Source organism: Maylandia zebra, linkage group LG15 (assembly GCF_041146795.1).
Source record: "Maylandia zebra isolate NMK-2024a linkage group LG15, Mzebra_GT3a, whole genome shotgun sequence".
Taxonomy (NCBI): Eukaryota; Metazoa; Chordata; class Actinopteri; order Cichliformes; family Cichlidae; genus Maylandia; species Maylandia zebra.
Genome location: NC_135181.1, coordinates 29103708 through 29247886, shown reverse-complemented (window position 1 = coordinate 29247886; position 144179 = coordinate 29103708). Strand labels below are relative to the sequence as shown.

Below are 144179 nucleotides of genomic sequence, written 5' to 3'. Positions count from 1 at the left end.
CCTGTTTCCTCCCCTGTTAGGGCAGTCTTGTCTTCCTGTGCATCTGTCTGTTCCCCCTAGTTATGTCCCTGTGTACTTCCTGTTTTACTTTGATAGTCTCCAGTCGTTGTGTGTCATGTTGTTTTTTGCTCTCCCCCATCTCATCTGTGCAATTAGTGTCAGCTGTGTTTACCAGGTGTTTCCTCTTTGCCCTGTTGTCCTCTTGTATCTAGTGTCTGCGTCTTCTCCAGCAATAAAGCTGTGTTTTTTGAGTTTATCTTTGCCTCCTCGAGCCTGCATTTGGGGTCCTTTCTGGCAGTCGCACACAGCACACTTGATAACAACATGCTGTAGGGTCAGTGTAGCATCCAATCTGCAAAGAAAAGAGAAAAAAGAAAGAAAGAAAGAAAGAAATCGAATAATCAAAAAAGGAAAAAGGGAATATCAATAATGCTATCAGTCAGATTCAACTATAACTTTTTTTTCGGCTGCACATCCATGATGATCCAAGAAACCAGTTTGAAACCAGATGGCTTTAGCTTTGAGTTTTATCCTCCTGGGATAAGTAATTGGAAGATTGGTACATTGTGTAACAACCCTTATTATGGCATAGCACCGCTAGGGGGTGTCATTCTATTATTGTAGTAGTTAGAGTATGAGTATGCACTCCTAGTATGAGTGCAGCAATAGCCATTACAGCCAAGCATGCTGCTCTCCGTGCATGTGTTTAAAGAGACCGTACCAATATAACGGCCTGGCAACGGCGACTACCAAACTCCAGCACACGTGAATAGGGTAGAGCCATGAAGACCTGGCTTGTATGGTCTTGTTCTGTTAACACCAAATAAATGCCTGTTATTCTATCTAACTCAGCGATCCCCAACCCTAGGCCACGGACCGGTACCGGTCCATGAGAGTTGATGCTCGGGTGTGAAATTGATGGTTTTCAGGGTTTTTATCATTTTTTTATCGTTATTTTTTTGTCATTTTTATCGTTAACTCGGTTTCACTGGGTCTTTTCCCGTGTGTTATGAATAAATCTTTTTTTTTTATACTGGTACTGATTTTATTTTGTTGTGTTCATCCGCAACACCTTGAAAGGAATGAGGGAATGAAAATATTTTTAGACATAAACCGGTCTGTGGCGCAAAAAAGGTTGGGGACTGCTGATCTAACTGACTGGCCTCCAATCTTTCCGTCTAACCTCCGGACCGCTCGACCTGCTAGCCTCTCCTTCCTCGCCAGACCGCTGTTACAGCTGCAGTCATAAAGGCATGGACAGCAGCAGTTCTCAGTTAGATAATGGCATTTAAACTAAAGGGCCCAAAGTGTGCCCATAAAATATCCTGACACTATTACAGGAGATGATCTGAACCTTAACACCATCCTATCCAAATATGAAACTTTTGTTCTTTTTAAAGTCTGAGGTGGAAAATAACAAATAAATTATTTACTGTACTTAAGAGGAATTACCCATGTTTACTTTTACTCTCTATATTTTGAAAAACACTTTTTACTTCTGACATTTTTAAAACAGCCTGGTTACTTTGGGTTTAGGACATTTAAGGAGTCTTATTATTTCAAGTCACTGCGCTCCTTTAAATATCAAACCCATCTGAGACTAAACAGTAAAGGCAATCTTATTGGTGTATTAATCACCAGGAGTTATTGATACAAATCGATAAAAAACAGATAATTAATGAACAATTTCCAGCGCCATAGTCCAGGGTGAGCAAAAATATCTACTCTTGTTTCGCAGCTTGAATGAAAAGGCTGCTAAGAATTCTGCGAATATGGGTTAATCCAGTCCATGAAATGCTAAATAATGAAAAAAGTAATTTTACATGCACTAGAACTGCAGTAAATTATTGATTTTACCAGGCCTTAGCAGGAATTTCTTTGACGCTGGAACAATATGTCTGGTCTGCAGTGTGCACATATGAACTTAAAAGCAAACCTGCTCACAAAGGACCTCCTGACTTCCGAATACATCGAATTATTATCAATGTAAACCTTTTATTTATTTGTTTGTCGGTAAAGTTTTACATTTTTAGACAAGGATCATACAGAACAATCCACTGAAACACTCCTTCTTTCTTTAAGAAAGAAGGAATATATGAAAACACTGAATCACTGATTTGCTTTGGGTCTGAAAGGTTCCCTCCAAAATGATCAGCACTTTTTCTTAACTAAAGTGACAGATGGAAGGGCTGACTTAATTAGCATGTTCAGCTGTCACATAGTGGATGATACTTAAGCTCTCTGCACAGGTTGCGGTAAAGAAACGCTGACTGGAGTAACATTTTGTCTCCAGGGTCATGCATTTTTTAAAGTCTTTCTCTCTCTTTCAGGCCTTCCAGAAAGCGCATAGGGAAAGAGAGGGGCAAGGGAGAAAAAGCAAGCAAGTGAGCTCGCAGATAGAGGCAGCCATCTTGGACTGGGTTAAAAGCGTAATCCTGGTCACGCTGTATCAGCAGCAGAGGAGAGATAAGAGAGTGAGGGAATGCCTGGGAAACCCCTCTGCATAAAGAGAGGGAAGAAGAGAGAGTGTGTATGGATATTGCAGATACTGTTGCAGGCAAATGACAAGCCTCAGTAAGAGGCAAATGGAAGTGTGGGGCCACTGCAGGCTAATGTGAAGAATCGTGAAATCTGCATCATATTTTGTACAAAATAAATGTATGAATAGATTAGTAGACCGTAAAGGACCAGAGTCAAGATAATGCTCGATGCACGATCTCAAAAGGGGTTTTTGTGCCGAGCAACAATTTTACTCTGGACTGTTACATTTGGATTTTATGTAAATACCAGCAGAATAATATTTTTAACTTTCACAGCCATTTGGATTAAGGAATTCTCTGAGCACCGAGCAGGGAAGGTAAAATGTTTGTTTTTTATCCTCTGAGGATACAAAACTTATCACAGTCTAACTCACCTGTTAGGGTAGGGTTGAGGGTTAAGGGTAACCACCCATGATTACTTCAACCTCAGAGCAAACATCTGAGGTCTAAGTCAGTAATAACAATAACAACAATAATTATTATAATTTGATTCAAAATCCAGCTCCTCACATACAATCAGGTCCCATCTTATTTTAATGACCTTATAGTACCATATCACACTGTTAGAGCACTTTGCTCTCACACTGGAGGCTTACTTGTTGTTCCTAGAGTATTTAAAAGTAGAATGGGAGGCAGAGCCTTCAGTTGTCAGGCCCCTCTTTTTTAGAGATTAGGCTTCAAACTTTTCTTTTTTGCTAAAGCTTATAGTTAGGGCTAGATCAGGTGACCCTGAATCCTCCCTTAATTATGCTGCTGTAGGTGTAGGCTGCTGGGGGATTCCCATGATGCATTGAGTATTTCTTTTTCAGTCAGTTCTTCTCACTCAACATGTGTTAATAGACCTCTGCACTGAATCATACTTGTTATTAATCTCTGGCTCTCTTCCACAGCATGTCTTTTTTCCTGTCTTCCTTCTCTCACCTCAACTGGTCGTGGCAGATGGCTGCCCCTCCCTCAGCCTGGTTATGCCTGTTTGTATCCAAACATCATGTTACATTTGACCTCTGACCTCACTTTTACGTTTCACATGTGCCTTTCTTTCAAGTTGACCCCAAAATATGTTATTTTACTGCAGTACAAACTTCCTGAAGTACATTTAAAAAGAACAAAGAAAACAAAATGAATATATATAAAATACAATACTATACCTTTAAAAGTAAATACATTTATTTAATTTGCTATTAAACAGAATGAACAGGCTGTTGTGTTTATTTCTCAGACAGAGAGTTACTTTATTGATTCTATAGTACGATCTCAGACCTCAATACCTGTGTGCCACATTTACTTACTTCCTATAACATGCCAAAACAAATTCAACAACTGCAAAGAGGATACTAAAATTCCTGTATTGATGAACAGACCGAGGCCAAGAGTTTCCTGCTCTGGCTGATCAGGAACAAAAAGAGTGTGGTTTCTACTGACAGTTGTGGACACGATGCTGGTAATGGGAGGTTTCACAGAGAAAACTACTCATGGCCATCGTGCCTGCAATGACTACCATAATTGTCGGGCTATAAGCCGCTACTTTTTGCACAAGCTTTGAACCCTGCGGCTTTTGGTCAGGTGCGGCTAATGTATGTACAAAACAGGATTTTCCCCTGATTTTAGCTTGTGCGGCTAATATTCAGGTGCGCTTTGTAGTCCGGGAAATACGGTAATTAGCTTAATTTTTCCTCTGCAGTGTGTTTGATACTGGTGGACCATTTTATCATTACTATAACAGAGATGCACTGTAACCTTTTTAGCCGCTCATTTTAGTTGTCATATGGTCTAATTATCATTAGTGTTCTTTAAGCTGTGAGCTGTTTCCTAAGACAATAGGCACACACATTAAAAGCACATAGTAATGTGACTGCTTAAAGTGAACGACAAAGTATTGCTAGTGCTTTTGAAATGTTCAGCCGCAGCCACAGGAGACTGTGATCACTATTATTTTGATTTGGCTTCTATTTCTGGGATTGGAGGCACGCCTCTTGTATTCCATTTTTACACACATTCTGTCTTCTTTTATCTTTCTGCTGCTATTTTTACCTCCCCACATTTGAAGTGAGTACAGGCTGATGCAAACAGGAGGTTGAGAGCAATAGTGGCATGTAGCACTGTGTTCTTATTGTGGGCTGGATCATCTGCCTTAGCATTCATTATTTCCGCCTTTTGGAATTAGCCTTTGTAAAAGTGACAGCCCCAACCAAGAGGGCTGATAAATATATATTGCAGCAGTGCATGTGGTTAAAATCCAAAACTGGGAGCAGAAAAGATTCTTTCTGCACAGGGTTATGCATAGTGCTGTGTCACACTTAAACGTTTCAGATTATCAAACAAATTAGACAAATAAAAATGGAATAAATACAAGATTCATATTTTAAAAGATAATTTATTTATTAAGAGAAAAAAACCGACCCACCCAAGAGCTGAAATCAAGTATTTGCTATAACATCTTTGTGGAGGAGTTTTGGCCGACTCTTCAATGCAGAATTGTTTTAATTCAGCCACATTGGAGGATTTTCAAGCTTGAATGACCTGTTTAAGGTCCCTCAGCATCTCAATTGGATTTATAAACCCCCATTTTGCTTTGTTTTTTGTTTGGTTTTCTAATCATATTTTGAGGGTTTATAACTTTTATGGAATTTAGTTTTTTTCTGGAATTTTGGCTGAAATTTTCTCTCCGTTAAAATTGAATTACCATAAAAATTCAAGACTTTATTTCTTTGTAAGGAAAGTTACAAATTCAGTAGTGAATTCCGCAAATAATTATTTTTCTCATTATATGCAGAGTTACCAAAAAAATAAATCAAAGAAAGGAAAAAAATTCCCCTCAGAAAAGCCATTACTGCAGTTTTATTTTGTTTGGCAGAAAACTGTAATGGCTTTTCCGAGGGGATTTTTTTCCCTTTATGTGATGTTTATATATACATATGTGTGTTTTGGTTGAGGTGAAGTACACATAGTTTTAAGAAGTATTCTGGTAAAAGCTGAAGTAGGCTACTGATTCAACTTAGTAGAGCCTCTGAAACTGCATGGTAATTTAACTGTGGGTCATATTAATGTTGATAAAATAATATTGATAAAAGCAAATACAAACTTTATCTTAACTTGATTTCTGATTCTAATAATAATAATAATTTCTACTGTGATCTCCGTTCATCTGCTGAGCTGGGATGCTGCTCTTTTGTGAGAAGATGCTACATAAGCTACGACGACTGATTTCCAAACCCTACAATAGTATAAAGCTAGAAAAGGTGGAACCAAATGAAAAACTGTCAGCGAGCATTCCTCACCACTAAAACTAATCTCTCTTCGTCCTCTCCTATCTGTCTTAGATCTTTCTGCATCTCACATTGGAAAAAATAGCAACTGCACCAGAAACATTTTGTGTTTGCTGGGATTTGCTGAGCTGTTAAAAAAACACAAGTAATCTGTCTCAAAAGCATTATTCCAGATCATTCCAGATCGTGCTATACATGATCCATAAAATATCTGTTTTTTCCACTTTCATCTCTTCCTTTGAATTTGAAATTAAGGTAAAAATGAAACATAACAGACGACTCTTGTTTTCACCCGTAGTCTCTTCATTCCTATTGCAAAGTTCAAGCTCCAAATCAGCTATATCCTATAGCTATAAATACAAAAGTAAAGCGCAGATATCTGACATTTTTATTTTAGTTTTATTGTGGAAGTATGGTATTTATACTAAATATTTATACTTTATATTTTATATTTCATCACTTCTCAGCAGTAATATTTTTTCATTTTTAATATTGTACAGTTATACTCAACTGTACAATATTAAAAATGAAAAAGTATATTAACATGGGGCTCTATGGGAATTTGGAGCCAGACTTTATTGGTCCCCTGAGAAACTGTTTTTAAAGTTTCCAGATCAAACAGAGATGCTGGGAATAAATAGTGGTTTTGCAGACAGTATACACCCTTGGCAATAGTCCTGCAGGTCTGTGAGTGGAGGTGCAGGTCGTAGCTTGGCTGGTGTCTGCAGCCTACAGTAGCTGTGTTTATCTGAGCATACAACAAGCCGTGCAGTTGGCAAAGTGGGAGGTAGAGCTTGTGAAACCTGCATGTTGAATAATTGATTGGGTACAGAAAGCATGGATGTGGAAGGAAACGTAGGGAAAGGACGAAGGGGAGATGTTTCTGGGGGAAGGAGGGACACTACTGGAAAAGGCCAATAAATACATTTACTTATTTTCCTGCCTACAATGAAGCCCCACTTCACTAGCCTGTTTTATCTGTTCTTTACATTTCGGACCTTTCTTTCCTCTAAGGAGCCCACACATTTAGAAATTAACTGAATGGTTCTCCTAATCTTTTTTTTTTTGATAACACTGTCAGTGGACATTAAATGTATGGACTTCAGTTAGAAAGACTGGCCCTACATCTGCCAGAGCCTTTCTGAGGCTGTGGAAATGTGACACAGTTTACAGAGGTGTTGTTACATTCACATAAATTATGAAAGATGTTTTATAAAATTGGCTTTTGGATGATATGAAGTGCAGGTGGATATGTTCGGAGAGTGTGAAGCCATTAATGGCGCTGCTAGAATGGCTTTCTCTCATTTGCTGCCTCAGGTAGAGTGAGGTTTGTGGATAATTATGAGATATTTGTGCAGGCAAATGTTTTACAAGGCTCACTCAGGGACTTCTGTAAATTGGTTTCAACGTGTTTTTGTGAAACAATGGTACATGTGCACATGAGTCTAAAATTCTAAAGCAAGGGGACCTTGATTGCAATACTTAAAGGACTGGGATACACATACAGGGAGTGCAGAATTATTAGGCAAGTTGTATTTTTGAGGAATAATTTTATTATTGAACAACAACCATGTTCTCAATGAACCCAAAAGACTCATTAATATCAAAGCTGAATGTTTTTGGAAGTAGTTTTTAGTTTGTTTTTACTTTTAGCTATTTTAGGGGGATATCTGTGTGTGCACGTGACTATTACTGTGCATAATTATTAGGCAACTTAACAAAAAACAAATATATACCCATTTCAATTATTTATTTTTACCAGTGAAACCAATATAACATCTCCACATTCACAAATATACATTTCTGACATTCAAAAACAAATCAGCGACCATTATAGCCACCTTTCTTTGCAAGGACACTCAAAAGCCTGCCATCCATGGATTCTGTCAGTGTTTTGATCTGTTCACCATCAACATTGCGTGCAGCAGCAACCACAGCCTCCCAGACACTGTTCAGAGAGGTGTACTGTTTTCCCTCCTTGTAAATCTCACATTTGATGATGGACCACAGGTTCTCAATGGGGTTCAGATCAGGTGAACAAGGTGGCCATGTCATTAGTTTTTCTTCTTTTATACCCTTTCTTGCCAGCCACGCTGTGGAGTACTTGGACGCGTGTGATGGAGCATTGTCCTGTATGAAAATCGTGTTTTTCTTGAAGGATGCTGTTAGGTTTTGTATTGTTGATTGTCATTTATGCTTAGAAATATCTACTTATATATGCTTAGAGTTTTATAATTAGTTGTAGATTGGTAGAGTTTTGATCCTTAATAGTCTGCAAACCTTGTGTGCATTAGAGAGCACTCTGGGAGCACGAGAGAGGTCATACCTTGTCTTATTGTTTTACAGTAGGATTAACGTAGCTACGTCTGTTCTAGTCTAAGTGCTTTTTGTTTAGATGAACTGCTGGACTTCCTCACCATGTTATCTAGGGTGAACCATCTAGGGTGAGGGGGAGACTACCCTCTTCCTGACCAAGGATGTTTGCTTTTGTGCTTTCATGTTATATGACCCTTTGATCAGCAGTATCCCACACACACACACACACACACACACACACAGAGTATTCTTTGTTCACATGTATACCTATGTAATATGCTATATGTTAATGACCCTATGCATATTCATGTAACCACAATAAAAGGAGTGCTATGGGGAACCTGGCTGAGAGTCTGATGGAGGTCAAGTGGTGGAACGACACTTGGCTCCAGGCAGGTCTCCCTCATGCATGAGTAACAAGAAGAACTTTGCCTACTTCGTGTCTTGCTTGCTGTGTAATTATATTGCCTTCAACGTTCCAGCGAATAGGTTCAAGCTACAAACCTATCAGATGCAGACTTCTTCCTGTACCACTGCTTGAAGAAGGTGTCTTCCAGAAACTGGCAGTAAGACTGGGAGTTCAGCTTGACTCCATCCTCAACCCGAAGCACACCTTGTGCTTTTGGGCACTCCAGTGATGTTGCAGCTCTGAAATATGGCCAAACTGGTGGCAAGTGGCATCTTGGCAGCTGCACGCTTGACTTTTCTCAGTTCATGGGCAGTTATTTTGCGCCTTGGTTTTTCCACACGCTTCTTGCGACCCTGTTGACTATTTTGAATGAAACGTTTGATTGTTCGATGATCACGCTTCAGAAGCTTTGCAATTTTGAGACTACTGCATCCCTCTGCAAGGTATCTCACTATTTTTGACTTTTCTGAGCCTGTCAAGTCCTTCTTTTGACCCATTTTGCCAAAGGAAAGGACGTTGCCTTTTTTTTTTTTTTTTTTTTTTTTTGGTGTCCCGTTTGGATCTTTAGCCATCAGAATTGTTGTCTTAAGGCCAAGAAAGATGCCAAGCGGATTTATTTTACCAAGTGGATCATCATGGCCTTGCCATATTGGTCCATTTGATTGACCTTTATTATAATTATGAATTTATTTTATTTTCAGTTGCTACAAACGGGACAGACATGACTGGGGGATAGGACAGGGAGAAAGAATGAAAGAAAGAGAGGGAGAGAAAGAGAACCAAAGGGGAGAAGAGACGGTGAGAAGGGGGGGAAGAAAGAAAAAAAAACACCTGGGTCACCTGTATGGAGAAAAAAAAACAGAAGAGTAAGCAAACAACAAAGAGCAACATAATAAAAAAAACGGCACCATCACAATAAACTAGCTAGCAGTAGATATCAATAGATACTAAATAATAAACGATATTGTGCAGCACGCAAGATAGACAGCGCACAATGTGCTTTGAGGCAGCAGCCAAGAAAGCTGTAGTCCGCGTCTGTGAATACCCGTGTGTACACCTGTGTGCATACCTGTGTGGATCAGCATGCTTGCATTCCAAAGGTTTCTCCATGTAACGATCTGCTAGGGAGTGTGGGGAGCCACAGCCCCGTCCTCCAGGGTATGAAGCAGGTATGGAGGAGATCAAACCTCCAGACATCCAGAGGCCCCCAGAACACAAGAGACCAAGGAAGACCAACAGAGGGGCAGCCGCGCCACTGTCCCAGTAAGAGCTGAGGAGAGTCCCAGATGAGGGCTCACTCAGCAGCCGCGGAGCAGAAGCCAGGGGGAGTTGCAGTGACGCGCCCGTGAGCTCCGCCGGCAGCCAGCTGTGCCTGAGTGACCGAGCCCCAGGCCGAGAGGCCGGGGGCACCCCACCTCCAAAGTGGCCCGAGCGAGCCCCAGGCTCCAGGCCCTGATAAGCGGCGGCCAAGGAGTGAGCCGGTGTGTACCTGGACGCCCATCCCCAGACACAAAGAACCACCAACGCACCGACACCTGAGGGAGTCCGCCACTGGCAGGGGAAGTGGTGGTGGGTGGAGATAGGCCTCCAAACCTTGGAGGGCCTGAGATGTCCCCAGAGAGGTGGCGTCTGATACCCAACCTGACATATAGACACAGACATACAGGCACACACAGACACAAACATCCATTCCAACCCTCATGCTCTCATATGCACTTACTCCACACTCAACCAACGTGGAGACAGACATAAAGAGACGCTGTACACACGATCACACTCCCCAAGCGTACTCTACGAACCGGGTCTAGGTACCCTTGCCCCTGGAGGGGGAAACTGCACCCAGACCCAGGTGGTGTTACCCTTTTCCCTGCGGTGGGGAGAGGCAGACCGCCCCGACTCCGCAGCAGCAGGGAGGCCCGACACTCCAGACCGCAGTCAGACAGCCAACTCCTCCTAGCCCCCCCGCTCCAGCAGGCCGCAGAGAACGGGGGTGAGAGAAGACTCCAAACCTCCCTCCACCCGCTCATTGTAGTGTTGATGCATGTGTGTTCTAAGGTGCAATTAAAACCCAGGAGGGCATGGAGCTACCTGCCAGAGAGCAGCAGGTAAGCGCATAGTCCCTCCTGCTAGCCCTCAATGTCTACGTGTATTCAAAATTGAGAGGTGGGCAACGACGCCAGGGGTGAGGTGTACACCCTGATGGTAATTTGGACTCCGTGTAGCGTGCCCACCCCCAAGATCCTATATGTATGTGTAATGAGAGTGTGAGTAATGTGAATGTCTAAGTTGTGGGATAAAATTGAGGCAGAGGCAGCCAGAAGGGGACAGAGGGGGGGGGGGGGGGGGGGGGGGTAGCCTCCTCTGCACCCTGGTGACATACCCCTACTCCAAGGCCCTGCATGTGTGGGCGGTTGTGGTGGAGCGGGAAGAGGGAGGCAGCTGGAGATGGGGAGGGAAGGAAGGGAGGGGCAGGTGACCCCTCCCTGGGGCCAGCTCCCCCGCTGACCCCAGTAGGCACTCCCATACTCCGCGACCCGCCAGGGAAAGGGGGCCCAGGCCCAACTGCAAACTGCTGCAGACAGGCCATGCTGTTGTAACAGATGCAGCATGCAGTATGTCTTCAGAGGTAGAGTTGGGGTCATCATCGGTGATGACTCAGACCTCCTCTAGGTTATTGTTCAATTCATCCATCCATCCATCCATCCATCCATCCATCCATCCATCTTCATCTTCCCCGCTGCTGCCCCCGCCGGGTCGCGGGGGCAGCAGCCTAAGCAAAGAGGCCCAGACCTCCCTCTCCCCAGCCACCTCCTCCAGCTTATCCGGGGGAATACCAAGGCGTTCCCAGGCCAGCCGAGAGATATAATCTCTCCAGCGTGTCCTGGGTCTGCCCCGGGGCCTCCTCCCGGTGGGACATGCCCAGAACACCTCACCCAGGAGGCGCCCAGGGGGCTCCTTTCGATGTGGAGCAGCAGCGGCTCTACTCTGAGCCCCTTCCGGATGGCCGAACTTCTCACCCTATCTCTAAGGGAGAGGCCAGCCACCCTTCGGAGGAAGCTCATTTCTGCCGCTTGTATCCGCGATCTCGTTCTTTCGGTCACTACCCACAGTTCGTGGCCATAGGTGAGGGTAGGGACGTAGATCGACCGGTAAATTGAGAGCTTCGCTTTTACACTCAGCTCCCTCTTCACCACGACGGACCAGTGCAGCGTCCGCATTACTGCAGCTGCAGCCCCAATCCGTCTCCCTTCTCCCATCACTCGCGAACAAGACCCCGAGATACTTGAACTCCTCCACTTGGGGCAGGAACTCATCCCCGACCCGGAGTGGGCACTCCACCCTTTTCCGGCTGAGAACCATGGCCTCAGATTTGGAGGTACTGATCCTCATTCCCGCTGCTTCACACTCGGCTGCGAACCGTTCCAGTGCGAGCTGGAGGCCCTCACCCGATGAAGCCAACAGAACCACATCATCCGCAAAAATCATATATTTTTCTTAATGTATATTTTTAGATATTTTATTTATTGTTGACTCTATTTAATTTGTAAAATATGTGTACACACACACACACGTAGAAAAATATTTAGTATACACATCCAGAAATGCATATACTATTATATATTGTACATATATTTATTAGTTTCAGATGTAGCCATTCTTGTATTTTGCTTGTTTACATTATTGTATTTTGCACGACTCTGTTGCTTGTGAAGCTCGCACACAAGAATTTCACTCACATGTGCTGTACCAATGTACCTGCACATGTGATGTGACAATAAAAGTGATTTGATTTGATTTGAAAATCAGAGACGAGATTCTGAGGCCACCAAAGCGAAAGCCCTCCGCCACTTGGCTGCGCCTAGAAATCCTGTCCATAAAAATTATGAACAGAACCGGAGACAAAGGGCAGCCCTGGCGGAGCCCATCACCCACCGGGAACGAGTCCGACTTATTGCCGGCAATGCGAACCAAGCTCTTGCAACGGTTGTATAGGGATCGAATGGCCCGTAGCAATGGGGAAATGACCCGGAAATTGGCGGGTCATTCCCCTCATCCCCAGACTCTGCTTCCTCCTCGGAAGACGTGTCAGTGGGATTAAGGAGGTCCTCGAAGTATTCCTTCCACCGCCTGACAATTTTCTCAGTCGATGTCAGCAGCGCTCCGCCAGCACTACAGTGCAGGTAGAGCACCGCTTTCCCCTCCTGAGACCCCTGACGGTTTGCCAGAATCTCTTCGAGGCAGTCCGAGAGTCTTTTTCCATGGCCTCTCCGAACTCCTCCCACACCCGAGTTTTTGCTTCAGCCACTGCCCGAGCTGCATTCCGCTTGGCCTGTCGATACCTGTCGGCTGCCTCCGGAGTCCCACAGGCTAACCAAGCCCGATAGGACTCCTTCTTCAGCCTGGTGGCTCCCTTCACCTCTGGTGTCCACCATTTGGTTCGGGGATTACCACCACGGCAGGCACCAACCACCTTGCAGCCGCAGCTCAATGCAGCGGCTTCGGTAATGGAGACGCTGAGCATGGTCCATTCGGATTCAATGTCCCCAGTCTCCCTCGGAATGCTGTTGAAGCTCTGCCGGAGGTGTGCGTTGAAGATCTTGCGGACTGGGGCCTCTGCTAGACGTTCCCAGCACACCCTCACTACGCCTTTAGGTGCACCAGGTCTGTCCAGCGTCCTCCCCCGCCACCTGATCCAGCTCACCACCAGGTGGTGATCAGTTGACAGCTCAGCCCCTCTCTTTATCCGAGTGTCCAGAACATATGGTCGCAGGTCTGGTGATACGATTACAAAATCGATCATCGACCTACGGCCTAGAGCGTCCTGGTGCCACGTCCACTTATGGACACTCTTATGTTCGAACAAGGTGTTCGTTTGTTCAATTCAATTCAGTTTTATTTATATAGCACCAATTCACAACAACGGTTGCCTCAAGGTGCTTTATATTGTAAGCTAAAGATCCTACAATAATAGAAACCAATCACACAATCTCCTGTGAGCAAGCACCTGGCAACATCCATCCAGCCATCCATTTTCTTCCATGTATCCAATTTAGGAGCACAAGAAGCCTATCCCAGCTGCTATTGGCAGTCATAAGTACATCCTGGATGGGTCACCAGTCTATCACGGAGAAATAGGCAACCATTCACACTCACATTTGCATCCATGGGTAACCCATATGGAAAAGAAATAGTAAAAACTCATGAAAGTGGCCACTTTCATGAGTGGCCACTTTCATGAGTAAATCATATAAGGCTTACATGATTTACTCATGAAAGTGGCCACTTTCTCATTACTTTCATATATTGTTTTAGTAAGTATCCAAAACATACAAATTTCATTTAGCGTAATTGTCGGGCTATAAGCTTCTACTTTTGAACCCTGCGGCTTTTAGTCAGGTGCGGCTTTTCTATGGATTGTCCATGATTTTTGTCATATCGTAAGACTATTTGTTTTGTTTGTTCCGCTGTTGTACGGCACTACGTTGCCTGGCGGAAGGGCATATGATCAGACACACAGTATCGGGGTTCAAGAGTGGTGTGTTGGTCACATGTCCATTCACCAGGGAACATAGTGCCGTACAAGTAGCGCGGAAAACAAACTTCAAAATAGCGCTACGCGTTCAGCGGGAAGGCGTGGATGACGAGCGCCGATAAACTTGTGAAAAGCAAGTTATGCTCAACTGCACCGGTGGAATCTGACAGCATGGAAAAGTGTGAAAACATCCACGATCACCAACGGATTTCGAAGGGCTGGACTGCTGCATGATGGAGAGGAGGACACCGCCACGGCCCTTCAGAGGGTGTTCGACTCTGACACTGACAACGAGGATTTGTTTGGTTTTGAAAGTGACAACTAAGGAAAGAAGCTGAGAGTGGATGATGAAGCCACCCTGAGCCTATTCGTTTCCGACACTGGAGAAGAGGACTTCGGTGGTTTTAGTTTGCAGGAAGAAGAGAAAGATGGTGGTGAATGACTGACTTTTCTTCTTGTTAAAGCCGTGTCACTGCACCTGAGCCTAAAAGGTAGTCCGAATCTATTTTTCTGGTGTGCTGTAGGTTATTGTTATGTACTACATTTGTTACTCATTTATGAAGCACAGTACATGTTTCGTACTTGTAATTACCGCTACTTGTACATATACCTAAAAAGTTATGCAAATATGTACCCATAACTTGTTTTTCAAAATATTAATAAAAGGGGTGTATCTCCAAACAGCCATCTCTTTCCTGACAATTCCCTTTGTGTCAGAGACATGCAGAGCGTGGAAGGACCCGTCTGAATCGGTGAATATATAATTACAAACTTTAATAACACAATTTGTTAAATATATTACGTAGATGTCTTAACAGTAGTAATAACAGTAATATTCCAACTTTTGCAGATGGATAAGAGAGCGCAGACTGTCATTAGCATCACAGTTGATTCCTTTGTCACACATTAGGTGACCATTCAAAAGGCTCTCCAACCATCCACAGCAGGTCAATGATTGCCAAACCCAGGCCCAAGTATCCTCTCTGTGATTTTGACACATGTAAACAGTATTCCAGGAATCACTGACAGAATGTATTTAAGGAACACAGTTATTTTTTACACTTTGTATTTTCCCCAACTTTATAACAAAGTTCAAATGAGGGATTTTTGAGTTTCTCATTTTGGTGCTTGTTGTTCAGCTGCCGCGCTTCATTTGCATATTGTCACCTCTTAATGATGTGAAATAAGAACCAAGATGGCGGCGCGCACAGACGCAGCGGCCCGGAGCTCCTACACTTTTGCACTTTTGGTGGTACTGTGTATTATTTCACACAGTCTGGGGTTACTTCAATACAACAGAGATGATCTACTACAACTAAGCCGTGGAGATCTTCAACTAACATCCGAGTATCTCATCCCCCCGGAGATCGTTAAGCAACCCCCGGGGCTACCCGCAACAGCAAGCCGCAGGAGGAGACGTTGCGAGCGGAGGCAGAAGAGAGGCAAGCGGGGAGGCCTGTGGGCACGGCTAAAGACTAGTCCGTTTAAACCACCACTCCCGATCATATTCCTCTCCAACGCCCGTTCAATCCGTTACAAACTGGATGAAATACGACTGCAGATCGCCACTCGACGGACTTTTAATAACTGTTCGTGCATGATTTTTACTGAAACCTGGCTGGACAGCGCCATTCCCGATGCGGCTATCGATCTAGCAGGCCGCACCGCCTATCGAGCCGACAGGTCTGCGGACTCGGGTAAGAAGACTGGCGGGGGGCTGTGCATCTATATTAACAACCTTTGGTGCACGAACGTCACGGTAACGGAAAAACTGTGCAGTACAGAGGTAGAACTGTTGGTGTTAAAGTGCCGTCCATTCTATCTCCCTCGGGAATTTTCTGCCGTTTACATCTGCGCTGTTTACATTCCACCAGATGCTAATGCTAAGCTAGCGTTAGCACAATTGAGCAGCAGCATCAATAACAGCCTGGTAGCACACCCGGACAGTGTCTTTATTGCGGCTGGGGATTTTAACCACGCGGACCTGAAATCTGTACTTCACAATTTCCACCGTAATGTGAAGTGTGCTACCAGAGGAGATAGAACGTTGGACCAGGTGTACACCAACATGGCGAATGCGTACAGAGCCCAGGCTTATCCCCACCTGGGTCTGTCAGACCATCTCTCCCTTCTGCTACACCCAATATACACACAAAAGATCAAGAGCACTGGGATTACAACCAAAACCGTGAGAACATGGCCGCAGGATGCTATTCCGATGCTTCAGGACTGTTTCCACTGCACAGACTGGGATGTATTCAAGGTGCAGGACACTGACAATCGTGTCGCATTGGACAGTTACACCTCCACTGTCTTGGACTACATCTGTTTCTGTGTGGACAATGTAACAACTTGGAAACGATTCCGTGTGTTCCCTAATAATCCACCCTGGATGACACACGGAGTTCAACAACTTATTCGAACAAGGAACAACGCTTTCAAATCCGGGGACCAGGAGGCATACAGTGCTGCCAGGGCCAACCTGAGAAGAGGCATCAAGACTGCCAAGCAGCAGCACAGGAGGCGTATCGAGGCCAGGTTTGAGAACAACACAAACCCAAGGCAGGTCTGGGAGGGCATCAGGGCTATCACGGACTACAAAAGAAGAACACCATCACCCTCAGCCGACAGTTCTACTCTGGCTGAGGATCTAAATCTCTTTTATGCCCGTTTTGACAGGGAGAACACCGACCCTGTCCTGTCCCCTCTCCCCTCAACCGACCCTGCTCCGGTCCTGAGCACTCATGAGCTGAGGCGTGTGTTCCGGAGCATTAACACCAGGAAGGCGGCCGGGCCGGATGGAGTGCTGGGCCGGGTGCTAAAAGACTGTGCTGCGGACCTGGCGGACGTCTTCACCTCTATATATAACACCTCGTTGTCCTGTTCACTGGTACCATCCTGTTTCAAAGCAGCAACCATCGTTCCCATCCCAAAACAGTCAAATGTCACATGTCTGAACGATTTCAGACCTGTGGCACTCACCCCCATTCCCGCCAAATGCCTGGAGAGACTGGTCATTAAACACATCAGAGCTGCTTTTCCACCATCCCTGGACTCGCACCAGTTTGCATACAGGGAGAACCGGTCAACCGAGGATGCGATCGCCACAGTGCTGCACACATTACTGAAGCACTTGGAACACAGGAACACCTATGCACGGCTCCTCTTTGTAGACTACAGCTCGGCTTTTAATACCATCCGGCCATACAAACTCCGTCCCAAACTCCACCAACTGGGACTTAACTCCTCTCTGTGCAACTGGATTGTGGACTTCCTCACTAACCGTAGACAGAGTGTCAGAGTGGGTAAGAACACCTCTTCCACCCTTGTGGTCAACACCGGTGCCCCTCAGGGGTGTGTTCTGAGCCCTCTGCTATACACTCTCTTCACCCATGACTGTATTTCCTCCTGCGCGTCCAATCTCATTGTTAAGTTTGCAGATGACACTACAGTGCTCGGACTTATATCCAACAACGATGAGACAAACTACAGGACAGAGGTGCAACAACTAGAGTCATGGTGCCACGACAATAACTTGGTCTTAAACACCAAAAAGACCAAGGAGATCATTGTAGATTTCTGGAAGAGGGGTCATAACAACCATCTGCCTCTCTTCATTGGCAGTGAGGCGGTGGAGAGGGTGAGCAGTTTTAAATTCTTGGGGGTAACTGTGACCGAGGACCTGTCCTGGGGCAACCATATCACCTCAGTTGTACGGAAGGCCCAACAGCGCCTCTACTACCTGAGGAGACTGCGGAGCGCACACATTCCCAGATCTCTGATGTTGAACTTCTACAACTGTGCCATCAGCAGCGTTCTGACGTATGGATTTCTAGTGTGGTTCCCCAGCTGCACCAAGGCCGATCAGCAAGCACTCCAGTGGGTGGTGAAAGAAGCTGGCAGAATTATTGGAACAAGTCTGCCAGAGATCAGTAATATCTTCCCCACTCGCTGTCTGAGGAGGGTGCACAGTATCCTGCGGGACCAACATCACCCTGCGCGCCACCTTTTCCATCTGCTGCCCTCAGGGAGAAGGTACAGGTCTATACAGGCCAGAACATCCAGACTGGCCAACAGCCTGTATCCACAGGCTGTGAGGCTCCTGAACTCTCTGCCCCCCTCTCACGGACAATAACCATATCCAATTTCTTAATAGCAATGAACTGGTCTGCATTGGTGCATCATATCTTTATTCTCTTCCCCCTCCTGCCCCCCCCCCCTCTTTCTTAAATAGATAACTATCATATCTGATATCATATCTCACAGTACAATAATATTGAATGGGTTGCCTTGTTGTATTTTGTCATGTTTCTCAGGTCTTTGTCTGAATTTCTACGAACATTATTGCTAAGGATTGTCTTATTGCATTGGAGTCACACTGGGTTAAATATGTACACTTGGGTTTTAAGGGGTATTTATTATTTTCTTCTTTTTTTTGGGTTGTATGGAAGCCCCAAACGCAATTTCATTGTTCTTGACAATGACAATAAATAAATAAATACCTAAATACCTAAATACCTTCTACAGACAAGCAGCAACCGTCCATCTCTGCCTGTCTGTGAAACCTTCTTAGTGAATGCCATTAATGGTTTTTGTTCTTTAAAAAAATATTCACAAAGGATTTTTTTTAGATTTTTACATTACTGTTAGTATGCAGTCCAGAGTATGTTAATAAAACTGTTGTTAATACATCTGCAAACTTGTTAACATCATGTTGAATTTATAACAGAGAGTAACTTAAAATATGCTTAAGTAATTTCCACTTGATTTAATGACCGGGGCGATCGTGGCTCAAGAGTTGGGAGTTCGCCTTGTGATCGGAAGGTTGCCGGTTCGAGCCCCGGCTTGGACAGTCTCGGTCATTGTGTCCTTGGGCAAGACACTTCACCCGTTGCCTACTGGTGGTGGTCAGAGGGCCCAGTGGCGCCAGTGTCCGGCAGCCTCGCCTCTGTCAGTGCGCCCCAGGGTGGCTGTGGCTACAATGTAGCTTGCCATCACCAGTGTGTGAATGTGTGTGTGAATGGGTCGATGACTGGATATGTAAAGCGCTTTGGGGTCCTTAGGGACTAGTTTCTAGTGTCTAGTTTATGTCAAGAAACAGTTTTAAACACAAAGCTGCGTTCATGAAAACTCCGACATCAGATATCAGTCTTTTTTAAAAATTCTGGGATAACTGTGAGAGCTTTATGCTTGAAAAAGTTGAAGGTTTTAACAGAAACAACAAAAGCTGAATATCAAGTTGTTTCCTGTCTTATTGTGAAAGTCTTTGTCTTATGTTAGTGTGTGCAGCTTAGCTCCCCCGTCTCGTTAGCCCTGATCTCCCCCAGCTGTGTCTCCCTTCTGTTACCCATTCCCTGATTACCACCCTGTGTTGTCCTCAACCCAGTGTTGTGTTGTACCCTCAGATCCTGACTGTGTGTTCCAGTTAGTGTTTTCATGTTTGATTTCTGTTTTGTTGGTGCCAGCAATAAAGCTGTGGTTTTCAGTTATATTTCCGTCTGAGAGTCCTGCACTTGGATCCACATCTCCACCTGCCCGCACACAGAGCCCTGACACATAGGAGTTTAAAGAAATAAATGAAAATATGAAGTTGCAACCTACTACACTTCTGCTATATTTTTTTTGTATTTAACAAAATAAAAATGCAGACATAAGTGTACACATTAGGTTTTTTTTTTCAAGTTTATTTATTTATATAGCACTTTTAAAAACAACAGCTGTTGACCAAGGTACTGTACAATAAAATAGTAAAATCAGAAGACATACCAGATAAAATAAAATATAGATTAAGAGAAAATAGAATCATGGAAAGAACAATAGTAAAAGACTCATATTAATTTAAAGGCCAGAGAATAAAAGTTGGCCTTTAGACAGGTTTTAAAAGTATCCAGTGTTGGGGAGGTCCTGATATGCAGGGGCAGCGTGTTCCATAATTTAGGTGCAGTCACAACAAATGCCCGGTCTCCTCTGTGTTGTAATGTGGACCTTGGGAAAACCAAAAACATTTGGTCCGCAGACCTCAAGGATCTTGGGGGAGAATACCAGGGCCCTATTTCAGGAAGCCGGTTTAGTGCAAACTCTGAGTAAGTATACCCTGAGTCAACGAAAACTCTGGGTTTTCAGTTTCACAAAGCGAGTTTAGATTAATTCTGAGTGAGTTACTATGACGACACACTCCGTGAAGCTAACCTGCCCCCTAGCAGGTTTACTTCAACTAACCCTAACTTTCTCCGCCTCTTTGTCGGAAACCTGACTGTAGGAAGTGTCAGACATGGCGTGCCCCTTCCTTGAAGAGCCAGTAGATGTTGAAGCCCAAATTCTCCGCAGAGCTCTCCGCCGGGAGAGAGTGATTAGAGCGCGTTTGGACATTTTATCATTTCCTGATGATTTTCTGTGTGAACGTTATCGTTTTTCAGCACAATCTATAATTTATTTGAATAACATCCTCAGGCCTAATATTGCTCATGTGACACATCGCGGACATTCTCTCAGTTCTGTACATATTATTTGTATTGCACTTCGGTTTTTTTGCAAACGGGAGCTTTCTGTATAATATTGGTGACGCTGAGCACGTTTCCAAGGCTACCGTCTGTCGGGCAGTCAGGAATGTTACAGAAACGTCTCCTGTACTTGTTTGTGGTGTTCCCTGGTCATAGACCCACAAGATTTATCAAAGAGGGATTCCACAAAATTGCAGGTATCAGGATGAACAAAACTTAATTCATGATGTGGTGATACTTGAACTACTACTTAAATTTTACATTTATTCTCACGGTTCCCAGGCGTGATTGGCTGTATAGATGGCACTCACATTCCAATCATTGCTCCTTCAGTAAATGAAGGAGACTATGTGAACAGGAAGTCTTTCCACAGCATTAATGTACAGGTACATATTTCCCTGTAGCATTTCAAACTAACAAATTATTTCATTATAGTAATGGATGCTAATTTGTGTTCTCTGCACTGTGAAGATCAACATTATCACAAATGTGGAAGCCAACTGCTCAGCCTCTGTGAGTGGTGGTGGTGGAGGACCTCCACCTGTTTTTCGGGCCTCTGCTTTTTTTCTAGTGGCTATAACGGGTCGCATTTGAGCATACAGAGTAAGCAAATATGTACTTGTAATGTGCTCAGATAATTTCAATAAGTGCTTACAGAGGGGAAATTAATGTAGCCTCTAACTGCAATTGATTTACATCGGACAAACAGACCAAGCACTATGGCTCATAATACAATTACACCTTACCTGTTTGGACTATATTTTTATATTTCATTTTTACTTGCTGCCAGGAACGTTTGGGGCCTGTTGGGTTGCACCTGCGCTCACATCACATCACAAAATAAAATGTATGAAATAAAAAATAAAATAAAAAATAATAAAATAACGTGTTAAATGGGTGGAAATCCCTAGATCAATGTTTAAATTAACACTCACACATTGACTCTGTCGGCTATGTTTTGCCATGCATGCTCCCTTTCTTTTGCAGCTGAGACTGTGTTACTTTTTTTCCGCAAAATTTGCATGTTATCGCCCAGCCCCGTGACATCACGCTCCAAAGCCCTATACTGCCATCAGAATTTCGGCCTCAAGCGCTGTAAAATACTTTGACCGCGCCTTCTTTCCCTCCGTCTCCATGGTGACTCACTTAATCTGTGCTCCACTAATCAGGGCTTTATGTATCCTTGTGCGTGCGCTTAACTTGGGGTTAAAGTAACTCCACGTTGATTGAACTAATTGTTATCAGCCTTTCTGAAACCGAATATTCCGAGTTGGACAGTTCGGGGTTACTTAACCCCGTGTATCATTTTTCACTCTGAGTTTTCTAAACCGGCTTCCTGAAATAGGGCCCAGGTTAGGAGATCAGGGCCCTATTTCAGGAAGCCGGTTTAGTGCAAACTCTGAGTAAGTATACCCTGAGTTAACGGGAACTCTGGGTTTTCGGTTTCACAAAGCGAGTTTAGATTAATTCTGAGTGAGTTACTATGACGACACACTCCGTGAAGCTAACCTGCCCCCTAGCAGGTTTACTTCAACTAACCCTGACCTTCTCCGCCTCTTTGTCGGAAACCTGACTGTAGGAAGTGTCAGACATGGCGTGTCCCTTGCTTGAAGAGCCAGTAGATGTTGAAGCCCAAATTCTCCGCAGAGCTCTCCGCCGGGAGAGAGTGATTAGAGCGCGTTTGGACATTTTATCATTTCCTGATGATTTTCTGTGTGAATGTCATCGTTTTTCAGCACAATCTATAATTTATTTGAATAACATCCTCAGGCCTAATATTGCTCATGTGACACATCGCGGACATTCTCTCAGTTCTGTACATATTATTTGTATTGCACTTCGTTTTTTTGCAAACGGGAGCTTTCTGTATAATATTGGTGACGCTGAGCACGTTTCCAAGGCTACCGTCTGTCGGGCAGTCAGGAATGTTACAGTTACACTGAAACGTCTCCTGCACTCGTCTGTGGTGTTCCCTGGTCATAGACCCACAAGATTTATCAAAGAGGGATTCCACAAAATTGCAGGTATCAGGATGAACAAAACTTAATTCATGATGTGGTGATACTTGAACTACTACTTAAATTTTACATTTATTCTCACGGTTCCCAGGCGTGATTGGCTGTATAGATGGCACTCACATTCCAATCATTGCTCCTTCAGTAAATGAAGGAGACTATGTGAACAGGAAGTCTTTCCACAGCATTAATGTACAGGTACATATTTCCCTGTAGCATTTCAAACTAACAAATTATTTCATTATAGTAATGGATGCTAATTTGTGTTCTCTGCACTGTGAAGATCAACATTATCACAAATGTGGAAGCCAACTGCTCAGCCTCTGTGAGTGGTGGTGGTGGAGGACCTCCACCTGTTTTTCGGGCCTCTGCTTTTTTTCTAGTGGCTATAACGGGTCGCATTTGAGCATACAGAGTAAGCAAATATGTACTTGTAATGTGCTCAGATAATTTCAATAAGTGCTTACAGAGGGGAAATTAATGTAGCCTCTAACTGCAATTGATTTACATCGGACAAACAGACCAAGCACTATGGCTCATAATACAATTACACCTTACCTGTTTGGACTATATTTTTATATTTCATTTTTACTTGCTGCCAGGAACGTTTGGGGCCTGTTGGGTTGCACCTGCGCTCACATCACATCACAAAATAAAATGTATGAAATAAAAAATAAAATAAAAAATAATAAAATAACGTGTTAAATGGGTGGAAATCCCTAGATCAATGTTTAAATTAACACTCACACATTGACTCTGTCGGCTATGTTTTGCCATGCATGCTCCCTTTCTTTTGCAGCTGAGACTGTGTTACTTTTTTTCCGCAAAATTTGCATGTTATCGCCCAGCCCCATGACATCACGCTCCAAAGCCCTATACTGCCATCAGAATTTCGGCCTCAAGCGCTGTAAAATACTTTGACCGCGCCTTCTTTCCCTCCGTCTCCATGGTGACTCACTTAATCTGTGCTCCACTAATCAGGGCTTTATGTATCCTTGTGCGTGCGCTTAACTTGGGGTTAAAGCAACTCCACGTTGATTGAACTAATTGTTATCAGCCTTTCTGAAACCGAATATTCCGAGTTGGACAGTTCGGGGTTACTTAACCCCGTGTATCATTTTTCACTCTGAGTTTTCTAAACCGGCTTCCTGAAATAGGGCCCAGGTTAGGAGATCAGGGCCCTATTTCAGGAAGCCGGTTTAGTGCAAACTCTGAGTAAGTATACCCTGAGTTAACGGGAACTCTGGGTTTTCGGTTTCACAAAGCGAGTTTAGATTAATTCTGAGTGAGTTACTATGACGACACACTCCGTGAAGCTAACCTGCCCCCTAGCAGGTTTACTTCAACTAACCCTGACCTTCTCCGCCTCTTTGTCGGAAACCTGACTGTAGGAAGTGTCAGACATGGCGTGTCCCTTGCTTGAAGAGCCAGTAGATGTTGAAGCCCAAATTCTCCGCAGAGCTCTCCGCCGGGAGAGAGTGATTAGAGCGCGTTTGGACATTTTATCATTTCCTGATGATTTTCTGTGTGAATGTCATCGTTTTTCAGCACAATCTATAATTTATTTGAATAACATCCTCAGGCCTAATATTGCTCATGTGACACATCGCGGACATTCTCTCAGTTCTGTACATATTATTTGTATTGCACTTCGTTTTTTTGCAAACGGGAGCTTTCTGTATAATATTGGTGACGCTGAGCACGTTTCCAAGGCTACCGTCTGTCGGGCAGTCAGGAATGTTACAGTTACACTGAAACGTCTCCTGCACTCGTCTGTGGTGTTCCCTGGTCATAGACCCACAAGATTTATCAAAGAGGGATTCCACAAAATTGCAGGTATCAGGATGAACAAAACTTAATTCATGATGATACTTGAACTACTACTTGAACTACTACTTAAATTTTACATTTATTTTCACGGTTCCCAGGCGTGATTGGCTGTATAGATGGCACTCACATTCCAATCATTTCTCCTTCAGTAAAGGAAGGAGACTATGTGAACAGGAAGTCTTTCCACAGCATTAATGTACAGGTACATAGTTCCCTGTAGCATTTCAAACTAACAAATAATTCCATTATAGTAATGGATGCTAATTTGTGTTCTCTGCACTGTGAAGATCATATGTGATGCTGCCAACATTATCACAAATGTGGAAGCCAAGTGGCCAGGCTCTGTGAGTGGTGGTGGTGGAGGACCTCCACCTGTTTTTCGGGCCTCCGCTTTTTTTCTGTTGGCTATAACGGGTCACATTCGAGCATACAGAGTAAGCAAATATGTACTTGTAATGTGCTCAGATAATTTCAATAAGTGCTTACAGAGGGGAAATTAATGTAGCCTCTAACAGACCAAGCACTATGGCCCATGATACAATTACACCTTACCTGTTTGGACTATATTTTTATATTTCATTTTTACTTGCTGCCAGGAACGTTTGGGGCCTGTTGGGTTGCACCTGCGCTCACGTCACATCACAAAATAAAATGTATAAAATATAAAATAAAATAAAATATAATAAAATAACGTGTTAAATGGGTGGAAATCCCTAGATCAATGTTTAAATTAACACTCACGCATTGACTCTGTCGGCTATGTTTTGCCATGCATGCTCCCTTTCTTTTGCAGCTGAGGCTGTGTTACTTTTTGTCCGCAAAATTTGCATGTTATCGCCATATACTGCCATCAGAATTTCGGCCTCAAGTGCTGTAAAATACATTGACCGCGCCTTCTTTCCCTCCGTCTCCATGGTGACTCGCTTAATCTGTGCTCCACTAATCAGGGCTTTATGTATCCTCGTGCGCGCGTTTAACTTGAACTAATTGTTATCAGCCTTTCTGAAACCGAATATTCCGAGTTGGACAGTTCGGGGTTACTCAACCCTGAGTATCGTTTTTCACTCTGAGTTTTCTAAACCGTCTTCCTGAAATAGGGCCCAGCAAGATATATAGGAGCTAGTCCATGTAACACCCGGACAACAAGTCCAGGTGTTTAACACTAAAGTTCCATTTAACACTAAAAACAAGTATTAAAATCTTAAAATCAATTCGAAAGCTGACTGGCAGCCAATGTAATTATGCAAGTATGGAAGACATGATATCCCACTTGCACGTGCCAGTTAGGAGCTGTGCTGCAGCAATTTGGACTAGCTGCAGTCGGCCAATTAATGTAGAAGTAATACCACAATAAAGGCTATTACAGAACTTGAGGTTAAAAGTTAAAAGGTCATTAAAACCTTTAAAAAAAAAAAAAAAAAAAAAAGCAGTTTCAGTGCTGTGGTGCATTTTTAAACCAGACTGGAATACTTCGCCAATGTCATGTTGATTTAAAAAGGTCTGGAGCTGTAGAAGGACAATTTTCTCCAGAACTTTTGACAAAAAGGCAATTTAGAGATTGTCTGTAATTTGATACGACTGTTGCGTCCAGATTCTGCTTTTTTGGGATGAGTTCCACCACAGCATGTTTAAAATCAGAGGGGACGGACCCAGACTGAAGACTGCTATTAACAATGGAAAGCAAACATATACCAACAGAATCAAAAACTTCTTTCAGTAAGCTAGGTGGAATGATATCCATAGTACAATTTGAAGGCTTCAAGTTACTGACTACTTCATCAAGTAATGAAAGAGACACTGGCTCGAAGTAATCAAAAATGGCTGAAGTTGGAGTATAAACACATGGGTCATAAATGGGAGGGATAATGGGAGACCTAATGTCTACAATTTTGAAGAATTTCATTAGATTCTCGCATGTTATGTTCGCTGCTATATGAGAATCACTAGTGGGAAGATTAAGAAATGAATTTATAATACCAAATAAAATATGAGGTTTATGATAGTTGTTAGACACAACCTTAGAAAAACACTTTGTTTTTGCTGCTCTTACTGCTTTCTGGCAACTTGACAAGGATTCTCGAAGTGCCTCAAACAAAACTTTTTCCACTTTCATTCCGCTTTTCTACATGCCTGTCTGTATTTTCTGGTATCATTATTCAACCACATTGGGTTTTTGGTTTTAGGTACCATAGTATTTCCTAACAAGCTGAGTTAAATTGGGAAAGTAGGCTATCAGTGGTTAAGTAAGTGGGCCACTTAGCAGGTAATGCATGATTTAGATTTTTATAGAAGCAGGCGAAGTGATCTGCTGTATTTGAATTGATCGTACGAGATCGGAGTTTGGGCATTGCTGATCTACTTGACTGACCTGAAGAGGAAACTCAAATAGTCAGTGTTGGGAAGGTTACTTTTAAAATGTATTCCACTACAGATTACAGAATACATGCCCCAAAATGTATTTTGTAACGTATTCCGTTACATTACTCAATGAGAGTAACGTATTCTGAATACTTTGGATTACTTAATATATTATCATGCTTTTTACAACTACATGAATGTACTATTGCTGTGTGATTTATTACTTTTACTGAACATTATTCACCATACCAATAGCAACTAGATTTTTAAATCTTAATATAAAATGAGTAACAGTAGGGTGGACAATAGGTAAGGCTGCACTTTTTGCAGCGATCTTATATAGAAAACTATCCGCGGCTTCGAACCGTAAAGGCATAAAACCGTAAAGAGACCTCTGGCTAATACGTCGGGTTCTGTGTCGGCTTCCATCTCCGTTTCTGGTCAGTGACATCTCTTACTTTTCGACTCTTTTTCTCCCTCCCTGGTGCTCACAGACACATAACGGGTATGGCAGTCCATTCTCCCTGCAGCACGGACTACACTGCCCATGAGGCTACATTCTTTAGGGCTATGCCTGTAACACTCTGCCTATTGCCTTCATATTAAATCATTTTTGTGAATAATTTTTAAAAATATTTCTTCACGTCATTATGCGGGCTGCAAGTAGAAGTGACATGGACCGCGAGATTGAGACACAGACATGAGAGCCTCTTAATATGTGTTTTGTTTGGGTTTCCACCTACGTGGAGACCAAAAATATAGAGTTCATAGCCTCATGAAACAGGGAAATACCGCCGCGTAATCCATTCATTTCAACAAAGTAACTGTATTCTGAATACCACCTTTTAAAACGGTAACTGTAATGGAATACAGTTACTCATATTTTGTATTTTATATACGTAACGACGGTACATGTATTCCCTTACTCCCCAACGCTGCAAATAGTACAGGCATATGGTCCGAAAAATTTATGTTACAAATTTCAAAAGTCAGAGAGTGACAGGCCGCAAGAAGGTACAAGTTTCAGGGTATGACCGCGTTTATGCAATGGGCCTGAACAAAATTAAAAGAGTCTAAGATTTAAAAAATCATCAGTCAGCAGAGCAGCGAAGCAAACATGAATATTAAAATCCCTTGTGATTAAAACACTGTCATACTTTGGTAAAATTCCTGCCAAGAATTCAAAAAATCTTGTATAAAGTTCTTATTATATTTAGGAGGTTGATACACCAGTGCACATAGCACCAGTGTTGGCAGGTGCAATTCAAATAGCTGCAGTTCAAGCGTCAGCTGTTAAGTGTCGACAGTTAAAGCAGTTTTTATAAACAGTGGCTAATCCTCTGCCTCGACCGGTCATTCGGGGTGAGTTGAGGTAGTTGCAGTCTGGGGTGACAAGTTCAGAAAATGGACTCAACTCACACAAGTTCAGCCAAGTTTCAGTCACCAAGAGAAAATCCAAGTTACGAGAGATGAAAAAATGAAGGTTTTATTGGCTAGCGACCTAGGGTTAACCAGGGCCAGTTTAGCTAGCACATGATTCCCTGCCAGCTGAGATGATCGACATAGGTTTTGATAATCCACTCCACCCCTGCAAAACGTGGGGACCGATGCCGTAGGCACTGGATATTAAGATGTGGAATCACTGGTATGATCCAACGGGGAGTTGATTCCAGGGAACGCCAGGAAATAAACCGCTTGTTGTCCAGGGCAAGGTTCTTGAGCTGGGAATGTAGCCGTTCATGTCGCCACACAATTTTTGAGCTTGACCAGTATTCCAGACCATTTCCTTCGGTGGGGTGGTGAAGCACTTTAGGAGGCCGGCTGCGAAGCCAGCGGAGGCGACGAAGCACTTCAGGAGGCCGGCCACAGAGCCAGCGGTGGTGACGAAGCACTTCAGGAGGCAAGCCGTGGAGCCAGCGGTGGCGATTGGGCAAGTCCTGGAAGGTGGCCGCCAACGCCAAACCAGAGGTGGACGAGGTTCAGCAGGCTCAAAAGACCCAGGATCGTGACAGGCGCCATCTTTCTTGAGTCAAAGCACAATGCTGAGTTTTTTTTTTTAATAAATAACTCTCTCACTGAACTAACACAGCCAATCCCTCAACATACTTGTACTCTCTGCTCATGTTGCCTTCATATTAAAATTTTTTTTGCTTTTTAAAGAACTTATTTTAACATTGCACTAAACAAAAGACAAAAAAGGGCCAAATTGCATTATATTTCTTCACGTCAAGTAGGGGTAACGTGGGCCACAAATGGCCCCGGGCCACAAGTTTGAGACCCCTGTTTTAAAGTAAAGAGCCAACAATAATACTGAAAAAATCATGTGTAGCTAACTATCCAAGTCCAATTTATTTGAAGAAACCGCCATCTCTTGGTGACACTCAATTGAGTAAAAGTGTTGTGTTTATAGTGGAAAGTAGCTACGCCCCAAAGAAAGGAGGGTGGTCTCCCAGCCGGCTGACCTCAGTTTTGAGTGGCTGTATCTGTAAGTGGACAAGGATGGATGGATGGATGTTGTCAAATTTTTTTGCAATCAAGGGACAAGTTATATTTGACATTATAAAAATACTGAAAACATGTTTCATTATTTCCAAGAAAGCACTTCCTGCTTTTCTCCAAAGGATTAGGGGCTAGTGTAGGGGTTTTCGGTGCTGATAACTTGAACCTGACAGAATTAAAAATCCATTATCATTATTATTATTATTATTATTTCAACTAACATCTAAAAACCACAATTTTTCTCATTGCATGTGGTGAAGTTATTCGTTGTGTAAGGACAAGTTTAGTCTTTACTCTTGATATATTTTAAACTGGCATGTTACAAAATTCATATGTGAGTAACATTAAATACCTGTAACCACTAACAGCAGTCAGGAAAACAGTACCCATGTTTAATTTCCCGGAGAGGCTGTGCTTGTGTCTGATAAAAAAAAAAAAGAAAAGAAAAAAAAACAGAGATGTCACATAAACTACACTCATCGATTACATATAAACATAAAAAAAACCCATCCACATCACCCTCTATATAACCAAGCTGACACTAAGCAGAGAGCTTTTGGAACTAATGGAGTTCAGTGAGAGGTTTTTCCAAGATGTTTCCCCTGGGAGGAAGACAGCCGACAACAGTCCATCATTAATCACAGAGCAGGCCTGGGAATTTAGAGTAAAAGACAGTGTTACTTAATAATCTAGTGCATTAACAGAATCGTTTACTTAAATCAATGGTTGCATTTCTGAAAGCCATATGGACTGTAACACACACACATATACATATACACACATATATACACACATATATATATATATATATCTGTCATATATATATCTGTCATATATATATATATACATACATATATATATCTGTCATATATATATACATATATATATATATATACATATATATACATATATATATATATATATATACATATATATACATATATATATATATATATATACATATATATATATATATATATATATATACATATATATATATACATATATATATATATATATATATATATATATATATATATATATATATATATATATATATATATATACACACACACACATATAAATATAAACAGTAAAGGTTTGGAATGTTTTCTTCTTTTAGTAAATAAAACACGAATGCTGTTTTCCAGTCAGACTTACATTAAGAAGGTTGCACTGCTTAACAATGTATTTGTTGCAGATGTTCAAACAAATATGGACTTTTCAGGTTTCTCTGGAAAGGTTTAGTGAGCCTCAAACCGACCCGCTGCCAAACAACCAGGAGTTTAGAAATGCAACCAAGCCCTTCAGTGAGCACAAAGACTGTTATGGGTGGGTTTGAAGGACAGCTGAGAGTAATGTGAAGACAAATCCTTCAATCTGTCTTAATGTTTTTTTTAATAAGCCTGTATTATGGATGTTTGTTGACCATTGAATCTGCATGGATAGATGGTGATACTTTGTGATCCTTAAATTAATATTTTGGCTTTAATCAGTAACGAAAAGCATCTATAGGTGGTACCTTTGCCTTTTCATTCTTTTTATCCAGGTTCGCTATCATGCCCTTAGGAAGTGTGTGTTAATTATTACATCTACCTGGTTTTTATGGCTCAGCAGTAAAATCATCCCAGTGCTCAGAGAAACTGCAAAAAAGGCTAGTACTACATCTCAGAGTCTACAAGCCTCAGTTAGCAGATTAAATGTTAAAGTTCATCAGAGTACAATCAGAAAAGTCTGAAAAGAATTGCCTTAAGGAAGCCGCTTCTTTCTAAAAGTTCCTTTGGACAAATGAGACCAAAGTAAGATGTCTGGCTATAATAGACAGTCCCACGTTTGTTAATAAACAAACAAATACAGCATATGAGAACAAATACCTCATAACAACTGCCAAGCACGGTGGTGGAGGAGTGATGACGTGGGCTTTTTTTTTTTTTTTACAGCCACAGGACCTGAACACCTTGGAGTCATGGAGTCAATCACAAAATCCTCTGTAGACCAATAAATCAAAGGTGAGACCATCTGTTCAACAGCTACAGCTTAGACAAGTCTGGCTCATGCAACAGGACAATGATTCTGAATGAGTGAAAAAGAAAAAAGTCAACATCAAGACCTTAAAAGAGCTGTACAGAGCCCAGAGCAGTACAAACACAGTGGCAAGCCTGGTTCACTTACTTGTTTTTAATATTTTCTTTTTGAAGGTTTGATATTTTAGAGGAGAATTCTATGGAGACAAGCTCATTTTTAGACCCAGCCTTAAATGGCCATTCGAGAAAATGCAGTTTGTAGTACAAACACTTTATATTTCAGCTCTGGAATTTGGCGCCTGTATTGGCCAGTTCTATTTTTAAACCTGCATATTTGTTGTCAGTTGGCTGCCTGTTTAGTGACAAGTGACAGGGAGTGGTTGCTATGGTTACCTGCAGTTTAAAATAGTTTCACCATTGATTCTTAGTGGCTATGTGTAACATGTCCACATATATTATTTCTTAACTAATATCATATGAATAACACATGAAGGCCAAATCTCTAAAAATACACACAAACACACTCACATATAATTCACATTCAATGAAATGCACATATTAATTTAACACATATTTACTGACATGTGCACACTCAAATATGCCGTACATACACAATTACACCACTGACATGTCACATTTTTCATAGGTGGGGAGCAGTGTGTGAGAGGCTTGCTGAGAAATGGCACACATCCCAGCCTGATCACACACTGGTGGGGCTATGTGCACCTATTTTCTGCTCCACTGTGATTTGTAAATTATTAATACAGTACTGTGGGAGGCTGTGCAATTTATTTTGACTGCTGCTGAAATTACATGTTTGACAGTGACAAATCTGAATGTGTTGTAGAGGGATGGATGTGGGTCGCCGGCTTGGTGTTAGTTTAACTGGGGGGTGTTTTGTGTGTGATTACATATAAACACTTTACTCGTGCCATTTTTTTTCTCCTTACCTGTCCATATCTTATTTACCAAGTAATTTAAACGTGTTCACATGTGCATTAACATACATGAGCACATTTATCTCCTGGTTAAGAAGTCAAACAAGGAAAATCGCTCTCAATCTGTGCTTGTCTGAGGCTCACATGCACACTCCACCACCAATTCCACATCCCAACTTTTACACACATGTGCTTAAAGAGAAAGACTTTAATTGTAGCATTTCTTCTCTAATATTTCCCTAGAGCCAGTGTAATTTTTCAGACTCAGGGGAAAGCATACATTGTATTTCAACGTTAATAACTTGCAGCTGATGGATTTTCAATAAATAATTGCCCTTGTTACCTTGATTACTTCTGCATGAATTGCATCCACAGTATGATGTGCAGCCAAAGCAAACACAACAAAATACCTCAAGCAGAGAAAGCTTGATTCTAATGGAGTCAAAGTGCTATTCAATAATCAATTAATCATTAATAAAAACAGAGAGTAGAAGTGGGACTAATGTATCACCTTGCTAATGAAAATCACTTTATTTAGTTCAAATTTGTAGCCGCTTCATTCAGTTTTTCCTTAGACTTAGCATCCAGCAGGTCACTAATGAATTATTAAGAGCTTTGCTGCATTTTAGCCACATGTTAACAAGCATATTTTCAGATATTAGAAGATTTTACCTTTTTAATCGTCTTGTCTTGTATTGTATTCAATTTGTCCATTTCTTCTCATATAAGGTTTTCATTTGGGTATTTCAAAAGCTACGCTTTTACTGTATTTTATTTTAAGTGAGTCATCTAATAAATAAGGCTTGAATTTCGTATTGTTACTCACATATGAATTCGTATTTCCCCATAGTTTTCGTCAACGACCATTTTTGTTTGTTTTTTGGACAAAAACAACCACTGTGGGTTGCCAGCTCTTCTAAAAAAGCTTGCTAGCATTTGCGCCATCTTCTCCTCTGCATAGGGTCAATTCTGTATTTAAATTCTGTTATGGTGGCAGTCAAAATGCTAATGTTGCAGAGTCCAGAAATCAATGGGTGAAGTTAAAGTGGATTTTTCCATCTTTTATATAAAATGTTTTCTTAAAAGCTCGGGCAACACTCTGCAAACTTAAATAACTACATGCAATGTGTGAGATCACACTCCCCTACGTGACACCTTTGTTAGATAAGCTTTCAAAAAGTAACAACACCTTCATCCCCAACACCTTACTTTAAAAATGTAATACTTCCATGTATTCAGCTGGGTCTGACGGTTCCTAAGTCAGAAATAAATTCAACAGGAGAACAAGAGACTAATCTTGTTAACAAGGTAATAGAAACCTGCTTCAGGGGAAATCTGGATTGTAGCCGAATATGAATAAATTGTGTGAATGAAGGTGATGGGGAAGGGAAAATTAGAATCATAATGAGCAGTTCTTTGCTGAGAGAACAAAATATATTTATAGAGAAGACACGCTTTATTAATAATTCTAAAGATGAATTAATGGCTGGTCAATATGTCATTTTGCAGAGCTTTTGAATTAAACTTGCTTATTGTACCATGCAGTAATTTGAGCCTGTGCTTGTGTTTTATTGTGACAACCAGATCACTCCCAAGCAGTGTGCGGAATGCCGCAAATACAAATTGATAGTTGTATGAAGCCACGAGTTAAGTGATCCTCCACTGGGACACACCTGAGTGTAAGGCAATTTCATGGTTATTGGTTTTTCCTCTGGCTGTGTCTTCCACCTTGATTTGGTCCTTGAACTCTCCCATAGACCAACCTGTGGTAAGCTGGATGTTTCTTGATGCACAGAGCAGCTTTCCCAGAGGCTCCCATACAACACTGCTTCCCAGATGGTGTAGTTCATTAAAAAAATAAATAAATAAATCAGGGACCAACTTGGGTGAATTTAAAAAGGAGTAACAGAATATATTAAATCCACCACTCCATGTAAAGGAATAAGCTGTATCGCCAAGCTTCCTCCCACACTATTCAGAGATCAAAGAGAAGCAGGGAGAGCTGAGATTCCCTTTGTGGATATGAGTAGTAAAAAAAAAGAGAAGAAAGAAATATGTTCTAATTTAACAGGCTGCAGGGATGAGATAGGCATTGCCATCCTTTGGCAGCTCATCAAAACAAAATCACAATCTGCTGCATTGCCACTTCCTAAGGTCATACCAGTGTACTGTAGATAGCACACAGGCATCAAAATCTATGGAATGACATTTATGTCATAAGTATGCACAAGCAAAAACATAATCTGAGCAACTTAGTTTATTTCACAGGCTTAATTAAATTCCTTGCACGTAAATTTAACAACCCGTGCGCGTAGAAGTCACACTCGAGTGTCAGCTCTCGCAGGTAGCTCTCTGCGAACATTAATGCACAGTTGTTATGAGTTTTTTGTTTGTTTGTTTTCTAAATCCTAGAAGTTACGTAATACCGTATAACAGGTTAAAGGGACAGCAGTGCAGAGGGTTCACAACTTGCCTTAGAACAGACCTTCCCAAAGTGTGGGGCCGGCCCCCTAGGGGGGGCGCAGAACCATTGAAGGGGGGGCGCGGTGTGAAAAAACAAACAAACACAAACACAAACGCAAAGCAGGAGATGAAGCATTGCTGAATATGTTTACAAAACAACTTCATTTTAAGCCAAAGACTAGAAATGGCTTAAAATTTCTAGTCTTTGGTTTCACCTGCGCAAGTGCCAAGGTAGGTCTCCCCTGCAGAATTGGTTTTCCCTTCCTCGGGAGCAGCGCTGGGCTCTCCAAATCACGGACAAACAGTGTTCCACATTCTTGATTTTCAGTTCACAAACACTTGTTGTAATGACTAACTACTCCTGACATTTTGGAGATGTTAGCTCTTTATACAGTAAAGTTACAGTGGGATACAAATAACATCAGGCTGATCCTGCCATGATTTGTTCCCTCTGTCTAAATCACGGACAAACAGTATCCCACAGTTGTTTATGTTTTTAAACCCATTTTGCACAGAGAGGCATTTTTTGAAAAATGTATTGATAGCAATGTTGAACATTATTACGCAGGGAAAAAACAACTGCATGTAAAATAATTACACCGTGAAGCCTCTGCCTTTCTAAATAGAGGGACAGTAACTGCGTGTTTATATGTAAGCGTGTAAAACCTGAAGATAGAGGAGTCATTCCATGAAAATGGCACAATTTGAGTCCCTCTCACCTCTTATGGTGTATTTCATCTATTGGGTCACCAAACTTTCTATTTAAACAGCTTTACATATATATTGAAATGTACCCTTTAATACAGTTTTTTCATTTGACACCATCTATTTTGTCATGTCCCTCATGGCCTTGATGAAAGTTTACTTTGAAAATACCAAATAAAATTATTTAAAAAGTCAATAAATTTTGGTATCAACCTAAACATCTATTTGTGCTCTTTTGCTGTTAATATTTATTTTTTCCAAATTTAATTGTTAATTATTCATTAAAATCACAATTATTCCTGTACCTGACTAACCTTTCAACCCCGTTACATGAATGATCCCACCCCCATAAATACAATGGTGTGATCCAGAATTTCATATACATCAGGAAGTGACATCACTGAAGTCTTTTGGACAACAGGACCACAGAGACAGGCAAGTTGCTCCCATCTTTTCCTTTATTTTAGTCATTTATCTTGTGATATTGTGGTCGTCAACCTCAATGACTCAACACCGTAACATGAAAAAAATATATAAAACTATAACTTATGAAAAAGTTCTTTCTTAGTTCATGAATATATAGTGATTTTGAATTTCATGCATGCCATGTGTTCTCTGTCTGGTATTCACTATATTGAGCAGCGGCCAGTTTGTGCAAAAATCTCAACCCAGTCACACTCAACCCTGTTATGTTTTTGATTGTAACGGTGTTGTGAGATCGTGATGGGGTTGAGATTTTAATACTTTGGTTGTTAAGTTATCCAATTATTTAAATTAATTATTATTATATTCAATCACCCTTCTTATACTGCATGCATGCTGAATGTGATTTATGTTCCATGTTAAAGATGGCACCAACAACAGCAGCAGAAAGGCAAAGGAAGTATCGGGAACGCCTTAAAGCTGATCCTGAAAGAAGGGAGAGATACCTGCAGAGTTAGCGTGAGAGATGGAGGCAACTGTCAAGGTGACAGTCAAGAAATCTTTGGAGGGCACACAAGAGGACTTCATTGAGCTCTTCCTCAGCTTTGTAAAGAAATTTAAAATGCATCACTTTAATATCAAGCAGCAGTATGCCTTCTGCCGTGAGCTGAAGAACAACATGTCAGGGGAGGAGACTTTGATACATGTTGAATTCTCAGAAAACTACAGCTGTAAATACAGTTTTCAAGTTCAGGTGGTCCACTTTGGGGCTTCATATCAGCACTGATACATGTGAGACTTCATCAGAATTGTGAGCATCACAGCAGATGCCTTTGTGTGAAAGTAACTGAGAATAAAACACAGAAAAACATGAAGGAGATTTTCCTGGTCTGGCTTTTTATAGCAGATAACCTTAAAAATATTCTACAATGTTCTGCATATAAAGTTTAAATTTCTTCAGTATTGAACAACAGAAAAAATAGGCTTTCTTGTCCGAGGTCATTTAAGTGAAAAAAGAAAAGAAAAAGACAGCAGCCAACAGCGCTGTAAACAACGGTAGACTGGTGGGTAATAAGCAAATGAATAATACAGAAAACAGAGATTGGAGACGGGAAACTGTTCTTGAAGTACAGAGAGAGATAGAGAGAGCTAGCTGTGCATGAAGTGTGATTTTAATAGTCGTGGAAGCAAAACAGCAAAATTCATGACGACATTGATCAAATGTGAAGCGCAGTTTGCTGCTTCTTTTGGTGCTGGCTTGGTGAATTTTGGTTGGAGAGACAAAACCTGCAGCTCAGAATCAGCGCAAAAAGACGTAATCACAGCGCGGACCGGACGCATCAGAATCGCTAAGCTCCGACAGCGTGTCCTTCTACGGGCCGTCGGGTGAGAAAGCCGAGAAAGACAAAGTTGATTCTGATGCGTCGGGTCCGTTCTGCGTTTACGTCTTTGTGTGGAATCCGTGTACCTGCTCTCATCTGCTGTTTGGTTGTTGTTGAAATGGTTTTGTGAGCTTTAATCTGAGAATCTGGCATTTCTGGCAAAACACAGTTATATTTAAAAGTCGATTCAGGATTTAATGAATTGATATCGCTTTATTCAAGCTACTCACCTCCCACTTCCACCTGCACTTTCAACTGGACCACGGCCAATCAGAGAGGTCCCGCCCCTTACTATCTCTGATTGGTTTAGTCCACAATAGGGGCATAATGTGTGTCTGTTGTTGACCACAGGGAAGGTTGCAGATTTTTATTTTTATTTTTTTTTGCTACCCGAACATTTGGTCGCACAGGTGCAACCAAATATTTTTTTTAGTCGCACCACTAAAAAGTTTGGTCGCATTTGCGACCAAATTGGTCGCACTCTAGAGCCCTGATACACACACACACACACGCATTATGTTACATTTGAGCAATTCACTTTACAATGTTTGTTAGTTGTTAATGTGCTGTTGTGGTTGTTTTTACTTTAGATTAATAAAACTTAATTCTACTGCAATTTGTATCTGGTGTCCTTCCTATGGTTACAAAGTGAGATATAATGCTAATGGTAAGCCCTATACATTGAATTTAAGAGTAAACAACTGTTTATATGTAAAGCTGTATTTGTCTCTTCAACCCTGTTATGCTAGTCTCAACCCCGTCACACCTACATTTTCATAATTTATTTTGTTAAAATGTTGAAAAAATAATTTAATGTTTGGGGATTTCTGTCTAAAATATTGAGCGCTATCATCTGATCATTGATTTTGATTACAATTCTTAGTTAAACTAAATTTTTGATGAAAAATGACAAGATTGCGTTCACTCATTAGTTACATTTCAGGATTTAAGAGAGTAAAAATGTGTGATTTTATGTCATTTTTCTATTTAAAATTATTGAATTGGTATGGGTGACATCTAATTAATGTAAACATATTGATTTCTTTAGAAATACATTTTAAGATAATATTCAGAGAGCCTCCAAAATGTCCATAACGGGGTTATGGACATTTTTACATTTTTACAGTCACTACATCTTGAAAATATGATCAATAATAAAAGAAAACTAATGCCTGAGATGGGAAAATGCATTTTTCTGATAGTTAAATATATCCTTAATGATGTGGGATATACATATAAATAATACATTTTGGTAAAAAATGTGAAAACATCCAAGTCCAATTTTAACCATTCTCTTGGAATGACTCAGAGACAAAATACTGTTAATCTGACTATCTGCCATTCTGCAATTCATCTCATGTAAACAATAACGTGGCGCACAGCGTGACGTGAAAAAAGGCACATACCTTTGACGTTGCGTGACGAACTCTGTATTCCTCATCCACAAAACAGCTGCGTTTTCAAAAATACCCGTGTAGGTGTGGAAGTAGCATAAAAGAGTTAGTAGTTTATTTTCTTACTATCTGTAATTTATTGCAGATTACTTGTATTTGCTTAATTGTTTACTGAATGTTTGAGGTGTGAAATAAACCGCAATGGAGCAAAATATGGGTGTGTGTGGCTGGAGGATGTGTTTGTGTGCGCGCGGGGGGGGGGGGGGGGGGGGGGGGGGGGCATCATTTTTCATGTAAAACAAAGGGGGGCCCAGCAAAAACATTTTGGGAACCACTGCCTTAGAATCATCTTGTTTAAAGGATTTCTTGAGCAGTGAAGTAATCCTGTGACAGTAGTCAGTATTTCCACTGCCGTACAGCAAACCATAACTGTTGATAATTCAAACGGCAAACTTTATTTTTCAAAATATAAACAAATACAGTTTAAAAACAGCATTTCTGTCGCTGCCACAATGTAATGCAGTTTAACTGTCCGTCAAAGTGACCAATCACATCCTCACGTGTGCGCTGGCTTCTTTGTGCACGTGGCTGCCGAGTTCTACAGGAGCGGTTTGCTGAAGTTATGTGCAAGGAATTTAATTGCGCCTGTGAAATGAAATTATTTGGTCAGATATTTTTGCTCGTGCATATGTTATGACATAAATATCATTCCATACAAGTCCTTTCATATATATTTTCTTATTATTTCTCCTATGTATGTGAAAACTGGGAATCAAACTAATAACTAATATGTGTTGATAATTTGATTAATAACGTATTTGTACAATTCTGCAAAAAATATTATAATTTTAAATCATGCCATTGTCAACTGTAATATGAAGATAATAATAGTATCATATGCATTCATATGAAATAACAGTGCAATAGTTCCCACAGCCACTACTGTAGATGGAGAGTAAACACTTGAGGTTAGCCTTTTAGGGTTAACTGCTAGCGTAGCAGCACTTTTGATAGCAGTTGTTCCCAACTGCTATCAAAATATTTGATTTATGTGTGCTATAGATCCCGAGCAAACCCAATCTAAACGACTTATTAACGTATTCAAAATTAAAATACTTCAGTTTTTTGTGCATAATGACATCAGTAATGAATATCACAGAGCCAAATTTGTTCTGAGCCTTTCATTATTCTTCCAAGCTTTTTTTTTAAAACAAACTCTCAGTGACGGCATTAAAACATCCCAATTCAAGAAAAAGCAAAGACAAGAATGATGGATCCCTCTGAGATATTTTCTCTCATGACTTATTTCATCACACAGTCTCTATCGTTCCTCATTCCGCAGCTCCCCTGCTATGTCCCTGTCTTGGGCGTACAGCTGACTGTATACTTTATCGCTTGGTGTTTTATGAAGAAAGAAGAGGATAATGCAGTGACAAAAAAAAGTCTGCCTGCCATCTATTTCTGTCCACCAAGTCCATCATCCATTCCAAAATTAGAATGTTTGAAATAGGAAGCAAAGGGCCTATTTAAAATTTAGCTAATTATAGGACAATCCATGAGTAAAAAACAAAACAAATTGTTTGCACAGTTTGCTTTTATTGATCATTTTCTTATGACTAAAGCTTGGATATTTAAATGCAAAATTGTTGAATAATGGTAATAGAGTACTGACTGCAGAATTTTAACTCAATACTAGCATTCAGTTTGTTTACATGTTTGCATGTCATTTTCGCATAAAGCTTATGCACATATAGGTCTGAACAAGTATAAAAGTATATTAGCATCTACAAAATTTAGTCAAGCTAAGTAGTTTGTTCTGATTACAGCTCTAGAGGAAGACTGCTATAAGGCAACTTCAAAGCAAACCTGTATTTATGGGGCAATGTGAGACATTTTTAAAAATCGTAATGCATCCCTATGTAAAAGAAAGCAATGAATCTCACTGGCCACTTCATTAGATACACCTTGTTAGTACTGGGTTCAATTCTGCTGTCAGATTTGCTTTAATTCTGTGTGGCATAGATTCAAGAAGCTAATTATACGGAAGCATTTTGGTTTGTATTGACAAGAAAACTTAATTCAGTTGCTGCATATTTGTCAGAAGCACATGTGTGATGTGAAAAATGGGTTTGCGGATCATTCCAAACATGGACACCAACGTTACTAATGGTGTTGGATTAATACTGGTGTGATAGACTTGATAACTCTTAAACTGATAATGCAGGAAAATGTCTCTGGGTATTCCTTAGTTCATTCCTGAGGTTTAGCTGTCCTGTGGTTTGGTAGATATCAGGATGTTTGCATCAGGAAGACCCTGTAGCTGTAAAAGGTGTAACACATGAATGAAGCAACCTAGCATCAAGAACAAAGAAAGGCAGAAATAAACTACATTATCTGAACGTTTAAAACAACCATAGCAGCAGTAAATATAACTTACGCCCTCCGAGTGTGTATCCTTTTGCTTTGAAGTGCAACCCTGGCATTCTCCCTGACTTCACACTACACAAACTATATCATTATGTTATCTGCAAACTCAAATGCAATATGTTTGCATTTGGAAATAAATGTTTCCCTCTTTATGGGTGGTCTGTGTCATTTTTCTGTTATGACTGTAGCTGAGTCTTGAGGCACTTTCATTTTTATTAAATGCTTATAAAGGCTTTATAAGGCAAAGTCCCCACTTTAGATGGCTTGCTTAACTAACAACTAGTAACCATAGCTGGACTGGCCATCGGACATACTGGGCATTTGCCCGGTGGGCCGATGGTAATTTTTTGTTTTAAATGGGCTGACGTTTTGTTGTTGTCTTTTTTTCCGTAACCGTGTAAACAGTGAAAGGTGGCGGATTGGACAGATGCTGGCAGATGTGTAAAAGTAACTCAATTGTTTGGTAGTAGCTATGGTGGAGCTTTCAAAGATTCAGTAAAATTGGCAAGTGGTGGAGGGCAGCAGGTGGATGGGGGAAAGGGGAGGTGGAGAGACCCAAGGCGGCCGCCGGTCCAACTGTCAGGTGAAATGAGCTTCAGCTAAGAAGTTATGACCTGCAGTCTATCTGGGTCAGATATAAACCAAGTTTAGGTGGAGTTTATTTTCGTTGTGTCTGTGAAGGTTCTCAGTCATCCAGATCATCGTAGTCAAAGGAGCTTGCAAAGAAAAGCGTCTGGACTTCTTTAAGTTACTTGAAGACGTTTCACCTCTCATCCGAGAAGCTTCTTCAGTTCTAAGGTCAAATGGTGGAGAGTCCCAGATATAAACCTAGTGGGAGTATCCCCCCACAGAGGGACAAAAGGACCCCCTGATGATCCTCTAATCGCCTGAGCCAAGGTGTGAAACTGGGTGTGGCTCAGGGGGTTTAGAGGATCATCAGGGGGTCCTTTTGTCCCTCTGTGGGGGGATACTCCCACTAGGTTTATATCTGGGACTCTCCACCATTTGACCTTAGAACTGAAGAAGCTTCTCGGATGAGAGGTGAAACGTCTTCAAGTAACTTAAAGAAGTCCAGACGCTTTTCTTTGCAAGCTCCTTTGACTTCGTTGTGCTAACTTTTTACAGTCAGTTACAATAACTCGTGCTGCGTACTAGCTAGCATGACGGAGTTTCTATACAGTTGGGTGGGTGCTATGATGTTACTGGTGAACTTTATGTTATTCATATGGTTAGTTAGTAGAGTTGCCTACCGTCCCGTAAAAAACGGAATCCTCTGGTATTCAGAGTTAATATTACGCATTTCGTATTGAGCTGAAAATAAACGCGATTTGTCCCGTTGTCTGTCATTTATTATTTTTAATATTCAGTAATGGTCATGTCTCACGTCTAGTCTTCTCTGTCTTAATTTCAGGTTTCCACCATATGTTGTAGATAGTTCAGGAAGTTAACTCAACCAAGCAGTCTTTGGGTTTCGGCTAAGTACTGTTTAGAATACCAGAATAGGGAGGATGGTGTAGGTTTAAGTTTATTAGATTGATACATATGTACCAACAAGACAGTGTACATCACTGTCACAACGACGTTTGTTTTCATTCAAAGGCTTTATGGTTTTTCCTATAATACCTGGTGGGCCGGTTTCTAGTCAAAATGCCCGGGCCGATTTTTTTGTCCCAGTCCAGCCCTGCTAGTAACTGCCTTATTAATCATGAATTTCACTATTAAAATGAATATTAATAAAATCTCTATTAAGACACTCAAAATTTGCTCATATCTTAATCATTATACAGTATATGTAAATGTGCATCTAAATACTCATTTAGACTTTATAAATAATACAATGGTACAGTTATATAACAGTTTATTAAAAAAGAAGAGATATTTATATCTATATTTATGAATTACATACTAAGGAGGAGTAATGCTCCTTACTAGTACCTGACTGATGCTTATTAGTGTGACATTATTCTAAAGTGTTACCGATTTTAAAACTACTGCTTTGTTCGTAGAAAACTCATGATGCATGGACATCCAGGGCAAATGTGTCTGTGTTTCATAAAGGTTACATCATATCTTCAACAATGAATAAGAAAAAACATGACAGGCCTCTTAACAATACATGTAAACACACTCACTGACTGTGCAGCTCAGCAGCATGTCGGCTTCCACCAGCAAAAATAGTACTGCTGCAGGAGGAGAGACTGATGTAAAAGTGGATACATCTGTGAACAGAGAGCACCTGACTGTTTTTAAATGGGTTTTGTCACAACACACAACAGAACCCCAAAACATGTGACCTGTTTGCTGTCAGACTTAATGATGTAAATGGCAACATTTTAATCAAGAAACACTTTAGCTTTATGTGTGAGTTTTTTGCTCAAAATTAGTTTTTAAAAATGTAAACAATATTGAATAAACTCTAATTTTTCCCAGTTTTAGATAAAAATAATAACTATACAGGGACTTCTTCTTGTGGCGTTATCTTTATTACTTAGGTTTAGTTAATAGTAATTATCACAATAGATGTTTTGCCTCTTCATTTTTGTGTGATGGCAAACCTGAAAGTGAGACAGACAAAGCAATGAAGAGGACTGATGATGACAGCGGGCAGTAGAATCACGATGCATGAAGGTATATTGGATAAAATGGCAATTTACTCATTAACTGAGAAACAACACCTACTGAAAATGCTGACATAAAACTGGTATGGGGAATTATAAGACTAGGGGCTTACAGCGGAATAACAGCATGCTAATAAAAAGTTAGAATAGTTCAGGAGGTCACAAATGGATAAGCTACTTTTTTCGCATCATTTTGAGATTCGTATTTCATTTTAGAGGTATTGCACAGATGAAAGAAGGCATATGTTTAAAAAGGACTCCATGGTTCCCCACAACTCTTTAGAAACCCTCTTAATGGTCTTGGTGCCTCAAAACTATAAACACTGACTTGTTGTTAGCTTTAGGGTCCATCTACAATAAGACAACAACAAAAAGTTGCAAACAAGAAAAGACTAGATAATAAAAACAAATAAACTGAATAAAAAAATTTAATCTAGCTAAGATATTAGTAAGCATTTAGCAGTCATTAGTTTTTGGTGCAAATAATTCTTAGCACAAAAATAATAGTGTTTCACACTAATAGTACCTAGTTGAATTATTAAGTTGATATTATGATTGTAAAACTTAACTGTAAAATGCTAACTGCTAACATTTCTCTGTGATTTAGTCCAGAGTTGGTGTGAAAATTTATATGCTTCTTTTTAGTGAAAGACTCCTCAGCAGGCCGATGACTGGTTAACAATATTTCAGAAATTGTCTGGTTTAGAGACAAAATGTGTTATTCCATATGACAAACTATCGTTGTCATTGTTACCATCCATCCATCCATCCATTCGCTTATCCTTTTCAGGGTCACGGGGGGCGCTGGAGCCTATCCCAGCTGTCATAGGGCGAGAGGCGGGGTACACCCTGGACAGGTCGCCAGTCTGTCGCAGGGCCAACACACAGAGACAGACAACCATTCGCATTCACATTCACACCGAGTGGCAATTTGGATTATCCAATCAACCTATCCCCACAAGCTGCATGTCTTTGGACGGTGGGAGGAAGCCAGAGTACCCGGAGGGAAACCACGCAAACACGGGAAGAACATGCAAACTCCACACAGAAAGACCCCGGCCTGATGGTGGAATTGAACTCAGGACCTTCTTGCTGTGCGGCAACAGTGCTAACCACCGTGCCACCGTGCTGCCCCCGCTGTTACCATTTCCAAGATATTTAATTTTTGGTATTTAGACTCATTTTGATATAAATTTTAAGCTTTTATCTTCTCATCTGTTTACGATAACTTTGTTTGATTACAGTGGTGAAAGTTCTTTGTGGAACCAGCTTCCAGTTTGGATTCGGGAGACAGACACTATCTCTACTTTCAAGACTAGGCTTAAAACTTTCCTTTTTGCTAAAGCATATAGTTAGGGCTGCACCAGGTGACCCTGAATCTTCCCTTAGTTATGCTGCAATAGACGTAGGCTGCCGGGGATTCCCATGATGCATTGAGTTTTTCCTTTCCAGTCACCTTTCTCACTCACTATGTGTTACAGACCTCTCTGCATTGAATCATATCTGTTATTAACCTCTGTCTCTCTTCCACAGCATGTCTTTTATCCTGTCTTCCTTCTCTCACCCCAACCGGTCGCAGCAGATGGCCGCCCATCCCTGAGCCTGGTTCTGCTGGAGGTTTCTTCCTGTTAAAAGGGAGTTTATCCTTCCCACTGTTACCAAAGTGCTTGCTCATAGGGGGTCGTATGATTGTTGGGTTTTTCTCTGTATCTATGAAGCGCCTTGAGGCGACTTTTGTTGTGATTTGGCGCTATATAAATAAAATTGAATTGAATTGAATACTTTTACAGTACTTTCAATAAGGGAAGGGAAGTAAGTATCAAGTAAGTATCAGTAAGTAAGGGAAGAAAATGAAAAACAAATAATTGAGGGACATTTTAATCTGCTTAAAGAAATAACATCTAACTTTGTAGCATTTTAAGTTCCCCACTTCTAGGAAGGTCAAATTCTCGTTAAATAAATTGAAATTTTTTCTCATAATTGATACAAGTCCTGTTTATACAAATCCAGTTACATCAAAACTATACGAATAGTTTAGTGAGATTTGCTATCTGAAAATTAGCGCCTAACACCATTTGGGCCAAAACATATTTTTTACATTCTCCTCAGAAGCATTTTGGCTGTAGGCAAGAGACCTGAAACTATGAAATACAAATAGGCCCAAAAGTTTCACACAGCTCCCTGGAACGACAGAATTAGGTGATAACTGTCTGTGTTTTTTTGCAAGCTTTCTTTGCAAGCTCCTTTGATGACCTGGATGACTGAGAACCTTCACAGAAATATCTGTGTTTTTTTGCTTCTATTTACAGTGTCTTGCAAAAGTATTCGCCCACCTTGAACTTTTCCACATTTTGTCACATTATAGCCACAAACATGAATCACTTTTATTGGATTTCCACGTGAAAGACCAATGCAAAGTGGTGTACACGTGAGAAGTGGAATGAAAATTATACATGATTCCAAACATTCTTTACAAATAAATAACTGAAAAGTGGGGTGTGCGTAATTATTCAGCCCCCTGAGTCAATACATTATAGAACCACCTTTTGCTGCAATTACAGCTGGCAGTCTTTTAGGGTATGTCTCTTCAAACGAAAACGCATTAGTGTGGACGTAGTCCATGTTTTTGTGTCATGCAACACAGAAACAGAGGTGTTGCCATGAAAGCCAAGTCATAATCATGATCTCTCAGTGGTCCCATTTCATTTAAGTTTTTATACCTTAAATACATTTACATACTATACTAAAACTGTCTTTATTATTGACTTGTATTGTATGTTATTACCCATGATATTTGCTCGTTTCTGTGCTATAGGCTGAATGATTTCAATTTATCTAATAATCATGCAATGCTTTTTCTAAAATGACATCCATAATAATAAACATCTTCTCTGCTTTTTGAGGAAGATCCAGTCCTCTAACTTACACTAGGGCTATTCGTAGAGTATTAGCATCTTCAGGTCTATAGCATTTCAGATATCTATATATCTATATATCTATCTATCTATTTATTGTGTGTGTGTGTGTGTGTACACACACACACACACACACACACACACACACACACACACACACACACACACACACACACACACAATATATACATATATACTATATATAGTATAGTAGAAAGTACTGAAAGATATATGCAGGTTTTAAAGCAGCACATGCTCCCATCCCAACACTGAATGCTTGACGCTAAACCTATTCTATCTATTATGTCTATTCAACAGCTTGGCTTTGTAGTACAAGAGTCTGGCTGCTGAATTAGCCTGCCTGCAGTCCAAACCTTTCACCAACTTAAATATGTCTTCCAAAAGTCCAGTAACTGGTCTCCAGTGTTCCCAGACATTTAGCAGCTGTTCTTAAGAGAAATGGGGATTTCCTGTTTGAAAAAAACAAGAGAGTGTGATATGGTACTCTATGCTGTATGGGACTTAAATGAGAGTCTTGGCAGTTGACCCCTAGCTTGCAGTCTTTGCTTGGAGTAATAAAAATGAGCTATCTCAGCTAACTAAAGTAAGAACCCAATTGCACTAATCTCACATGAACACGGGAGCGTTTGAAAAAACTGAATTCTCAATAATCACTTAATAACGAATCATTGATTACAAACATTTCACTGATCAGTTTTCTTTGCAAGTTACTCTCTAGACAGTATTAAAGGTCATGAAAATATATCTCGGGTCCTTCCACTAACTTCAGCACTCTGGAGGACAGTAAACTGCTGGTTGCTGCTTCACCCAGGATGTGCGTACTTCATAGGTGCATGATTGCTGCATACAGGTTGGGAGGTGACATTGGGAGGTGTTGGGGAGCTTTGGATGGCCTGGGCCTCCTGGACCTTTCTCTTTCTGGGGGCTGATTATCAAGTAGCTGGCAAAACACACGCACACGTGGGCACACCTAATCACAGCACTGAAATAATGTACAGATGTAGCAGCTGATGACCCGTTGTACTGATTCGGATGCAGGAAATGAATCTTGGACCTTTTATTTTTTTTTCTATTTTTTTGCTTTCTTCTCCTTTCTTCTTACTTGTAATTTCAAGCCTTGTTATAAAAATGAATATGATTAAAAGAAATTGATTACCAAAATGACCTATAGAGAGTTAATAGAGCTCCTTTTAGCAAAGCAAATACATTTGGTACAACCGGGTGTAATCAGAGCATGATTCTGTTTGCTGGAGCTGCTGACATGGCCCTGTCCCAACTTTTTTGACACATGTTGCTCCCATCAAATTTAAAATGACTTTCTTTTTTTCAAAAAGGTACATTTCTCACTGTAGAAATTTTGACGTTTTCACAAGTATTCACTTGTGACTAAGTTATGGGTTTTTCGGAATTGGGGTTGTACTAAGAGTATTGAAGACTATTAAATTTGCAGACTGAGATACACTGATAATCTCTCTAGAAAATGTTAGCCTACTTATTGATAAATTAACTGTTGCCTTTTGTGTCTGTTTTTTTACACATACAAGATTTATGTTGCCAGATGGCCATAAAGCGGCATTGAAAAAAAGCAAATTATACTATTTATGTAAATCATTTGTTTCTACATGGTAAACAAATGCTGCTGTAGTAAATGAAAGAAATCTGTCAGCATGACTCTTGAGCTTAAAATCAGAGGTGGGACCAAGTCATTGTTTTGCAAGTCTCAAGTAAGTCTCAAGTCTTTATCCTCAAGTCTCAAGTCAAGTCTCAAGTAATGTCAGGCAAGTCAGAGTCGAGTCTCAAGTCACTGATGTAAAAGTCCGAGTCAAGTCACAAGTCTGAAACTTTGAATTTCAAGTCCTTTCGAGTCTTTAAAAAAAAAAAAAACGAAAAAATAATGTTGCAGTTATATGCTAAATGTAAATATTAGACCATGTAATTTTAAAATCTGTGTTTTTCTCAACACATGACAAAATAGTGAACTTAGAAAATATACACAAATTGTGAAATTGCACCTCTTTAAAATGCAGCTCAATTAAACCTAGCTCCAAGAATAATTTTCACCAACAGTTCTGAGATAAGCTGCATGTTATTCTTGGATGCGGTTGTAGGACCAGCTTTAAAATCGCATGACAAAAATATCATACACATTAAAAAAAACTGTATCACCAACATAGCCTGGACAACATTTGCTAGTTAGATGAAGTCAGCTATCTCATCTTAGCATATTTATATGCATATTTATAATCATACGGTTCTTGGAGTGAGTGCATACACTCATGAAGTTTAGTAACTTCAGGTCACTGCAACAAGCCCAGGTACAGTTTACCGATGGATGGGTACAGGACCTTGAAATGCACCGTGTAGAACGAAAGACCATCGTACGTATCATAAGTTTACCAGTCTCACAAATTGTCGTCATAAATACACATTCCTTAACCGTTTATTAATAGGACCTTTGAGCTCAACGGTAATTAATTAGCAGTGGAAATAATTTCTGGTAGCATTACAGAAATGTAGCAGTGACAACAATATTGTATGCTGTAATCGTACTGGGCAATTAGTGATACAAAAAACCTGTTTTATCCTGTGAATAAAAGTATATGTTTTTGTCAATGTACCATAATAACAGAAGCGAAACGCAATATTGTGTCAGGACAATTCACTATTTATGCACAATAAATAAAGGAGCATAGCGCCACAATTTCTGTTCAGCGCCAGACTTGCTTGTAACCTATATCACTAATTATGTTATGAAAATGACGTATTAACTACTAAAAAACACTGACCTTCGTGTAAATGCTTGGAGCAGACTAACCTGTGAGCTGGAGAGTTCTGGGACGTTATATTTGGTCTTTGAATGGCTGCAATCCAGACCATCCGTCGCGTCTTTGTTACTTCGGAAACATGGCTCGAACAATTTCTCTTCAACGACGTAATCCGATAACAACCGATCTCTTTACCCGTCGGCTTCCCGTGGCTGTCATGCGACCGGCTATTGCAGTTAATAATACAACGGCTTCTTGACATTTTTGTGTTTCTTTTTATCGCTGTATAACTGATTTTAATTGAAAGCCTGCGTGCGTTAGTACCGCTTGCCACGAGTTCCCAGAATCCTTTGCGGTTCTACCTGTGAATGACGTCACATTTTCAATCTCTATATAATATGCATGTTAAATTTTATATTTGGGGTAAAATATCAAGTCTTTTCAAGTAAACCGGTTCAAGTCCAATTCAAGTACCAAGTCATTGGTGTAAAAGTCCAAGTCAAGTCACAAGTCTTAGAACATTTTTTAAGGTCAGGTCTAAAGTCATAAAATTAATGACTCGAGTCTGACTCGAGTCCAAGTCATGTGACTCGAGTCCACACCTCTGCTTAAAATGTAAGAATGTGTGTAAAATTACAGACATCTGTAAATGAATTACTGTGGTTCATTGTGAATAGCCCTGAGGAAGGGTTTAATGCAGGGGTGTCAAACTCCAGGCCTCGAGGGCCGGTGTCCTGCAGGTTTTAGATCTCACCCTGGGTCTACACACCTGAATCAAATGATTAGTTCATTACCAGGCCTCTGGAGAACTTCAAGACATGTTGAGGAGGTCATTTAGCCATTGAAATCAGCTGTGTTGGATCAAGGACACATCAAAAACCAGGCACTCGAGGCCTGGAGTTCGACACCTGTGGTTTAATGGGTAGAAAGCTATCAAACTTTTGAAAATACAGTTAAAGTACAAAATTTCCCAAGACATCCACTGGGCCAGATTGGAGTCTTTTCTGGCCCCCAGGTCTTATATTTGACATCTCTAATGGAGAGGAGCGGTGCTTCAAAGGATAGTTGCAGATATTTGTCAGAATCTTCAGATTATATAGTACAAATAAAATGTTAACGTTTCTCCAACGTTGTCTTCCCAGCAGTTTCACCGGATGGCCAGGAAGCGTTCGCAATGTCTTTTCGGGCACTTCTCCGGTGCTGATAATTGGCGTCTGTCTTGTGTTAGTGACGTAAAAGACGGATTTAATGCGACATGACCGTTCAAACAGCAGTCGCTTTCTAAAACATCAGATATGTATCGGATTCAGTACCACATACGAAAGTGACCCAGATCGGATGTGAAAATATCGGATTTGTGCCATTCACACTGTCATACCATGATCGTATATGGGTCGCATAGGGTCAAAAAAAATCGGATTTGATGCGCTTTCGCCTGCAGTGTGAACATAGTCTTAGATGCGCACGTGCACAATTGCGCACTGCTGGCAAATCTGCGTTGCGCACAAAAAAAAAACTAACCTGAATTGAAATTAATACTTAGACAATTCTGTGTTGCAGTGTTAGTCAATAAGTGACTGGCTGCTCCTTATGGGATTAGAACGATGCCACCATATCCCATAGCCCAGCCAATAATGTGATTCGTATATACGAAGCCAATCAACGTCGCTGACAGGCTATGACAGCGTCCTTATGTGCCAACACCGGTGTTTTAGCTAGCAAAGCGGCGTGGCTGATGTGGAGTGAAGCCACGTTAATGACAACGTGTACAACCATTGGAGATGTGAGCAGGACAGACAGAACAATTGACGGGAAAAGTGTGGACTTTATAGCAGTTTTTAAATTGTGTTGATAGGCCACGTAAAACCGGAGTTGTGATAAAAAGAAATGCGAATACTATCGTTGTTTATATTTACTGCGGGAAGAAACGGTAAAAACGGCGTTTTATAAGAAAAAAAAAGCTCTCTCCGCCTGTGAGCAGAAAACAACCCCGCCCCCTCTTCTCCGCTGCCCCTTTCCTATTCGTCCAAAAAAGTACCATGTCGACCAATCAAAAAATGATATGGCAACTTGGCATCTAGTTGTTAAGAAACGGGGGGAAGTTTTAGGAGTGACGGCGGTGTTTTGAGATGTGAGAGATTTGAGACATTTAGCGCAAATCTTGTGTAGTTAGTGTGTAATGTAGTCAATAGTTTTGTTGTGTGTGTCAGAACAATGAGGCGACTGCTGAATGTTACAGGTGTTACAGGAGTGATACATCTCCTGTTGTCAGGCCTGCAGGTATCAGGCTGTTCTCCTTTATCTCATAGTGAACAGAAATAATTTTTTGGAGTGGCACAAATAATTTGTGTGGCATCAAATTTGATGCAGAACAGCTGATTGTTCTGTAAATAGTTTTAAATGTCTATTTAAAAATGCATTGGCTGCATTTAAAAAAAATAGCTGCAACAAACGTTGTTTGCTAAACTCAGTAACTTTTTTGAAGAAGTAACTATATAATTAATTGCCCAACATTGGTCATTATATACTGTATTTTGCAGACAGAGAGTTACAGGACTCTCTCCCAGACCACAGACTCATACTCATAATACAAGTCAGAGCTTTATAAAAAGAAAAAAGTAAGAAAGTTGTGTTTTCGAAATTTTAGTTCAAGTTATTTTTACTTCCAATTTTTACATTTTCATTGTAAGTGGGCTAAAAGTAGTTAATTAAAGGTAGCCTAACATAAATGTAACTGCTGTAATTTGATTTGATTTTAATAAACCATGTAACTTGGATGGATTCGATGCTGGCATCACCACAGTGCACACGTCTGATGTCACTCACAGTGGTCCAAGGGATCGCTGAGGGAGTTTGTGTGTTCGCTCAGACACATGAGAAATTAGAGGGAACATTGTTCATTATTCTCCCCCAGTAATTAAGGTTAGGATATGTATTTATGTATATGTATTTTTTTTTTATTCCAATCCATTCTTCTTTTGCAGCATTTAAATAACCTTTATCAGATTTGATGATTTTGTTACAGACATTTCAAAAAAGTGTTTTGTTTTTCTTTCACAAATGTGGGGATTAAATTGTATTAAAATGTATAAAACAATGATGTCATGTTTTGAGATGAGGACCCAGGCACAGAGAGACTTGATGAATTTAAGAATCTTATGATTTAATAAAGAAATTTGCAGACTTGCACAGAGATGGTAAAATTATGATGACTGATAACAGAGACGAAGACAACAGACAATGAGGACAGGGAGGAACAGGGGTTTAAATGCACCAAGGAGACAGTTATAGAGAACTCAGGACAATTGGAGACATTTAAGGATGCAGGGACTGACAGAGACAGGGAAGACGTCTCATCGTGACGTTTAAAGTTTATCTTGCCTGGCTGGGCAGCTCTCTGGGTGCTCAGCACCCCCAAAGTAGAGATGGACCGATCCGATATTACGTATCGGTATCGGTCCGATACTGACCTAAATTACTGGATCGGATATCGGAGAAAAATAAAAAATGTAATCCGATCCATTAAATATCACGAAAGCACCTCACAAAACTTGCAACACGCCGTAACTCACCTCAGAACGTTAGCACGTCGGAGCAGTATGCATCATGTGATAGAGCAGCTGTGGCATGCGGGACCTGTCGTGGTCTGGATAGCATTTGGAGCTTCGCTAGCAACCCAGCATTTCATCTCCGACAAAGTTATCCCCGAGAGAAGTAAAGCAAGTGTGTAAGTCCATCTCTGAATGTTTGTAAAGCATTCCTGCGTTAAGCTTAACAAGCGATATGTGGAGCAACTGCCTCTTCTTGCTGCTACTTCAATCATGAAACTGTTTAGTGATCAGCTGATCGGCTTTTCTGTAGCGAGTCCGTCTCTCTTGTTTGTTTTTGGCCCACTTTGCACCAGAAAGAGGAAACCAGCGGCTGAACAACAACAGCACGTTTAAGCTTGATAAGCTGTTGTTAGAATTTATTTAATATTACTTTCTACACCAGGATCTTTTTCTACGTAGCTGACGCTGGTAACTGTGCAGGGGCGGATCTAGCAAAGTTTAGCCAGGGGGGCCGATAGGGCATTAACAGGGAAAAGGGGGCACAAAGACATACTTTTCTTTCTTGTTCTCATTTAAAATGTCTAGCTTTTAATAAATAATTATCTGACACCCAAAGTTTTAATTTGATGTAAAAGGAATAGAAGTCAATTACTGTATATAGTGACTATTAAGTCTAATATATATACCCTAGTAAGCTATAGTACTTTTTCCTTTGGGAAGGTACCATCTGTGCAGTCTGCAATTTTGTTGAAGAAAGATGTTGAATCTATTTAATATTTCTTGAAAAATAATTGATTTCTGTGGATTTTTTTTTTCACACTGCATCAAATTAAGGTTGATTACATCGATTAAGCATCAAGAGGTGGAGCGTGAGGGGTGGTTCCCTATTTTCTATTTATTTATTTTTGTTGTTGCTGGGAGTTGGAACCCTATTAGTTAGGTTGCTTAATATTTACGCTAAGTACTCTTTAAAATACCAGAATAGGGAGGATGGTGTAGGTTTAAGTTTATTCGATTGATCAGTATTGCTGAACTATGAAATATTTTTTTTTGCATACAGGTATAACAGAATAGCTTTAGTGTAGTTGTTGTTTTAAACTTGAGTATGAACTTATACAAAATGCAGCAAGATATTTAAAAAACAGTTTTGTTGATTAAAACACACTATATCGGATTCATATCGGTATCAGCAGATATCCAAATTTATGATATCGGTATTGGACATAAAAAAGTGGTATCGTGCCATCTCTACCCCAAAGCTCTAATCCTAGAATCGCCCCTGAGTCAAACTGTTAAATGTTGTCATTGTGTTACTTAAATTTGTAAGTCTTGGTTCAAACTATAGGATCAAAGACATTCTTTTGCTTCTGTTGACCTCCCCAGCCTGCTGGTGGGGGAGGCTGTAGTGTTTTATTATAGGCACATACTATGTGAGGGTTCTGTTTTCTTGTTTAGTAAGCTTTCTGCTTTTATGACCCTTTTGTGGGCACGAGATCACACAAACGCACTCCCAAACACAAACACTCAGTGCACGCACGCACGCGCACACACACACACACACACACACACACACACACACACACACACACACACACACACACACACACTCTCTCTCTCTCTCACAGGCATACACACACTCATACACACACATGCTTACATGTGCACACACATAAAACACATGGTACCTTATCTTTTATAACCATAGGGGTTTTTTACAATGGGTGGTGCTTGTGTGTACTGTAACTGCTTTCAATAAAAGGCTGCAAGCGGAGACCGGAGTCGAAGTGGTCTGACCGAGGGCAGAAGGGCTGGTCTGAGATCCTTCCCTTGCGCAAGTAAAATCGCTGTTCGTCTTGCTTCCTTGTCATTAACAGAAATAAGTTTCTAAACCAGCGGGGCCTGTGGAAGCGCAGACCCAACAATGGTTAGCACTTCTTTTCGTTTTGCTTGAAGCGATCATCCCTCAGGACTCAAATGCTTCATAATGAGGTCAGAAAAACGGAGAAGAGAGATCTCGTTAACACAATGATATAAGACCCCAATCAAAGCGTAAACTGCAACATGGAACAGAATGATCACTGGGAGCTGAAGTTAAGCCAGGGCTCACTCATGTGTGTGATAGAAGTTGTTGGTTTGTTTGTTTGTTTGCTTGTTTTGTTTGGAGCATTATTGTTTGTGCTGTCACTTTCTTCTCTTTGATGCCTGGGAACACATGAGACCAGCTAAATTATCAATACATTTGAAGCTTAAAATCTTGATTCATGTCAAAATAATATAAAGTCATTCCACTGCATCTTTTCATCTATCCATGAAATTATCTATCTATGAATTCAGTAATTACATTACAGTTACAATTATGTTGTTACTTGCGTAACAAAGGGTCTCACATTGATGCCTCACACCACCACAGACCATAATTTATATCATACATGCGACAGAGTTTTACACTCCATCTGTATTACTTTTAATTACTTTTAATATGTTATTAATATAAAATATCTTATTAATTATAATTACAATGACTTGGTTAGGTTTCAGTATTAAAAAATGACTGTTATTTATTTTATTTTTTTTGCCTGTCCCGTTTGGCTCTTTTGCCATCAGAATTGTTGTCTAAAGGCAAAGAAAGATGCCCAACGGATTTACTTTACCAAATTGACCATCCCAGCCTTGCCATAATGGTCCATTTGATTCACCTTTTATTGTTTATTTTATTTTCATTTACTGAATACGGGACAGACTTGACTGGGGGAAAGAAGGGGAGAAAGAAAGAGGGAAAGAGAAACAGCTGAGAAGAGGGACGGGGGAGAAGGGCAAAAAACAAAAACCAACAGAATGAGCAGAAAAAAAAAGAAATAAAAAATGCATATATCAATCACCTGGATCACCTGCTGAGAAAGAAAAAAGAAAACAAGCAGAAGAGAACAAGAGTAATAGAATAAACAACATCACAATGATATATGGGAATATGACAGTAAATACTAAATATTAAACATTATTGTGCAGCACATAAGATCAACAGAACACAGTGTGCTTTGAGGTAGAAGCCAAAAAGGGTGTAGTTTGTGGGTGTGATCGCCCGTGTGTACACCTGTGAGCATGGACGCGCTTGTTTTGTTTTTTTAAAGGTTCCTCCATGTAATGATCTGCTAGAGGGTGTGGGGGGGCCACAGCCCCGTCCTCCAGGGCATGAAGCAGGTATGGAGGAGATCAAAACTCCAGACATCCAGAGGCCCCCAGAACACAACAGACCAAGGAAGACCAACAGAGGGGCAGCCGCGCCACTGTCCCAGGAAGAGCTGAGGAGAGTCCCAGATGAGGGCTCACTCAGCAGCCGCGGAGCAGAAGCCAGGGGCAGTTGCAGTGACGCGCCCGTGCGCTCCGCCGGCAGCCAGCCGTGCCTGAGTGACCAAGCCCCAGGCCAAGAGGCCGGGGGCACCCCACCTCCGAAGTGGCCCGAGCGAGCCCCAGGCTCCAGGCCCCGATAAGCGGCCGCCAAGGAGTGAGCCGGTGTGTACCCGGACGCCCATCCCTGGACACAAAGAACCACCAACGCACCGATGTCTGAGGGAGTCCACCACTGGCAGGGAAGTGGTGGTAGGGGGAGATAGGCCTCCAAACCTTGGAGGGCCTAAGATGTCCCCAGAGAGGTGGCGCCTGACACCCAACCTGACATATAGACACAGAAATACAGGCACACACATATACCATCCATCCATTCCCACCCTCATGCTCTCATATGCACTTACTCCACACTCAACCAACGTGGAGACAGACATAAAGAGACGCTGTACACACAATCACACTCCCCAAGCGTACTCTACAAACCGGGTCTAGGTACCCTAATGACTGTTATTTCTAGAAAAACATCAGGTTTTAAACAGTTTTAAAATACAACTGGTTCAAGTTTACTTTCAGGATGACATATCCCAAGTGAAGAGTCACTACACTACCAGTCAAAAGTTTGGACACACCTTCTCATTTAATGTTTTTTCTTTATTTTTATGACTGTTTACATTGTAGATTCTCACTGAAGGCATCAAAACTATATGGTAAATGGACTGATTCTTATATAGCACTTTTCTACTCTCACGGAGTACTCAAAGCGCTCTATACAACATGCCTCATTCACCCAATCACACCCATTCTCATAAGCACTTTATCTACACTTAGTGCTTTCTAATGACATTCATACACATTCATACTCTGATGGATGCATCGGAGAGCAAGTTGGGGTTAGTATCTTGCCCAAGGATCCTTGACACGCAGATTGGAGGAGCCGGGGATCAAACCTGAAATGGTTTTCCAACAGTCTTGAAGGAGTTCCCAGAGATGAGCAAATGTTGGCCATTTTGTCTTCACTCTGCTCTCCATCTCATCCTAAACCATCTCGAAAGGGTTTTTAGTCAGGTGACTGTGGAGGCCAATCCATCTGGCACAGCACTCTATCACCCTCCTTCTTGGTCAGGATGCTGGGTAGCCATGCTAGTTCAGTGTGCCTTCAATTTTGAAAGAATCCCCAACAGTGTCACCAGCAAAGCACCCCCACACCATCAACACCTCCTCCATGCTTTACAGTGGGAATCATGCATGTAGATTTGTGTGTGTAACCCACATCAGATTTGTGGGTTGTGCTGCTGCATAAGGTTGGAGGTGTAATATTCCCTCCCCGCCGCTAGGAGGCGAGTATGCCTTGAGATGACTTTCTGTTAGTCAACATTTCCTGTTGTGGAAGCCATTACTCACGAGGCAACCGCCAAATTAGCTGAAAGATCCTGGTAAGAAAAGCTGAAATAAAAGTTAAATTCGCAATTTATCTTCACATACTAGCTGTTAACAGATGGCTATTTATTAGGATCTAAGATCTGTGAAATACGGCCGTGGGAAGCTGCGTCAGCCGGACGAGCTATTTCACCACGAGCTCCGGTAAGGGATGCTACATGAATGTTAGCACCATAAAGACATGTAGTTGACTGCTGTTAATATATTTTCTGCTTTAAAAAACAAAACCAGTCGGAGTTGTGATATTTATGTTTAAAGTACTGTAACATCACTGATGTGCAGATGTTTAATTTTAAGTGCTAAAGTATACATTAAAATGTGCCCAGCTAACCGCTAGTATTAAGCTACTGCTTAGCGATTTCTCTGTGTTCTAACATTACTGTGATTCATCTGAGTTTGTTAGCTTTCCAAAACGTTGGAGAAGCAGTAATATTGTCATGTAGTGCTTAAATGCACCCTTTCAGTTTTGTTGACTTAGAAGTTAATTCATTTAATAAAGATGCAAAAAGTTCATAAAATGTGATTATAAAATGTGAGGGATCTCATTACCCTGTTGATGTATTAATGTTTAAAGAAGTTGATGTATTTTTCTGAGAAATAATTCAGGTTGAAATATCTGAAAAAAGAAGAACAGTTAAAAGCAAGCTGTTAAAAGGATAAATATGGGAGAGTGAATCTTATAAGTTTATTTATTCCCAAAAGGGTAAATATAAGGTATATTTTCTGTTGCACTAAGACCTTGTGTGATGTAACTCAAGTTATTTCATGATGGTTGAGACATTGTATAACTAAAATAATTTGTTATACTTGAGCAATACTTGACTGACCAACTGCCCCCAACATGTCCGGCTGGATAACCACTGTTCATCTACAATCACGATGAACACCGGTGTACCACAAGGCTGTGTGATGAGCCCTTTCCTCTACTCCCTTTTCACCCACGACTGCAGACCTGATGATGGTTCCAACACCATCATTAAGTTTGCAGATGACACCACGGTGATTGGCCTCATCAGTGACAATGATGAGGCCGCCTACAGGGAGGAGGTGGATCGTCTGGCTGATTGGTGCGACAGAAACAACCTACTGCTTAACACCGAGAAGACCAATGTGGCGAGCCAATCCCAAGAGAGTGACTGTAGACGGACTAGAGTACGGTGTGGCCAGCCGTGGGATCCATCTTCAGCGAACCTCAGGACTATTACTACATTCTTTGACACAGATAAGACTAACACTTTAAAAATCTACCCGGGTAGTGTTAGAACCAATGGACAGAAACACACACACACACACACACACACACACACACACACACACACAAGGAACTCTAATTTCTCTTTCCAAAGAGAAGTGGACTGAGCAACAGGAGCGGAAGCTCTTTAATTGAAACTCTTTGGAGAATTTCCTTTAAGAGGATGTTGTTTTGATTTTATTTTTGAGCCCTTTAATGTGCGTTTGTGCACTGTAGGAAGCCGGCTTTAGACAGGCAGGGTTTGTAAACTTTACAACTTTCAATACAGTTTCTATTCAAATCACATAAAATCAAATCAATATCATCGTGTGGTTCCTTCTCTGCTGATCCTTTCAAGGCTTTATAGTCTTACCTAGAACTTTCTGATACTGGTCCAAAGTTGTCGAGACAATAATTTAATTCATATCTCATGTTATTTAATTGTAATACCTGTTACATGTGGGTGAAACGAAAGATCTCAAATTTGGACTCATCAGACCACAGCACAGATTTCCACTGTTCTAATTTCTATTCCTTGTGTTTTTTGGCCCAAATAAATCTCTTCTGCTTGTCGCAGTCCTGTGTTGTTAACTTGTGATTTCCGAGGCTGGTGACTCGGAAGAGGGCAGTCATCATGTGAGCCAGTTTCATTGTCGCGCTTGATGGTTTTGTGACCGCACTTGGGGACACATTCAAAGTTTTAGCAACTTTAGGCTTTTTAAGGAACTTCTAGAACAACCTAAATTACAATAGTCAAGCCTAGAAGTAATAAATGCCTGAACTAGTTTTTCAGTGTCACTCTGAGACAGGATGTTTCCAATTTTAGAGACATTGCCTAAATGCAAGAATGCAGTCTGACATATTTTCTTAATGTGTGCACTAAAGGATATATCCTGGTCAAAAACGACCAACATCACAGTGTTACTGCAGGCTAAGCTAATGCCATCAAAAGTAAGCTGCAGTCAGACTGCCAGTAAGCTTCTCTGTTTTACTGCTTTCTTCATACAGATGCTACCTTCTACAGCCAAGCCTGTGGAATCACATCTCAACTACTGGTGCTGTACTGTCGTCAACAAGAAGCAGAAAATGCAACCAATATCAATTACTTAATTTATTGCAAGACTAAAATTTGGCAAAATAAAATTTGACATCTTTTGAGAAGTGCAGTGAAACAAAAGCTAGCTGCTGCTGACTTCATCAGACTGTAACCATAAAGAGATCATTTAGCAAATTAACCAACTGCTTTAGCGTTGCCACCTTTTAACAAATGGATAAAAGCTGAAGTTTTACTGGGCACCTTCCTTGTGTGTGAAAATGCGAAATGATTAAATTGGGAAGTTGAACACTGCTGAAACACATGGTATGTGTATACTCAGCAAAGCTTCCCATCATAAATCAAAGTTAAAGGCATGCATATAATGCATCTGGGTAAGGATAAAAATATGAAAATATGGAACATTGTTGAGCAATATGGAGAATTAGTTTGTTCAATCTGCTTCAAATAAACTATAAAAATATGTCTAATTTATGCCTCTATAATCACAGTAAGAGAGAATTAGTTTTTCCTTTCATTTACCTCCTGAGGCACATCTTCACATCTACAGACTGGATTTCAGTGAAACTGATCTGTTCTTAGTCTATAAAGATGAGCAGTTATGGCAAAAAATAATATATGCAAGGGTAAATAAATAAAAACTCTTCTGTTAAAAACATCAGAAAGACAAAGAATTATATATGATACTGGATCAGAATTACAATAGTAGGTACACTGGAGATTTTTTTTTCCTGGCCACAAGGAGGATACTGTCCTATTTCTTCTCCAGTATAACTCACCCATTAAGAAGACATTAAGAAGTCTCAGAAATGGTTTCATACACTCTTAAGTTTAGTTTAACTGGGTTTAGGTAGGTTATAGTTAGGAAAAAAATAAATAATCGAGATAAATAAAATAATTGAGATGCTTCCACATAGACCTTCAGGTAACTGAATGGTTGGTGACTGTACAAATCACACAGCTGTAGCCTTCACAGCCACTACAAGTCAGCTCAGCTGAGCACCACCATCCAAACATCAAATCAAGGAACACATTTGTGGAAGAATGTTGTTCAAGCAGAAGAAATGAACTGCAAGGGAGCTCTGAGCTTTTTCTGGAGGCTCTATTTACCATTAGGTTTACACCACCTGCTTGCTTGTGTCCATGTGCTACAGTAGGGTCTATGCTAGGGGTCTATGCTTTTTAAAAAGCAGTTAGATAATGAAGCTAGTCCATCTGGTTGGGGGAAAGGAGACAAGCAGATGAGAAGAGAGAAAGAGACAGACAGCAGCTGAAGCCAGCTGAAGCACCTCAATTTGACAATTTTTTCTTTTTTGTCCAAACTGCTTCTCACCCTCTCCCATCTCTCCCAAAATAAAATATTCATGGAAGCCCTGGATTTTATCTCCTTATCATCTCGCCAGCTTCCTGCTTCAGCTGGTACTGCTGCAATCGCCACTTCAAAACAACACTGGAGACAGGCAGTATAACTGCTACCTGTAGGTTCACATTCATTCATTCATTCTAGGGTAGGCCTCCTTCCCCTTTTACTTTCTTTCACCCCCAACTTAAGAAAAGCCAAATAATGAAATAATAAACATGTTGGGGTGTGTGGAGGGTTTCTTGCTGGGAGCCAATATCACAGAAATTGGAAGGCGGGACGGATGAGATAAGGGTGGAGAATAAGGATACTGCACATGGTGCTGTGGGAAGAGCACCGTTATGTGACTGTTATATCTCCTAAAATCACAGCAGCTCGTGTTTTTTTTCCTCCCAGCAGAGAAAATATGGAAAAATATTCAATCACTAGAGGGAGAGAACACTCCTGCTCCATTTTCAGAGCTCTTTTAAAGAAATACAGAGATTTTTCTATCAGTCATGTGTCATGATCCTGGGTCTGTTGACCCAGCGTTTTGAGTTTTAGTTTATGTAAGCCCATCAGGTTTCCTAAGTTCATTTGTTATCATGCCTAGGTGTTTCTAGTTCTTATTATTTTCCCCTTGTGTTTCCAACTATGTTAAATCTCCCCTGCTCTTCATGCGTTTCATGTCTGTGTCTTACGTTGTCAAGTTCGGGTTGTCATGTCTATGTCTCTTTATGTTTCCTGTTTTATTGTGAAGAGGTCTGGTGTTTCTGTGTTCATCGTGTTCAGTTTTACTCTCCCACGGTGACGTCATTATGTTCATGTGTGCCAGCTGTTTCCCCATGTGTTCCCACTTCCTTCATCATCCTGTGTGTATTTAGTCCGTGTGCTTTCAGTCATTTGTTGTCAGGTCGTCTGCTCATCCATGTCTCATCTCCAGGTACCCATGTCAGTTCACTATGGTTAAGGTTTTTCATGTTTTGTTATTAGTTCACCCAGTTTAGGTTATTGTTTAGTTTTCACCGATGCCCTATTATTTTGTACCCTCGTTGCTAGTCTCAATAAACGGCTTGTTTTGTTAATCCACACCACGTTTTGGTCTGCGTTTGAGTCCTCCTCTGCAACACATACGGTCTGCCCCAGCCAGACCGTGACATCATGCTGGGGAAGCTGAAGTTGCTTCTTCTGAGCATCAGCAGCTTTTGAGCTCAGAGAGGAAGAGCAATCACACCACCTAGTGGATCCTCTGCACACTACCTGGTCAGTATGTCAACTGTTCACTAAGGCTCAGATGTGAAGGAACAAATCAGGGCTGCCACAACATCCAGTCCAGCCCACTGGATGGCTTCACCAAATATGAAAATTGCATTTCATGTATAGTACTGCTGGCAAACCAGCAGTACTATACATGAAGATTTTCTGGATCTTAGGTTGTCAGGTTTGAAATTAGTTTTATTTCCAAAAACAAGACAGGTGAAGACAGATCCACTCTGATCGATTCATTTTAATGACAGTAGATTAACCAGTTGTAAGTAAGTAAAGTTTATTTAATAAGCACTTTTCATTGGCAGGCAGTCACAAAGCACTGTACACAAAAGGAAGAGATTATCTTCAAATATCGAGCTCTTAGTCAACAGTTTTGTAAATTAAAGAGGTGGCCCTTTAATTTGACTCGATTAAAGGGCCACCTCTAGCCTTTTAAAGGGCTGTATAATAACCATCATTAATAAACAGTAATTAGACAGTTAATTAAAGTTAATTATTAAGGAATCATTGTCCTGTTGACAAATATGAAATGATAATTTTTAGTAAGCAGTAAAGGTTATTTGAAAGTGCAATTAATTTTATGACATTTTGTAAATGCTTAGTTTAACAAACCTGGGGTTCATGGACCAAATTAGTCCCTTTGCAGTTTTTCTCACTTTAGTTTTTTCATTCAGGTTTTGAGAAGGGAGTGAAAAGTTTTGAGGAATGTGGATAAGCAGCTAACTTTTTAAACTACATTGGAAGAAAAGCTATGGAGTCTTCAGTAAGACATCACAAATGCATCAAATCTGTTTATCATATATCCAGAATGGCCACACAACAATTCTCTCCTTATTGAAATGCATTCAGACAGCATTTTATTCTGTGCAATTTGATCCTTTTAGAATCACCAGTTAACCTAATATGCATGTCTTTGAAGTGTGGGAGGATCCAGAGAACATGGCACATTGAGAGTAAACGCCACACGGCATTACCGTTCTTGGAAGCTCAGTGGACAATGACTTTCTCTGACAAGCACTGATAGCAGAGCTCATTTGTCCAAAAAGAGCTGTAAAAAAACAACAACCTCACATGTTATGTTATTTAAATGTTTGTTGTCTCAACAAGGTCATGTTGTTCTCCTGGGTGGCCACAAGAGGGCAGTGTATACAAAGCCCTGGTAACTCAAATAATATTGAACTGTGTGGTCATTTTCTAAACAGGCTTCTTGTAGAAATGGAATGTAAATGTTTTCTGTATATGTATACCCACCTACCTACTTTAGATGTAGCTGTTTTTTGGGAATTGCCTTTCTTTGTCCAGTAAGTTGACTGTTGTAAGACCTTTGAATTTTAAACATTTGTGCTCATAATCATTACTCTGCGCCTCTTACAATGCAACTAGCACTCTGACATGACTTGTTTTATATATTATTTGTATTTCTGCCTCAGAGTTGTGCTGAAAACTAGTTCATGCATTTATTACTTCTAGGCTGTACTGTAATTCATTATTACCAGGATGTCCTAAAAGCTTTCAGTTAATCCAAAATGCTGCAACAAGAATACTGACAGGGACTAGAAAGAGAGAGCATATTTCTACTATATTGGCTTTTCTTCATTGGCTCCCTGTTAAATCCAGAATTCAAAATCCTGCTCCTCACATACAAGGTCTTAAATAATCAGGGCCCATCTTATCTTAATGACCTTATAGTACCATATCATCCCATTAGAACACTTTGCTCTCACTGCAGCTTACTTGTTGTTTCTAGAGTATTTAAAAGTATAATGGGCAGCAAAGCCTTTAGTTTTCAGGCTCCTCTTCTATGGAACCAGCTTCCAGTTTGGATTTGAGAGGCAGACACTATCTCTACTATTAAGATTAGGCTTAAAACTTATAGTTGGGGCTGTATCATGTGACCCTGAATCGTCCCTTAGATATGCTGCTATAGGTGTAGGCTGCTGGGGGATTCCCATAATGCCCTGAGTATTTCTTCTTTGCCACCTTTCTCACTCACTATATGTTAATAGACCTCTCTGTATTGAATCATACTTGGTATTAATCTCCGCTTCTCTTCCACAGCATGTCTTTTATCCTGTCTACCTTGTTATACCCTGACCGGTTACGGCAGATGGCCGCCCCTCCCTGAGCCTGGTTCTGCCGGAGGTTTCTTACTGTTGAAAGGGAGTTTTTCCTTCCCACTGTCACCAAAGTGCTTGCATATAATTGTTGTTGTTGTTTTTTTCTCTGTGTGTACAACAATTTGTTGGACCTTTTTTACCCCTCATCCGTAATAGGCTGATAGGGTGTTGTCCTGGACGCTCACGTTTGTGAAATTGATAACTTGAGAACAACACGATGTAGTGATAGGTGCATCTACAAAATCTCAGATGAGTTCAAAACCCATCACAATTCTGAACATCTTGTGAATATGTTAACGCAAGAAAAAGGCAATGTGGGATTGTAACATTCTTATCACAGACAAATCTACTAAAAATCTCAGACAACTTTGACTCTGACCCTGATCTCAAGGTCAAAGGTCAGGTTTTCTGAAATTTTGTGAACACAATGAATCAGGAAAGACCGAGGATTTTCCAAATGCATCTACTGGGAGGCTGAGGGGTAGCACCCCATTATTTTCTTTAGTTTACACACTAAATAACTTTTGCTCAAACACAGACATTCTGCACACTATTGCCACACAACAACTGTATTGCAGGTAGCATTATGTTTTCAGAGGTTATGGTAGAATTATAATGAGAGTGCACAGAAAACAGGTTACTTTTTCTCAAGATATAGATATTAAAGAATCAAGCCAGAGGCCGAGCTGGAAAAAATGGACATATTTGTTTGCTCAGAGAACAAGGGGTGCGGAGGGCTTTGATTTGGATATGGTTAAATTACTTCATGAGAATACAGAATTAGTCAGAAATTCCAAAATCAATGAGTTTACCTCTGAGGATTTTCCCAGTTAACCACTGAGGTCTCAGAGAAATGTATAATGTGTCCTTTGCCATCTGAGGCATAAATGGTAAAATTGCCCCTCAATTCAACATATCACATATACTAAATCACTAATCACCAAATCAGAGAAAATGACTCTAGAGTATTCAAGTTTGTGAAAGTCACTTCCATCCAAAAAGATGATGGCGGCATGATTTAGGTTTGTAAAGTTGCATCTGAACAAACCACACCACTTGAAAAATTTCCTTTGGACCAAAGCGGAGATGTTTGGCCTTAATGCACAGTACCACACTTGGAGAAAACCAAACACAGAATGTTAGCACAAATACCTCTTACTGTCAAGCACGGTGATAACGGAGTGATGGAATCTGTTTTGTAGCCAGAGGACCAGAGCATCTTGCAGTCACAGAGTTTATCATGAACTACACCAGGTCAAAGTCACTTCTATGGCCATCTACTGACAGTTAAAACTTGGCACAAATCTACCAATTATTATGATGATGATGATTTAGATTTGTAACGCACCTTTCAAGAAACCCAATAATTTTTTTACAAAAGAGTATATAAAAACAAAAGGTTACAGATTCAAATAGGAGAGAGATGTAGAGGGTGGGGTCTGCCACAGTGAAAGCTCTGTCCTCAAAAGGTATAGATGTTGGTCCAAGGGACAGGTACCAAACCCATAGCTGAGGACCATAGTGTCAGAGCCTGTGTGGATGCAGCAGGTCAGACAGGTATTGAGGAGCCAGAGCATTGAGGGATTTATAAGTAACAAGTAGGATCTTGTAAGTAATGTGTGGCTTGACCAGGAGCCAGTGGAGATTTATGATGAGTTTTTCACAGGACTGTATGTTTCTTAAAGTCACATTGTGCTCAGTATGCTCAAGTTGTAGGAAACTATCCCTCCTTAAGCTCAGAGCAGTATATTTTGCATCACCAAGACACATACTGCAGATGTCATTTAGATTTGGTTTATGTCAAATTCAGTCATGCAGTAACACGAGTATTAGCAGGAGACTTATGCTGACCATAAGACTCTCAATCCCAAGTGGTACAGTATGAACTTCTTTGCCCTGATTGGTTTCCTTGGTTTTTAGACAAGCACACATTCCTTCGTTTAGCTAGCTCTAATTCCTTTGACCTAATTTTGATTTTGTACACAGCATTTCTCACTGGTGTCATCAGGTCAATGGCAGAAGCTTTTAGAGTTAAGTCTGCCAAGTAGTCCATTTCAGGAAGATTTATGTTCACAAATCACCAGTGAGTTATAGAGGGTTATTGATCAGACATGGTCCAGTCAATAACAATAACAGAGAGCTCACCATGGGCTTCTTGGCTGCATTTCTGATCAGCGCTCTCCTTGTTCGGCCTGTGAGTTTAGGTGGACAGCCTTGTCTTGGTAGGTTTACAGTTGTACCATACTCCTTCCATTTCTGAATGAGCACTTGAACAGTGCTCCGTGGGATGTTCAAGGCTTGGGAAATCTTTTTGTAGCCTAAGCCTGTCCTGTCCTGTGAGTTCTTTGGACTTCATGGTGTTGTTGCTCCCAATATTTTCTTAGACAACCTCTGAGGCCGTCACAGAGCAGCTGTATTTGTACTGACATTAGATTACACACAGGTGCACTCTATTTAGTCATTAGCACTCATCAGGCAATATCTATGGGCAACTGACTGCACTCAGACCAAAGGGGGCTAAATAATTATGCACATCCCACTTTTCAGTTATTTGTAAAATATATTTGGAATCATGTATGATTTTCATTCCACTACTAACGTGTACACCACTTTGTATTGGTCTTTCACGTGGAATTCCAATAAAATTGATTCATGTTTGTGGCTGTAATGTGACACAATGTGGAAAAATTCAAGGGGGCTGAATACTTTTGCAAGCCACTGTACATAGTCCTCTATGTTCAGATGTAATTGGACAATTGACTAAAAAGGAGTTTCATAGCCAAATGTTCCCTCAATATTTCATGAGATCTGGATATCGTTTAAAGAGCTGAACTTGGATTTGATAGCTGCTCATAGATATTGGAAAACTGAAATCATCTACTCTGTTCATCTGAAACTTCTCGCATCTTCAGAATGCAAAGCAGGTCATTTGTTAAATGTAACAATTCAACACACATTAGTCAACGCTCAAAGCAGAGAGAATGTATTTGACTGAGGGAGCAGTGCTGAAAGATATACACAGTGAGGGGAAAAAACATTTTCATCACAATACACTGTTCCACCTTTATTTGCACCATCTTTCAAGAAATCACATAACACAAGAGAGTTGCAAGTTACTGCATGATTGCAATATATAACAGGTAATCAAAACAAGGTACTCAGTGTGCAATACACTTGAAACACACAATTGTTACTCACTGGAATGGCACAGAACTATCGACACACATTTGTTATACAGTCTCATCACTACATGTGAGTCTTGATTAGGGATGGGTATCGTTTAGGTTTTATCCGATACCAATACCAAACTGGTACTTTTGAACCGGTGCTGGTGCTTAAACGGTGCTCGAACCGGTGCTTGAACCGGTGCTTAAAGAATGGAGAACACAAAATTGGTCCAAAAACCTCTCATGTTCAGCTGTTTCTTGTAAAAAGATAACAATGTTAGCCTTTTCTGCAGCTATAGGGGATTTATGGCATCACTCTTGGCTGGAAGCAGTGCTTAAACAATGGGAAAAAACACCAACTTTGTCCAAAAACATGCCATGCCATCATCATCCAGGGCAGGCTAGGGGCCAGGACTCTAATCTTCAGGTTTTTGGGGGATGTTGCTAACTCCGGGTCGATAACAGGCAACCGACCCGCAGTAGATGTGCTCGGTGCTCGGTCTCGCAGCAAGTCATCAAATACGGCGCAGGTGTTACCTCCTTTGCACAGTATCAGCTTAAAGCACTTGTTGCAGGCTGCTGAGTTTGCATCTTTTGCTGTGAAGTACAGCCAGACTTTTGACCGCTTCGCTTTGGGCATTTTTAATCTGTAGCTCTGCTCTAAAAGAACGTACGAACCGGGGCCCGCCTACTACGCTCACAAAGGTAAAATGATTGGCTAGAATCCAAAGTGTGTGACATCTCAGGAAAAAAAAACACCGAAATAAAGCACCGAAATGTGCACTGCTTTTCGGTCTGGTTACTACCGTTTATGTCAGAACCGGTGCCATCCCTAGTCTTGATGCATGCTCAATCATCCAGGTACGGAAATTTCCAAAAGTTGATTCTGTTCATCTGGACATCGTTTACAGTGGGAGAAACGTTTCGTCACTCATCCAAGTGACTTCTTCAGTCTCAGCTGACTGCAGGTTTTCCCAACCTTATAAATAGTACATTTGCACAATGACTGAAACATTTCTTCCACTGATGTTCAGATCAATGGAATCAACTTTTTGGGCACTATATGTGAGCCTTTTGACAAGACATAGAAATGTATATAAAAGCAACATTTTATATCATGTTTGATTTTCTTTGGAGGACACAGTGTCATGTGCATACAGTGTTTGTATTAGACTAACAGACCTAGAGACCAGTTGGAAACTGCACAAGAGAAAAATAAGTATTTGCCAACCAGTTGCAAGAGGTTGCTCACTGTCGCTGTGAAATCTACATCTGAACCCCAGGTTGCCATATGGTTGCCAAATGATCTATACTGTAGGTCTGTGTGACTGACACCTTAAAGAGCTTTTGAAATGAATCATTAGAATCACAATTTGAGACAGAAAAATAAAATAAATAAAAATAATTTAAGTTGGGCTTTTAAATTTAAGTTAGACTAAAAATGAATATAGTAAACCTACAAATTCTACTGACATTGGCATAAGATAAAGGTAATCTTTCCCACTGTAGAGTTTTGAAGGTAGTCAAACCACACAAACAAAATAACCACATGTGCCTTATGTATGGTGTCTCATTACTGCCAAAAATATCTCAATTTCTAAATATTTTGCTCTGGTATTATCATTATTAGTAGTAGTAGTAATACTGATAACCGTTTTTCATCTTTATCAATTGATTTAATGTTGTTTTGACTTTTTAATGTAGTTTTAGTTCTGTTACTTGCTCAAAACCACATTACATCTATATTTTACTGTGTGCCAATAAACTGCATTACAAACATTCAAACGTTTCAAATTCCCTGTTCTTTCTGCAATACAATTTACACATTTTGACCTCATTCTGAAAAGTCTAGCAAAACACTAAAACAACTAACAGCCAATACCTGAGATTTATCTCTAAGCCAAACAAGACACCAATACAGTCATCATTATCCGACAGGCCAGGCATTCAGGATTTCAAATAATTCATTTGCAAACTTCGTAATGGATGCGAAAGATTTTACACATGAACTGAGGGGCAACCAGATGACAACCTGTGTTCGAATTTTTCTCTGTGCATAATCATCAGCTGGATCATTCCTGACTCTTAAAGAAAACTCACCCATGCAGACACAACTGAAATCACAACATCTTTTCAAAAACAAAAAGAGGAATGAAGAAATAGAACAGTTCTCTCAAAAGTATTTAAATAAATTTAAGCCAATGTAATATGTACACTATAAGTCAAATAATTCATAAATACGTCAACAAGCATTTATAGATGCAGGTAGGGAGCTAAAAACCTACCAAGGAAACTGAGAACAAAGGAGAACCAAAGGTAATCTAATACAACAGCCTGCAATATACACCACGTTTTGAATACCTCTGTGAAGATTTTATCAAGAATATATATTGTAAAGTGCAGCTGGTTATGCACAATATAAAAATACATTAAAATACAAAAATACAATGCAGTCCCCTACATCCAATCGTATAAAAGAACGCCTTGATTGGATTTGACCGGATTGGGTTGCTCAAACTGTAAAATTGTTGCCGACTGGCTTAATTATACTAGTTTTCTCTGTGTTCTGAACTTAAAAATGGTCTAGTTATAAAGACTTGATTAAAAAGAAAATAAGTAATAAAATAGGTACATTCTGTGAGTGGTAAACCTCATTTATTGGCTTTCAGCTTTCTAGCTCTACATGTGCCATATTTAGATGACTTGTAGAGAAGCTAACTGTGATTGACACTGGCGTGTTTTTGTTGAGCACAACATTGGACTGAACATTGTGAAACAAAAGGGTCAAACACAGGGGGTGCAGAATTATTAGGCAAATGAGTATTTTGTCCACATCATCCTCTTCATGCATGTTGTCTTACTCCAAGCTGTATAGGCTCGAAAGCCTACTACCAATTAAGCATATTAGGTGATGTGCATCTCTGTAATGAGAAGGGGTGTGGTCTAATGACATCAACACCCTATATCAGGTGTGCATAATTATTAGGCAACTTCCTTTCCTTTGGCAAAATGGGTCAAAAGAAGGACTTGACAGGCTCGGAAAAGTCAAAAATAGTGAGATATCTTGCAGAGGGATGCAGCAGTCTCAAAATTGCAAAGCTTCTGAAGCGTGATCATCGAACAATCAAGCGTTTCATTCAAAATAGTCAACAGGGTCGCAAGAAGTGTGTGGAAAAACCAAGGCGCAAAATAACTGCCCATGAACTGAGAAAAGTTAAGCGTGCAGCTGCCAAGATGCCACTTGCCACCAGTTTGGCCATATTTCAGAGCTGCAACATCACTGGAGTGCCCAAAAGCACAAGGTGTGCAATACTCAGAGACATGGCCAAGGTAAGAAAGGCTGAAAGACGACCACCACTGAACAAGACACACAAGCTGAAACGTCAAGACTGGGCCAAGAAATATCTCAAGACTGATTTTTCTAAGGTTTTATGGACTGATGAAATGAGAGTGAGTCTTGATGGGCCAGATGGATGGGCCCGTGGCTGGATTGGTAAAGGGCAGAGAGCTCCAGTCCGACTCAGACGCCAGCAAGGTGGAGGTGGAGTACTGGTTTGGGCTGGTATCATCAAAGATGAGCTTGTGGGGCCTTTTCGGGTTGAGGATGGAGTCAAGCTCAACTCCCAGTCCTACTGCCAGTTTCTGGAAGACACCTTCTTCAAGCAGTGGTACAGGAAGAAGTCTGCATCCTTCAAGAAAAACATGATTTTCATGCAGGACAATGCTCCATCACACGCGTCCAAGTACTCCACAGCGTGCCTGGCAAGAAAGGGTATAAAAGAAGAAAAACTAATGACATGGCCACCTTGTTCACCTGATCTGAACCCCATTGAGAACCTGTGGTCCATCATCAAATGTGAGATTTACAAGGAGGGAAAACAGTACACCTCTCTGAACAGTGGGCTGTGGTTACTGCTGCACGCAATGTTGATGGTGAACAGATCAAAACACTGACAGAATCCATGGATGGCAGGCTTTTGAGTGTCCTTGCAAAGAAAGGTGGCTATATTGGTCGCTGATTTGTTTTTGTTTTGTTTTTGAATGTCAGAAATGTATATTTGTGAATGTGGAGATGTTATATTGGTTTCACTGGTAAAAATAAATAATTGAAATGGGTATATATTTGTTTTTTGTTAAGTTGCCTAATAATTATGCACAGTAATAGTCACCTGCACACAGAGATATCCCCCTAAAATAGCTAAAAGTAAAAACAAACTAAAAACTACTTCCAAAAACATTCAGCTTTGATATTTATGAGTTTTTTGGGTTCGTTGAGAACATGGTTGTTGTTCAATAATAAAATTATTCCTCAAAAATATAACTTGCCTAATAATTCTGCACTTCCTGTATGTCACTTGAACAACAGTAAACATGTACACACACATAAAAAACCCAGTGCTTTCAGAAGTGTCTTATACAGTCAAAGTCATCTCTGCCTGTTAAAAAACAAACCGGCTCAGTTTTACATATTTTATAAAACTGCATTTAAACATTTATAAATCCATGTTAAAATTGATTTTTTTTCCTTTGCTGAAGTGACACAATTTGACCAAAGGTTAAGTGAACTTGTGATCGTTTTTTTTTAGCTCCTAAACGTGACCAGCATATTGGTTATGGGTGAAACTAACCACCTTTAAAGGTCATTTTTGTAACCATCATCTGCAAATTCTGACAAAAATGTTTACCACCAACGGACGTGTGCGGCTGTTCTTTTAACTTTACATGTTTCTTTTTAATTCTTCTCCCAGTTCATTGAGGGGCTTTGACTTTTCCTAGCCCATTCTAAATAATATGTCTTAACAACTTGCTTTGACTCACCTCACAAACTGCAAAATCTTGTGGTAAAATTGGCTTTTACACTGAAATATGGCCCAGCTCTAGTTCAACTTCAGATGATTGACTATTGTGTTGATAGAATACACAGATGTTTCGAACATTAAGTCAGAGCAGCTTATTTCTTCAAATTCTATTGAGTAAAAATAAATTTCTTTAAAATCTCTTTAGCAAATTTTAAAACCTTATTAAAATACATACATTTAGAATCAGTAGCTTTAAAGATAAAGCTGTTCTATAAAGGAAAACTCCACATTACATCTTGCAATGTAAGGTAAATAACATTTATGTGGCTAAAGAGGAAACACAGAAAATGAATCCAAGAATGTAAGTTTCTCAAAGCAAGAAACCAGCGTTAAAAACACTATGTGCATTTAATTCTAGACTGGAAGAGAAAGTGGCTGCTGAGTCTCTGCATGGTGTCCCATACCACCCGCATCCCTTTATTTTTGATGTAAGACATTTTTGCTTTAATAAACATTTTTATTTATTTATTTTTACCACAATCCAACTTTTGGTGATCGGTTAAATTAAAGCCCTAAAAACTAAAAGGTACCTATAAGTCAAAGCGAGGTTCCAGAATCCAGCAACTGATCTATAGCTTTTTTTTTTTTTTTTGCTATTTTGCTCAGGAATCTGCTACATTAACCACGATAAGAGACATACATAATTAGCTCTTAAAGTCATACATTAAAGGTAAAAACAACAAAATAGTAAATGCCATTTTGTAACATGTCAATGTAAATAAGCCAAGACAAGTCCTTTTCAAAACTGCTAGTAGAGCAGAGCGATATGGCCAAAAATATTTATCACGATATAGATTTGAAAATTTGCGATAACGATATAACTGACAATATAATTGATGCGAGACAAAATACAACTCCACAACGTTACTAGCGCAAAAAAAAGCCCATCCATTTATTTTCACTTAAACAAGCAGCTGTTTTTTATGTGCATTAAACCTATATAAAAATTTAACAGTGCAAATGCAAATTCTTTGCTGAAAGTTTAACCAAAAAACATTTCCAGTAGAAATGGGCTGACATATCCTGAGCATAACCATGTATAATATCCACTGAAGTTAAAAACAGGTGCTTTGCAACATTAAACTGCAGTGTGCCAAATAAAAAAGTCAAATACATATTTTTCGGACCATAAAGTGCACAGGATTATAAGACACATTAAGCGGAACAAAGCAGTCAGCTAAATCAAACTTAATTCAACTCATTCTTCTTGCTTCCTCCACTTCTGTACCATTGATTCCTGACTGAAGTTTGGTCCGTTTACAGCATCCTGCCATGCGATTGCATTTGTCTCTAACTATCAGGAACCTTCACGTTAACTTTTATCGAGTGGAAAAGTGAGCGTTCATCCTCCAGCTTCACTGTTTATGTTATGCTAACATAGCTGTGTCGCTAGCGATCACGTAGCACATCATTATATACCAGCTAGCCCAACTTCAGTAACCTTACAAATGTCACTGCTGTTTAGTTTCCTGTCTTCATTTATGTTGGAAATGATAGCAGAGCTGTACGTTTGAATTTTTTCAGAAATCTCTCAGTCAGAACATGCTATATCATGCTTAGGTAACTAGCAAAACTAGCGAGCTAACTTCTGCTAACTTCCTGCTAACTTCTAACTCTGTTAAATGTAATAAATTCTGTTTTCATGGATGCCTGGATGTTAAACTTCATAGTTACGTCTGGTAAAGCAGCAATGCTGATCGTTTTATTAAAGATGAAAGAATTTAGACAGTTTTTAACTCTCAGTGATGCTGCAGTGTTCGTTTGACGGAGTTTAGGACCCAGATTACTCCCAGATTTACGAGCACCTTAGTCCGACAAATACGGCAATAACGACTGCCCGCTTGCATGTTCTACAAAAAAAAAAAGTGCTTAGGTGTGTATTTGACGGACAAACACCAAACCAGTTCCACACCACTGAAGTTGCACCATTTTTACAAACCAATTCTGATTCATCCGTTTCACTCAACGATCCGCTTTCTCCCTTCTTATTCTCCGTTTCCGCCATGCTTTTTCAGCCATGTGTATGAAAACAAAAGCACTGCACATGCGCCTTTTACCCATATTCTATCGCGATATTTTATTTTCTTATCGTTGCCTAACATTGTACCGGTATTACCGTGAACGGTATACAGGGAGTGCAGAATTATTAGGCAAATGAGTATTTTGTCCACATCATCCTCTTCATGCATGTTGTCTTACTCCAAGCTGTATAGGCTCGAAAGCCAATTAAGCATATTAGGTGATGTGCATCTCTGTAATGAGAAGGGGTGTGGTCTAATGACATCAACACCCTATATCAGGTGTGCATAATTATTAAGTAACGTCCTTTCCTTTGGCAAAATGGGTCAAAAGAAGGACTTGACAGGCTCAGAAAAGTCAAAAATAGTGAGATATCTTGCAGAGGGATGCAGCAGTCTCAAAATTGCAAAGCTTCTGAAGCGTGATCATCGAACAATCAAGCGTTTCATTCAAAATAGTCAACAGGGTCGCAAGAAGCGTGTGGAAAAACCAAGGCGCAAAATAACTGCCCATGAACTGAGAAAAGTCAAGCGTGCAGCTGCCAAGATGCCACTTGCCACCAGTTTGGCCATATTTCAGAGCTGCAACATCACTGGAGTGCCCAAAAGCACAAGGTGTGCAATACTCAGAGACATGGCCAAGGTAAGAAAGGCTGAAAGACGACCACCACTGAACAAGACACACAAGCTGAAACGTCAAGACTGGGCCAAGAAATATCTCAAGACTGATTTTTCTAAGGTTTTATGGACTGATGAAATGAGAGTGAGTCTTGATGGGCCAGATGGATGGGCCCGTGGCTGGATTGGTAAAGGGCAGAGAGCTCCAGTCCGACTCAGACGCCAGCAAGGTGGAGGTGGAGTACTGGTTTGGGCTGGTATCATCAAAGATGAGCTTGTGAGGCCTTTTCGGGTTGAGGATGGAGTCAAGCTCAACTCCCAGTCCTACTGCCAGTTTCTGGAAGACACCTTCTTCAAGCAGTGGTACAGGAAGAAGTCTGCATCCTTCAAGAAAAACATGATTTTCATACAGGACAATGCTCCATCACACGCGTCCAAGTACTCCACAGCGTGCCTGGCAAGAAAGGGTATAAAAGAAGAAAAACTAATGACATGGCCTCCTTTTTCACCTGATCTGAACCCCATTAAGAACCTGTGGTCCATCATCAAATTTACAAGGAGGGAAAACAGTACACCTCTCTGAACAGTGTCTGGGAGGCTGTGGTTGCTGCTGCACGCAATGTTGATGGTGAACAGATCAAAACACTGACAGAATCCATGGATGGCAGGCTTTTGAGTGTCCTTGCAAAGAAAGGTGGCTATATTGGTCGCTGATTTGTTTTTGTTTTGTTTTTGAATGTCAGAAATGTATATTTGTGAATGTGGAGATGTTATATTGGTTTCACTGGTAAAAATAAATAATTGAAATGGGTATATATTTGTTTTTTGTTGAGTTGCCTAATAATTATGCACAGTAATAGTCACCTGCACACACAGATATCCCCCTAAAATAGCTAAAAGTAAAAACAAACTAAAAACTACTTCCAAAAACATTCAGCTTTGATATTAATGAGTTTTTTGGGTTCATTGAAAACATGGTTGTTGTTCAATAATAAAATTATTCCTCAAAAATACAACTTGCCTAATAATTCTGCACTCCCTGTAATATGGCCCAGCCCTAACTGCTATAGTACTTTTTTAACGCAAAAAATGTAAAGGTCATTAGTCATAACTATAATCTTCATTCTAAAAAATTAACAAATGTTAAAATATGTCAAAATATGAAGATACAGACTTCAAGTATGCCTGACATGCAAGACTTTAGCAACAATCTGCGAATTAGTAATCTATTTATCATAATTATTAGATTTATTTAATCAGAAATGATACCTCAGCCCATCTCAAAAGATAATTAACACTTCATTATGAGGACTTTCATCAGGTGTAAGACTCATATTATCAATCGATCAACCACTTTGTCTCCATCTTTGTTTGCCAGCACAGTGAAATTTGATTTACTCTAATGATGCAAGCAGATCTGATTCCACCCACTCGATCTATTTCATTTCCAGGTGACTCTGCCGTTGAATGTTCAGAGCATCAAAGAGATCCTGTGTTTGCCAGTGGAGAATCGACCATTTCAGTCTCATTTCTTCACCCATAACAAAGTAGCTATTGTGGAGTTAAGCTGTGTAAGCTATTAATGCTAAAACAAGTAAAGCACATTTCTAACCATTGGTTATATTCCATCCTGAAACATACATGTGACCTTTAAACATAAATTCCATAAACATTTTCATAAATGAGAGACCTCAAGTATGTGCAGAAACATAAAATAATAAACCAAATACACCCAAGTTGAGAAGATTGCTGATAGCAACATGCTTCTAGTCATAATTTTTGAAAAACGCATAGACAGTTTTTCACCCTCTGGGGCCTAATGGGAGATTCATGGTACCATGTTTATATCTCTTTGGGTAGGTATTTGGCTATGCTAAGGGAAGGAATACACAAGCATGACTAAGGTCATCACTGATAATGACTTAGAACTCACAGAGTTAGATATAAATGACTTCCCAATGCTTGGATGCAATTCTATTAGCATATAAGTAGCAATGGCAAGCAAGCAATTGCTAGCTAGCCAATTAACTGCCAGCAATAGCACTGTCTCACACGATGCTTAAATTAGACGTCTTCTCAGTCAACTGAGAGATGTCACTCTCGTTTATCTATAAGTATGAAGCTACAATTGAGAAACAAAATTAGCTTAACACAAATGTACAAAAAATGCAGTCAAGGAGAAAAGGCTAGATGAAAAGTCTAAAAGTTGAAAATCTAGTCTACAGAGAAATCAAAAGCTGACTAATGGAAATCTCAAACTACATCTTTAACAAATGTTACAATTGGTTTTAGTACACAACTGCCCAAGAAACAATAATTTATCACCTTTGACTTATGAACTGGTACCTGGATTAAACAAGTAGTAGTAGTGTTACTTGTTGTTCTGCTAAGATAAAGCTCATTGCCTCTGAGCTATAATTTCATACTTATTACACATGTACAAGATTTTTTTTAAAATCTGATTCTCAGCATTACTCTTTAATGAATCCTGTTATTTCTTGCATTAGCAAAAAAGACACCCAACAATGAACACAATAAAAATGGTCCCTGATTTAACTATTATTATTTCTGTGCCCATTACCACAATATTGAAAAATAGAACTAAAAAAACTTTAGGTGTTGTCACTTTAAATGATTGGTTTCTGCAAAAATTCACTACAATTAGATAAATTGGCTTTGTTTTAAAAGTAACAATGTTAGTTTAACTACTTTTATGAATCAAAGTGACATAACCGGTTCTGTGTAGTAAAAAGCTGAAGAAAACATAGAAAGTAAGGTGATCCAGTACCTTTTGCTTTTGATATATATTTACAGTATAGAAGCCACACGTGTAAGAGTACGAAGGACAACAGTAAAGATACTTTGAGCTTGAGGCCACACTGGCACATGACTTACATGTGCTAAGGTTGTTGCAGTGTTAAATTGCAGTTGAGCATTTGAAATATGCTTAAATTAAACCTTTGAAATATTTGTAATAGTTTTACCTTTTTTTTCTCCACCAAAAAAGGTATATCTTAAGTTTTGGGTTGACAGTGGCGAAGAGCTGGTAGCAAAAATGCTGGTAAGTCAGTAAGATGTGCATTGTTTGCTAATAACATTGACAAACAATGTGTCTGTAATAATGGGGGGGGGGGAGGGAGCTGAAAGAGTGGGTTTATCACATGCACGCTGCCAATGTAAAACAACACCATTCAAGTGACCACATGGGAAGAACACCACATAGGAAAGATGTTTTCCAAGTAAGAAGTTGGGAGCTGAGGGTTACATGGATATCCGGTGTGGGTGCAAAACCAAGCTGTGATACTTGGGAACAAATGTATGCAGTCCATAATGTGACAGAAAATGTCGAGAGTGATTGGTAGAGCACATAGGACAGGGAACAAGTCCAACTGTCCTGTAGTCATGTAGCTTCACATTTGTCTCACACTTCAATGTGGACCTCTTTGGCTGGTGGTGTTTCTTTTAATGAGCCAGGGATGGCATAGAACCTGCAGAGATGTGAACATATGATAGAATAGTCAGACCAAAAAAGCTCACCAATATACAAGCAAAAAATAAAAATTGGGAAGCAAACCTTTAAGTATAAAACTTTTAAACTATCTAAGGTCATTGTTTACCAGTAGGGTTGGCTTCGGTTTGGTTAATGTCCACTTTTCTGTCAATTTGAAACACCCAAATGCAAAAGGTTTCAACAATAAAAACTATAATCAAAAGATTTGGGATATTATCTGAAAGTTTAACTAGCTTCTTTTAGCTGCCCCCAAGTACATAAGGGGGGCAGCTAAACAGGTAGTTCCACATATATGATCTGATTTTTTACACCAGATGCCCTTCCTGACGCAATCCCTAAAGGCTTGCGTCTCTACTTTATGAAATGTACCTATTTAGCATGTGGCTAAAATAAAACTCATTCCTAACCTTATAGAGGTTGCTCCAAAACCTAAGGCCCCAATCACACAAACCTAGAGGTCAGTGGGCAACCAGACCACCTAGAAACCACAGGTCACAAGAGAAAAATGAGTATTCCCTGACCAACTGTAAGTTGTTGCTAAAGGTTGCTTTTCTGTGTAGTGCTGTGAAATAGATTGCTATGACCTAGTCACTCAGGCCTAGAAACCAGTCACTGGCCCTCTAATAAGCACTGATTACTAGGGAAAAATCTAATGTTCCAGATGTGGCCAGCTGGCAGGTGACTGGGGGCGGTTCCATACTGTCACTACGTGAAACTGGTCAAAAACAGAATACATTGCAAAAATCTCCCTGTGATTGTTTTGATCACTAGTAGTAGGTTGCTGAGGTTGCCCATAGTTGCTTGTACCCTTACCGCTGTAACCAACAAATTTCATAAGGTCCAACATTGACTTTCATGGTAAATGGTCTTCATGGTCTTTTGTTTCCAGTTTTCATCACATATTTCCAAGTTTCTTGCTGCTGCTTGCTGATTAGTTACTAAGTTTTACAGACAGGCTGGCATGGCATGGCAGACAGGCTGGTATGTGCCATGCAAACTATCATTGACAGCAATCCGCTAGTCACCAAAGCAATTGCAAGGAGATTTCAGGTGCACCATACTCTTTGATTTGGGATCTGGGATTTCTCCCAGTCAATGAATACACATTCTCTCCCAGTGACCGGAGGTTGCCAGAGGGTTGCTGACTAATCTCAAGGCCTCAGCATTAATCCTATATTTTGTGCTAAACACTTTTCTGGAAATAGTTTTGAGCACAGATTATTTTCTTTGAATCCTGATTGCCAAGGCTTTGTTCGACTCCAAAAGAGGTTTTTGAAAGGGTGAAATCCTATAACCATGATCTGTTCTGGGCTAAAGATTGTTTTCTAGCAGAAAGCATCAAGGAAAAATTTTCCCACTGCTAAAACATTTCAGAAAATGTCTTTATGTATGTATAAAGGCTAGTTTTACCTTGACTTTCTAAAATGCCTTTGTTTCTTCATAACCTTAAAACAGGAGGCTGAGATTTTCAGGTCCACAAGCTGGTAGATAATGGGATTGTACATTGCGGAGGATTTGGCCAGCAACGTAGGAACAACAGACACAGGGATGGGCACTGAGTCTGGCTCACCAAATGCTGACACCACTGACACCACTGCATAAGGGATCCAGGCTATCAAGAAGCCTGTGCAGATCACCATTGCCACCTGGACACAAAATTATATTCTGATCATAAATTTGGACTGAGTAGCACTCAAAAATCTTTGCTCTTTGTTCCACTTCCATGATCACTAATGTTGGACCTACCTTTGTGAGTTTCATCTCAAGGGTGTGGCTGTTTTTGATGCGTGCATCATAATGTGAAATTTCTTTAGCAGATGACTTGACCTTGAAGATGATCATAACATAAGAGAAGACAATCATCCCTGCAGGGAGTATAAGACAGAAGAACAAAATGGCCATGACGAAGCTCTGGCCAGACACTGAGGCTTGAGCCAACCACCAGTCCAGGGTACAAGAGGTCCCAAAGGGCTCCGGAGCATAATTTCCCCAGCCCACCAGGGGCATTGTGGCCCAGAAGGCTGCATACACCCATACAAAGGCCAGGCACAGGAACGCGTGGTGGCGTTTTAGCCATGCACCTAGGATTGGAGAAAGAAACCCCAAGACTAATGTTGGTTAAATGGTACATTTTGACTGCCAGACTAATTTTCTATGCCACAAGTGAAAAGGATTCAGAGCATTAGATGTAGTAAGAGACTTACAAAAATTCCTAGAAAAATACTGAGTATTAAAAAAAATAATCATCTGTAGTCAATGACTCTTCACATCAAAAGGTATGTTGTTGACATCAGTAAACAAAAAAAAAGTATTAAACTACTGTAGTGGAATATTTTAATTCTGAGATCTTACACATTTGTATTATTGTGTTTGACTATGAATGACTGAAAAGGAATTTAATTTAAAAGAATTACAATACAGTGTTATAACGGCTTAGCTGTGGTTATAGGCTAATAACAAATACTATACTCTGGAGGCTAAAAGCCCCATCCCTTCACAAAACAGTGCAGTGGAGTGCTGCACTGTTTTGTTTCACAAAACACTGCAGGGATCAGATGATGGGGAGCCCCCCTTAATCTGATGTTTATGATGGGGGGTTCCCACACCATTATAGTAATGTACACTATAATGGTGTGGGAACTGAATGGAAATTAAAAAGTAACGGGAGCACTTACAGTAGATCATGAACCTAGATATTTGTGCAATACAGGCTTACAGATGTTTTGTTAGAGCATCATTTATGGCCTATAACTCATGTGAAGGTAAATCTAAACCTTGTCAAGAAATGGCCAGTGATTCAGGAATAACTCCTTTTATTAAATTGTGATCATTTAAATACGTAGTTATAGTCACAGGTTTGGATCTAGACTGCAGACCTATTCATATCTTTTTTACATGAAAATCAACAAATTCAGTGGTCCCTTGTTTATCACAGGAGTTACGTTCTAAAAAATAACCCGCGACAAGTGAAATCCGCGAAGTAGAGCCATTTTTTTACAATTATTATAGATGTTTTAAGGCTGTAAAATTCCTCACTACACACTTTATACACTTTTCTCAGACAGGCATGGAAATGTTCACACTTTTCACCCCAGGTGCCTTTGACGGTGAAAAACGTTTCGTTGACGTTGTGTTTGTTGGACATAAAACTTACAAACATACAGTACAGCACTTCAGAAACACACTGCTAGCGATCAAAATATTTATGTAAATTTGACAAGCTGAACACATTCTGTACTGTACAGGAGACACAGCACGAGATTGATTGACAATGGTCTACAGCCAATCAGTACCCAGAACACCATGCGCTGTAAAACAAACAAACAAAAACAACATGCATAATTGCACAAAAAAAATCTGCGAAACAACGAGGCCGCGAAAGGTGAACCGTGTTATAGCGAGGGACCACTGTACATATTCCAGGTTTGCAACATCTGTACATGTTAAATGAAATTAGCATTGTAACTGTGACTGAAAGCATTTATTACAGTTATTTGCAGGGGGTCCATCATAAACACATTCAACAATAAACCTAATCAGAAACTTATATTACCTCAACCATCTAAAAATTTACATTTTAAGAGGCTAAAGCTCAGAGCTAGTCACAAGCCAGCAGCCTCAGTATGAGAAAAAGATCAATTCTAAAAAAAAATTACAGAGATAAAACGGAGAAAAAAGGATGGATGTCTTGTTATGTGGTGAATTTATAAGCATACTGGTGAATTTATAAGCATACTGGAAAATTAAGTAAGTACCTGGTGGTTGCATCTGCTTTTGTTTGGTTAGGTAAAATCTGTCGAATAAGATTCAAGCAACAGCCACTCATTTTCTGTTCATTTTTTTTTTTGTACGTCTTTTTGTATGTTTACAGGGGTGGCTGTAGCTCAGGCGGCAGAGCAGGTCACCCACTGCTCGGAAGCTTGGTGGTTCGATTCCTGGCTTACCCCTAGTCTGCATGCCAAATATCCTTGGGCAAGATACTAACCCCATGTTGCTCTCCCAGTCAGGGTATTTTTAATTCTGAGATACTGGCAAAATACTTTGGTTCCCTTTAAAGTATGTAAGTGTATATGAACATCTGATGTTTATGAAAATTTGCTGAGTTGTTAGTTACGCACCATATCGGAGATGGCAAATCTTGAGATACCGGTCCAGGCTGACCACAGTCATTGTGATGAGGCTCCCACATCCAAAGAAGAAGCCTGCCCAGCCATAGAATCGACATCCCTCCCAGCCAAACAGCCAGCGGTGGGATAAACTAGACACAATGAAAAAGGGCTTTCCTGTCACTGTGAGGAAAAAAAATAGGAGACAGAGTAGAAGGAGAAGTGAAAGGGAAATGGAACAGAAAAAGAGAGTGTGTGGGCAGAGAAAAAGGATGAAGACAAAGATCATAAAAGAAGGTAGTGTTGGAGTGGGATGGGACAAAGAGAAATATTTGGTTGAAAATGGTAAACAGACAACATGTAGCATATTGAAACATACATTCTATTTTTTCAGGGAGAAAACCTTGTGGAACATATCACAACAGAGCTAAATAGCTGCAGATCAGAAACATGACTGGATGTAGGAGAGCAAAAGATAGAAGAAACTGCTTGAAGCAATGTTGAATGCAAGTAGTATTGGTGCCCCTCAAGGATGTGTCCTCTCACCACTACTGTTCTCCCTCTACACTAACGACTGCACCTCCAAGAACTCGGCTGTCAAACTCCTAAAGTTTGCAGATGACACCACTGTCATTGGCCTCATTCAAGATGGTGATGAGTCTGCATACCGGCAAGAAGTTGAGCGGCTGGTACTCTGGTGCAGTCAGCACAATCTGGAGCTGAACACTCTTAAGACTGTAGAGATGACAGTGGACTTCAGGAGACATCCCTCAACTCTGCTCCCCCTGACCATATCAGACAGCCCTGTGTCAACTGTGAAGACCTTCAAGTTCCTGGGTACAACCATCTCCCAGGACCTGAAGTGGGAGACCAACATCAACTCCATCCTCAAAAAGACCCAGCAGAGGATGTACTTCCTGAGACAACTGGGGAAGTACAGTCTTCCACAGGAGCTGCTGATCCAGTTCTACACTGCGGTCATTGAGTCTGTCCTGTGCTCCTCCATCACAGTCTGGTATGGAGCAGCCACTAAACAGGACAGGAGCAGACTGCAGCGGACTGTAAGGGCAGCAGAAAGGATCAGCGGCACCCCCCTGCCCTCCATCCAGGATCTGTACCTCTCAAGAACCAGGAAACGGGCAGGGAAAATCATCACAGACCCCTCACACCCTGCACACAGACTTTTTGATCTGCTGCCCTCTGGTACAGAAGCCTGCAGGACCACCCGACACAGGAACAGTTTCTTTCCCCCCTTCTTAACAGTTGACCTGTCACACTGCTCCCACTGCCAGACTGCAACTGCAGCTTATGTACATTTTGTAGTATTCATTCCACCTCATTCATTTCTGTATTTTATGTATATAAGTTAGATTTGTTATTTATAGTTGGTTTACATAGCTTTGTGTATGTATGTGTAATGTGTATATATAGACACGTGTGTGTGTGTGTGTGTGTGTGTGTGTGTGTGTGTGTGTGTGTGTGTGTGTGTGTGTGATTTACATTGCTGTGCTTGAGAGCCACCATCTACCGGAACCAAATTCCCTGTATGTGTCTGCACATATACTTGGCCAATAAACACGATTCTGATTCTGATTCTGAAGTAATGCATTTAACATTGCTGTGTTTGTTGGTGTTGAACTGTAGCTAAAGGTTGGCAAACCCTTTATGTTCGACACTCTATTCCTTCTGCAATGCTTAAATGCTCAAAAGTTAAATGACTCAATTCCTAAACCTAAAATTCAATATGTTATTCTTTATTTACATAATTTAATAATTGTAACTGTCTTTGTAATCTTTTTTTAACAGAGCCTTACCATTAAGATACAGTCACGGTCAGTGTTAGGGAGTAACGGCATAAATGTACCGGCGTTACGTATTTAAAATACAAAACATGAGTAACTGTATTCCGTTACCATTTAAAAAGGTGGTATTCAGAATACAGTACTTTGTTGAAATAAATGGATTACATGGCAGTTTTTCCTGTTTCATATGTTAGGCGTGGAATTTTTGGTAATTCCACACTGGTGGAAACCCAAAGAAAGCATGCATTAAGAGGCTGTGTCTCAATCTTGCGGTCCATGTCACCTCTACTTTCAGCCCGCATAATGATGTGACAAAATATTTTTTAAAATTATTGTTCAAATAATTATTAAATTTTTTTAATTTAATAGGCAGGGTGTGACAGGCATAGCCCTGTGCATAGCCCAGTTGTAAGTAAGCTATTAAGTCTCGACTGCACTGTGTTCGAGTTCTCCCCGAAACAATAAGTTCTGTTGGAGCGGCCTTTCAATGCCTCTCTCTGTCTCTCACTAGCAAAGTTAACCCAGACAACAAAGTAATGCTAGTTTATGAGCTTGGTTATGAGCACGACACGGAACCCGACATATTAGCCAGACTTCCCTTTACTACGGTTCAGAGCCATTTATAAAAGCGCGGAATAGTTTTCTATACGAGATCGCTATAAAAAGTGCAGCCTTACTCAATCTCCACCCTACTGTTACTCATTTTATATTAAGATTTGAGAGTGTGAGAGTGAATGAATAGTGGAATTGTAAAGTGCTTTGAGTGTCTAGAAAAGCACTATATAAATGCAATCCATTATTATTATTATGTATTTTATAAAAAGCTTGATAATATATTATGTATTCAGAATACGTTACTGTCATTGAGTAACGTAATACATTTTGCGGCATGTATTCTGTAATCTGTAGTGGAATACATTTTGAAAGTAACCTTCCTAACACTGGTCATGGTAAAAAAAAAAGAAAGTACACCGTCTGTTAGTTCTAAGCTTTTATGTATCAGGGCATAATAAAAAATATCTAGTCCTTACCGGGTCTTACAATTAAGTCAATACAACCAGAAATGAGCAACAGCACATGACACCATGGAATTATTTATTTGACAAAAACTAAGCCAGAAGCAGTGTGTGAAAAACTAAGTACACCCCATGGTTAATTGGGCAGTGCAACTTTAGCATCAATGACTTGAAGTAATAGATTCCTGTATGACTTTTAGCTAACTCTTTTTTACAACGTTGCTACATTGAGGCTTCTATTTAAGGTCCAAGTTGGATTGAGATATGGACTTTGACTGGGCCACTGCACCACGCTGATTCATTTGTTTTTCAGTAATTCTGTTGCAGATTGCTGCTCTGGTTGGGATCACTGTCCTGTTGCATGGTCCAATTTGGCCAAAGCACTAGCTGTTGTATAGATAGTCTCACATTTGACTTAAGAATATTTTGGTAAAAAGAGGTCAAATGCAACTTTACAAATCTAACTTTACAAATCTAACTTTACAAATCTAAGTCATGCAGCCATGCTGTCCTTGTTAGAGAGAACAGCATGGCTGCATGAAAACAAGCCATATTTGTTCAGTATTATTCTAATAGCATGTTAAATGTTAAGCACTAACTGAGGCTGACAGACATGGATCTTGTTTTTGTTTTGTGTGTGTGTTTTAATTGTGTCAACAGTCTGCCCTTGTGGTGAATTTCCTGGGATTTCCACTTCTGGAAACACTGGCAATCATCTGTGAATAATCTTTTCAGCTCTATAAAGATGGACTTCAAATAGTTTGGAGCTGGCCTTATAATCCTTCAGAGATTGATGGCTTTTTCTATTGGCTTCTTTAGGAACACCGCTCGTGTCGTTCTTCGTGTCTTCCACATCTAAAAACCCTAGACCAACAAACTGCCAAACTGTCTGCTTTGCTTTTACAGAGGTGCTCACAGTCACTGATGTAATGATCTAATCAAGTGCATTTGATTAGCAGCATCTGGCTTCTACTTACTCTCTTAATTCTTATGGAAGCAGTAAGGGGGGACTTTCACTCACTGTTTCTGTATTTTGGTTCAATTTCTGTCAAATAAATAACGACGTGCTGTTGTTGTGTCAGCACATTGACACAACAGGATGTGTTGCTATGGCCCAGTACATATCATGTATTGTTGTTCATCTGAGGTTGTATTTACCTAATTTTGAGACCTGCTAAAAGTTGATGATTTTCTCATTATGTCCTAATGCATAAAGCCTCATACTTTCTTTATGCTGTGACTGTGAGTTTTTCTCTTTACGGCTAGCACAAACCTAAGCAATATTTGCATTAATATTGCTTAGATACAGTCATTATAAAGTTCCCAGAAGGATAATTGAATTTTTCCACATATGCTAACCTCACATCCTAATATGGGTTTTAATTATAATACAGCAATCTAACATACTACTAAAAAAAGAAAGCCATTATATTTTTTTCATCATATACCCAGCAAGGGAAAATAATTTTGATTGCAGCCTTAACAACAGTTATGAGTGCTGCATGTTTAAGCAACAGGAGATAAAAGTTAAACGTGACTTTTCCCTCCATGTCCTGTATCACACATGAGACAGTTCTTGTAACAACTCACTTTAGTTTCTCATTACTGAACAGCAATAAGGAAAATATGATAATACTGACTTTAGCATTAGGAGTAATTCTTGTAATGAATCTTCCGTAAAATGCAGACAGTTTATGTGAAGGTTATGGTGGACAGATAATTGTCTTGGGATTTGAGATCAAAATATCCTTCACACACCACAAGGGCTACAGAGCTCAACACAAAGATCCACTGTATCGCTCACACCACACTGACTTCCTGACTGTTGTGTCAGATTTGGGCCCTCTTCCTAGATAGCTGGATGGGCAAAAAGCCACAGCGTTCCAAGAATCTCTAGTCGGGATTCCAGACATGATAACCCAAATATTCTCTTGGAATCACTGAAAACCAGCAGGGGTTATACACACACTTCCACACCCCTGTTCACTTGCTTCTAGCCTTAACAAGACTTACATATATTTCTCAGTCATGACATGATTTCTACCCCCATAAACAAATAACATTTTTGTTTGCTCTTTGGTTTGTGTAATGTTGACCATTGCTGTCCTAGGTCACAAGGAAAGGATTAATATGTAAATTGTTATTCTATTCAGAGATATAGCAGCAAGGCTGTGGCATGGTAAGACAGCATAAGGACAATAACAAAAGTTATCTCTCAAAGCTTTACATTCTAAAATTCTGCTGAAATGAAACAATCGGTTGATTAAGGGCCAGATTTATTAAGACCTCAGTCAAATAAGCCTAGAAGCTGGTTAACAACCTCCAGTCAACCTCTAGTATCTAATGGGGGATTTTCATTCTGGTGGTGTGAGTGGTGGTGAGTGGTATTTGGAGGCTGCTGGCTGTCATTAGGTGAAAATCTGTGATTGGTTAAGTCTTTAGCAGACTGCCACATTCAGTTTGCATGGAAGACACTGACTCCTCCGTAGCAAGTCAGTGTCTTCACTCACCATTTACTCTCCAAGCTGTATGAAACTTGGAAAAAATGTGATGCAAACTGGAAATCGCAAACTTTACAGAGCTCTCCCATACTCAGCCATCCGGGATAACCAATTCAAGATTCATGTTTTGTATGCAATCCATAGGATTCTTGTCCTCCCTCCAGCACTCCACATTAAGGTCAGCTCATTTAAAAGTTGCTCTCTTACATCAGAGCAGAGTGAAGACCAAAATTATTTCAGGCCAGGCTCTCAACAGTCAGGGTGAAGACAGGGATAAAACTCTGACGTTGCACTTGGACTTCGGAGCAGACATCCCAAAACCCCTGTGCACTGGTTCTGATCACACTCCTCGTGGCAACTACCAGATAACATGATTTTTCCTTTATTAAATTAATGGGAGGTCTAAGTGTTGCTCATGAATATACTGAATATCTTTTAATTGTAATTCATTACGGCAACCAGTTTTTGATGCTACTATCCATCCTAGATTACAAGCACGTCTAAATGACCTCATAATCTTTATTTCTTGCACTGCAAAAAAAATAATTTCAATAATGGAGATTATTCATAATGTTAATGTATGTGTCCTCTAATCTAGAGAAACTGGTCCTGGACTCTTCTTCCGTTATGAATATGACTAAATGTAAAGCTTTCTGTTTTATATTTATACTGACCATTGTGTTATCTTTCAAATGCCAAAAGCATAACTGTACTAGCTTTTGTTTATGGTGTATTGTTTTTACAATGATCAGGGAGACCACAGCATGTCCTTGTAAGGCCCAGTGAAAAAGGCTTAGTGAGAAAGCCAGTAAACCAAAGAGGAATAGTCAAGATTACAACACAGAGGATGGAGCATTATGGAAGGTATAAATATGTAACGATGTTTAAATGAATGTATATGATGGTGATGGAGGTGATGTAATAAAATTATATCACCTCCATCACCACAAATGGTGTCTGATAATGAATTATTTTCACTCATTTTCCAAATTTTAATAATTATGCATGTATTGATCCATAGTTGTGTAAGCTGACAGGAAAGTAATTAAAAGCCAACAGTCAAATCAAAAACAAAAAACACTCTGAGGGCACTGAGGTCTTCTGCTGATAGTATATTTAAATAGTATATATACTGACAGAAAGTTCCTTTTAAGATGAATTAAAAATGCAGAAAGGAGCGGGGAATATATTGGGAGGTAATGGTTAATTAGTTTAGAACAAAAGGGCTTCTGCATTTTGGTTGTACATATACTGTATATACTAAAGTATATACTTAGCCACAGTGACTTTGCACAATAGTTATGAGTAGGGCTGTGCAATATGACCAAAATCTCATATCCCGATATAAGACATTTATCGTCCCGACAATGATATATGTCACAAAAATTTTACATTTTCTGTAACTTCTGTGAATCTCGGGCAACTCGGTTTGTGTGAAGTGTTTTCAGCTGGGCATCATGTACCTGGAGTCAAGTGTTTTGACTGATGCACAAAGCTATACATTTTTAGACAGTTGAAACGCCCGCCATTTTCTTTGTGAGTATGTATTACATGGCGTGCTGCGGGAAAAAGCCTGTTCTAATGTTTGAGTCTAAGGTTTATTTTTTTAGCACCTGACGGCTCTTTTTTGCTTCTGATCTGTAAACACTCTGCACACTCTTTCACGTGATTCAGTTTATTTTGAAAAATCTCAACAGGATCTTCAGCTTTATTGTGAAAGGTTTATGTGGAAAATAAACAAGTGGACAACGGAGCCATGCGATGGTTTTACCGTCGTTGTTGCTAATGATAGGGGATAAAAGCAGTCACTTGTCCGTCCGTAGTGTATATATTAAATATAAGAGAAAGAGAGAACTTTTAGAAATTAATACTACAGTGACCATAAAAATGATGAAAAATTCTTGTCGTTTATTTTGCGAAACCGCGAAACAAACGATAGCGTAATATGAAACAATAGACGTTTGCAGATCGTCATCCGATATATATGGTTATATCGAACAGCCCTAGTTGTGAGGTTTTAAGCTGAGTAGTTGCACTGTCATGATGTTTGGAAACTGGATGTGATCAGTGAGGGACCTTCCTGCTTATACAGTACTGTAGAGCAGGGCGATATGACCAAAAATATTTATCACGATATACATTTGAAAATTTGCGATAACGATATAACTGACGATATAATTGACACTAGACAAAATACTTTACAACTCCACAACTTTATTAGTGCAAAAAAAAAATCAATGTATTTTCACTTAAACAAGCAGCTGTTTTTTATGTGCATTAAAGTTATATAAAAATTTAACAGTGCAAATGCAAATTCCTTGCTGACAGTTTAACCAAAAGGCATTTCTAGTGGAAATTGGCCGACATATCCTCAGCATAACCACGTAACATATCCACAAAACTTAAAAAGAGGTTATACACACACAATACGGTAATATTATGTTGAAGCACAGTACGTATCACTCCGCGAGGCTCCTGCCTACGATAGCCGTAATGCTCCGACAATCCATCAAGCGGTGCGGGTTTGTAGCTTAGCAAAGTCGTACTAAAACATTTGACAGATTTTCGAGCACCGTGTACCACATAAAATCGTTTCAAGGTCAGTAAACACAACCAGAATTCATACAAAAGGCACACGGGATTATAAGGGGCACTGTCAATTTTCAGAAAAATCAAAGGATTGATTTTAAGTGCGCTGTATTTTCCAAAAAACACGGTAATAACGACGGCTCGCTAGCATGCTCTACCAAAAATAGTGTTTTGTTGTGTATCTGACGGACGAAAGCCAAATCAGTTGAATACCACTGAAGTTGCAGCATTCTTACAAACCAATTCTGGTTCATCTGTTTCATTCAACGATCCGCTTTCGCCCTTCTCATTCTCCGTCGTTCCATGCTTTTTCCGCCATGTGCGTATGAAAACAAAGGCACTGCGCATGCGCATTTTACCCATATTCTATCGCGATATTTCCTTTTCTTATCGTTGCCCAACATTATACCGGTATTACCGTGAACGGTATGATAGGCCCAGCCCTACAGTACTGATTTGTTAATGAAATAGTAGGCCCACCCTAAGGCACACCTTTCATATCATTTTTTTTTACCATAATTTAGAAAATCAATATTATATTGAATTTAAAGGCCATTTTTCATAGACTTTTATAGAATTGTGTGTGTTCTTGCAACCAGAAGAGTCTCCCCCTAATGGCCATTAGACAGAATAGGTTTAAGACACTTAAGCATTGTTTTCACTAGCAGACTCAGAAGCTTTGTCAGTTTCTTATTTACATTCTTAGGTAGGGTGACCAACCATCCACTTTTCACGTTCTGTCCGGGGCGTCCGGGGGGGATTTTCGAGATTAATGAAAATGTCCAGATTTTCCTACAGAGGACCCATATGTGTGACGTCATCTCCGAGCAGCTGCTTTGTGAGTGGCTGTTCTGTGCTCACAGACGGGACAGACAGTGTGCAGCAGCGCCTAGTGATGTTTAAAAGATGTCAAAGCACAACTGCAGCTTTTCAGATGAACTGCAAAAAACATTTCCCTTGTACCATCCCGGTACTGGTAATTTCTCTTATAGAGATGAGGCCTTATTTCTGTACCATTATTTAATTCCAGAAGTTTTTAAGTTATTTTTTTTGCCCTTGTTGACTTGTAACAGCCTATATCACATTTTTTTATTTCACCATTCATTAACTGCACAGAGACGGCATAGCTTAAATATGTTAAAATTTTCTTTAGGCAAACAGTATTATTAAAGTTCTTCATGACTGGGCCAAGTGTCCTCTTTTTTGGAAATCAAAATATGGTCACCCTATCTTAGGTAACAGTACAAAAATCACTTGATAACTATCAGGAAAAAATAAATACTGATGAACAAATTAGATTAAATTTATGCTTAACACTGAAATTTGCACAGTGTAAATTTAAACATTATAATGTCTCATGAGCTTACAGCTGAGATAGAGGTGGGTTGCAAAGTGGCTTGCAGCTGTGCAGGAATTGTAGGCAAGCTAAAGTAGCTGATTTAAGATGCACTATATGTAGCAGTCAACAAAATGTGTAGCAGGCGATTAGTTAAGCTATCAGCTGATGATGATGACCTGCTGTGACTACATCCAAGCCTGACTTTCTGGCCTGACTAAACTAACACTATCGATCTTGAGTCTAAAACTCTATCTCTACACTTACACATATTAATAACCATTTTTTCAGTGATTCAAGTAAAATTGCCTCGATAGGGGAGTGTTTTACAAACAAAAATGTAGATCTTGTCTAGTGAAAATGTATTCTGTGCCTTTTCTGAGACAATTTTCATCAATTACATTAAAAAGACACCCTCAGACCAACAAACATCGTGAACTCACTACTGAATAAAAGGGGCTTTTTATAAAAGGCACCTCACTGCAATCAACTGAATGATTCCACATGCAAAACGAAATAAAGTGAAGATGTGAAAGCATCTGAAGCAGCTCCTGAAATAAGAAAAGATATAGTTGCAGTTGTAGACCAAAAAACCAACAATTAACACATCTATCCATGTTATCTTAGCGATGATCTCAACTGTTCCATCTAAATATTAAATGTTGTTAATTTTCACTGATGCATCGTGGTACCAATATTTAGCATTCTTTCCCAGATCCAATACATATGTAGTAACATTACAGTGAGTTTATCAGAGCTGATTCAATGATAACAGCTGCTGGTGGCAGAAATAACGCTGAACAAGTTATTTTTTTGGCCCCAGGTTTCCTTCTAATCACTTTTAAACTATGCAATTCTCACTCACCCAACCATCCTGCTATTAAAGTTTCCATTTTGCCATATTTCTTTGTTACAAAAATACTTAAGAATGTGGCTTGAGACTAAAATCATAATTTAAAATATTGACATGTACGTGACAAATAAAAGGATCTTGAATCTTGACATCTGACTCAAAATTGAAAGAATCACGAGAAGCACAGAAAAAGAGGACTGACATGAAGCAAAAGGTCCAGGAGTCACACCGTGGAAGAGCCGCTCAGGGCGTATGCACTCGTGTCGTATGAGGCAACCTTCACTGTTTGGGTCACGTCAAGGATGCCTGTCTTTTCTAAACTGTAAAACCATTGTTCAGTTAGGGTTAACTAAGTTGAATTAATGTCCAAACTCAGTTACACATATTTTGTCTTGTCATACTGCCCTAACACTTCCCTTGCATCTAAAAGATTGCTTATTTTCAGGTCTTTCTGGAATCAATCTGAAGTCACCCTCAAAATTAAATCTATAAATAATGCTTCATTTAGCATTTCACTGGTGCAAGAGACTCTCAAAGCAAACCGAAGCCCCTTTCTATTTACTGCATCAATGAATAGATGGTTTTGAATATACATATTGGAATTAGAATCAAAATCAGTTGAGAAGTTCCCAAAGACCCCCATTTTGTTCCCATTCATGTGTAACGGTTTAGGTACTTATTGGTTATCAACCACTGTGACTGAAATTTTAAAAAAAGCTCAATTGACAGTGGCAAAAATAAGACTTCATATTATAGATTGACTTTTTAATGGATATTCTTAACGGCAGAAGCATAAACAGTTTAAACCAGTTTAAAATAAAACTCAAAAAAAGAAATAAGGGGGTAAATAAAGTTGTTACGTGTGGCTGTGTGCAGACAGGAATAGGACCCAAGGTGCAGACTCCGGAGACAGTCGTGAACTCAAAACAGCTTTAATGTAAAACTCAAAATATAACATAACTGGGGGGGGGAAATCAAACTAAACTTAAACCAGAGGACTGACAGAACACACAGCTAAATAAACGGTAGATCGCAACACAGACACAGAGAAACACAGGGCTTAAATACACAGAGGGAGCAATCAGGGAATGGGTAACAGGAGGGAAACACAGCTGGGGCAAATCAGGCCTAACGAGACAAGGGGAAGCGAAACCAGATACATTAACATCAGACATGGACTTTCAAAGTAAAACAGGAAACACATAACACAGACTGAACCAAAGACACAGACTCACATGCAGGCACTACAACAGAGGGAACAGAGACGTGGGACCAGGGCAGACACAGACACTGACTGGACACGGGGATATAGCGGACAGGGGAGACAGCAACTAAGGATTACACAGAGACAAACCATAAGACATAACTCTAACAAAGAAACCAAAGCATAGAAATGATAAATAATATATAAACTCAAAACCCTGGGTCAACGACCCAGGCATCCTAACAAAAGTAGATACTTCTGCCTACTCCTTTTCAAACAACTGAATGGAATGATATTATGGAATGTTGGTGAATGTATATGTTTGAAATAAAAATGAATTGAACTGAACATCCACCTGTACTGTTTTGGACACCACCTATCAACTCGCTGTTAGATTGTTAGATTAGCCAATATAGCTGCAATTAAGTATGTTCGAAAGTAGGGTTAGCGTGCACCTACAGCAATGAACAAATTTAAGTAGTGACCATACGGTGACAGGTCTTAACAGCTAAACTTTATAATGTCATAAAATCTGCCTGGTTCTTTTTTGTGGACCTATAGTTCAACTAATAAGCTAGTTAAGGCTGTTTTCATAAGTCTCTTCTCCACTCTTGAGCATGCCCTCCACTATACACACTTTCACACACACACACGATTAAACAACAACTTGAGATTAACTTCAGTCGCTGCAAAAAGAAAAAAACTGATCACCATAAACACACACTTACATCTTAGCTATCTACAAAGATGCAGTGAAACTATATACTATATAATATATGCATAATATTATCTCAATTAGCAAGATATCATAATAATCGATGCCTGAGGTGAGGGACACAACCCTGATCTGCAAAGCACATACTGTAAATTATCCTTGTAGTAGTTGCAGCAGTAAAAATAGTGGCCTTTAAATTGACCATAGTTTAATGTAGTGTATGATATTCCTTTCAAAAATTAATACCTACAAAAAATATACATATTTTTAAATTGATGTTTTAACCACCGTGGCATCAGCCATTGATTTCTGAACTTTTCAGAGTTAGTACTTTGAAAACTGTGTTAGCTTTTTGGATATAGATATTTGAACTAGACTGTGATGCTATTGGCTAATGCCAGCTAGCTTACTTCATAAAAGCTGCAGTACATAGACACACTTCTAAGTACTAAACTTATAGACTGAACTGAAAAACCTCCATAGCTCAGTGGTTAGAACACTGGTTTACTAAACCAGGGGTTGTGAGATCAGTCCTCACTGGGGCTAAGTTGGGTGATAGAGGATGTCACCTACCAACTAGAAGGCCGGTGGTTTTCATTTGATCCCTGTCTACTATAGTCTGCATGCCAAATATCCAAGATACTAGCGATGCATCCATTGGCATGTGAATGTTAGAACAGAGTGCTTTGGCGAATGTGGCAAGATGTGTAAAGCGCCTTGAGTGCTCAGATAAAGTAGGGAAGCGCTATATAAGAACTACTCCATTTACCATTTACAAAGCAGCTTATTTGTCAGGTATCTCCACTGAAATCTTCTAAAGGCAACAACAGCACAAACACAGTTGAGAGGTCCAGTTAGTGGAGTTGAGGCCTTGCAGACAGCTATCAATTACATTTCTATAATGGAATAAAGCTTCATATTGCCCTCTTAGTCAAAGAGAAGCTAGCCTCAACCAGTCAGTAAAATAACAGGTGAATTTGACTTCATTCTTTTAGTCCCCAGTGTTGTGGCTTTTGGCAAACACACTTTCAGGAATAATCAAATTTAATTAAATGTACACCTAATAAAGATGTAATATTAAGTCTTCCAAAACACTGCTAATCACTGCAGCATGATTCAGAATTCTTGGCTGATATGGTTCATAAGTGTAGCAAGACATTCTGACCTTTAAGCGAGTACTCAACTGACCCAATTTTGAATAAAAGTCTTAAGTTTTTCTCAATAGAGCGATGTCATCATTCATATCACAAGGCAGCAGAGGACAGCAGGATGGTTTGAAAAACACTTACTGTGAGGCAGGACAACTGCACAAGTAGCTAGAGGGGAAACACATGGGTTGATAAGCTGGCTCTGTTCACTTTCGGTATGCACATGGTCTTTTTTGGTTTAACTACAGACTGTCTGCACAGCGTGGGGCACACAGGTCAGCATCCCACGCTAATATGTGCAAACAGAATCCATGCACAGCAGGCAGATGATGATCAAAATTCATCATATAAAAAGCACACTGAAGGTGTATGCCATTTCATCAATGTCAGTACTTTACAGGCATTCTACAATCACAACTGGATGGTAATGGGCTGGTACTTATATAGTGCTCTTCTACTCTAAATAAGCACTCAATAAGCTTTTGACTACAAGAATCATTCATCCAGTTTCACGCACATTCATACAAGAGCTTCTTTCTAAGCACCTTTGATGCACTTGTGCAATATTCACACACACACAAACACGCGCGCGCGGAGCATGTCAGGGTTCAGTATATTGTCCAAGGATAATTTGGCATGCAAGCTGGAGTAGCTGGGCGAATCAGTCTACCAACCTCGATGCAAATTTTGTAGCACTTACGCCAATCCTGCTAACACCCAAAAAGCAAGACCCAAGCTGCAGATGGATGGTTTGTGCTAGAAAGAGGGTATAGAAAGAAACATCTTACTACTGTAAAGCATCTAGTGTCCCCTTGCATTTTGGGGAATGCTACCCAATGCACCACTCAAAGATATAACTTTTTTGTTTTGTTCTTTTATTTATTCGTTGCAGTTTATACAGTCTACGTCTAGTTGTTGAAGAAATCATGTGTGAAGATAAAAATCAAACATGCACTTATCTCAAGTTTTCATTCAAAATGACAAATTTTTAAGTGTTTGAATTAAAGAGAATAGCTTGAAATCTCAATGTATGGATCCCTCTAACTCCAAACAAGCAAAACAATATATAAACATACAGCTATAAGTAAAGTTTGCAAGAAGGCAATTGTTTTAGTGTTCTAAAGGCTGGGGTTTCCCATAACATTTTACATTTTTACTGTACAAAACTACAGGGTGGGCCATTTATATGGATACACCGTAATAACATGGGAATGGTTGGTGATATTAAAGACCTATTTGTGGCACATTAGTATATGTGAGGGGGCAAACTCCTCAAGATGGGTGGTGACCATGGTGGCCATTTAGAAGTCGGCCATCTTGGATACAATGTGACACATCAAACTTATTGGTAATGACACAAGAAAAACAATGATGTGTTTGGTTTCAACGTAACTTTATTCTTTCATGAGTTATTTACAAGTTTCTGACCACTTATAAAATGTGTTCAATGTGCTGCCCATTGTGTTGGATTGTCAATGCAACCCTCTTCTCCCACTCTTCACACACTGATAGCAACATCGCAGGAGAAATGCCAGCACAGGCATCCAGTATCCGTAGTTTCAGGTGCTGCACATCTCGTATCTTCACACCATAGACAATTGCCTTCAGATGACCCCAAAGATAAAAGTCTAAGGGGGTCAGATCGGGAGACCTTGGGGGCCATTCAACTGGCCCACGACGACCAATTCACTTTCCAGGAAACTGTTCATCTAGGAATGCTCGGACCTGGCACCCATAATGTGGTGGTGCACCATCTTGCTGGAGAAACTCAGGGAACGTGCCAGCTTCAGTGCATAAAGAGGGAAACGCATCATCATGTAGCAATTTCAAATATCCAGTGGCCTTGAGGTTTCCATTGATGAAGAATGGACCCACTATCGTTGTACCCCATATACCACACCAAACCATCACTTTTGTTGTTCCAACAGTCTTGGAGGGATCCATCCAATGTGGGTTAGTGTCAGACCAATAGCGGCGGTTTTGTTTGTTTAACTTCACCATTCACATAAAAGTTTGCCTCATCGCTGAACAAGATCTTCTTTCATTTCATTTTCATTTATTTATTTATTTCACACTTGGTACAACAGATCAAACAAACCAACCACACTTTCTATCAATAAAGCACTACAACCATGTGTGAAAAGGAGCAGGAAGAAGAAAATATTCTTATTAAACCCTGCCCCCTATCTACAATCCAACTTATATTACAAGTGGGCACCAAAAATCAGGGAACAAACTAATATTAACATTTCTCTCCGGTCCTAACCCAAACCAAACAACAAATTTACAATCAGAATATACCACTCCACATAGTAATAAGGAGAAAAATAAAATTAAAATAAATAAAACAAAAAATTATAAAGGATCCTTTTTCAATGAACTCCAATTTCATTCGCATTCTTCATATTGAGTTATCGTTTTAAGCATGTAACACTTTTTAAAACAATGTAAACTTATACAATTCTTTAAATTATAATGAAGAGAGTTCCACAGTCGTATACCCCTAACCGTTGTACTCATTAATCTTTGTGTTGTCCTAGCTAACTGATGCTTAAAATAAAATTTCCTTCTACTATCTTCTCCCCCTGAACACATTAAAAATACTCTTTGTAACTTAAAGGGCAAAATATTATTTTTAGCCTTAAACATAATTAATAGTGTCCGTAATTTCACTAAATCTCCTAATTTTAATAATTTTGATTTTATAAATAATTTATTTGTATGTTCTCTATATGTAACGTTATGAATCATTCGTATCACTTTCTTCTGTAATAAGTTTAGAGGTTTTATAGTATTCTCATATGTATTCCCCCAAACTTCAACACAGTAACTAAAGTATGAGAAAAACAATGAAAAATATAAAATGCGCATTGTTTTATAATCTAATAAATCTCTTACATTTCCCAAAATATAAATGCTTTTAACCATCTTCTTTCTAATATACTCAATATGAGATTTCCACGTCAAATTTTCATCTACTATTACACCCAAAAAACGAAATTCAGTAACTCTTTCAATCACTTCTCCATCAATGGACATAATGACTTCATCCTCCTTTACACGATTGCCAAATATCATGAATTTAGTTTTTGTCAGTTTCAAAGATAATTTATTTACATCTAACCATTTTTTTAATCTTAACATCTCAGAAGTCATAATTTCAACCAAATCTTCCAAATTCTCTCCAGAGCAATAAAAATTTGTGTCATCTGCAAATAAAAAAGAATTTAACCTTTTTGATACATCACAGATATCATTAATATATAAATTAAAAAGTTTAGGTCCCAAAATAGAACCTTGAGGAACGCCACATACAATCTTCAATCTTTCAGAAGTATTGCCGAGATAATGTACATATTGCAACCTATTTTCTAAATAACTCCTTAACCAATTCAATGCCACTCCTCTCACACCATAGTTATACAATTTAGAAATCAAAATAGAATGTTGTAACGTATCAAAAGCTTTTTTTAAAATCAACAAATACCCCCACTGTATATTTATTATTATGGGTTGCAGATGAAATATCGTCAATGAAAGTCAACAATGCTAATGCCATTGATCTATTTTTACGAAATCCAAATTGATTTTCATTTATTAGTTGATATTTTTCAATAAAACTATCAAGTCTTTGCGCAAAGAGTTTTTCAAGCACTTTTGAAAACTGTGACAAAAGAGACACTGGCCTATAATTGTTAAAACTATGCTTATCTCCTGATTTATATAAGGGTATCACTTTTGCCACTTTCATTCGATCAGGAAATACTCCTGATTGTAGCGAAAGATTAAAAATATAGCAAAGAGGAATACTTATACAATCTAAAGTCTTTTTAATTATAACCATGTCTATACCATCACAGTCAGTAGATTTTTTATTTTTAAAATTTTCTACAATTGCTACTATTTCTTTTATGGTAATATCGGCCAAGAATGTGGAATTAACCATTCTATTATCTCCTTTCCAGGCTTCCTCATATTCTGGATCGTCATTTTTCCTAATTAAATTTGCTAAAGTAGGTCCAACATTTACAAAAAAGGAATTGAATTCGTTTACTACTTCAGTCTTGTCTTCGACAACTTGATTATTCTTAATAAAATAATTAGGCCGATCTAAGGGTGTGTTCTTGTTACCCAATACCTCCCTAAAAATATTCCAAATGCCCTTAATTATATTCTTGTTTTCCTGAAAAAGTTTATTATAGTAGTCTTTCTTGGCTTTCCTCAATATTAATACCAACTTATTTTTATAAACTTTGTATTTCATTTCCGCATTCTTAGTTCTCTGTTATATAATCCCTATATAAATTATTTTTCTTTTTACACGCATTTGCAAGACCCTTAGTTATCCAAGGGTTCATATTCTTATTCTTTTTCTTATACTTAAATGATCCCAATGGACAATGTTTATCATACAAGGCCAAATATGTATTTAAAAATGCTCCGTATGCAACGTCGACCTCATTAACATAAACCTCCTTCCAGTCCACTTCCATGAGGTCTTGTCTAAACTTGTTAATTGCCTCGTTATTTCTTACCCTTCTATGACTCATGAAACCAACTTCTTCCTTTCTTTTCATATTTAAATCAAAAGTAAAAAAGACTGGTAGATGATCGCTTATATCATTCATGATGAGGCCACTCATAATATTACTCTCCAAACTATTAATTAAAATATGATCAATTAGTGTTTCTGATTTATCCGTTATTCTACTCGGCTTTATGATTAAAGGATAAAATCCTTTACCAAATAATAATTCAAAAAAATCTGACGAAGCCTTATCATTTGCCTCTTTACAAAGATCAATGTTGTAATCACCACATAAACATACAGTCTTATTTCCCTTAGCCTTACTCAATAAGTCTTCTACTGCTTCTGTAAATAACTCAATCTGTGACCCCGGTTTCCTATATATGCACGTTACAATTATATTACTTCTTCTTTCTATATCCAATTCCACTGTCACAGACTCCATTAAATCGTCTATAGCCACAGACACACATTCAACTTTTTTACATTTCAAATCGCAATTAACAAAAAGTGCCACCCCTCCTGCCTTCTTCTTAGTTCTATTTACAAAGTATAAATCGTACCCTTCAATACAGAAATTACAACCCCTATTCTCATCTAACCATGTTTCAGACAGAGCAATTATTTGAAACCTTCGTGAACTGACAGCCCTGTTCCAATTTTTGTTTTGCTTATTCTGCAAATTCTGTGCACCGATCTGGGTCATCCTCGTTGAGATGCTGCAGTAGCTGGAGTTTGTAAGGGTGCCATTTGTGAGTAGCTAATATCCGCCGAAGGGATGTTCGGCTAATGCCACTCTCCAGTGACATGTGCCGAGTGCTACGCTGTGGGCTTTTGCTGAATGAAGCTAGGACAGCCACTGATGTTTCTTCATTAGTGACAGTTTTCTTGCGTCCACATTTTGGCAAATTCAACACTGAACTGTAGCATGGGAGATGGGTGGTCTCGCAGGGTGTCTTGCATTGAAATCTGCTGCAATGACCCCGTTACTGCGTTCACCAGATATCAACACAATTTCGATCTGCTCCTCACATGTTAAACTCTTCGACATGTCAATGGCTGTGAACAAAGAGAAACTTGTAAATAACTCATGAAAGAATAAAGTTACATTGAAAGCAAGCGCACCATTGTTTTTCTTGTGACATTACCAATAAGTTTGATGTGTCACATGGCACTCTTCCTATTGGAAAAAAAAAGTTGTATCCAAGATGGCCGACTTCTAAATGGCCACCATGGTCACCACCCATCTTGAGGAGTTTGCCCCCTCACATATACTAATGTGCCACAAACAGGACTTTAATATCACCAACCATTCCCATGTTATTACGGTGTATCCATATAAATGGCGCACCCTGTATTGCTAGTAATATTATTATTATTATTATTATTATTATTATTATTTGTTTAGGGTTGTTTGCTAGACGACTGAAATTACTCTATGGACACTAGACAAAACAAACAAACAAACATGTAAATATGTTTTAATTTTAGTTTTATGTTCAAATTAATTACGTTTTGGTCCAAAATCTTTTTTTCATTAAAAATGAAAATGATTCAAAAGAAAGAAAAGAAATGAAAGAATGAATATAGAATAAATTGTTTTTGAAAGTAGAAGTTATTCTCTGTCTTCTGACAGAGAATAACTGTCTTCATATTCCAAAATAGGCAGTATCGAAACTTTAGAGAATATCATTAAAAATGCTGCCAGTGACTGGCATCTGGCAGGGAAAGCGATAAGATGAGTTTAACGATGCACCCCCCCCACTCCGCTCCCAATTGTTTTCAAATTCTGACAAGTATTCCTCAAGACACATGACCTTTCCATCACCTTCTACCAGCCCAACAAGTGTTAATCTGCAACATAATGTGACGGTCCCCAATGTTTAGAAGACCCCTAATAAAATTCTAAATGTCAGACATATTCGTCTGGCATCTCACATCAGTTTTCATTGGAAAACAAGTCACTCATCTGGAAAGAAAAAACACTAGGTTCCTAAATGTTCTGAAGGGATTTAAACTAAACCTGATCTGAAACTATTTCAGTCTGGACAACAACATATGGGATGCAGTGCAACAAAAAGGCCTAAAATCTTAAAATGAAATGTAAAGCCAGGAAACAGACAGACAGCCCAATCTCACCAGGAGAGGAAAGAGCTATTGGGATGGAAATTATTTAATTTATCCTGTGTCTGTGAATAAATGAATCAATGAAAATGCTAAGGGTGAGCTAATACAGCTTTAGTGAAGGTGGCCTGAGTGAGGTGGGGAAAGGAGCTGACTGATGCTGGGCAATTTATATTCAGATCGGGTTAGGGAAGCAGTAAGAAACACGATAAAAATTCCACCTTACTTCTTGCTTAAGGGGTTGTTGGACATTAGATACACGTCCACACCTAATATTTAATATCATTACTCTGGCCAGCCCAAATTACAAGGAATGTTGTAGAGAGGAGGAGCATGAGAAATACATTGACATTAAGGACCAGTTACATTTTGTAACACACTAGGATCACCTTCCTTTCCACTGAAGATAGCTGATTGACTTTCTAATGGTTTTCAAGGTTGCTTGTTGTTTGTTAGTTCTCATCAGTTAGTTATACCAGTTCTCAACATTTCCTAACATTTTCACAGTAATATGCTGTCATTTTTTCCCTCGAATAGTTAAGGCTGAAATCTATTGTGCGTATCTGATACTTCAATATTGCTTTATATTTTTTTAACCATGGAACAAGACTTTCCATCACCCTTTTATCTGGCAACTCAGGGGTGTAAACACTGTCCTGCTCACACTTTATAGTGGTTTTGTGGTGCTGCTGGCTTCAACTGAGGATATAGTCGGGTTGTGGAAGGAAGGATCAAGCATTTCAATCCCAGTGACTGGAAAGTTCTTCATCACAGTACTCGAGAAGAAATTCCAGAACAGAGTCTGCTAGTCAAATGTCAGATTTAGGAGGAATAATGTGGTTTTCATTCCACTCGTTGGTCCGCCTCCCTTTTCTCTCCAGGATATCTGAGTATGTGTGGGACTTTGCCCAACCAGTCTATTTGTATTTAGTATTATGTATTTTGCCAACTTAAAGAAGTGGGGGGGGGGGGGGGGGGGAAATCGCACTGCAGACAAAAAATTTCATAATGTTTATGGACAGGATATTTTGGTGGCAAGTGGCTGAAGGCTTAAGTGGTCTCAGGATCTCATCTCTGCTTTTTGCAGATGATGTGGTTCCATTGACTTCATCAGGGAGATGGGGTTTTTATATCTTCTCTTTTTAATTAATTAAACCTTTAACTGTAGGGTAAAAATAACTCTAATAAAGAAATTAACACCACAAATATAATTTGGCAGCATGAAAACAAACTCAACCACAGGGAAAAGCTATATGTTTACAAACTCATCCACTGATTCGGACCAGAATACACCAACTATAGCCCTAGCAGACAGTGAAATGGATGTGCGACATCAGGTCAGGAGTCATGAAGTGTTGTTTTTTTCCTGCCCTCTTGTCAGGAAATTGAAGCAGCATAAAGGGATGTCCTGTTCTTCACTGAGCTGGCTGAGCAGGGGCAGCGCTTGAGAGAGGAAATCAAAGCTTTCATGTAGGAGGACACATGTTTCACAACTCACTGAATCAAAGTGGGTCAAAATCTTTTTTTAGTTGACACTATACAGAGGTGTGACATGTTCATTTAGAACATGCGGGGTTCAAACAAACAAGTCAATGTGGCATTTAAGAGTGTAAAAGCGTTCATCATAAAACTGAGATTAGGAACAATGCTGCTCACTACGAAAAGCCTCAGCATACAAGGTTCCTGCAAAACAAGGAACTGCATTCAGTACATCCATCACCCTCTTCATCACATTTAAAAGGGTTAACAGCGGAGCACTTTTGACTACAGTCTCATTATGTGTGAAATGGACATTGAAAAAGTCATGTTAGACTCTACTGGACTAATCTGTATATGAAAAAATACTAAATGTTGTATTTTATCATATCTATTGGTGTCTTTCCTTACTCTTTTGGCAGCTGAATGTGGTGTCTGTAATCATTTTAGATATAAGATTCTTATTCTATCATGTTTATGCTTTGATTTATTCAGCTCTTCTCTTTTAGTCTTTTTTTAACAAATAGAATTACAGCATGTAACAAGTGGGGAGTAGGACTTGAATCTCATTTCTGCCTTCAGGTCTCTTGCAGAGCCTTTCGCCTGATGATGGTAGCCATGAATGAACTGCAGTGCAACACAGACCTGACAGTCAACTTAGTTAGGCACGAGGTAACCCATATGGAAAAGATATATATAAATTTTATAAAGTCTGTATCTGTCTTGTGTGAAACTTGTATGAAAAGCATATAAGAGTGAAAACAGATATAAGATCCCTTGAAAAATTATGTAATGAAACTTGTATGTTTTGGATACTTACTAAAGCAATGTATGAAAGTAATGAGAAAGTGGCCATTTTCATGAGTAATCACATATAAGTTTTTACTATTTCTTTTCCATATGGAAAGCCTGAAATGATAGGACACGTTTCAAAGCTATCAAAACTCTTTAAGTACGAAACATGTCTGTTTGGAAACACATGTCAAAATGTAATAAGTCACATGACACACTACTGCTTATCTCCAGACTGATCTGGCTCACTCAGTGTAACTACAATATAACTTACAGTAGACACTAAAAACATGTAGGACAAAACTTAACTGGAATACTGCATATTGTTAAAAAATATAGTTTTCTTTTCATTTTAAGTGCATTAACACAGGTTAAAGCAACTTTCTAGAGCAATTGCAATTTAAAGTGTAAAATATCTGCCACCTTAAAGACACAGGAACACAGCAGCTCCTAATCAATCAACCACTGTACGATCTGTGTAGATGAGAGAGCAGTGACTTATATGCTTCACCAAGTTTAGATGCTGCTTTTAACGCTTGTATTAAATACAAGTTACCTTTTTGCTTTGGACTCAAATTATAAGTAGCAAATGATATTGCATAATTAATACTGAAGATTTTAAATTCCTAAATAGTGTCAAGCACAATCACAGTTTTTGTAGTACTGTTACTTGAAAGCAATATAATAATTGTATTTATTACTCAATGAAATTACATGCATTGTATAATGACAATAAGTACAAATTAAGGAGTAAAGACACATGAGTTGACTTGATGCAAACAGTTTATAATCAAGTAATGAACAGTAGTTCTCCTAGTTGAAAAATAATATGTGATACTAATAGCTACCACACAGTCTATATCTCCTGTAGACAAATATAGCTGCGTTGAGAGATGTAGTACCTGATATGCCAAAATCAAAGATGGCTAGGTTAACAGTCATGAGCTCAGGAGGCTTTAACTTGGTCTTCCGTTTCATGGTCATATAAATGACATATCCATTCCCTGTTGCAGACATGATTCCTGAAAAAGAGAAAGAAAGACTGCGATCATACCAATTATCCATTAGTTCAGATTCTTTCCCATCATTCTTCATGGTAGATCAAAATCAAGAGAGTATTTTTTAGTACTTTCCATCAGTTTTGACCAGATGCTCAATACCACTATTTAAACTGCAGGCCCAAATCTTGACAGAGCCTCTGTGTTTCACAAACGGCTAACTAATCTAGCTTGTTAGTTACCCCACAAGTTAGTTTGTGAGTATGATTTTCAACAGGAACACTGAGACTCAAACAATGAGTTTGTTGTTCCTAGTTTTAGAGCCCAAAATTAGACCTAAAACAGAGTGTTGATGTTCATTATTTCAACATGTTCAGAGCAGCAGGACAGGCTAAGTTCTCTCCTGAGAAATGTTATTCCCTCTTGCTTAAATTTTGGATTTTCTTTAATATGAAACTGAAAAAGTCCAAAGAGGTGGCTCACTGTTTGGATTTAAATATTGAAGAATTATGGACTCATTTAGACTTAAATGCATCTACTAAACATATCTACATTGACATGTGCTTTAAAATTGGATCCGGCACCACCAGCACTCTTTATGGTTAATATCAAATATTTTATATAATGTTACATAATTTCAGTTCCATTTTATTCGTGGGTTTGGATGCCAAGCGTAAAGACATATGTTTGTCTATTAATAGAAGGCATAATAACCCATTTTTTATTCCTCACAAACTATGTCACAATGTAACATTCAATTCCCCCTGAAATAACAGCATTACAACTGATCTCAGACGATGGTGAAATACTACAGCAGTAAACTCAGCCATAAGCACACTGTCCTTGAGTTAATCTGAAGGCCACATGAAGCTTAGAGTTATAGAACTAACAGCTGAATTTTCAATTTTTAGCAGCAAAGAAATTTTTAGGCGCCATCCTATTACGGTACTGCGCTGGAATTCACTGAGCTCCTGAGAGCCACCGATTCTTTCTCAAATGTTTGTAGAAGCTGTTTGCATGCATAGGTTATTTGCATGCAGGTTTATTTCAAAATAAAACAGCGTCTCAAAGGCATTGGGGTATTTCCCAGTGGTCTGAGGGTCATTTTAATCTGCTGTGTGTCAAATTGACCAGTGCATGATACAGCTACAGGAAATGAGTTGGGAATTCAGAACACATTACTCTCTCACACTCTCTGTCTTTGACAGAGACACTCGGTACTTTCTTCCCTATCCATGTCTTGTACAACATTTTCCCAATGATATGGATGATATCACAAGATGAAACAGGAACATGTAGATAAGGTTAAATAAGATAAGCCAAATGCAGCTTTATTCACTCTCTGGAATGCCTATGTATTGATGGAGACATAGCGAGATCTCTCCTGAGAGGGAATGCAGTTCAGTATGTTACATAGAATCTGATAGCAAGAAGATTTATGGGTTTGTTTGTGTGAAAGTGTGTGTGTGTGTGTGTGTGTGTGTGTGTGTGTGTGTGTTTTGTTTATGAAAATCTAATTAAAAAAAAAAAAAAAAGTAAAACAAAAAAAAGACGAAGAAAACTGTCATTTTCTTAATATTAACCAGGCCTGAATACAATGTGATAATGCAAATCTACTCCTCCACTTAAAAGCTCCACCATTTTAATCAAATGAAAAAGATTCACAAACAGACATTAACTCACTATTTTCATTAATTTTATAATTAATGAAAATAGTGAATCAGAAGAAGTGTCAAAGACATGCAGAAACCACAGTTTAGTAACACTCCATCTCCCCACTGAAATGGCAGAGATTGTGTGGGATAAAGCGGCCACCCCGTCAGCTGCTTCCTATTCAGCATGTTTGTTTTGCACACACATTCTGTTCACTGCTGAATAAACCAGATTCATTTATGAGGGTTTATTTATAAGGGCACTTGAAGGAAAAATAATTTAACTAATAGCACAATGAGTCCACATTTCCATGTACTCATTTGATGCACAGCACCAGGAAAAAATATAATAGCAAAGACACAGTGCCAAGAAGGGGCTGTAAGAGGATTCCCACAAGAATAAAAGGAACAATGGAAAACCACAACAAACAGAACATGAATGCCCCACGCTGCCTTTTGCTCTGTACATCTGTTTCTGTCATCATACATTAAGCCGCTCTATTCTCCGGTATCTCAGTCACATTGTAAGATAGATGAAAATCAAATTAGGCCACCTGTCTTACTGAATTTACAAGCATATACAGTAACTCATCAGTGCCAGGTAAAAAAGATTATCTACTTCTCGTGTTTAAAAAATTTATCTCCAAGATGAAGTAGTGGCCGTGTCTGTTACACAAACTAGATTAAAGTCTACAAAAACAAATGAGTATCTACTATTATAAGCTGCAGAATACAAAGACAAGGCAGACAGCATCTGTGAGAAGAAATATGTGTATGAAAAGAGGACCTTCGTATTCAAAGTTGCAATAATAATCATGTGGTTAAGGTTATCTAATTATCATTGGTTAAACGGGGACCCTACTTGTTAAGTCAAATATTTTGTTGACTCCAGATTATCTTTCTAGTTCTCACTTCCTCCTTTCTTCCATTCATAATTACTATTGATAGTATACTATTGTCTTTTGTCATGTCATCCCTCGTGGTTGTGTTTCCTTGTTCACTGTTCCCACAATCTACTGATATTCTGAGTCCCTGCCCTGTGTATAATCTGGTTTTCCTGTATTATTGTGAATGATGGCACTTAAACTGATATTTTGAGTCATACCGGTTTCCCAAGTGGTGCATTTGGGTCCACGACCTGCCTGTCACACAGCCAACACTTGACATCCCACATTAAAGGCAAATTTAAAACCAATGGAAAATTATATTTCCTGAATATGGTACATGGACGACATATCAAACTCACAGCTTCTATAACCCTATAAATTCCTGTAAGGAGGGATTTTCTCCTTATTTTGTGTTTTAGCACTGAACTATGAAATATCAAAGGTTTTAAAACCATCCATCCATCCATTCGCTTCTGCTTCTCCTTTTCAGGGTCGCGGGGGGCGCTGGAGCCTATCCCAGCTGTCATAGGGCGAGAGGCAGGGTACACCCTGGACAGGTCGCCAGTCTGTTGCAGGGCGGTTTTAAAACCAGTTTTTGGGTAATTTGTAGTACTGCTGTAGTACTACCTCCACTGTAAGAGGAACCTCTGAGTGACTTAATTGTACAGTGACTGATCTAGATCAGTGTGGATGTTGGTGTCTAAGCAAGTTAATGGAGCAACAGTGACATTCAGACTTGATTATGTTATTGAAGAAATACAGCAACATTTTCACTGCGCTATTTCAAACTGCTATTGAGGCATTGACACAGAGCAAAGAATTAATAGAAAAAGAATAAACAGAAATAGGGTTGCAAGAAAGTACAAGTTCACTCTGACTGTGAGTGCAAAGAGCTGCTCCAGTGTCCATCAAGTGTTCTACACGCAACCCGATCTTCCTCCTCCCATTCTGATTACCGTTTTTACATTATTCTCCAGGGCCTTCACAGTAATGTGAAAAACCTATTTACATTAAAAAGAAATCTACTTAACAAGAAGTTAGGGTTCAGAGCTAAGGGTTGGGGTCATCACTGATGATGACTTAGACCTCAGAGGGTAAACAACATTTCTTGCTACTCTGTCATTATAAAAAACAGTAACACACAACAATCACACAGCTCCAATAACAATTTCCTCCTTCTTGTTGCAGCCAGTTTGCTAATTGTATTTCTACTGGCAATGGCAGTGCACATGCACATGCAGTTCGAGAAAGCCTTTAAAGGTGCTGAAGTTACATACCTGGAAGAATCTGTCAGAGAGTCTCCAGACCTCTTTGGTCCTCAAGTCACTTGGAGTACATAAATGCCAACATAAACTTTAATTCTGTTATTAGTTGCCATCCTTGTGCTTAATGCTCCTTCTATTCACAAGGAGTTATGTTTGTGTGAGTTGTTATCATTTAATGACAGAGGCTGTCAAGAGAAATTAGCTAGCAATTAAAAAAAATTAACAGCCACAGACAGCCACAAACTCGGGTAATGTATGTTAATGTCATTAACGTATAATTACAAACACTGCAGAACTCAAAGTGAACACTATCAGCATGGGCCTGACATATAAAGAACAAGAAATGTTTACATTTCCAAAAATGTATCTAAACATGCGTTACTCATTTGGTTTCACTTTGCAGCTGTTTTTTTTTTTTTTTTTTTTTTTACTTTTTCCTTAATGAAATCATATCATGACAAGCTGACAGCAGTACCTGAACCCTGACAGTTCAACAGAGTCCAACTTGAGAAAATACCTCTAAATAGATAAAGATGGGGGAAAACCATCAAGCTGGCAACACATAAGCTGAAAAGTGTAAAAACAACAAAATACAGAAAAAAACTGCACATTCCTGAAATCAAAGAGCACAGCAACCTGAAATTAATTACAGAAACATCAGAGTCTGGCTGTGTTTCAGCCACAGGCTCAACAGGAACATTTTTAGAAACTACAAGTGGTTACTTTTCAGTTAAGGTTTCACACATATATTTTGGTCTTACAGTTCTGAATTTACTGTTGGATTCAGGCAGACAGATTTACCTCTAGTAAATGGTTTGGGGAAATCAAATCTCCTACTTCATGGAAATGAGCCAAAGGGAGAGCAAACAGACATTAACTTATTACACTCTGTTTTTATCTTCACTTTGTCCGATAACAGGCTATATTTGCCATGCGTTTTAGATTTGGGTTGTGGTTTGTGTTAGCAACTGTGTTCTGTGCTGGCACTGATGTCATTATTTGTTTCCACTCTGTATTAGGGCATTCTGTGCTTGGTTGTTTTCCATCTTTCCATGTCCTTTAAAATCCTACACGTGTGTTGTAAATTTGGTGAAGATGTTTTTATCATGTGCATGTGTTTTGCAGATTAAGAGTACAGTGAAATCTACAGACACTGGTGTGATTGAAAATATGTGAGCCTGAAGGTCTCATGTGACTTCCAGCTGATGTTATCAGAACACATTTTGCTTTTGTGGGGAGTTCCAGGCACTGGCTGTGCAAACTGCTTCTGTGCACATTACCCTTTTGCTATTTTCAGCTTGTAAACAATGAAAATCTCACAAGAACAAGAGTAAGCAGTTAATTTTCCCAAGGGGCCACATGAGAAACTGGGACTGTTGTGGAGGGCCACGGCATAAGATGAAGTGAATTGCGAGCTTCCTCGTGCAGCCCTCCACAACATCCCCAGTCCTAGTTTCTAATATGGCCTCTTTGGAAAATTAGTTTCCCATCCTTGTTATAGGGCAGCATGTGTGTAAGTCTGTCATTGTTTGAAGAAATCATCAGTTTGAGCTGCTGTCACTGCTGCAAAGCAAGGACAACTCTTTTCTGTGTATTAAAACTTCTTTGACTATAAGTGGGTCTTTGAAGCATTGAAACATGTTATCCGAATTATGAGATTTGTCTCTGTTAATGACAAACACAAGGTTCCTTCCTCATTAACCCTTGTAGCTTAGAACAGGACAGGGAAGATGTGGGTGGCTGAAAGATTTAAATTCACACTCAAGTAATTACATTGCTAATAGGAAACCACAGATGGACTAATTGTGCATCTCTAAATACACAGTGGGGGATGAGAAAGAAAACAGACAGTGAGAAGTTTATTTCACTTATATTCTGTAGTCCCATGTTTTCTCTTTAACATCTCAAGTTAGAGCTGGACTTAAAGGCACATGCTAAATAGGCATTTTTCCATCAAAACTAGAAGATGTTAAATTTCTAATTAAGTCTCATACACTTTAGTCTGACAATTTTGTGTGTAACCCTCTGGGGACTAATTACAACCTTACTGTTACTCTCACTTGCTGCTTGGCTAGACTGTTTAGGCAAAAACGTCTAGGGCATACTTTTGTTCTTCACTTGCTATTTGTTCCATTTTATTCCAGTTCTTTCATTTAATACCTGCAATTAAAACTTTTTTTCATATAATAAAAATGTAACGTTAAAGAAAGAAGTAATTATGTGTAGTACAAGAATTTAATTACAGCTATTAGTGCTTTTGATATGCCCATTAATACTTAATAGACTGTGCATCTTCATTATGCGGCTCAAATATTATGCGGCTCAAATGTCTCTAATGTCTGCATTTTCCAAAGTAGGGATTAAGCTAAAAGAGCAACAACAGTTGCCAATATTCTATTTCTTTAACATTTTTTTGACACTTTCCCCCGGGTGACAATATGCACTCACAGCATGTAGACGATGACAGGAATTTTACTGAGGAGACTGTGGTTTGTTCTGTAGTTGTCAGGCCGAGTTTCACTTACGAATTTCCCTTGCTGTTTGGCTAGATTTAGGCAAAGACTTCTAGAAGCAAGCCTCGTGACCTCATAACAAATCTGGGTGGTTACTTTGAATCCCCCCAATCTACATCAATCAGGAGAGAGCTACAAATTCAAATCTAATGATCAGTGCAATGTAGAATTGCCAGTGAAATCTGATAAGAAAAACAAACAAACAAACACTTGAAGTGTAATCATACCGCCCATAATATGGTTCAAAAACATCCCCCAAACATGTACTTCTAATATGTCTAATATAAAGTGCCTGCCCATCCCACTAGACACTGAACAAAAATGTATGGTACAGTACAACAAGAAAAAGTAGAAACAAGAACAAGTCTGCAGTACTTTTTATATTCACTACACTAATGAGTAGTACATGACAGATTAAGAAAAGGACTTTTCTAATGTACAAATAATCCCTTTCACAAAACCTACCACATGTTACATGTTGAAGTGAGATGAGTCAATCTCAAAGCAAAAATAAAATATGAGTTGTTATTACTAATATTTGGAATATGTAGCAAGAAAATAAAAATAATAATGCAAAGCAAGACTGTTTCAAAACTTCCAGGTACCAGATCACAATATCACATATAACAGCTGCTTGCTTCATCGACAGGGTGCCACAGAAAACACTTTCTTGTGTTATTTCACATGTTGCATCATTGTTTCAAGTTTCAAGTTTCATTGTCATGTACAGATAAACAGTGTAGCCACATTTACCCATAATGAAATTCTTTGGCTCGTGCTCCTCAGCTTTACATAAGCATATAGAAAGTGTGCAGTTATATTAAGAAGAAAATAACAGAAAATAGCAGTAATAATAATAACAACAATGATAAAAGAGAAACAGAGAGAAGAAAAATTAAATATTTAGAGAATTTAAGACAAGTTGGTATTTACAGTTTGTGCAAGAGTATTTACAGGTTGTGCATAACTTGTGCAATGAGCATTTAATTGGCATTTGTTTAAGTGATAGTGTGTAGTCCTGTAATTGTAGTGAGTGTGTAATCGTGTGTATAGAATGTCAGCAGTTCAAAAGCCTGACGGCTTGTGGGTAAAAAATGTCTCTGTGTCTGCTAGTGCGGGTCTGAATACTCCTGAACCGCCTGCCGAACAGTAGGAGTGTGAAAAGTCTGTGGCTGGAATCAGAGAGGATCCACTGCGTCTTCCTCATGCAGCACCGTCTATAGAGATCCTGCATGGCTGGCAGATCTCACCACCCTCTCTAGAGCTTTGCGGTCCAGAGCATTACAGCTGCCATACCAGGTGGTGATGCAGCCAGTAAGAATACTCTCAATGGTGCATCGATAGAAGTTTGTTAGTATTCTGTCCAGCCACTGGCAGGATTTCTGGATGTCAGCCACTTCCTCTATCTCCCAGTGGTACATACCGTGCAGGGGCCTATCCTTCCATGATAGTTCCTCCTCTTGCTCGTCTTTCTTGGGTTTCTGCTGCCTGAGGTATTCACTGAGCACGACGTACGATGGAGCTATTTTCCTGATGTACTCATCAATGTTCGTTTCTCATCCTGTGTCTCATCCTGGACCATGGTTCTGACACTCACTAGTCCATGCCCCCTTCCTTCCGCTTAGCATACAGCATCTGGGTGCTTGACTTGGGGTGAAACCCTCCATGTGGTATCAGGAGCTTCCCGGTCTTGATGTCAGTGGCTTCTTTCACCTCCTTTGGCCAGCTTATTATCCCAGCAGCGTAACTGATCAGGGCAGGGCATAGGTTTGATAGCCTGGATCTGGTTCTTACCGTTCAAGCTGGACTCCTCGGGACTGAATAGAATAAACCCTCATTATCCCACGGATGAGAAATTTCGGTGTACTTAGTGGTTGCAGCTTTTCTAGCAGCCTCTTCGTTGTTCCCATTTGCCTGCAGGATCCCCAGGTACTTGTAGCCGCCCTTCGATCCCCTCAGTTGTGACTAACTTCCCTCTCTGTTACCAACCCACTACACTTCTCCAATCCAAACATCCAAATGACATTCCAAGTGTAGTGTATATAGAGTGGTGCTGTGGATCAGTGAATCGATGTGTCATTCACTCTTGACATACAGCTTAATGTTATCTATGTATTGGAGGTGGCTGACAACTGCTCCATTCTGTAGTCGGTATCTGTAGTAAGTCTTGTCAATAATTATGCAAAACATCAGTGGGGACCGCGCATCTCCTTGGTAGATCCCACACTTGATGGTGACTTGTGCTATGGGCTATTTCTTTCTGTGCCCCACTCATGTATTGAGCCATGTGCCTGTTCATCTTAGCTGCTCTAAGCTTCCATGCGGTACTGAGCCAGGTTATTGGCTGGTAGGTTCGTTTGTGCTGCCAGACGCTCATGGGATGCAGTGAGCGTCTTCAACCAGTAGCCGTGTCGGGGCCTGGTGCTGCCCAATCCTTCATGCAGGAGACCCTTTCATGGATGCCTGCCGTATACATTTTTCACAGAGAGCAGACCCTGTCTGTCAGTGATATTCAGGTTTACAGACAACCCATTTTAACACACACTAATAAGCTGACTACATTTTTTTTTTGTCAGACATGTGACTTAATGACATGTCATTAAATGAGTCAGTGTGTGTGATATGTAAGATTGTGTAAAATGTGTATCAGCAACTAAACTAGTCTTCTGCTGACATTTTAATTTGGTGGCCTGTTAATTAGATCATATCCAATTTACTCCCATTGCAAAATTTGACATTACAACAACATTCATTTCACTCAAAATGTGAATTTTAGTGAAATGGTTTTCACTACAAACAATAGTGTTGTAGTGTTCTTGTTATTTTCAACTAAACTCATTTTGTGTGACCAGCAAGCCCCCCTGCAACGCAAAGTTCTCCAAAACAGTGCTTCGAACAGCTAGGATACTGCACAGAACTCTCAAACTCTCAGGCCTCTAATAGAAGCTGAGCAAGTTTGTTTTTTTTAAAAAGCAGTAAAAAGGTAATAACATAATAGCTACACATGGGTCATTTAACAAATGCAAAGTACTAAGCATCAGGGCCACACGTTAGTCCTAAAGTCTTCCTACCTTACACTATCCTTGTAACTGGGAACGTCTGACTTATGTTATGTATTGTAGTTTCTAGAAAACTAATTGAAACATACCAATTCTTATTTAGGGAATACTGCAGCAAAAATTATAGCAGAGATTTGAAAAAGTCCTCCCTAGGGACCCCAAAGCGCTTTACACATCCAGTCATCCACCCATTCACACAGACATTCACACACTGGTGGAAGCGAGCTACAGTTGTAGCCACAGCTGCCCTGGAGTGAGTCCCCTTGTCCTCAAGACCTGTGCCCCCCAGCTGTGTGGAGTCTTTCATAAACTGTTTATGCTGAGTCTGAGTCTGCAGAGGGTCCCGGTGATGTGGAAGACATCATGCCTCGTCCCTGTACCAAAGACGCCTCGTCCCAGTGGCCCCCAGGATTACAGGCCTGTGGCACTGACCTCCCACATCATGAAGACCCTGGAAAGGCTCATCCTGGACCAGCTGCGACCCATAGTAAGACCACATCTGGATCCCCTTCAGTTCGCTTATCAGCCTCGTCTCGGAACAGAGGACGCCATCATCTACCTGCTCAATCGTGTCTACACCCATCTGGACCAGCCGGCGAGCACTGTGAGGGTCATGTTTTTTGACTTTTCCAGTGCTTTCAACACCATCAGGCCGACCCTCCTGGGTGATAAGTTAGCAGCGATGCAGGTGGATGCTTCTCTGGTGTCCTGGATTGTTGATTACCTGACAGGAAGACCACAATATGTACGTCTCCCACAGTGTGTGTCTGACAAGGTGATTAGCAACACAGGGGCACCACAGGGGACTGTCCTCTCCCCCTTCCTCTTCACCCTCTACACCACAGACTTCAGCCACTGCACAGAGACCTGCCATCTTCAGAAGTTTTCTGATGACTCTGCGGTGGTTGGATGCATCAGCAGGGATGATGAGACAGAGTACCGGGCTGTGGTCGACTCCTTTGTCACGTGGTGTGAGCAGAATCATCTGCAGCTCAACGTGGCAAAGACCAAGGAACTGATCGTGGACTTCAGGAAGACCAGGAAACACTTGACCCCTGTTTCAATCCAGGGGGTCAGTGTTGACATTGTGGAGCACTATAAATACCTTGGAGTACACATTGACAATAAACTGGACTGGGCTAAAAACACCACAGCACTTTACAGGAAGGGCCAGAGTCGTCTCTATTTTTTGAGGCGACTGAGGTCCTTCAACATCTGCCAGAAAATGCTGAGGATTTTCTATGAGTCTGTTGTGGCCAGTGCGATCCTCTATGCTGTTGCATGCTGGGGGAGCAGGCTGAGGGTCGCAGATGCCAACAGACTTAATAAACTGATCCGTAAGGCCAGCAATGTTGTGGGGATGGAGCTGGACTCCCTCAAGGTGGTGTCGGAGAGGCGGATGCTGTCCAAGATAAAGACAATGTTGGATAACACCTCCCACCCACTCCATGACATGTTGGTCAGTCACAGGAGCTCGTTCAGTGAGAGACTGAGATTACCGAAAAGCACCACTGAACGACACAGGAAATCATTCCTGCCTGTGGCCATCTCCCTGTACAACGCATCCACTTAACACACTGTTTGCTGCTACAACTACACATGTTTCTTTTCCAAATATTTATTTATAAGTGACTTATGTATGTATGTATGTATATATATGTATATATTGTACTATTCTTAGTTAGCGTATTGTCTGTCTTGTCTTAATGTTGGTTTAAAATGGAGCACTGTAACAAAAAATAATTTCCCCCAGGGATCAATAAAGTATTCTGATTCTGATTCTGATATCGCGCCATCGGCCCGTCTGGCCAACACCAGTAGGCGGTAGGTGAAGTGTCTTGCCCAAGGACACAACGACCGAGACTGTCCGAGCCGGGGCTCGAACCGGCAACCTTCCGATTACAAGGCGAACTCCCAACTCTTGACCCACGATCGCCCCGTAAAATGTTACGTTTTTTTTTTTTTCATACTGTCTACACCAGTCCATAAGGATGGAAATAGGAAAGAAAAGAGAAGATAATTCAAAAGTTAGGATTCCATGGTAATGGATCACATGTTGAAGGTAATCAAAGGGCAGCAGCTTTCTCAGAAAATTCATTTGCTTGCGTCATTTACCTCAAAGTCTGAAATGTATTCTTTTAGTTTGCTGCTTACAATGAACCCTATTTAGCACAAATGGCCTCCATTACAAACCTGAATTTGTACTTCTGCGAAAACATGGTTACATAATTAAAAAAAACGAAGGGACAAACAGTATGTCAGTTCACAACTTTTACCGTGACCAAGTGTGATCTTAACAATGACTTTTTGTACTTCTGCCTGCTTGAAGCATCTCCAGAAGGTCTTTGATTTTCTCAGAAAAAAGTCAGGAATCTGATATTCTGTTGGGCTTAAGAAATTGCAGTCACTCATCTTCACATTAAGAAAACATTCTTTGGGAAAAAAAGACCAGGAGACCAGCCTTTAACATTACACGGAAATGATACAATTTACAGTCTGCATACTTTCCAATTGCTGTGCTACTCGTTTCTCATACGGTATGTGTACCTGGAGAAAATACACAGTGCAGATTTACTAGCTGGGACGACTCATCGTTATACTGCAATCAAGCACATATAAGAGTGCCAATGGTCCACTCACATGACACAAATTTATAGACACAGAGGCAACCATTTCATTACAATAATGACTCATGCAATCTAACAAACTCAAAAAGGAGCATCCGTAGGTTTAAGTAGAGACACTCAAAGGCTTTTGTACTCCCTGTATGTGTATAAATGTGACTGAAATGAGGAAACCTGAAGTGAAAAGCCAAACTGTAAGAGCAGTGTTTAGATCTTAGAGACATCCTAATGCACCAATCACGTGCTCCTTCTGATAATGCCGTACCCCCAGTAAATGTAATTCAGTTTTAATTATAAATAGATATCTGCCCCGAGTTTATTCCTGCTGAATAATGGTTTCCATCAGTAATTGAAATCTCCATGAAGTATGATGCATCACCCTAACCCTACCCTCATGCTACAGTTTTTTATGTCTCAGGTAGAACAATAATTTTGACCAATTTCATAAAACCAAAAACTTCTGATTTTTAGGTAGAGGGTTTGAGTTAGGGTTAGGATTTAGGTCATCACGATCATGCCTCAGACCTCAGAGTTTTTATTTATTGTTTTCATTGTGTAATCTCAGTTACAACACTATGTTCAGCAGAGCATAATATTTTTCATCATATACGTCACACTGACACCATGTCCAAGTGTTATGGAATTTCCCATTTTCCCTACGGGACCATTGTACACCTCCATCTGAGTCAGTTAAAGTAAACCCTAACCTTTTGGACCACATTTTGTTGTACAGGACAAGAAAATCAAACTGTATGTTGCATCTTTTTACGTTTGTTAAAGTTAGTTAAAGCAAACTTGAGTCTGTTTTCTCGTCCAATAGAAGTAGGACATAGAGCAGAATGGTAGAAAATCAGACATTTATGCAAACATGATGATTCTTCTTAACAAAAGACTCACCTATGATACAGACGTAAAGGGCTGCAACAACGTCCGCCTCCCTGGAGAGTCTTGAGGCGAAAGGGTCACCACGGAGGAGATAATGTGGGAGGTATGAGGGATGTGGCCACGTTGCGTTCTCCATCACTGCCATCAGCAGAGAATGTCCTGTGAAATACAGGAAAAGGCTAAAACAATGGAGCTGTTTCCTTAAGTTGAAAATTGTTCACAAGCAAACATGTAGACATCAGGTAAGGACACATAATCTACATTTCCGTACTGCATTATGCAAACCTGAATGCTCCATATGCGCCTAAGTCAGCTGCACATGTCACAAGTGTCAACATTTCTGTTCGACATTAATGTAGCAGTCAAGGAAAACTCACTGCACATTTTTCCTGACTGCCAGAGAAAGAACAAAATTAAAACTCTCCCACAAAGAAGAGGAAAACATCAACTTCCATTAAATCAGTTCTAGTGCCTACCAAAAGAAATCAAATTTTAAAAAAAAATAGGGGAAAAATCGATAACAGTTGTAGTGTGCTCGCATGGGTTACAAACAGGGCAAGAACCTTGATAAAGCATTGTGACAACATGAAAATTCAGAGTTTTTGGTTTTTGAGTGCTCTGGTGTTTGCTGTGGTTGCCAACATGAAAGTTGTCCACAGTCCACTCCGGACGGAGATGAAAGCTGACTTCAACGCATTCAAAGAAGTCTTCAGGCGTGAGTTGAAAGACAACCTGAAGAAATTCAAAGAAGATATGAACTAACAGCTAACGGCTGATAAGCTAGCAGTCCAAGAATACGACGAGAAGCTTGAGGAAGCTGAAACACGAGTGGCGGGGCTTGAAAGCTGGTCAGCGGTGGCCTACAACGCGCTGAGACAATCGCTAATGGGGCAGAGGAAACTAACCGAAAGGCTAGAAAACCTTTAGTCTAGATCGAGAAGAAATAACCTGCGAATCTACAGAGTCCCCAAAGGAGAAGAGGGCAGCTCGGTAATAAGCTTTGTTGAAAATGTGATCAGAAGAAAGAGGCTAATGGCTGATGGCACTGACCCACAAATACAACAGGCTCACCGATCCCTTGGTCCTAAGCCAGGTGCTGATGCTGCTCCCCGTTCCATTGTCGTCTGTTTTCTTCAGTTCAAAACAAAGGAAACTGTCCTCAGAAACGCATGGCAGAAGAAGATCCTTGTCAAAGACAAACCCATTGGTTTCGACCATGACTTTACTGCTACGGTAGTACAACAGCGCCGTGCACATAGAGAAGTGAAAAGCACACTTAAACAAAAGGGCAATCTCCATTTACAAAACTCTGGAACCACTGGGACACAGGCCCTCAGGTGTACCACAGTCCGGCGGAGGCGGTACGAGAGATGCAGTGGAGAGGATTTACGGTGGAGGAGCCACACGAAAGAGGAGGATTTGACCCTATGTCTCTACTGGAGCAAGCGTCACCATGGCAACCCGCGACCCGGAGAAGCAACAACGGAGCCATTCAGAGAGTGCGCGACAAACTACAAGGAAACAGAGAAGGGTTTGACTTTATAGAAACTATTTCAGTGTAGGGGCAGATAACGTAATCACTCCAAATATGTATCTGGCTCTCTTGAATAATTAATATGTTCTTCATAGTTCAAGTTGTGTATAATTGCTATACCTTGAGGTAGCCAACAACTTAAGATAGGATGAGTGTGACTCAGATCGGGGTTCTCACGGATTCTAAGAGAGAGCCCTCACTTCCAGTGAGGCTCTCCCTCTCATCATTGTGTGGGGGTGTGTCATTTACCTCATATTGGGAGTCATATTGCAATGTTGTTCGAGTTTTGAATTCTACAGTTCTCTTTAATTGTTCATCTATTTGATCTACCATGTTTTGGTTTAGGTTTTGTTTGTTTTTGAGGTCAGTGGTGGAGGATCATTTTATTTCCACAACAGTATACTATGTCACAGTGTCTGGAATTGATGTTGCTTAACGGCCTGGGAAATCCAATCAAAAGAGCCAGAGTATTAGCAAAAATTAAACAAGAATGCAAAAGGAAGAATGTCATAGAGTGTTAGACTGTAGAATTGGGGTAGCGGATGTCTCAGATCATAACACGATTTTTCTGACAATTCAGTTGGACTCACTTCCAAGGAAAACTGTTTGGCGCCTTAATGTAGGGCTTCTGTCACGGCCAGCGTGTGGAGAGTGTGTGTGGTGGACCCAGGCGCGAACACAGGCGAAGAGACGGGAGTGAACTTAAACTGAAAGTGAGCCTTTATTTGGGCTGATGCAAAAGGGAGTAGACAAAACATAACAGGGACAGAGACTGCAACTAACAAAAAACCTAAACTGGAAAAACACTAACCTGACTGAAAGGAATAACTATGAACAGAGTGCTGTGCAGATGCATGGAAACTGTGAACCAAATGGCATGACGAAAACAGACACGAACATGACCTGCACGGAACCTCATCGTGTGGCTGCATGAAAAACAATATAAACCAAATCTGAATGAATCTATTACAAATGAACATATTAAACAAGAAATAGATACATTCATTAAAGAAAATGACAACAGAGAAGTGAACCCTCTAATTCTTTGGGATTCAATGAAAGCCATTCTGCGGGGAAGCTTGATAGCAAAAGCTTCTTTTGTTAAAAAAAATAATAATAAAAAATTGAAAAATATAATCAGCTGACAAAAAATTTAAATTAATTAGGCTTTCCCGTCATATGCTTATGGCTGGCACAACCTTCATGGAAGCCCATTCTATTTATCCCGAAGTAAGATATGATATCAGCAATCCAAAAATGAAATATAGCAGTTACAGAGAAGAACTCCCTTAATGTTGTTAACCAATGGCAATGGGAAGCAGCCAAGTAAGCCAAAATTACTATAGCAGTTGGGAAACCAATAAACCAAATGGCAAAAAGACATGCAAAATAGCTCACTTAATTCCAAAAGTTACATTAGATTATACACTTGCACTTTTGGAGGTAGAATAGGTTGTGTAGGCACTACTTGAAAACTTGAATTTGTAAAATTTAATACCTTACTGTCAAATATTCATTACAGCTATAATGTAAAAATGAAAAATGTTATGCTGTCTTAGCAAATAACAACATCGACCTTGGTACAACAGATGGTTAAAAAAAAACCTCTTTCTTAAATCAGCCAATAATGTTCAGTATGTGTGGGTTGCCAATAAGCCTCTGAGATTAAGTGGGATGTCATGAACCATCAGGTTCGATCAGGAAAGTGGACCCAAAAATGCAGACAAACACGGGCGAGGAATGCTTACAATGAATTTTAATCGTAAAAGCGACCTAACGCGACAAGGGGGGGGGCCAATCAGGCTAGTTGTAGGGACGGGGAGGAGGTCAGTAAGCCGCGGAAATATTCTGTAACAGAGGAGGAGGTAGTTATAATCTAGAGCTGGGCGATATGAGATTTTTTTCATATCACGATATGTTTTTTTCATTTCAGGCGATAACGATATCTATCACGATATAAGCCAAATAACTATATTTGTAAGATTTAAATGTGCCGTTGCTCACAAGTAAAATGTGAAATAATCAGCAGCTTGTTTTTATTTAAATATTTATTTCCCATAATAAGTTCAACAGGGTAGATGTACTTAAGGAACATGAGACTTTTTCAGATAAATAAAGGCAAATATTGCAAACTACACAAAAGGCAGCCGCTAAAGCGTTTAAGTTTCAAAACAGAACAAACAAAAACAGACTAAATTGTCAATTCCACTTAGAAACAAAATATTAATTCTAAAAATAAATCTTAGTTTGTTTTACAGAAGAACAGACAAAACTAACTTTTGTCAATATCAAATAAACTGAGAACTAAAAGGAAATTCTCAATCTCTCCTTGTTGTATAGCTGAGCTTTTCAAACAGTTTTAACAGTTACTTTAGTCTGACAAAAGCCGAATGACGAATTAGCGCTTCCAGTCAGAGACTGAGGCTACGTCCACACGTACACGGGTGTTTTTGAAAACGGAGATTTTCCGTTTTCGTTTTAAAAAATAATCCCATCCACACATAAAGGCAGAAATGAAGGAAAACGCTGCTATGAACATGCCAAAGCAGCAGGTGGCGCTAGATTCCTAACCGTGCAGAAATGTTGGCCAATCAGAAGTCTAGAAGCCTCGATGGGAAAAAGTAAACAAAGCTGGGGCATAGAAGCAGAACCGAGTCGTATGTGTGGAGGGACAGTAACTGTGTGTATATGTAAGCATTTAAACACTGCAGAGAGTAGAATTAACAGTAACAGTATTGTAGAAATTCATTTCACCGAAACAATAACGTGGCGCACAGTGTGACGCATGCACCAGTTTATTGTATTTCCAGACTTGCTTTCGGCACAATTTACAGTGCACGCTACTCTGTTTTTTGTCAGACTTGAAATAGCCGAAATACCTTCACACTACGGAACTTCTATGGCTCTTCCGTTCGACAATCTCTCCGGCATTGGAACCATCATCTGTTTTCTCTTCGGTCACGCTCAGTAGATTTTTCTAGTCGGCACACTCATTTCCTCCATTACGCGCTGGCTCCATTACCCAGGGCAGCTGTGGCTACAACCGTAGCTTGCCTCCACCAGTGTATGAATGTGAGAGTGAATGAATAGTGGCATTGTAAAGCGCTTTGGGTGCCTTGAAAAGCGCTATATAAATCCAATCCATTATTATTATTATTATTATTATTATTATTATTATTATTATTATTATTATTATTATTATTATTACCCACTGCCTGCTTCCCAAACAAACACACGTGCGGCTTGGCACTTGTGCTGTACGTAACAAGTCACGCGACGTGACGCTGCGGCTGTGATTGGTTCGGCTCTGCGCTACTTAGTTTGGATTGGCTGACCTTTTTTTTAAATTTTTTTTTATTTTAAGAGGACAAGAGCGGCGAAGTCTATCGCGATAGCTTAATTTCTCTATCGAGTAAAAGTTATATCGCGATACATATCGTTATCGTTCTATCGCCCAGCTCTATTATAATCTGAAGGGAAAACTGGAGCATAGATAACTAGGAACTGGAGAATTGTTCGCCTTACTGTGCCAGTCCGGGTTGGAATCACTGAGGGGAGGGGAGAGGTCCGTGGAAAGCGTCTGGAGGGTCCCTAGCAGAGCAGAGTGAAGCTGACCCCCCACCACTTGAAACGTAAAGGCAAATAGGCGGAGCGGTTAGTGCTACGTTTGTGCAGATTTGTGCAGGTAAAATTAGCGTTTGTGCTGCTACGGTTTCCGAGATATTAAACTTTATTTTATAGGTCATTCAAAGGTCACCATCCCCCCAGACTGCTCCAAAACGGGCCAAAATGGTCTACTTTTTTAGTGCTACGTTTGTGCTGATTTGTGCAGGTAAAATTAGCGTTTGTGCTGCTACAGTATCTGAGATATTAAAAGTTATATTTTTTGCTGATGACATCACCATCCCCCCAGACTGCTCCAAAACAAACCAAAATGGTCTACTTTTTTAGTGCTACGTTTGTGCTGGTTTGTGCAGGTAAAATCAGCGTTTGTGCTGCTACGGTTTCCGAGATATTAAACTTTATTTTATAGGTCATTCAAAGGTCACCATCCCCCCAGACTGCTCCAAAACGGGCCAAAATGGTCTACTTTTTTAGTGCTACGTTTGTGCTGGTTTGTGCAGGTAAAATTAGCGTTTGTGCTGCTTCTGTTTTAAAGATATTAATGAAAATGTAAAGGTCAACCAGCCCCCCCACATTACCCAAATCCAACAAAAGTGGTATCAAACGTTTGTGCTACGTTTGTGCTGGTTTGTGCTGCAAAGATTTTCGTTTGTGCTGCTATCATTTTAAAGATATTAATAACAATTTCTAGAGGTCATCAGAGGTCAACCAGCCCCCCCACATTAATTAAATCAAACAAAATGGGTGTCAATCAACTGTGCTACGTTTGTGCTGGTTTGTGCTGCTAAAATTTTCGTTTGTGCTGCTTCTGTTTTAAAGATATTAATGAAAATGTAAAGGTCAAAAGGTCAACCAGCCCCCCCACATTACCCAAATCCAACAAAAGTGGTATCAAACGTTTGTGCTACGTTTGTGCTGGTTTGTGCTGCAGAAATTTTTGTTTGTGCCGTTATTATTTTAAAGATATTAACAAAAATTTCTAGAGGTCAACCAGCCCCCCCATATTAATGGAATCAAACAAAATGGATGTCAAACGTTTGTGCTGGTTTGTGCTGCAAAAATGTTTGTTTGTGCTGCTAACATTTTAAAATGTTTAATAAAATAACGTCTTGATGCGTGCTTAATCATCCAGGTAAGTAAATCCCAAAAGGTTGATTCTGTTCATCTGGACATTTTCAGTTGGAGAAACGTTTCGTCACTCATCCAAGTGACTTCTTCAGTCTCAGCTGACTGCAGGTTTCCCCAACCTTATAAACACCCGTGAGTGAAGTTGCCCCCCCTACCTTCTTCAAATCGAACAAAATTGATGTCAAACATTTGTCCTGCAAATTATTTTGTTTGTGCAGGTTATGTTTCCCTAATTTTATAAACAGTACATGTACAGTGAGAGAGAGATGTTACATCTGTCTTCACTTGCATCCCAGTCATAGAAGCGTTGGAGGTCGTTCATAAGAGATTACAGGATCATCCCAACCTCAGCAACAGGACCACTCTCAGCACTGATCAATTGTGTTTGCTTTTGGAACTGTCTTAATTCCACCTATTTTGCATAAGGGTCAGTACAGGCAGAAATCTAGGTGTGCCATGGGTTCCCACAGGCCCCTGGTCAAAGTCACCAAACCAGTTCGTAAGCAGGTACAGGTGTGGCCAGAAGGGTCCTCAGAGGCACTGCTTTTCCACCACAGGCCGCCACACACGACAACACCACAGACTTTCAGGAATATACAGAAACTGTCACTGCCTACATCCCAAAATGCATCGATGATGTCACAGAGACCAGGACTATCACTGTCTGGGCCAATCAGAAACCATGGCTCACAGGTCAGGTTTAAATGCTCCTAAAGTTGAAAAATGCAAGCCTTCAGAGCCGGGAATTAGGTGAGTCTAAGAACAGCAAGGGCAAACCTGTCACGTGGCATCAGCTACAGCAAAGCTTCAGCGACAGCAGAGATACTTGGAGGCAGTGGCAAGGAATACAAACCATCACAGACTACAAGCCCACTCTACAGACCGTGGTGACACAATCCCCAGACAGTGTGTGGAGATCTCTCCACCATCATTACTGAACCCAAGAAGTCATCTATCTCCTGCTTTAAGGACTACCGTCCTGTCAAACTCACCTCCATCATTATTAAGTTAAGTGCTTTGAACGGTTAGTCATGCATCAAATCAAATTATTGCTTTCCCCCAACCTGGATCCATTTCAGTTCGCATACCGGTCAAAACGCTCAACCGATGATGGAATTTCAACTGCCCCTCACTCAGCCCTCACACATCTGAACACTAGAGACTCATATGTCAGAGTGCTGTTCATAGACTTCAGTTCAGCATTCAACACCATCATTCCCCAGCAACTCATTCACAAACTGGATCTGCTGGGGATCAGCACCTTGCTGTATAACGGGCTGCTAGATTTCTTGACAGGAAGACAGCAGACAGTACGGGTCAACAGCAACACCTCCAGCCCAAGAACACGGAATACGGGGGCTCCCCAAAGATGTGTGTTGAGCTCCCTTCTCTTCACTCTGCTGACCCACGACGAGATCTACTACAGGGGTGAAGTTAACCATCTGCCAGAGTGGTACAGCAACAACAACCTGTCCCTGAATGTGGAGAAGACCAACAGTGACTCTACTTCCTCTGCAAACTGAGAAGCACAAGAGATTCAACCCCCATTATGAGCACCTTTTACAGAGGCACAGTTGAGAGTATCCTCACCAGCTGCATCACTGTGTGGTATGACTCCTGCATTGGGTTCTGCAGGAAAAAATGACAACGGGTAGTGAGAGCAGCCGAGAGCATTGTGGGGACCTCTCTTGCCTCCCTCCCCAGGAGATCTACTGCACCTGCCTCATCTGGAAGGTCGTCTCCATTACAGGTGACTCCACTCGTCCCTTCAACAGCGTCTTCAGTTTGCTGCCATCAGGAAGGATACTGAAGAGCCTCCGGGGCAGAACCAGCAGACTGAGAGACAGCTTCGTCCATCGGGCTGTCAGGATGCTGACCATCTCTGGATCGAGAAGGGGGGCCCAAGGGTACATCTTTCGCCATCCTACAATGCTGTGATTGTAGCCATTCCCCACTTTCTGTGAATGGTACTCACTGCCATTGATCAATAGGCTTTGATTAGTTGTCATTGATCAATGGTCATAAGAATTTGCATACTAACAATCATGGAATTAACCCCCCGGCACATTGTTCATTCAGTGGCTAGTTTCCTTCACTATGCAAATGTACTGTTTATAAGGTTGGGGAAACCTGCAGTCAGCTGAGACTGAAGAAGTCACTTGGATGAGTGACGAAACATTTCTCCAACTGAAAATGTCCAGATGAACAGAATCAACCTTTTGGGATTTACTTACCTGGATGATTAAGCACGCATCAAGACGTTATTTTATTAAACATTTTAAAATGTTAGCAGCACAAACAAACATTTTTGCAGCACAAACCAGCACAAACGTTTGACATCCATTTTGTTTGATTCCATTAATATGGGGGGGCTGGTTGACCTCTAGAAATTTTTGTTAATATCTTTAAAATAATAACGGCACAAACAAAAATTTCTGCAGCACAAACCAGCACAAACGTAGCACAAACGTTTGATACCACTTTTGTTGGATTTGGGTAATGTGGGGGGGCTGGTTGACCTTTTGACCTTTACATTTTCATTAATATCTTTAAAACAGAAGCAGCACAAACGAAAATTTTAGCAGCACAAACCAGCACAAACGTAGCACAGTTGATTGACACCCATTTTGTTTGATTTAATTAATGTGGGGGGGCTGGTTGACCTCTGATGACCTCTAGAAATTGTTATTAATATCTTTAAAATGATAGCAGCACAAACGAAAATCTTTGCAGCACAAACCAGCACAAACGTAGCACAAACGTTTGATACCACTTTTGTTGGATTTGGGTAATGTGGGGGGGCTGGTTGACCTTTACATTTTCATTAATATCTTTAAAACAGAAGCAGCACAAACGCTAATTTTACCTGCACAAACCAGCACAAACGTAGCACTAAAAAAGTAGACCATTTTGGCCCGTTTTGGAGCAGTCTGGGGGGATGGTGACCTTTGAATGACCTATAAAATAAAGTTTAATATCTCGGAAACCGTAGCAGCACAAACGCTAATTTTACCTGCACAAATCAGCACAAACGTAGCACTAAAAAAGTAGACCATTTTGGTTTGTTTTGGAGCAGTCTGGGGGGATGGTGATGTCATCAGCAAAAAATATAACTTTTAATATCTCAGATACTGTAGCAGCACAAACGCTAATTTTACCTGCACAAATCAGCACAAACGTAGCACTAAAAAAGTAGACCATTTTGGCCTGTTTTGGAGCAGTCTGGGGGGATGGTGACCTTTGAATGACCTATAAAATAAAGTTTAATATCTCAGAAACCGTAGCAGCACAAACGCTGATTTTACCTGCACAAACCAGCACAAACGTAGCACTAAAAAAGTAGACCATTTTGGCCCGTTTTGGAGCAGTCTGGGGGGATGGTGACCTTTGAATGACCTATAAAATATAACTTTTAATATCTCGGAAACCGTAGCAGCACAAACGCTAATTTTACCTGCACAAATCTGCACAAACGTAGCACTAAAAAAGTAGACCATTTTGGTTTGTTTTGGAGCAGTCTGGGGGGATGGTGATGTCATCAGCAAAAAATATAACTTTTAATATCTCAGATACTGTAGCAGCACAAACGCTAATTTTACCTGCACAAATCAGCACAAACGTAGCACTAACCGCTCCGCCTATTTGCCTTTACGTTTCAAGTGGGTGGGGGGTCAGCTTCACTCTGCTGTGTTAGCTTCTCCTACAGCTCCGGACCGCTAAAAATGCGCGTGCTTTTTGTGAGCTCGTTCCCGGCTCGTAACCAGCGCGTTCTGCCGTCAAGGGCGATCATTGGTTAAATGTGATCATGTGGCTGATGCAAGCCAGATCCTTTTATTTAGCAAAACTGTGATTAATAGTTAAATATTATTGCTGAGGGGCACAGACAGGACTCCGCACGCACGCACGCACACACACATAAAAAAAAAAAAAAAAATTTTATAAGTTGCCTCAACAAAAGGGCACTTTGGGCACCCATCAGGAAAGGGGCGGGTGCTCAAGCCCCCCCCGCACGTGCCTGCTATAAAGGGTCTTTTAGTGTGATGCGAGTATTTGTCTTTTATGGTGCATCTGCTTTGTTTTTTCCAGTCTCAAATGTTGGGATATGGCTTCTATGTTAAGAATGTTTTATATAATAATGCTGAAAAAAATCCTAGGGTTATTTTTTTTCTGACAAAAATCAAACTGGCAAAACACAAGCAGAGCAGTCAGAACTGTTCTTTGTTTCACTGTTTCACATTATAACCAAAGAAAAGTAAGCATAAGTATACACATTAGTCACTTAAGCCTAAGTATAGATACTAATGTTAAAACATTTTCTGGTAAATGCTGAAGTAAAAGATAAAAGTAGGTCTTTGGAGGACATTTATACCAGGTAATTTTTTTTGTCAAGCTAAATGAACCTCATATTATGCCATAATAATGCTTAAATATCTGTTACAAAAACCAGAAAAACCAAAGGGAATCTAAAAAGTAGGTCTACTTTCTATACAGCTTCATTACCTTACATTTATACCCTAATATTGATCATGAACATCACAGCTGCTCTGCTCCAGTCAAACACAGGGCTTCATTGCAAATTTCACCAAATTTCTTTCAGTGAACATGTGAACAACAAAATATTCTTATACTTCAACTTGTACTGCAAGATGTTAAAATGAACAAGGACCTTACATCTAAGCATTAAATTTACAGTTGGTCAGTCCTTTTGTTACTTTACATTATGTCTTTTTTCCATCTCTTAGTGAAGAAGTTTTCTCTCCAAGGGAAACTACACAATAACAGCTTATGTGTTCTTTGAGCTGTTAGAACGTTAGCATTTTTCTGTCACTTAGAAAATAATACTTTCTTAAAACCCACATCCTTTGTTTGGTGCATGCTAGCTGCTGAAATACGGAAATACTGCTGAAATAGCTTTCCAGATAATTAAGCCCAAATTTAATAAGGTTTAACTCATTTTTAATTTTCCACTGCCAGTTTGGGTATTTGATCTTCTACCTGAACTGGGAACAAAGATTAATCGACCCTCCATATATCTATAGGAGTATAATGACAAAACATGATGTGGTAGATTAGATTTGTTAGATGCATTAGATTAGAAGAAATTAGCAAATCTAAAAAAACAAAAGCCTAGAAATAGACTGAATTGCAGCAAAGAGAGCAGACATTTGGAAGGGAGCATATCAACTACTATTCACAGTGGGGCATATAAGTTTAAAAAAAAAAAAAAAAGCTTCACACAGTGCAGGTACCTGATGGCATGATTAAGACTACTGTTTTTCCTTAAGGCTTCTGCACAATCTATTTAGTCAGTGTCTCCTTACTAAAATCTCAAGTATTTCCTAATACAGCTCATAGTATAAATCCCTCTCCCTGGAGCAGAGTTGAATTATTATTATTAAATTATTCCTGACCTAAAATGACCCCCGCTGGGTCAAAACATCTGCACATGATGTATTTTTAGGATGTTTTTTTAGACACAAGTCACAACTGTTAAACAACTTAATGTTAACGTCATTAGCTATCTACAAACCCAATTTGGAAAACGTTGAGACGCTGTGTAACATGTAAAAACAAAACCGAATGCCATGATTTGCAAATCTCATAAAGCCATTTTTCATTCAAAATAGAACATAGAAAACATATCAAATGTTTAAACTGAGAAAAAGTTTGACTTTTGGGAGAGGAACATTGTGTCATTCTTGTGTGATATAGGGTTCTAGCTGCTACACCCATGCTTTACAGATGGGCGTAGATACTCACTGTTGTACCTCTCTCCTGACATCTTCCATACATAATGACGACTTGAACGAAAAATTCCAAATTTGGATTCATAACCCCATAAAAGCTGTTACCATTGATTTCAAGTCCAGTTGGTGAGTAATTTGGTCTCAGATTACCTCAGATTGGCTTCTTGGCAGCAAACCTCCCATTGAGACCATTTCTAAAACTACAGCCTCAACTGAAGGGCAAGATACATCTCCCAGGTCCCATGTCATTTGTTAGGATTTTTCAATTTTTCCATTTTGCACTGCACACCATGCTGACATATGCCATGTTTTTGGCTAACAGCTCTTTGGGAATCACCTTGCTGGTACAAAAATAATAATTTTTTATGCCTGTCAAACGGTGTTACTTTGAGGGCATTTTTTGTAGATTTAACTAAAGAAATGCTCTCAAGACTAGTAACAACGTGTCTAAAAATACAATTTAAAATAAAAATCTCTACTACGTTTTGTTTTGTGTAGACACAAAACTAGTTGATCCCTTGAGTTTGATAGCTTTTACACCTGAATAATTCATAGGTCAGTGTTAAGTGGCTTAACAAACAAGCAAAAAAATAAAAATAAAAAAATAGTCCTCTAAAATGTTTAAAACAAAATCCTAAGCCTCCAACAAGTCATCATTTTCTCACCAAACGGTTTCTCCCAAGGGCTAAGATGGTTTGCAAATAATTTCTGCTACAAGAAACAGTCTCAGCTTTAAGGTCAAATTCTTAGAAAATCTTATAACTCCAAGAATTTCTAAGAATTTCAGCTCTAGGAGCAATTCTTCATACAAGGAATCTTTGTGAATGCCCAACTGATCATAATGGCGTCATAATTTTCATCGGCGACAGTAACTTCAGTAGCACTTCATGTGTGACATCAAATCTTCTCTGAAATTCTTTGAAAGACTCCTTTTCTCAGAAAACTGATATTTAGGGTCATTTCCGGTGAAAAAAAGTACCAAAGAACTCATGCCTCACACTTAATTTTAGACCCGTACACTTTAGATGAGTTCAGGAGGCTAGCAACAACAATTTAAGTTTCCATACATACGTTTGAAAAGGTAAACAACTACTTGTAACTAACTACAATATATTTACACAAGTACTTATGTATTTAAACACAGCTGCGAACTACATTTACTGTAACTGAGTACTAGGGGTTTGTGCAACTTACACTACCCAGTTATTACATTTAACTGACATTTGTTTGCAAAATCTTTGCCTAAAATAAAATCAACTGCAGAGCACACAAACAGGCTTCTTATGAGATAAAAAATAGTTCATCACGTGTCCATTGCATGCTCCCTCTTTTCAAGTACTTTCTAAAACAAAGTTCAATTCTTCTTCCTTCTGGTGCAGCACTGTCTACAGATAAGTCTTTCTAAAGCAAAAAATTTAAAAATGTAAAAATAATTACATTTTCCTTGCCCTTAGTTCTTCTATTTCAAAAAGCATTTCAGTGTAACTTGTAATATAGACATTTAGATAGATAGATAATTTATTTTCTGACAAATTAGATAAATTAATTTCCCAAATATTCTCAGTCTCGTGTTTCCTCTCGTGATCACTGGGAATGGACTGGACTTAATACCAATTAGAACATGACTGATGTATGAGATTTAAAACCAATCCCAACACTGATACTTGGTGATATCAAAAATCCAATATGTCAGGCAATTTTTTTTTCTTTTAGACACACGAACCATAAACAGATTTGCCCAACATTTGTTACATGTAGTTATTTATGAGTCTTTACTAACACAATTCAATTTAAAAATAATCTTGTTTGATTATCAGAACAGTTCATAGATTACTTGCTTACACTCTGCACGATTCGAATCAGATTAGCTAGCTGTTCTGTTTTTGGTAATTCCGAATAAGTGTTGTCAACTGGAAAGTTGCACACTGCTCTCTAGTGGAAAAGCTCAAAACTCAGAACACTACTGTTTTAAATTTTCATATTTCGGCTGTTATACAGTCCAATACTGACCTATTAGCAAATAGCTGATATCAACTCTAATTACAATATTAACTTATAACAGAATTGTTATTATAAATAAACAACATTATTATGAATTTTGTGAGCAAGTCGCAATGAATTTGGTGATCATTTCGTCGCAAAACGTGACATAATAATACTTTAACATTTTGCAATCTACAAAGGTTTGTACTTTGACAAACAACTTGTGAGAACTGTGACTAATGTTCGTGTGTGGGGAAAACAGTGTATAAAGTGTGTGGCGAGGGGCTAGTTATTCTGAGAACCCCTGCTGCAATAAATGAGGGACCACTGTATATACTTTCTCTATGATTATTGTATTCAACCTGTTAACATTTAATATTTTCTTGATAGAACCAACTTATTCTGCAGCAGAGCCATCCCCAATTGCTTCTCCTGGCTCCCTGAGCTCCTGCTGCTGCACCCACAGGTACAGTGGGGCAAAAAAGTATTTAGTCAGCCACCGATTGTGCAAGTTCCCCCACCTAAAATGATGACAGAGGTCAGTAATTTGCACCAGAGGTACACTTCAACTGTGAGAGACAGAATGTGAAAAAAAAAAAAATCCATGAATCCCCATGGTAGGATTTGTAAAGAATTTATTCGTAAATCAGGGTGGAAAATAAGTATTTGGTCAATAACAAAAATACAACTCAATACTTTGTAACATAACCTTTGTTGGCAATAACAGAGGTCAAACGTTTACTATAGGTCTTTACCAGGTTTGCACACACAGTAGCTGGTATTTTGGCCCATTCCTCCATGCAGATCTTCTCGAGAGCAGTGATGTTTCGGGGCTGTCGCCGAGCAACACGGACTTTCAACTCCCGCCACAGATTTTCTATGGGGTTGAGGTCTGGAGACTGGCTAGGCCACTCCAGGACTTTCAAATGCTTCTTACGGAGCCACTCCTTTGTTGCCCGGGCGGTGTGTTTTGGATCATTGTCATGTTGGAAGACCCAGCCTCGTTTCATCTTCAAAGTTCTCACTGATGGAAGGAGGTTTTGGCTCAAAATCTCACGATACATGGCCCCATTCATTCTGTCCTTAACACGGATCAGTCGTCCTGTCCCCTTGGCAGAAAAACAGCCCCATAGCATGATGTTTCCACCCCCATGCTTCACAGTAGGTATGGTGTTCTTGGGATGCAACTCAGTATTCTTCTTCCTCCAAACACGACGAGTTGAGTTTATACCAAAAAGTTCTACTTTGGTTTCATCTGACCACATGACATTCTCCCAATCCTCTGCTGTATCATCCATGTGCTCTCTGGCAAACTTCAGACGGGCCTGGACATGCACTGGCTTCAGCAGCGGAACACGTCTGGCACTGCGGGATTTGATTCCCTGCCGTTGTAGTGTGTTACTGATGGTGACCTTTGTTACTTTGGTCCCATCTCTCTGCAGGTCATTCACCTGGTTCTGGGATCTTTGCTCACCGTTCTCATGATCATTTTGACCCCACGGGATGAGATCTTGCGTGGAGCCCCAGATCGAGGGAGATTATCAGTGGTCTTGTATGTCTTCCATTTTCTGATGATTGCTCCCACAGTTGATTTTTTCACACCAAGCTGTTTGCCTATTGTAGATTCACTCTTCCCAGTCTGGTGCAGGTCTACAATACTTTTCCTGGTGTCCTTCGAAAGCTCTTTGGTCTTGGCCATGGCGGAGTTTGGAGTCTGACTGTTTGAGGCTGTGGACAGGTGTCTTTTATACAGATGATGAGTTCAAACAGGTGCCATTCATACAGGTAACGAGTGGGGGACAGAAAAGCTTCTTACAGAAGACGTTACAGGTCTGTGAGAGCCAGAGATTTTCCTTGTTTGAGGTGACCAAATACTTATTTTCCACCCTAATTTACGAATAAATTCTTTACAAATCCTACCATGTGAATTCATGGATTTTTTTTTCACATTCTGTCTCTCACAGTTGAAGTGTACCTCTGGTGCAAATTACTGACCTCTGTCATCATTTTAAGTGGGGGAACTTGCACAATCGGTGGCTGACTAAATACTTTTTTGCCCCACTGTATGTACAGCAAGCACTGATAACGTTTTACTCGATGGCACAACTTCCTCCCACATTCCTCCGACATTTCCGGTTCACGCGCGTCAAAATATGCAATTTTGACGCGCGATTGATTTGTGTTGGACACGCGTTAAGGTGCGAATGTGCACGCGTCAAATTAGGGGCCTCTGGCACGTTTTTGTTTGCGTCAATCGCGTTCGGTGTGCACACACCATTACTGTGAGAAAATACAAACTTTTCCTAATTAAACCATATGGGGAATGCCACAAAAGTATTCATAACAACAAATTAGGGCTGCTCGATTATGGCAAAAATGATAATCATGATTATTTTCACTGAAATTGAGATCTCGATTATTTGACGATATTTATTTAACCCTTTAAGACCTACTATAGAACCAAGTCCGCCAGAGCTTATATTATTTTTTTACATGTTGTAGTGCCATTTATGGGAGCATTTCAAGTTGCTATACAACTGTTATAGCCCATATTTTAATAATATGTATGCATTAAGTCCATAGTAACTACATTAATTGCAAAAAAGTGCAATAAACTACAAAAAAAATTTTAAATCGTTTTTGTTTGTTTTTTTACATATATTACTTGGAAAAATTTAAGAGGTTTATCCCTCAAAACTTTAAATACAAAAAAGTTGCAAAAAATAGTTTACAACAGGAAATTTATTTTGAGTGTGTTCATAGTTTTATTTTGGAGATACACCAATTTTTATATACTGCAGGAAAAACAAAAAACAATCCTATGATGCAAATTTGCAAAGAAAACAGCATGTGCATCAAAATAAACTATTTCCAGCAGTGCAATTCGAGTTCTAAGCATCCCAGCAACTATTCAGAAAAGTCAAACATGACCAGTATAGGCTTTTAAGGCCTACAAGTAAAAAACTACATTTCCGCGAAAATGACGTCACTTCCGGTTTCGGCCAGGAAATGGCGGACATGTGATAGTTCGCGCTGACGTCTGTTTCACGGTGGGAAGTGTTAAGAACAGCTGATCGGCGAAGCGTGTTTCTGGAATATTATGCTTTTGTTCCTGCAAGCGCTTTTTATGCAATTTTTGCAAAGCTATATGTGGAAGGAAACCATGACCGAGGACAAGCTGATGGCATCAGATGTAAGTACAACTCCTCCGGTTTCATATGCAAAACAAATTATTGCGCTAGCTTACGCGGTTCCGGTTCTACAGGGATTTAAAAATAGTTACACAAAACGGAGCGTGCTGCTCTGACCGGCTTTAAAGGGTTAACAATGACTTTAAAAAATAATATAAAATAGTGTGCAACACCACTGAAGTTTTTTTTTTTTTACCTCTCTTTTCAACCAACGGCAGTCACTCTCCTCTCCAAATAACTCCTGCTTAGCTTTCCGAGCTTCCCTCGGGTCCTCTTAATCAGCGGTCTCCAACCTTTTTTGCGCCACGACCGGTTTGGACCGGCCTTTAAGGTGTCGCGGATAAACGAGGGAGGGGCTAATAATCGGCTCAGTCATTTTTAATGATCGTTGAAAGCCCAGATCGTAATCGTGATTAAAATTCGATTAATTGAGCAGCCCTACAACAAATCTAACCAGACTTTTAAATTGACCTCACCCACATGAACATTGACACTTTAAAGAAGCTAAAAAAAAAAAAAGGAAAGTAGCTAAAGGTAAAGCTATCCAAAATCAGCAAACAAGCTACAAGCCAACAGCCTTGGTATAAGCAAATGTTCAAAGCAGTTATGAGAACAATTATGGAGACATAGAGACAAATCCTCTTATCTGGTGAAGTTATAAACATACTGAAAAATGATGTAACTGATACTTGTTTTGTTATAGAAATCTCCTGCACCTGCTTAAGTTTAGCGAGGTAAAATATGTCATATGGGGGTAAAGTAGGACTGGGCGATATATCGAGTTTTTTAAAAATATCGATATATTTTCATACGAGATATAAGATGTGACAATATCGTTTATATCGATATAGTATATGTTACGTTATAATTATACTTGTGGAGCCGCAAGTTTGCCTCTCTTTCATCCACTTTTGTCACTATGCAACGTTACTGGGCCTCGCCTCTCCTTCACTGAACACAACTCCCCCTCCCCCATTGCTTCACCTGCAGGCAACGACAAGATGGACACAGCAAATCTCCATTAACGACTTACCGCGGACCGCCCCGTGCGTGCGGCTGTTCAGCGTCGACGTGTTAGCGAGCTAACCGCGCTAACGACATGCATGGCCTAAAATCCTTTCATTTTCTCAAAAATCGACAGTGTGCCTTATGTATGAATTCTGGTTGTGCTTACTGACCGCGAACCGATTTTATGTGGTACACAGCGCTCAGCAATCTGTCAATAAATGCTTTAGTTCGACTTTGGTAAGCTACGAAGTCGCACTGCTTAATGCATTGTTGAAGCATTATGGCTACCATAGTCAGGAGCCTCGCGGAGTAATACGTACTGTGCTTCAACGTAATATTACCGTATTGTGTGTATAAGGACCATAAATGGCACCTGTTAAGAGACACGGTTATGAAGCAGATTTCAAACTCCAGCCTGTCAGTCACGCAGTAGAACTTGGGAATAGAGCAGCTGTGAAATCTGTCTTTGTTATTATGCTCAGCGTCTTTTAGTTTACATTTTGACTGCACAATTGTGAGCTTTTTTTTTTTTTATGCACAAAGACAACATTGTTTTCTTTTATTTATGGAGCATTATTATTTAATAAATGCTGATAATTTATTTTTGAGTAATTTCTTCATGTACATCTACGCTGTATGTTTTTTTTGGGTTTTTTTTTGTTTTTTGTGTCCCGTTTGGATCTTTAGCCATCAGAATTGTTGTCTTAAGGCCAAGAAAGATGCCAAGCGGATTTATTTTACCAAGTGGATCATCATGGCCTTGCCATATTGGTCCATTTGATTGACCTTTATTATAATTATGAATTTATTTTATTATTCAGTTGCTACAAACGGGACAGACATGACTGGGGTATAGGACAGGGAGAGAGAATGAAAGAAAGAGAGGGAGAGAAAGAAGACCAAAGGGGAGAAGAGACGGTGAGAAGGGGGAGAAGAAAGAAAGAAAAACAAACAAAAAAAACAAAAAAACACCTGGGTCACCTGTATGGAGAAAAAAAACAGAAGAGAAAGCAAACAACAAAGAGCAACATAATAAAAAAAAGGGCACCATCACAAACTAGCTAGCAGTAGATATCAGTAGATACTAAATAATAAACGATATTGTGCAGCACGCAAGATAGACAGCGTACAATGTGCTTTGAGGCAGCAGCCAAGAAAGCTGTAGTCCGCGTCTGTGAATACCCGTGTGTACACCTGTGTGCATACCTGTGTGGATCAGCATGCTTGCATTCCAAAGGTTTCTCCATGTAACGATCTGCTAGGGAGTGTGGGGGGCCACAGGGTATGAAGCAGGTATGGAGGAGATCAAAACTCCAGACATCCAGAGGTCCCCAGAACACAAGAGACCAAGGAAGACCAACAGAGGGGCAGCCGCGCCACTGTCCCAGTAAGAGCTGAGGAGAGTCCCAGATGAGGGCTCACTCAGCAGCCGCGGAGCAGAAGCCAGGGGGAGTTGCCCGTGAGCTCCGCCGGCAGCCAGCTGTGCCCGACTGACCGAGCCCCAGGCCGAGAGGCCGGGGGCACCCCACCTCCGAAGTGGCCCGAGCGAGCCCCAGGCTCCAGGCCCCGATAAGCGGCCGCCAAGGAGTGAGCCGGTGTGTACCCGGACGCCCACCCCCAGACACAAAGAACCACCAACGCACCGATGTCTGAGGGAGTCCGCCACCGGCAGGGGAAGTGGTGGGTGGAGATAGGCCTCCAAACCTTGGAGGGCCTGAGATGTCCCCAGAGAGGTGACGTCTGATACCCAACCTGACATATAGACACAGACATACAGGCACACACAGACACAAACATCCATCCCCACCCTTATGCTCTCATATGCACTTACTCCACACTCAACCAACATGGAGACAGACATAAAGAGACGCTGTACACACGATCACACTCCCCAAGCGTACTCTACGAACCGGGTCTAGGTACCCTTGCCCCTGGAGGGGGGAACTGCACCCAGACCCAGGTGGTGTTACCCTTTTCCCTGCGGTGGGGAGAGGCAGACCGCCCCGAGCTGTATGTTAATAAAAGTGCCTGTGTGACATCTGGGACACAGCTTTGACTAAGAACTCTTTTTGTTCTTAACTTATGGCTTAAAAACAAAATGTCGAGATATATATCGTATATCGCCATCCAGCTAAAAAATATCGACATATGAATTTCGGGTCATATCGCCCAAGCAACTAATTTTCAGTAAATTTTCTATATTTCTTTCAAGTAACATACTGGTTTTTGTTTTGTATTGTAGTTTAATCATTTATGTTATTATGAAAACAAGTTTATTTGTGCTTCTATAGGTTGTCAGTTATAATTGTTAGATAGAAAATTAGCAAAAATACGTATCAGTGGGTCACACTTTCAGAGAAATTAAATCAGTGTATCTCTAGTTCTGTGCAATATGCCACACATGATGTCTTAAAAGCGAAATTTTGCTGTGTAAAAATGCTGTACATATCAGGGAAAGGAAAAAAAACATTAAAGTGTGACACCCAAAAATGAAAAAAAAAAAAATGTAAGAATGAGAGGACGGGAGAGGAAGATAAGACATTATTATCAAAGGAAATAATGGCTCTTTGTGACACAGATCAGCTGATCACAGCCTGCGCACAAAGAAAAATCTACTGGAACTAAAAACATAAATTTTTACATCTGTCATTTGTAAGAGATTCCTTTTCCCATGCTCCACTGCACATCTCCTACACCTGCCAAATCCCACCTTAAACCCTAGGCTATATTCTTTGCAAGCTCCTTTGACTACGATGACCTGGATGACTGAGAACCTTCACAGACACCTAGGCTATACCACACTTCTGCTCATTTTAATACAATCACTTAATATTTTATTATTCTAAAAAAATTAAGTTATGGGGGAAAGAACTTAATTTTGCAATGTAATGATCCCAGCTGTAACACACAGCTATAGTGAACGGATTTTCATCTGCTCAGTGACTGTGATGCACCACTTCCACCAAATCCCAGATGAGAATATTACTAGAGTTGCATGACCATCTGTTTATGTTTAACAAGGAGACAGACCTCTCTGGGGTCTACAGTAGCTGACCAACATCACTAAGGAATTATTATATTAATTTTGCCTGTGGATGACTTTATTTTGAACATTTTACTATGTCTGTAGTCAGAGGCGGAGCCAGACATTTGAAACACCTGGGGCTTAGCCCTAAAGGGTAGTTTTGAGTTTTGTTCAAAGATGACTTCATATAGGGAAAAAAATATATCACATATGCAGGACACCTTAAACTAGTTTTTTAATTAAGCAGCAAGGCAGAACAAAGTCGGGGCTGTATCAAGACACGAGGACTAAACCCCAATTCAACCAGACCCTGAACTGATCCGGAATTAAAACAGGACTACAACAGTTCAAAATCAGGACTACTTGGGATTTAACCAAGACAGAATCAGAACTAGAACTAGATGATAGTAGCACTGAAAATCATCGTAGACCTGCACTTTTTAATTCTACCAAAGTACACTATTTAGATTGAGAAAAGTTTATATAATTATTTAGCCTTGTTGTGCAAACAAGCCTGCATAACTTAATAAATGTAGAATTTGAAAAATTGCAAACCTAAAAAGAAACACTAGGTACGAGATACATGAGGACCTATGATACGGTGATACTTTTGGTAAACAACCATTTGACTAACATGTGTGTCTCACCTGCTCTTGTTCCATCTCTGTTCTGTCCTCATTCTCCATCTCCCCTCTCTCTCCCTCTCTGTTCCTCTTTGTGCTTACAATAATCAAATATACAGTTGAAACCAGATATTTACACACTCTTCAGATCAAATTTTAATTTTAACATCAAATTGGACTAAATGTTTATTTTTTTAGATTGATAAATATAAAAAACATATTTGTTAACTTTAAGAGTAAAGAGAGAAACTATCTGTATTTCTTAATTGTAAATGGCACCAAATTGTATTCAAAATTGAGCCACACTTATGGAGCTCCACAGTTCTGTTTCTGGTGTTTGGTTGACATCTCTTGATTTTCCCATTTCAAAGAAACAGGCTCTGTGTTTTGCCTTATATGCATCCACAGGTGTGCCACCAATTTACTCACATGGACTCTACTAACTTATCAGAAGCTTCTTCAGCTCAGAATGGAATCGTCTGGAGTTTTCTTATTAATTAACAAACTTAGTGTACATGTACTGCTAAATTTGATGAAAGTGATAAAAATAGACAGCTCTGTCTCTCTTTATTCTGACATTTAACTAATTCAAAAGATATTTCAATATTTATTTATCCAAAACAAAACAAGTTTACTCTAAATTAATGTTGTACAGTAAAAAAATGTTGTGTTTTCCATAAAGTGTAGGTAAGTATCTGGTTTAAACTGTGAATATACTGCTGTGTAATGAAGTTCCTCATGTTTTGCATAGAAATATACTGAACAACATTCAAAGCATAATATATAAAATACTACCAGAGTTTTTTCTTTGAAAGACGCTCCTTATGTCCATTCTTGTATATCAGTACATTACTGAAACTGATTTATTTAGCCGTGGAGGGTAACAACTGAAAATATGAAATAAACACACATGTAAGCTGAGACTCTCTAAAGAAACAGCATTGTTGTTGTTCGGCTTTTCATTTCGCCATTTGTTGATTCACTTGAAGAGCGAGTAACATAATATGGGTCAAGTGATCAGTTTGATATCAATCTTTCGTGATACACCGTCATATTTACATTATTTGTACAGTACGAATGCTTTGCTTTGGTACCTGGTCAAACTTCAGTTCTCCTCTGTCTGCCTAGCTCCGTTTCTCCAACAGCGGACTCGCAGGCAGCAGCTGCCCCGCCCCGCTTAGTGCCTGAGCTCGGATCATACCAATATTAGGGGGGATTTACGCACAGTCGTAAATTCCCACAGTGTGCACTATGTGCTTCGAATATTGTGTGTAGTTTTTTTCTTTATACAGTTGTCAGCCAGGCATCTAACTATGAAAAAATTACACTCCAAAAGACCCCGGGCTTAAGCCCAGTAAGCCCCCCCCCTCCCCGCTCCGCCACTGTATGTAGTGGTCATGCCAAGTGACAAGAAAAACCTGTGTCTTTAAGGGGGTGGAACCTGTGGTCCCAGACTCAATGATGAGCAAATAAAGAGAAAGAAACAAAAGCAATTAACAAAAGAGCTGTTGTTCATTTAAAAAATAAATGTAACAAAATTATTCAGAAAGGTGTCTAGTGGTGTCTTGTTTTAAAAGGTAAAAACTAAGGCAAGAAAAAAAATAGTAAAATAGACCCAGCTGATTGCAGATATGTACTTACCTACTTATTTGTGGAGGCCTAAAATAAAAAAATAAAAAAAGAGAAATAAATAAAACTTTTTTTTAAATGAATGAGAAAAAGAATTGCTGTAATTACAGGAATATTCATTTAAAATGATTTGTAAAATGCTTTTTTTAAGTTCTAAAACATTTTTAACTGAGACTTTAAAGCTTTATGCATTTGTTATTAATATTAGATTTTTTTATTTTTATTTATTTATTTCATCCTGGGAATTCCCTGTGACTAAAACGAATGATAGAAAAATAAAAATTAGTAAAGTAAAAAAAATCCTTTTCAGAAAACATGCTTTACATGAAGCACGTGCGTTTAACAGAAAAACGGTGTTAAAGGGTTGGCTTTTTACTCACTCTTTGATCATCAGTCATCAGTCATTCCGAAGTCAGTGTATTTCCCACGGTCCCACGTTTCAATTTCAGTGTTAGAAAAGAAACCGCTCGGCTGCTGGGGCTGTAAACAGAAAAATTCCCGTGAAGCTGCTTCCACTTTCCTGAGCTGCAAAGGCGCTCTGAAGCTCCACTGCCGAGCAGCAGCTTTAAGTCAGGGAAGCAGCCCAGCTTTAACAAGCGCGTTCAGCCAACTCAAGTTCCGTTCACGACTTTCAAAATAAAACACAAGAGGTTTTTTTCACCACCTTTTTTTCTTTCTTTCTTTTTTTTAATATGGACTAGCCCATCTCCTGCCTGATTCCAGTGTATGTGAAAAAAAAAACGTCAGCCCTGACTCTATATAATTTCATAGACCAGGGTTATGCCTAATATCCCCAGGCACAAAGGAATGACTGTGCAGGTAGAAAGGGCTGTAAACTCCTCAGGGTGGGATAGGAGCTAAAAACACATGAGTTAGACAGTAAATGAAGTGATGATCTAAAGCCTAGTGAAGTACTAAAGCCTACTATTGAAAAATGAATATTTTGAACTGGGAATCGGGGAGCGCTATTGTCTTGAATTCACTTTTATTTATGTACCACTGAACTCATAAATGTCAGATTTTTGCAAATCATACTGATTTTATTTTCTTGGGGGTAAATGGATCACCTATTTCTGGGACCACAAAGGAGAACAAGTATCAGTGGTAGGATGATGTGGCAGCTGTCAGACATGCAATGACTCTTCTAGGACACTTAGGGGAAGAGAGTTGCTTGAACCAAGAAACAGAATGACTAGACTAATGGAACTTCTTACTATCAACCAAATGTCTACTTTTTTCCATCTGTATTTTCTGCTACTACTTTATTAGTCAAAAGGAGGAGGAGAAGTAGCAAAATGCCTTTGCAGAAAAGAACAAATATCAAAAGATGACAGTCATGGGATCTGAGCATGTTGTGTTCATCATTTAATCATTATTAAATTTTCAGCAGTAGACTCTAAACCAGTGGTAGGCAACCTTTTTGATGATGAGTGCCATCTAAAATTTCCTCAGAAGTCAATGTGCCATATAATTGCATTAGCAATAAATATAATAACCCTCTATATCAACAGTTACACACTATATAGAACAACTTTATAGAATTATATTTGTTCGCAGATGTTGGCAGCTATCAGCGAACAGTTATCAGCTATTTTGAAACAAAAAAAGACACTTTTTTTCCATAACAAGAACTCCATAACAGCAAATGAACTGTACAACAGAAAATGCATGTCTTGTTGGTATATGTATAATTTCTATACATTTTACATCAGATAAAAACTTTGGCTGTAAGATTCAGATAATTATCTATTAAAAGC

At 39.7% G+C, this 144179-nt stretch overlaps 1 protein-coding gene across 5 annotated transcripts; it reads right to left on the bottom strand.

Annotated features, from left to right (window-relative positions):
- Window positions 1-67651: 67651 nt before the first annotated feature.
- Window positions 67652-142991, bottom strand: opn5 (opsin 5). Of its 5 annotated transcripts, XM_004574086.3 has the most exons (8): window positions 142803-142991; window positions 142435-142452; window positions 118943-119089; window positions 105950-106069; window positions 82976-83146; window positions 80604-80938; window positions 80268-80503; window positions 67652-78834 (listed from the first exon to the last, which is right to left on the bottom strand). In XM_004574086.3, exons 3-8 carry the CDS (start codon window positions 119073-119075, stop codon window positions 78768-78770), a joined length of 1062 nt encoding a protein of 353 aa, XP_004574143.1. In that variant the 5' UTR covers window positions 119076-119089; window positions 142435-142452; window positions 142803-142991; the 3' UTR covers window positions 67652-78767. The 5 variants fall into 5 exon arrangements, with proteins under 5 accessions (XP_004574143.1, XP_004574144.1, XP_076730381.1 ...); XM_004574087.3 differs by lacking the exon at window positions 142435-142452; XM_076874266.1 differs by lacking the exons at window positions 142435-142452; window positions 142803-142991 and adding an exon at window positions 141888-141954.
- Between the last annotated feature and the right edge of the window lie 1188 nt (window positions 142992-144179).

What these genes read in the sequence shown, in the direction of transcription:
- opn5 (XM_004574086.3), bottom strand. Translation starts at nt 119,075, where the DNA reads ATGGCAGTGATGGAGAACGCAACGTGGCCACATCCCTCATACCTCCCA. An exon ending in CCTTTACGTCTGTATCATAG is followed by an intron (nt 106,070 to 118,942) that starts GTGAGTCTTTTG and finishes TCTCTTTTTCAG; the next exon opens with GAATCATGTCTGCAACAGGG. An exon ending in CTTTGATTTTGGCATATCAG is followed by an intron (nt 83,147 to 105,949) that starts GTACTACATCTC and finishes TTTTCCTCACAG; the next exon opens with TGACAGGAAAGCCCTTTTTC.